This window comes from Mytilus edulis, chromosome 2, assembly GCF_963676685.1.
Source record: "Mytilus edulis chromosome 2, xbMytEdul2.2, whole genome shotgun sequence".
Taxonomy (NCBI): domain Eukaryota; kingdom Metazoa; phylum Mollusca; class Bivalvia; order Mytilida; family Mytilidae; genus Mytilus; species Mytilus edulis.
In genome coordinates this window covers 87,680,645-87,795,659 of record NC_092345.1, presented here as the reverse complement: position 1 = coordinate 87,795,659, position 115,015 = coordinate 87,680,645, and the positions used below count along the sequence as shown (strand labels likewise).

The 115,015-nt window shown below is 33.7% G+C and overlaps 4 protein-coding genes and 2 long non-coding RNA genes across 6 annotated transcripts; 4 read left to right on the top strand and 2 right to left on the bottom strand.

Moving 5' to 3' along the window:
• Positions 1-13,723: 13,723 nt before the first annotated feature.
• Positions 13,724-28,059, bottom strand: LOC139513290 (uncharacterized). Its single transcript, XR_011662420.1, has 4 exons — positions 27,956-28,059; positions 24,143-24,235; positions 18,799-18,951; positions 13,724-15,860 (listed from the first exon to the last, which is right to left on the bottom strand). It is a non-coding gene; the product is annotated as an uncharacterized lncRNA (long non-coding RNA).
• Positions 28,060-30,229: 2,170 nt separating this feature from the next.
• LOC139511066 (craniofacial development protein 2-like) lies at positions 30,230-30,904 on the top strand. The gene has a single exon (XM_071297636.1). It carries the CDS (start codon positions 30,230-30,232, stop codon positions 30,902-30,904), a length of 675 nt encoding a protein of 224 aa, XP_071153737.1.
• Positions 30,901-31,404, top strand: LOC139511065 (uncharacterized). The gene has a single exon (XM_071297635.1). The coding sequence runs from the start codon at positions 30,901-30,903 to the stop codon at positions 31,402-31,404; it is 504 nt and encodes a 167-aa protein (XP_071153736.1).
• Positions 31,405-46,789: 15,385 nt separating this feature from the next.
• LOC139511064 (uncharacterized) lies at positions 46,790-48,583 on the top strand. The gene has a single exon (XM_071297634.1). It carries the CDS (start codon positions 46,790-46,792, stop codon positions 48,581-48,583), a length of 1,794 nt encoding a protein of 597 aa, XP_071153735.1.
• Positions 48,584-48,626: 43 nt separating this feature from the next.
• LOC139511063 (uncharacterized) lies at positions 48,627-50,209 on the top strand. The gene is made up of 2 exons (XM_071297632.1): positions 48,627-48,999; positions 49,089-50,209. The coding sequence occupies exons 1-2, from the start codon at positions 48,627-48,629 to the stop codon at positions 50,207-50,209; spliced, it is 1,494 nt and encodes a 497-aa protein (XP_071153733.1).
• An 18,220-nt stretch (positions 50,210-68,429) lies between these two features.
• LOC139513289 (uncharacterized) lies at positions 68,430-105,562 on the bottom strand. The gene is made up of 3 exons (XR_011662419.1): positions 105,425-105,562; positions 77,787-77,883; positions 68,430-68,480 (listed from the first exon to the last, which is right to left on the bottom strand). It is a non-coding gene; the product is annotated as an uncharacterized lncRNA (long non-coding RNA).
• Positions 105,563-115,015: the final 9,453 nt, after the last annotated feature.

Here is a 115,015-nt window from a genome sequence, read left to right as displayed (position 1 = left end):
AATCCGACTTTTATGTAAAGATATTCTGGATATTAGTAGTTGGAACAGTTTACAGGCATGATTATGATAGGAGTAAATACGGTAAAATCGTTTATTTGTGTGCTAACGTGTGCTCACGTAGAACCAAATTGTTATTTGACAAATAGAGTGATACTCGATCAGTACTGTTTTATTAGATGTACATGTATTTATATGACATCCGAAGACAACTCTTGTTTCTATTTAATTTACCTCTTATGATAACATCGCAAATGAACAATATTCAAAGTTCCTTACATGTATATAAGTAGTACATTTGATATTTTGTGTTTGTTTATTCATGTAAGATCTTGAAATATTGTTTAACTTGATTATTAAAGGATTGTGTACGATATTCGTGTACCTGCCCTACATTGACTCCTTTTTAAGGGCATGTAAAAGTAGTTGATAGACCCCCTTATTATTATAATTTCAAAACACTACTATTGCAAATTTTGAAAATGAATGTTTTATTGTTTCGAACGTAAGGTGTTCTTAAGTTCGGGATCACATCTATATATAATTTTGATAGATCTGAAGATGCGGATACGTCAACGTATACGATACGGTTGATACGGACCTCTAATAGAAACAATTAACCTAGCATTATTAACTACCACCTTATCAAATCACTATTGCCAATTAAAATCTGATAATCGATAAGATAACTAACAAATTTCGAAAAACTTGAGGGTCCCCTAATTGACCTATGATGACAGTTTTTTCACCTTCGTTTATCTATGATCCAGACAAAAGTGTCCATTCACTGCTTATTTTTTTTTAGATAAATTGAGAATGGAAATGGGGAATTTGTCAAAGAGACAACAACCCGACCTAAGTCCAGATAACAGCTGAAGGCAACCAATGTATTTACAATAAAGTTCCACCGATTTGATTTTGAATTCATATTGATTCAATGGGTTTGAACCTTCCCCCAAACGATCCGTGAATCTTTAATGAAGAGTATCCTAATTGCATCCATGCTTAACTTGATTCACATCTATGAAACTCGAATAACTGATATTTTGTTATATTTATTCACACATTGAGAACAATCTTACAATAGTCCATGCTGCTATCCATTTTTTAAGAAATTAATAGATATAGGAAGATGTGGTATGAGTGCCAATTAAACAACTCTCCATCCAAGTCACAATTTATAAAAGTTAGCCAGTCTAGATCAAGGTACGGTCTTCAACTCGGAGCCTTTGCTCGCACCGAACAGCAATCTATAAAGGACCACAAAAATTACTAGTGTTAAACTATTCAAAGCGGAAAACCAACGGTCTAATCTATATTAAAAAAAATTTAAAATGCTGCATAACAATACATGTATTTTAGTTGCTCAATTTTAAAAGTTTTTTTTAGTGGACGTCGCTTAGCGACCTTTCCGTAGATTTAACTTTTATTTATGGAATGAATACTTAATCTGTTTATACACACAAGTATATATTTGCATATATTAAACTATGATGAAAGACGTGCATAATGTAAAATCATAAAAATACAAATTATTTGCTATATTTGCTAAAAACGTGCAACAGTCATTGCGACGTCTTACATGATTGTACAGATAGACAAACGCAAAATAAGGTGAAATGTGTAAACTGATAAACTATGATATATAATAAATAATATTTGATAAATAAATTTAAAAAAACGTTTGGTAGGGACTAAAATTAAGTTTAAACGTTGCCAAAAAAACAAATTTTAAATGAATATGGTACTTCACAAAATGCAGGACATAATTATGTATATAAAATTTTTTTAAAATCTCCAAAGGTGGAAGTTGATTTTTGAATCAGAAAATATCTATTCTCCACAGTATATACATGATTATTGTATTCTTTGGTGTATCAAAATGCTGGCTATCAATTGTAGAAAATGTGATAGAATAAAAAAAAAAAGTATTTACAGAGACGATGCTATGTCATTTTACTTTGGTTTAATCCTAAAATGAATATCATAAATATACTTCAAAACTTTGCAAACTGCGTAACGTTTTAACTATATTATTTTTGAACAAGCGAAATGAGGAGAAAAACATACACATCACATATGGCACTCTAGCTAATTAATGCAGTACGTCATTATCAGTTTCAGACTTATCAGACATTTGATCAATTACATTGCAGCAGTGTTAATCTACATTAAACATACGGTATGTGTTTGTCTTGCTAAATAACTATAAAAAGTGTGAAGATATGATAAAAAGTTGAGTATTATTTTTTCAAGAATAGAAAGTAATTATGGATCTTGGATTTGTCACAGTTAAAAGAAGAACTGAGGAAAAGAAAAGCAAAATTATCAGAGAGGAAGAGAGAACTTCATTGAAAGGTTATACATACAGTCCGCCAAAAGTTAAGCGCCACCTATTTTTATTACAACGATTTAAAAAAAAACACAGTTATTCATCGAAAAAGAGAAAACACTCATGAAGCAATTCAGAAACGGAATTAAAGTTTCACTGTTTATTTTTTTACAACAATAAATCACCCATTATCATTAAAATTCTCTACAAATAATCTTTGGTATGTTCGGCAAATTTCATGTCAATATTTGAGTCAATAGGATGTGTAACCACTTCTCTTCCGGCACAGTTTCATAACACGGTGTCTCATACTCTGTGCAAGCCTTCTGAACTAAAGATGAGGAAATCTGTTCCATTCTTCAACAATTGCCACTCTTAAATCGCCAAGATTTTGCAAAGGATGATCACTGCGATTGAGATTTCTGACAATGGCATCCCAGACATGTTCGAAAGGGTTCATGTCTGGTGACATAGAAAACCAAAAGATAGTATCAATGTCTTCTTGATCTTTGTACTCGATTACAATCCTTGCCCTGTGTGGTCTAGCATTTTCGTCGATGCACAAGGGTCTTAGGACGCAAGTGGGTGATTACCAAAATGAGGGAATACAATGTTTCTAAGAACCAAATCCCTGTATGTCTGTCCGTTCAAGTTACCCTAGAGAATATGCATATCCAGCTTACAACGGTATGAGAAGCAACCGCATACTGTATGACCACCAGCACCAAATGTACGCGTTGGGCAAATGTTATTTTGGTCATAGTCAGTTTTATTTTCCCGCCAACCTCATATTCTGTCGTCAACTGGTCGTAACAGATCCGACTATCATCTGACCAGTTTCTCATGTTCTAGCGTCGATGGTCATTAGCCCATTGAAACCTGATTATACGGTGCCTGGCTGTTAGGGCACGTCTCTTGACAACACGACGTGCTCATAGGTTGCCTCTATGAAGTCGACGGACCAATGTTCGAACATTAACACGACCACCTAGTGGCCAGGGGTGTCTAAGCTGCTGGGAAGGAGTAACTTATTACAGTTGCGGATCCAGAACTTTTTGTATAAGGAGGGGACACTAACTGACCTAAGGGGCCCCTAGATCCGCCTATGGTAAATTGGTCTGCTTTAGCACGACGAATAATCAGTATGTCATCACGATGGGTAGTTAAACGGTGTTTAAATATGTTGTTATTCCAGAATGAATAACAATTTACTGTTTTTTGGTATTTTTTTACTGAAATTGTCCCGTTTCTTGATAATGTTTTGAATTTTCGGTACGCAGCAAGGGGTTAATAATATCAAAACAGAAAAGATAAGATAACGAATAAAAGAGTTCAGTCATTTCGTACATATTCCAAAAGGAAAGTATTATTATCTATGTTTTATTACATTTTATAGAAAATATGGATTTTGTGGCAAATAAAGCAAACTTTTTTTGCAGAAAATCTACACCTTTCAACACAAGAGATTTTCTTTATAAGATTATAAACATAGAATAATCCACAGGCACTTGTTTCTACCCATAGCTATAGGAAGCTCGACTATCCATATAAATAGATGGATAGTCGACCTTCCTATGGATAGAAACAAGTGCATGTGGATTACTCACTTCTTTGTCTGTGATGTGATAGCATTTACTTTGAAAAAAAGTCATCAACAACCTTTACATTCCAAAAAACATCGTGCTGGGTCACTAAAGGCGAGCATATACTTAGTTATAAAAGGCCCCGAAATGACAATGTAAATCAATTCAAACGAGAAAACCAACGGTCTAATTTGTGTATAAAAAATGAACGAACAACAAATATTTAATACATAAACAAACGACAACCACTGAATTACAGGCTCCCGACTTGGGACAGGCACTAATATAGAGAATGTTGAGGGGTTAAACATGTAAGCGGGTTTCAACCCTCCCCCTAACCTGGGACAGTGGTATAATAGTACAACATAGTCATTGCGATGTCTTACATGATTGTACAGATAGACAAACGCAAAATAAGATGAAATGTGTAAACTGAGCTATGATATATAATAAATAATAAATGACAAATAAATTTTAAAAACGTTTGGTAGGGACTAAAATTAAATTAAAACGTTGCCAAAAAATAAATTTTAAATGAATATGGTACTTCACAAAATGCAGGATATATTAATATATATAAAATTTTTAAAAAATCTCCAAAGGTGGAAGTTGATTTTTGAATCACAGTATATTATACATGATTATTGTATTCTTTGGTGTATCAAAATGCTGGCTATCAATTGTAGAAAATGTGATAGAACCAAAAAAAAGTACTTACAGAGACGATGCTATGTCATTTTTTTACTTTGGTTTAATCCTAAAATGAATATCATAAATATACTTCAAAACTTCACAAACTGTGTAACGTTTTAACTACAAGCGAAATGAGGAGAAAAACAAACACATCACATATGGCGCTCAAGCTAATGCCGTCATTTTCATTTCAGACTTATCAGACATTAGATGTTTATCTACATTAAACATACGGTATGTGTTTGTCTTGCTAAATAAATATAAAAAGTGTGAAGATAATAAAAAGTTGAGTATTATTTTTCAAGAATGGATCTTGGATTTGTCACAGCTAAAAGAAGAACTGAGGAAAAGAAAAGCAAAATAATCAGAGAGGAAGAGAGAAATTCATTGAAAGGTTATACATACAGTCCACCAAAAGTTAGGTACCACCTATTTTTATTACAAAGATTTTTTTTTTCATTTAAAAAAATCAGTTATTCCTCGAAAAAGAGAAAACACCCATGTAGCAATTCAGAAACGGAATTAAAATTTCACTGTTTATTTTTTTACAACAAAAAAATCACCCATTATCATTAAAATTCTCTACAAAAAATCTTTGGTATGTTCGGCAAATTTCATGTCAATATTTGAGTCAATAGGATGTGTAACCACTTCTCTTCCGGTACAGTTTCATAACACGGCGTCTCATACTCTGTGCAAGCCTTCTGAACTTAAGTTGAGGAAATCTATTCCATTCTTCAACAATTGCCACTCTTCAATCGCCAAGATTTTGCAAAGGTTGATCACTGCGATTGAGATTTCTGCCAATGGCATCCCAGACATGTTCGAAAGGGTTCATGTCTGGTTACATAGAAAACCAAAAGATAGTGTCAATCGCTTCTTGATCTTTGTACTCGATTACAATCATTGCCCTGTGTGGTCTAGCATTTTCGTCGATGTACAAGGGTCTTTGAACGCAATTGGGTGATTACTAAAATGAGGGACTACAATGTTTCTAAAAACCAAATTCCTGTATATCCGTCCGTTCATGTTACCCTAGAGAATATGCATATCCAGCTTACAACGGTATGAGAAGCAACCGCATACTGTATGACCACCAGCACCAAATGCATGCGTTGGGCAAATGTTATTTTGGTCATAGTCAGTTTTGTTTTCCTGCCAACTTCATATTCCGTCGTCTACTGGTCGTAACAGATTCCGACTGTCATCTGATCAGCTTCTCATGTTCCAGCGTCGATGGTCATTAGCCCATTGAAACCTGATTATACGGTGCTGGCTGTTAGGGCAGGTCTCTTGACAACACGACGTGCTCATAGGTTGCCTCTATGAAGTTGATGGACCAATGTTCGAACATTAACACAACCACCTGGAGGCCAGGGGTGTCTAAGCTGCTGGGAAGGAGTAATTTATTACAGTGGCGGATCCAGAACTTTTTGTATAAAGAGGGGGCACTTACTGACCTAAGAGGGACCCTAGATCCGCCTATGGTAAATTGGTTGGCTTTAGCACGACGAATAATCAGTCTGTCATCACGATGGGTAGTTAAACGGTGTTTAAACATGTTGTTATTCCAGAATGAATAACAATTTACTGTTTTTTGGTATTTTTTTTACTGAAATTGTCCCGTTTCTTGACAATGTTTTGAATTTTCGCTACGCAGCAAGGGGTTAATAATATCAAAACAGAAAAGATAAGATAACGAATAAAAGAGTTCAGTCATTTCGTACATATTCCAAAAGGAAAGTATTATTATCTATGTTTTATTACATTTTATAGAAAATATGGATTTTGTGGCAAATAAAGCAAACCTATTTTGCAGAAAATCTACACCTTTCAACACAAGAGATTTTCTTTATAAGATTATAAACATAGAATAATCCACAGGCACTTCTTTCTACCCATAGCTATAGGAAGCTCGACTATCCATATAAATAGATGGATAGTCGACCTTCCTATGGATAGAAACAAGTGCATGTGGATTACTCACTTCTTTGTCTGTGATGTGATAGCATTTACTTTGAAAAAAAGTCATCAACAACCTTTACATTCCAAAAAACATCGTGTTGGGTCACTAAAGGCGAGCATATACTTAGTTATAAAAGGCCCCGAAATGACAATGTAAATCAATTCAAACGAGAAAACCAACGGTCTAATTTGTGTATAAAAAATGAACGAACAACAAATATTTAATACATAAACAAACGACAACCACTGAATTACAGGCTCCTGACTTGGGACAGGCACTTACATAGAGAATGTAGAGGGGTTAAACATGTAAGCGGGGTTTCAACCCTCCCCCTAACCTGGGACAGTGGTATAATAGTACAACATAAGAACGATCTATAAAAATCAGTTGAAAATGGCTTAACTCATCAGATAGATAAAAATACAAGTAGACGTGAACGGGTACTTGTACATCCCAACAACAAAAAGAGACTAGATACAGATCTGAGAGTACTCGCAGTATATTCGGTACCTTTCGCACATTTACTTATCATTTATACAATTAATTATATATCTCTTTGATACGGTTCATCTATGGATACTAGGCTAGAACGTGACATTGTATATTTCAACAAGTATTCAATGTAATACTTCCATGATTTCAACAATCAAAGTTCATTTGTAGATCGGAATGTAAAATAAGTAACTTTAAGACTAGACTGTAGTAAAAAATAAGTCACGTATACTATATTCCAAATTTATGTATTTGTTGGCAACTCACTCGAATTAGTTAATTATTGCGAATCGAATTCGGATTACATATGAACGCAGAACGCAGCATGGTTTTAATGAGTATATGCTGTATATGATAGATGTACAAAAATGTTTCATAAAAAATCCGTATTAAATAGCAATGAATCCGGAGTCCGACAGTTTGAGATGTAAAAAGTGAATGCCGTACCCAGACGAAAAGTCAGTAACATATAATGAAGACGCATCAATTGATTGCGATGATACTATTTGTAAAACCAATTTGATTGATTTTGCTGTAGGAATGGATCCAAATGCTCATTGCAAGCGTGTTTGTTGTGTATTTATAGCTTCTTTAGTAATGGAGGAATTGTAACAGAAGAAAATTGCACTCAGAGATTACAAACTTTTCATAAAAGTAAGCAATTTAACTAAGGAATCCCCTATAAAGATATGTGAATTATCAGTTAGTGCATTTAGGCCTATCAATGTTAATTTAAACCCATTGACAAGACCAAGCTCTTCAATTTACTATTTTTCAAAATATCTGCTTAAATCATAAATATGGTTCAACCTTACCCATTGTTCAACTTTATCCACCAGCAAATATTCATTGAGTTGTTACAGAACATGATGGCTTACTTTTAATTTCACCCGGAGGACAAGTGGTTGTCATCAAATTTTATAAGTTCAATAACTGATGAAGAAATTTCAAAAATTGGATCTTTAACATCGAGCTCAGGCAAGCAAGCCTAGGTAGAAGGAAGAGGGATGCAAACGGCTGAAATCCTCATCTTTTGGAACAATATGTTAAACCACGGCGAAAAAGATTAGGAGAAATTGGCTCAATCGATGACAGAAATTGTTTATTTACAAACAGCACCCATTTTACATTGGAAAACGTATGAAAAGTCAGCTTTATCAAAGTATCATGAACAGCAATATGTCGACAACGAATGTAGGTTATGAGTGTAAAAAGGTGTAAATTTTTAAAATATTTAGTATGATTATCGATAATTAATAGTCACTTCAGATTATTTGTTGATCATCTGTGTTTAACAGACTAAACTTTGAACATGAAATTATAAATATTAATGTTATAAAGATGAATGAAATACCAGATGCATTAGCAGCCCCACTAACATATGTTTGTTCTTTTAAGAACATTGACAATTTACTAATAAACTGTCTCAGGATAGTCTTAAGACCATTTCCACGTTAAGAATAACTTTATGATGTCCTAGCATATAAATATTATAGATTTTTTTTTGTATATTCTTGTTAAAATAAAATAAAAGTAAAAATAAAATAAAATAAAAAAATCATAAGTTTGAATTTGCACTTCTGTGTCTGTAAGATTCGGACGTCTCTCAATCTTCTTACTCATTGTGTAGGGTTACGGTAGAGCCTTAATCTTCTTACTCATTGTGTAGGGTTACGGTAGAGCCTTAATCTTCTTACTCATTATGTATGGTTACGGTCTCTTAATCTTCTTACTCATTGTGTAGCGTTACGGTAGAGCCTTAATATTCTTACTCATTGTGTAGGGTTACGGTAGAGCCTTAATCTTCTTACTCATTGTGTAGGGTTACGGTAGAGCCTTAATCTTCTTACTCATTGTGTAGGGTTACGGTAGAGCCTTAATCTTCTTACTCATTGTGTAGGGTTACGGTAGAGCCTTAATCTTCTTACTCATTGTGTAGGGTTACGGTAGAGCCTTAATCTTCTTACTCATTGTGTAGGGTTACGGTAGAGCCTTAATCTTCTTACTCATTGTGTAGGGTTACGGTAGAGCATTAATCTTCTTACTCATTGTGTAGGGTTACGGTAGAGCAATACACAAAAAATAATTTACATGGATGTCCTGAGTTTTTATACCAAAATAACACGAGATTGCCCTATAATCTTTAACATCTAAACAGTTTGGCACTTTGAGTTCGTCTCATCTAATTATTTACAACTAAACATGCATACATAAATCTTTCTTTTTTGTATCTTCTTGTTAAAATAATTACATTATTATACGGCGAGAAATCTTAGGATTACGATAGGACATCTTTGTTAAGATTATCTTAGGACACCTTCGATGTACAGTCTGAGACACTTTCGATGACACGGTCCCTGGAGTTTGTGCAAGAGGTCTTTATCTTAAAAGAAATCGACTAGTAAGGAACTGTAAATATTGAATATAAATTGAATAACGATAACTTCAAGTTTTGCTTTTTAAATGTTTGTGGGCTAAAGAATAATGGCTGTCACCGACTTACATTGACAGTTTGCTTGGACATGATACAGATCTGTATTTTGTGTTGAAGCGATGTTAAGGTTCATCATAACAAACGGACAAATATGGCTGTATTTACATGCCAAAAATTACTCTGAGTACAGACTTACCTGTGAACTTGGAAAAGTTTTAATGCCTGGCATCCACTAGATATAATAAAGTTAAATGCATTTTGTGTTTCAGAAAGATAAAATCTCTTTTGGATTTTGATGGGCATTTTTTTTTTCCTTCATGCAAAAGGTGTGAAAATTAACTAAGTTGTGGTACAACTATGAGATGCACCCTCAGGTAAAAACCCGGTTTGTATTGTTTTGATTGTCCTTAATTGACATGGACAAGAGGTATCTTCACAACTATAGGTGAGTTAAAGAGTTTATCTGAGTCAGCTGTGAGTGGACAGTATCAAAGTAATTCAGGTGTTTGTTTATTTTTGCACCTTCTGCAGAAAGGAAAAAAAATGCCCATCAAAAACCAAGAAAGATTTTATCATTCTTAAACACAAAATGCATTTAACTTTTATATATCTAGTGGATGCTAGGCATTAAAACTTTCCGAACAGCACAGGTAAGTCTGTACACAGAGTGGTCTTGAGGTGATAATACGGCCATATTTGTCCATTTGTTATGATGAACCTTAACTGACTTTGTCTGTCGTCAAACCTACCACACGATTATATCTCTATGTATTTGGACTATTTTAAATTCCTGTACTGCCTTTATCGTTTCAAAAAGATTCGAAATGCCTTTATATACAAACTAGCTTTCATATCTTCTTAAACACAAACAAACAAACAAACAAATATTTTATTTGCCAATCACGGCGCCCAAAATGAGCAGAATAATTACAATATAATTTTCAAACATAATGTAAAATTATGCATGTTCAACTTCAAAGTCAGAAAAAAGAAGCTCCATAGAATATGGGAGAAGGAAAGTCATATTGATTTTGCGTTAAACATATGTTCAAGAAGATTTTTCTGGTTAGAATATATATGAAAGCCTTTTTAAAACGTTTTAAGTGATAACGCCAGCACTGAAATTAAAAATTGTCAAAACGTTTTTACAATATACAATTATTTAGATACTACAGTAACGGCCGGCTTGGCTTTCCAAAGTTTGTAAGTAAAACTTATCGGACATTGGTGCAGCATTAATTCCGCAATCTGTACTTTCATAAATTTTAACCCCTTTCTATTTGTGTAGGTCCGATTCTATTTACCACCAATCAGGCCGATCCAGACATTTTTGAAAGGGGACCAACACATTCAAGTCCAACCATATGCCCCCTCCTGCAAAAGCATTAGTTGTTAAAAAAAATGTCGGGGTTAAAGATGTTTGTGATCATTCGACCCTCCCTTTAACTGGTCAGTTATATTACAACACAGCATAAGAATAGCCTGCAAAAAAACCCAGTAATAATTGGCTTATCTTCTCAACTTTTCATGAAGCTCAAAAATAACTTGCATGACTACAACAACAAAAAAGTACCGATAAAGTAGTACTCGCCGTTAGGATACAATTTTATATTCGGGGAAAAAGGAGGTGCTGGCGGAAGGAGTTTTTTTCCGGATTGATCATTTTGTTTTTATCTCTGCCTACGCTTGTTTGTATTTTTTCTTTCAAAACTTTATTCGACTTTTATAAAATTGAGAATAAAAATCGGGAATGTGTCAAAGAGATAACAACCCGACCAAAGTGCAACTAAAAGCCTTTGCATCCTCAACAATCCTGCATTTCTTATGCACATTATTCTTAATCCCTTTCCTGTGCAGTCATTTACTTTGTTGATACCAGGCAAAAAAAATCATTTTAAAAATCCTCCTCTCCCTACTCCCCCTTTCAAAATCAAATGGTCATCCGTTCCTTACTGAAAGCCAATGAAAGGACGTCATCAATAATAGTCTGAGAAAAGTATGATAATAGAAATCATTACCGTAAAATATTCGCGTACTACTTGTACAACATGTTTTACTAACTGACTGAATTTTGCAGAAAGTGTTAGAGAAAAGAATTATACAATCTTTATATACGATCCATCCAGTATTCGAGTGGTTATCGTTTGTTCATGTCTGTCATAATTTGTTGGTAAATTGTTTTGTAATGCATTTTAAAGCCGTCAGTTTTCTCAAATGAATTGTTCAAATGTTTCACATCGAGGCCTTCTATAACCGACCATGCCGTATGAGGTTTTTAGACACGGAGTTGACCACTTAAATTTAACATTGTTCACTGGTCAAATAAATGAGGTCTGAACGACATGTAGACCTTGCATGGATATCATATATATAAGAAACCAAATATATAGTCATCATAGAACTCATGATAAGTGAGACATTCACATTTGACCATGAAAATGAGGTCATAGACAATGATTAAATGACAGACAGATATTTCGTTACACAGAGGATCTATATACAAAGTATGAATCATCCAATTCCTCTACCCTTAGAAATATAAAGACGAATTACAAAGTTTACGGTGTTGCTGCCGTCATGCACCATTAGATTACATTGTGTATTCTTCACATTCCGCGACTTACGTCAAATGTAATTCAAAGAAGAACAACTGGCCCGAGAACAGTTATTTCGTAGTGCATTTCTTTTAGACAATAAATTCAAATTAAAAAAGCGCACCTGCTCTTTCTCAAAAAGATTTTTACAGTGTAGTGTACTACCAGTGAGACAAATAATATCAAAATTATAGAAACTTCTACCAGCTCTAACTCAAAATATTGACAATTCTGTGTTAAGGGGGTGTAAAATTCAGTTTGAAAGCTTCAGACGTGATAAATTTGACCTTTTTCAACTGGACCAAATCACTACTTAACATAAAGATTCAGCACCCTTATTTTTTCAACATGTAAATACATCCCCCTTCTTAATATTCCATGTATTTAATATCAGGAAATTAGGAAAGTGTATCAAATAAAACATGCAAGTTATACAATGTTTACACTAGGGATTAATGACGATAACTACATGTCTTTGGTCCAACTGAAATTAGTTCTCTAATCTAAACCTGGTCAGTAGACTTTCAACATTAACCTAAACCTGGTCCGTAGCCTTTCAACATAACAGTAGGCAATGAAACGCAATAGCTACTTTTAGCTTCAGGAAGTTTTCTATGTTGTTTCGATCCGATAAAAACTCTTATCTATATATATTAACTTGCCTCCTGTACATAACCAATTTTCCATAGATAATGTTTTTCTTCATGTCAATTGTAGGTCAATATAAATATAGGATCAATAAATCATATACATTACACTTGATATAAGTGCAAACGATGTAGTGAATAACTGTTTTTGATTGTCATTTTCATACCATTATCAGAAACCCTCCATCTTTTTCAACGTCTGTAGTTTTTGTCTTATTTTCACAAAGCAAATAAATACTCAGACTTGATGAATCAATCAAGTTGTTGGAACTAAGTATTATTTTCTGCCCAATCATGAAAACAAAATTTTATAATTTACCAAGAAAATCATAACGAACACCTTTTATCAAAAGACGTTAAAATAGTATTTGGGAGAGTAACTTATAAATGTTTATATCTAAAATAAACTAATCTAGAGATTACTTGTATCGAATTTTATGTAAAAGTCCGAATTTATTCTAGGTCAATGTTATTTAACAGCTGATTGAAATATACAGCATTATTCGAACCATGAAATATACAGCATTAGTACATCTCGAACCATGAAATATACAGCATTAGTACATCTCGAACCATGAAATATACAGCATTAGTACATCTCGAACCATATTAGACAACAAATAAATCAAATTAGTCCTAAATAAAGACTATAGTTTTAATCCTTTGAATTATTCGAATTTATTTTTGCTATAACGCATAAATGTAAGTGTGGCCAGCTGCCTATATGTTACGCTGCGTTTTCCTTGATTGTATTACATAACTTGTCAATTTTTGTCAATGTATTAACGAATCTAAAAGGGATTATTCTCATTCACGCATTCCCTATTTCCATTCTCAATTTTATTTTATATTTGTCAGAGGAGTGGCTGATACTTTGATCACCTGAGATATCTTACATATTTTACAATGCAAGTTATACTAATAGTCATAATAAAATGGAGAATGGAAATGGGGAATGTGCCAAAGAGACAACAACTCAATTCAATACAATTCAAAGTTTTATTTAGAGTCGATGTTCAATAAACTACATAAACACAAGCTCTAGTGAGCTTTTCAAATCGACTTAATAACAAAATACAATACACACACAATACAATACATACATACAAAAGTCATGAAAACAACACAATTTTAAACATATAGTGCATAGTAATATATCATAAATGACATACATGTATATAAGTTAAAAGCATAGTACACTTAAAACATAGCACTAGTTAATAATAAGATTGCACAAATCAAATAATGACACAAAAAATAAAGAGAAAATTTAACACAGACATGAACCTTATATGCATGCACTGCACTTGCATGAGCTGTTACTTCGATCCCATGTTTTTACCAATGTTTTGAACATGTCAAAAGATATTTCCATTCGACAATGGTTCTGTAGTTCATTCCAGATTTGTGCAGCATTATAGCGAAACGATCTTAAGCCATACTTAGTAGTTCGGACTCTTGGTAGTACTGCTGTTTCCTGTGATCTTAAATCATGATACTTGTTAATTTGTATATCAATCAAATCATAAAGGTAGCTCGGACTTTTTTTGTGAATTATTTTAAATGTTTCTATTGAAATTGTTTTTATTCTTCTTATTTTTAAAGATGGTAATTTAGATTTTTCTAGCAGTTTTTCGCATGGACTATCATAATCTTCAGAAATGAATCTTAGAGCTCTTTCTTGATTTTTTTCCATTTTAAAAGAATTTTTGTTTCTGTACAGTAGTGCCAAATTACTGGACAATAGTTAAAATTCGGAAGAATAAATGAGAGGTGTCATGGCTGTTAACATACCTAGCCTGTTTAAATATTTACCCATACGTTTCAGAATATTTAATTGTCTTGATGTCTATTTAAGATATATGCATGATTGTTAAAGTTTAAGGCCGAATCTATAGTAATTCCAAAAAGAAAATAACTCGACCAAAAAAAGCAGAAAACAGCGAGAATATCCCACACCCAGAGGCGTGCTTCAGCTGGCCCCATAATTAAAAATGTGTACTTGTTCAGTGATAGGACATCATACCAAACTCCGAAATATATAGATGAACTAAATTTATAAATCATACAAGACTAAAAAAGTCCAGAGGCTCCTGACTTGGGACAGTCGCAAAAATGCAGCGTGGATAAAAAAAAAATATATCTCAACCCTTCCCTATATATACCTCTAGCCAATGCAGAAAAAAACACACAGCTATACGTATAATAAAACTCAGATAAAAGAAGTTCGTGTCCGATATCAGAACAGGTGAGAAAAGAAACTAAACAAAATGAAAATGATGCATAAATTAACAAAGGACTACTAGCAGTTATTAAATAAACAGAGAAATAGTTTTATTGGGTCAAATATTAACATTAACAACTCATATACAACAATATAAAGCAATACCAGAGATGTTTAAAACATAATGTAATTATAAAATCTAAAACAAATGTTGAATTAATCTGGATTGCCCATACAAGGGGTCCATTTATGTTACTTTCTTTAATGAGTTTGGCAGATTTTAAACTACTAGTTCTGTTTTTTGATTATTAAGAGCTTCTAGTCATTTTAAAATTGATTGATAATGACATAGTGTAGACATTCTCCGTTTCCATTCTTAATTTGTATTCAAGTATTCAATAAAAAAATATGAAATTCGTTGCTTCCCCTTTCTTACGGGCAATCTTTGCCGATTATACATTTTCACTACAAGTTCATGACAGCATGTATGAATCTAGTGTATAAAAATCCTAGTGAGTGGTATTTAGATATAAAAGAACTTTCTATACAGAGTATCGTCCTGAACATGCATGAAATATTTGCTACTGAACGTTAAGCAACTAACTATCAATCAATCTATGCAGACTTGGTTTATAGTTGACTTCAAAAATGATCTGAAGACAAAAGGTAAAAATAACTACAGTAAAGAAATATAAGCATGTTACGGCTCACATCAACTAAATAATACATTCATTGGAATATAGTTTTGAAAACCCAATCACCAAAACTAGAATGGTCAATTCATAACATACTAGAAAACAACTTCCGCCACTAGTGTTTGGCGATTCCTTATGATCCATTGTTGATATCGGTATTGTAGTAACGTTAGAGCTGCAGTTTGGAATTGATTTGTCTTCCTCTGAAATGCATATTTGTTTTTCAAATCATATAATTTAAAAACAAATATAAAGATCTCACAAAGTTATATTTGCCGAGATAGTAGTCACATTCATGAAAGGGAAGGGGATTGTAGTTACGACGTAAGGAACATATCCGATATCATTTGTGAAACGGTTATTCCGTAACGGTCAACCAACTCGTGAAAACTTGGAAACTGCTTTATTGCAATTATTTAAGAAATAATAAACCAAAAAATTATTTCAAGGTTTAACTTTAAATTTGTTCTTATCCCAGGCATAACTTTTTTGAAATTTTGGGTCCTCAATGCTCCTCAACTTTTTACTGTTTGGGCTCTATAACTTTTTTGATCTGAGCGTCACTGATGAGCATTATGTAGACTAAAAGCGAGTCTGGCGTATTAAATTATAAGCCCGATACATTTGTTAAAGTAAAATGAAACCTCAAATTAAAAATAATAATGCTTATGTTTTTTTATAACAAAATAGATAATTGTCATTATTTAACTCATGTACATATACTTTTTCTCTGAAGAAAATTTTTCAATTTGTCCACATTTAGAAGAAGTTTCCTTTTTTTAAATTGCTTGCTTCCAGAAACATATTTTCCGTATTCAAAGTGACCCTCCTCGTAAAAATCCGGTGATCGCAATACGCATGGATCTGTCAATGAAATAAACTAATATCTGATTGTACATGTTAAACGCGTGCTCAATATCCATGCTTCTTTGTTGATTATTTACTATAAGGTGACAATCGGTAAACTACGGCTTTAAAACACGACAATTAATGAGCTGCCATATTTTTACTTCATAATTAACAGAGAGAAAAAAATGACGATTATACGATATTTTTGCGAAAAAAAGATAAATCATGCACAGAAGACTAAGTTTGTGATATATACATGCATTGGTTGAAGAATTGGATAACCATTATTTTTGACCAGTCACTCGTTTCATATAATTTTAACTATATTTAATAGAATAATATTCATTGTTAAATCAGGTAATTATATTGTGATATTGTGATATTGTGATGGACTAAAACTCTGCATATCTATTGTTCGTTATATATTGTAGACAGACTGAAACTATACATATCTATTGTGTTGAGATATCAATCTTAATAACAATTCTTGTGCAAACGTTCTTTCAAAGTTTGTACGCTGGTCAATTAAACATGTCGTCAACATGAATTTCTATATCAGATCAAAAGCAAAAATCAGCACGGATTCAGGCGAGGGCGTGCAACCAAATATACCCTATTGATTTGAAAAACTTAAAAATATGATTTCATAAAACAACTCAAATGACCATGACAGAAGGATGCAAACAATTGCATATCTATTGTCAATAAATTTAATAATAAAATTAATAGCAATACTTTATCGCGACGTTTGCAATCAGAAAAATCACAGTTTAGTCAGCGTTAATCTTAATATCAGCTCTACGGGAAAAATTAGGATGCAGGCGAGGGTGTGAAATCATCCACCACCTCTGCAAAAGTCTTGAAAATATGACACACCTTTATTGATCGTGACTTAATAAAGAAGGTTGCAAAGTTGTCATTTTAGCTGTGCTATAATTAAAGCGCGAATTTTTGGCTATCCATTAAACCAGGTTTAATTCACCAGTTTTCCTTAAAGTCCCGTACCAAGTCAGGAGTATGGCAGTTGTTATTTAATATATAGATATAGGAAGATGTGGTGTGAGTGCCAATGAGACAACTCTCCATCCAAATAACAATTTAAAAAAAAGTAAACCATTATAGGTCAATGTACGGCCTTCAACACGGAGCCTTGGCTCACACCGAACAACAAGCTATAAAAACTACTAGTGAAAGAGTTCGTTTCTGTGCATGTTGCATTGTCGTTGTTTTTTTTTTTTTTTGGTCTTTTCTTCTTTTTTGTTACACTTCAGTGTTCAGTTGTTTCGTTGTTTTTCTCATATAGTTGATGTGGTCCCCTCGGTTTTAGTTTGTAATCTGGGTTTGTTTTTACTCAATCGGTTTATGACTTTTGAACAGTGGTATACTACTGTTTCCTTTATTTGAATACATATTGAAAGGTCTAATTATAGCATTTCATTTTAGAGCTAACTTTTGTCAATAAATCGAAACGTCTTGACATTATCATATTTCTAACTGTTTGTACAACTTTGAATTTCCTTAACTGATAAAGTACTTTCGTTAATTAAAGTATTTTCACTTATGTATCGCTTTTCTTATGGTTTGAGCGGTTTAATTTGGCTCAATGATAGGTTAGTGTTAATTTTAAACATTCAACATCGACCATAGTATTACACCTCAAGCATATAGATTTTAAATAAAAAAATATATTTATTACAAATAGTTCTATCAGATGCGTAAATACACGGTGATCATTTGGAAAAACATGTATTAAAGGGGCACAATTAAAAATGGAAAATCAGCAGGACCCACATCTCCGTTTTTGTAGTAACATGTCAGATGAGAAAATCAACAAGCCATGATTGCAAACAGCAAAGACAATTGCAAACAGCAAAATACATTTGCGGTACGAACTCACACCACAGTACGTTCTTAAGAAATAATTGTTTATTCGATAGTAAGTACTTTCGTAAGACTTCATTGTCAAGTTTACCTGATTAAAGCTTTTCATGAAACGTTTATTCTTGTAATAGGTATTTATTATATATGTTCTGTAATAATTTAATAAATGGACATTCCAGTAACCTTTATTAAAAGACAGCGTACTGACGTATAATTGTTAGTGTTCCTAAAACAGGCATACTATATCATTAACTCCTTTTTAAATATAACGTGAGGTATAAGGAATATGTCACCAAGATAACAACATAACATCGTAACATCATAACGCACCAAGCACCAAAATCATCTCTAGGTTAACATGCACCAAAATTATATCTATTTTCGTATACAGAATAAACCTGTTTTACTTACTTTTTGATATTGTACACTTTAGTTTTGATCCATCCTGGGAGTAAATAAAACATGTTTCGTTTCTGCTTATTTCACAGTGCTCTGATTCTGTTGTTACAATATCTAATTTGCATGTACGATAAGGTATATTTTCACAATATAAGCCATCATACCCTGAAGTGAAATTATTTATTTTTTTAAACTATTTGCGTTTCTTATATTTAATACAAGTGCCTGTTTTACTCACCTAGCAAAAAATGCCAGTGACATACATAAGTAACTGTTACTGTATGTTGATGATAATTTTGCAATTTACATAATGATATGAACTAGTTTTAATTAACAGTCAATCCTGCAAAAACAACAAAAAGCGAAAGCTCATTGGAAATGACTCTTAAACGCTTCGTCACATTTTCGGAGTAGATAGTTCTTCTAATGCTGGCCATTATTGTCTGTTCACACTATCAACTGATCTGCTATTACATGTACATTTAATACAAAACAGGTTGATAATATGGAACGCCACAGCTGTCTTATGTGCAACTCTGATATTACTTTATGTTGTTTTGTCTTTACTTAAGGTTTTGACATTACGTAATGATGTTTTAATAAAACTCAATGTGGAATAGTCATTACTTAATGATATTACACGATATGGTTTCGTTTTGACTTGATAAAGTCTTGTCATTACTCAATATGGATTTGTCATTACTCGATGTGGTTTCAACATTATTTAATATGGTTGTGTCATTATTCAATGTGGTTTTAACATTACTTGATGTGTATGTGACTTAACGTAATGTAGTTGTTTCATTATATGATGTGGTTTTGTTGTTTCGTAATGATGATTTGTCTATTCTTTATATGGTTTTAACATTACGTAATGATGTTTCAAAATTTGACGATTTTACACTACTTGATGTGTTTGTTTCATTATTTGATGTGGTCTTATCATTCTTTGATGTGGTCCTGTCATTCTTGGAAGTGGTTATCCCATTACTTGATGAGGTAAAACCACGTGACCAATTCGGAAAAACCTGTTCTATTTTTAGATCGATTTCCATGTTAAATGTGCCTTGGAATGCACGTGGCCATCCATCTAATTAGTGTTCAAATTAAAGATCGGGTTACTGTTTGAGTTAAACTTTGAGTTAGTTTTCGAATTCAAGTCATGCTTAGAATTAAAGTTCTAATTAACATTGTGTTTCGAGATGGACTTCGAGTTTGAGTCACATTAAAGGCAGAGTTCTAGTTACAACTTTGAATTTGAGTCACTTCTTGAGGTAGAGTTTGAGTAAGATTCGAATTTGAGTCTCATTTAGATTAATTAAGATTTCGAGATGAAATTCGAGCTATTTTATATGTTTTTTTCAGTTCGTAATTAAATTTTCAATCGCGGAACAAGGGCTTTTGCTCGGGCTTCCGAAAAAAAGGCTCCGGGATATGCGTACTAAATAAACAATGTAGCAGTACACAAAACGCAACATAGGAGTTGAAATAAAGTTAGATGTGTTAGATGTGGTGTGATTGCCAATGAGACAATTATCCACCAGAGTTTAAATGCAGTGGGTGTAAGAAATAGGCAACCGTACAGCCTTCAACACTCCGTATAGTCAGTTACAAAAGGCCACCATGCATTATGTTAAAAAAAAAACTCTATTTTTTTAACAGATTTTAATATGGCGTATGTTTAATGTGCTTTGGATGGTAATAACCAAAGTTAAAGTACTAATTAAAGTTCGAATGGTTGTCAGAGTTATTTGGTATGAAAAAGAGGAACGGCAGACAATAACAAAAAAAAAAAAAATTCTTAACATTTTACAGTAACACAATTGGGAATTTGGGATGTCTGCAAACCACTTGGTCCTGTTATTTGATCTGAAGTTCTCAAATGGAAGCAGTATTATAATTAATTTGTAAAAGATCCATGGAATGCTGTGTCTCGCCTGATATTGCTGCTTTCTGTGTAAAAGCGTAATGTTAATCGGCTGTACATTTATAGGTAAAAAAAAAATCAAAAAAATGTTTTTCTGTAGATGCTTTTTTTTTATATTGATGAAAAACTCCTATGCAAAGTTTATAACATGGATTTGATTGACTGATTGTTGGTTGCTTAACGTCCAGTGGCAAATATTTCATGCATATTCAGGACGAGAACAAGTTAACAATAAACACAATAGATAGTTATAATGGAGGATGATGGTCGGGGAAATTTGGACTGCCAATGGAAAATGAGGGTATATTGGATAGAGGCAGAAATTTTGCCTTGCAACAGGCCACCTACGGACCCCTCACAAAGTTATTGCAAGGGTTCTTAACGTGCAAAGAGCGTGGCACTCTTTTTACACGAGGCATCGGATTTAACGTCCCCCTTCTGGCCGGACGTGATTGCGAACTTGATACATCCCGCACAGCCAAACGGACGCCCCACTTCGGCAAGCGTTTTACTGCCGGTCGGGAGAAGACAAGTGACCATATTTCTATACCCCAGTCAACCCTTGTTAAAACATGGAGGTAATATCATGTCAAAACAGTTTAATTCGGTTTTATTTAACTAAAACAAAACTGTAGGGTTTTCAACAATTAATGAACAAAACCTATACCTCATAGTAGCTTTAAAATGTCCCGAAATAGCATGTGGTTAGGATTTAATTTTTATTAATCTGTGATCTTTTCTGAGAAAGTTAAACTTTGTCATTTTACTTGCATAAGTAGGGCGTTTCCAGATAACTCCTCCTACAGTTTAAATGCTACGAATTTATCACTGCTAGCTGTAGGGTTTTCAACAATTAATGAACAAAACCTATACCTCATAGTAGCTTTAAAATGTCCCGAAATAGCATGTGGTTAGGATTTAATTTTTATTAATCTGTGATCTTTTCTGAGAAAGTTAAACTTTGTCATTTTACTTGCATAAGTAGGGCGTTTCCAGATAACTCCTCCTACAGTTTAAATGCTACGAATTTATCACTGCTAGCTGTTTGTACATGTATTGAAGGTGTCCATGTGGTCAGGGATTTTTCTTTTTATTATTTTTCCTCTTTTGGGAGAAAAAATGAACTTTGTCCTTTTTGGGTATAAGCGGTTTAATGAGTTGAGTGCGGGGGCATCACTTTGTCCAGTTTACATTTTTTTCTCGTGTTGTGCTGTTACACTACTGTTACAGTCCGATGTTCGCTCACATACATGTTAAACTCCGCCACATGCACTTTCTTTAGGTACCTGACCCAAGTCAGGAGCATGAAGTTCAATTGTTGTCGTTGTATACATATGTGTCATATTGGTTTTTTTTGTACAATAGACCGTTGGTTTTTTCGTTTGATTTTTTTTTCACATAGCGCATGGTGACCTTTTGTAACTGACTTTACGGAGTGTTGAAGGCTGTACGGTTGCATATATGATTTCTTACACCCACTGCATTTAAACTCTGGTGGATAGTTGTCTCATTGGCAATCACACCACATCTAACACATCTAACTTTATTTCAACTCCTATGTTGCGTTTTGTATACTGCAACATTGTTTATTTAGTACGGAAATCCCGGAGCCGTCTTTTCGGAAGCCCGAGCAAAAACCCTTGTTCCGATATAGAAAATTTAATTATGAACTCAAAAAGACAGATAAAATAGCTCGAATTTCATCTCGAAATCTTAATTAATCTAAATGAGACTTAAATTCGAATATTACTCAAACTCTACCTCAAGAAGTGATTCAAATTCAAAGTTGTAACTAGAACTCTGCCTTTAAATGTGACTCAAACTCGAAGTCCAACTCGAACGTCAATGTTAACTAGAACTTTAATTCTAAGCATGACTTGAATTCGAAAACTAACTCAGTATAACTCAAACAGTAACCCGATCTTTAATTTGAACACTAATTAGATGGATGGCCACACGCATTCAAGGGCTCGCATTCAAGGCACATTTAACATGGAAATCTATCTAAAAATAGAACAGGTTTTTCCGAATTGGTCACGTGGTTTTACCTCATCAAGTAATGGGATAACCACATCCAAGAATGACAAGACCACATCAAATAATGAAACAAACACATCAAGTAGTTTAAAATCGTCAAATTTTGAAACATCATTACGTAATGTTAAAACCATATAAAGAATAGACAAATCTTCATTACGAAATAACAAAACCACATCATGTAATGAAACAACTACATTACGTTAGGTCACATACACATCAATTAATGTTAAAACCACATTGACAAATGACACAACCATATTAAATAATGTTGAAACCACATCGAGTAATGACAAAACCATATTGAGTAATGACAAACCTATATCAAGTCAATACGAAACCATATCGTGTAATATTGAAATATCATTAAGTAATGACTATTCCATATTGAGTTATATAAAAACATCATTACGTAATGTCATAACCATATTAAGTAAAACAAAACAACATAAAGTAATATCAGAGTTACACATAAGACATCTGTGGCGTTCCATATGATAAGGTTTTTGATATTTTCAGGGTTCATAGATCTTGTCTTGGCAAGATGAACAATGAAAGTATATTTCAAAAAAGAAATAGAATTTATAATCAAATGTTGTTATTCTTCACGTCAGCCTTCAAATTGTAACGTAATTATCATAAATGCATTTCGTTCGGTAGATATCTCCAAATTGAAAGACATTTCACAACATTAAAATTGCCCATTGAGGGGACAGTGCATGGACTGATACTTGCTCGTTGCAAATACATGAGTTTGGAAGTCTTTTCTTTATAAGATTAAGGAGATGTGTTATAATTTGCAATTGGTAATTTGTAAACATCTTAAACAAACAAATATATCATTTCATCGAAAATGAAATTTTGTTTCTCATATATTTCACATTTGAATGCATGAGGCAAACTATTTCTATTGTGCACCCTTTTGAAACAAAATTACAAAATGTAAACACCACATCTTAAAGTTCATGCGTTCGAATCACTTTTCTGGATTAAACTTAATCGGGAACGACCAAAGCCTAATAATTAAAAGCCAAGGATGAACCACCGAAACATTTGAAGAGCTATATGACCATAAACAGAACCTAAAAAATATATCTAAGGTCAATTTTGTGAGTTGATACCTTAGTCTCTTTATGATATCAAAATTTATAAACGGATTGTTATCACTAACGCCGTAAATTGTTTTACTTTATGTAACAATAAGACGTCTACGAAATCATTTATATATAAATTAAATAAGTCGCCTGACTTAAGATATAGTAACGAAAGAACATATTAAAGAAGTGTAATAAACTGTCCTACACTTACAAAGAAGGAGAACAGACATTGGTTCATATAGGCTATATGTATATTTTGCCGTGCTGGTTGCTATAATAATTTTTATTATAATACCTTCTGGACATTTGCATCGAAGGTCTGCAGCTGTTTTGTCACATATACACTTTCCATTATGCAAACATGGACAATGCTGTTTGCACCATGAACCTGGAAAATATGAAAGACTTCTTATATACTGGTGTCAAATGTCAGATAATTTCCCTTTGTTCATAGACCTTTTGACCGGAGAATTTACTATATGCATTAAATAAACTCATCAGAGATACCAGGATTGAATTTTGTATTTATGCCTGACGCGCGTGTCGTCTACAAAAGTCCCATCAGTGACGCTCGAATCCAAAAAAGTTAAAAAGGCCAAATAAAGTACGAAGTTGAAGAGCATTGAGGACTAAAATTCCCAAAAGTTTTGCCAAATACAGCTGAGGTACAGTCATCTATTCCTAAGGTAGAGAAGCATTAGTATTTCAAAAATTCAAAAGTTTTGTAAACAGTTGATTTATAAATATGACCATATCAATGATAAATCATGTCAGCACAAAAGTGCTGACTACTGGGCTGGTGATACCCTCGGGGAATCAAAACTCTACCAGTAGTGGCATCGACCCAGTGGTTGCAAATAAACTCATCATAGATACCAGAATTGAATTTTGTATTTATGCCAGACGTGCGTTTCGTCTACAAAAGACACATCAGTTACGCTCCAGTCCAAAACATTTAAAAAGGAAAAAAAAAGTACAATGTTGAAGAGCATTGTTGACCAAAATTCCCAAAGGTTTTGCCAAATACAGCTGAAGTAATCTATTCCTGAGGTAAAAAAAAAAGCCTTAGTATTTCGAAAGTTCAAAAGTTGAATTTATTTCACCTGCAGTCTTTAAAATCTGAAAGTTGTCAAAACATAAATATATAACAACTTTATAGGGATAAGGAGATGTGGTTTGATTAAAAATAAAGCACCTATACATCAATAAAGTTAAAAGAATCAGATGTAACCATTTCTGGCAAAAGGCCTTCAACAATTAGAAAAATACTCATACAAATGAAATTAACGTTGTTTAGTGCCAAACATCGCTAACAAAAATATCAAATTTCAAAATTGAATATTTTTTACACAAATTAAAAAAAAATATACATATAGGGATATCCTTTTCCAAAGGCAAGAGTAGTGTACCGCTGTTTAAAAGTCATAAATCGATTGAGAGAAAACAAATCCATGCTACAAACTAAAATCGACGGACACATCATATAAAAGAGGAAAACAACGAAACAACAGAACACTGATGTGCAACAACAAACAATAAAAAATGCAGCAGGACAGAAACAAACTATTAGATAACAACTGCCATATTCCTGAATTGGTACATGATATTTTTAAGAAAAAATGGTGGGTTCAAAATGGTATTTTGGTGGGCCAAACCTCTGCGCTTTATGGCAATGTTCAATATACCGCTAAAATAACAACATTATATGACGGGAATACAGTACAAAATAAATACAAGAACACCAGAGACAGAAAAATACATAAATAAATAATATAATAGTACATTTCGACATGTCAACAACAGAATTACAACGAATAACTAAAATTAAGGTACATTGAAGATTGGGGGAAAGGGGGGGGGGGGGGGTCTGAGTGTCTTAATTAAAATCCATAGAATTTCTTAATTATTTATCAGGATGTAGTTTATATTATGCTGTTTTCACAAATATAAGGAAAAGTATGGTTCACCGAGCTTATATTCATGCTGCAGATTGTGCAAAATTGTCAGATTTTGTATTAATTATGCATAGTAAACCCAAACTTGTGACATAAAACGAAAACTACACCACAGAAATTTGAGATAGAATATGAAAAGTTAGTTCTAATAATATGCTCTCAGACAAGAAAAAGAAAAATGGGGTCACGGGACTCGTTTCTTACTTCATGTTAAAATAGGTACACATTCTTTTGTAAAAGTAACTTTATATGAATTATCTCCCCTTGCATTCGAGTTCTCTCCTCTTATGTGGTAAAGTTGTAAAAACATCGAACAAAAGTATTTCTGGTTTTTTTTTTTTTTTTTTGGAAAATACAGCAATAAATTATGATAAAACATATCATATTCTACATTGTTATGAAAATCCTTACACATGAACTACCTACTACTCTCGAAATTTGCACATTTCATTATAGATCTAGTCTAATTGTTTTCTGGTACTAGTATTTTCTAATTCCAAGATGGTCGAAGAAATCCTGTCTACCTTAGTTTTAGGACAGTACGTAAACAAATCCAGCTTAATAGAATTACGAGCTGTGTGTCTGTAACACGAAGAATCAAAAAGATAATTTCTAAAATTTGGACATAAATCAAGATAAAGTTTCTAATTATGTTATTTGATTATTTTTATAACAATGACAAGTATGTTAATATATAATTGTGTTAGTTATAGTGCAACTAAATATATTTTTCCAAATCAAACTTGTGTAAAACAAATAAATCCTATGCACATAGTTGCTTTAAACCAATATCATTAAAATGCACTAGGTGATCAATAATCTTTACTTTTACAAACGAATAGAAAATAATTGATTTGCATTATTACTAAATTTCAAGTTGTATGTTTGGTTATGGTTATAATCTCCTTCTTATACATTTTTACGATTACTCTAAAGACAATAGCATTCAAAACCAAGGAGTAAACAAAGACTCATAAAACCATAAGACATTTACATCAACAGTTATAAATAATAAATAAAAAACAACACGAACTCCACTAAAAACCGGGAGTGAAATCAGGTGCTCCGGAAGGGTAAGCATTTCCTGCACCATATACGGCACCCTTCGTGTTATTTCTTTGTTCAGTTCGGTAATGATGGAAGGTTATTATGACTGAGGAAGAATATCAGATATGATTTCTTACATACTTTTGTCATAATGGCCAATCAGCTCATGATGGCGACCGTAAAATTTCTTGAGTGATGACCTTAATTTCTTTGATTCATAGCCCTGTCTTAGCAACTTTTGAGAAAGCAGTATTCCTCGTTCAATAAAATCAACGTTCTTTGAGCTAGCTCTAGAGTAACGTATAAATTGAGACACATATACTCCATATGCTGGTGCCTCTGGGATATTGCTACACAGAAATGGAAAGTTGAATATAGGACAATTAAAATCATCGCGTTTGTCATAAATTTTGGTATTAAACCTACAATCAGTAGTCATTTCGAGAAAAAAGGTCTAAATATGAAGCAGATCTATCTGTGTCGGTAGTATCTTTAATTTCAAGTTCACTTGGATATATTAAATGAAAGGGATCACAGAATCTATCATTATTAAAATGAACAAAATCAAAAAAATATTCATTACTGTTTTAAATCAAGATTTGTTTGGTTCAATTAAACCGATAGTTCCAAAAGCTTTACTGACATGCTCTTCGTAACATTTCAAAGTCTAATTTGGGTTCCCTCTTTACCAACAAAAAAATTAATTTGTCTTTTTTACATATATCTACATCTGTTTTTACGTACAGAAAGTAAACATTTGTAGTTTTAAAGTTTGTATATCAAGAATTGTTTAGTACAGTGATTTTGTACTTATTTGGTCAGTTTGTCTTCATCAAGTTAGGTCGTTTGCCTCAATGATTGCACAGTTCTTATAGAATAAGCAAATAAAAAGTTAAATACGATGTTTATAACAATACCCACGTCTAAAGGTTTTACAATGCAAGTTTCATTGCTAACGGATTTGTAGGATGATACTAAACATGGACATCCTTTCCGGACGGACGAAGGATAACAGACGACGGACGCCAATTGATCGAAAAAGCTCACATGTTGTCTATAAGCTAAAAGTAAAACAAAAACTTGTATAATTATTTCTGATATCTCACATTTCTCTTTCCTTGGTGCATCGTTGTTGCACTGTTGGCCAATGTCACAAAAACAAATATTTGGCAAAATCTGTCCATTGCACTTACGACAGTCATGGTGTGCTAAAATATGAATATGTACAATGTAGTTTAATAAAAAAAAAAAAAAGATATTTATTTCAATAACATATATCTGTATTTTCATATGATACCTATCGTTTATCATAAAATGTGTTTATATTAACTATTTCAACAAGTAGGAATATTCGCATTTTTTTGTAACTTCAATGAATACCGGTTTTTCGTTTAAAAAAAAGTGTCTGAATATGGTTGTGTATTTAAACAGAATATTAAGTTTCAACAAATTTGATGTTACAGTTATTTTTATTGTTTTTATATGCTATAATCATTAATACTTAAATTTACTCTTTTTTTCTTTGAGTATGTAAATGCATGAAGTAAAAGTGCATAAAGTAAAAGTGGTGAATATCCAGAATTGTTAATCGTAAAAGATTTTTCTCTGTTGACGCAATCCGTATTGAGAGACATTTGTAGTGTAGGTTATCTTGGATATGCAACATTTCAAATTTGGTAACATTTTTGCAGCTATAACCAAGGATTATTCAAACCATTGAACGCAGATATCACAAAGGTTATTACTTTAAAGTCTTACTGAATTAAAATAAAAAAGTCAAAACAGTTACGTCAGAAATTATTTTTGTGACTTAAAATGCCTCATATTACAACTAATCCAGACTCTTTCTAAATATTGGTGACCTTGAAATGTCTTGTTCGTGAAAACAACCCTTGGTACAAGATGGATAACAAATACTGTGTCACTGATGAGTCTTTTGTAGACGAAACGCGCGTCTGGCGTATATACAAAATTTAGTCCTGTTATCTATGATGAGTTTATTTGTACCTTCGAGACTCTATGGCCAGTCTAAATACTTCTAACCTTATTTTGACAATTTTACCCATTATGTCTGGGGTTTTTTTCACGCATCATTGTAAGAGAGGCTCAAACAATTATTTATTGGTGAATAAATCAGTATGAGTCTTCCTACAGTCAGATTGGGGCTATTTTAAGCCATTGCTATATAAAGGTGTCATAAAATCGGTGTTTTCATATCAATCCTGTAGGCTGTTCTCGATCAGTCGTATTGCCCACAGCTACATCAAAAAAGCTAACCTCAACCAAGTAATACTATATTATTATTAATTTCAGTTTAAGCAAAAGTCATTGATAAAGTCATACTTGCATTCAAACTAGCTGTTACTCGTAGTGTAGGGGGGTAGCCAACACTATACCCCAAAAGAAAAGCCTGTCGTTTAATTGTTCTTGTTTTTCTCTCATTGATAAACTAGGCCAGGCTAAACATTTTATAAAATTTTATTAAATTTAAATTTTAAAAGATTTGAACTCAAATATGGCATCTTTTACATGCTTGTATTGACCAAATTTGGAAGTTTTATAACCATGCGTATAGGCGTATATATGTTGATAATTTAAAAAAAAATAATCCTTAATTGACAATTTCATAGTTAATAATGATAACTGATGTGTGCTGGTGGTTGTTCCACAGGGCAGTAGTATGCGTCTAGTGTGTTTTTTATTTTATGAAAAGCAGCTGCCGCTGGCTAGCTTACATATGTGAGCGAAGAGAGAGCCGAGTGAGTAAGCCTCTCCTGCCAGTACATAGCATCTACACTGTCAAGACTACTACAGTGCCTCCCCGCGACAGCACATGGTAGCTGGGATCTCGTATCTCAGGCTTTACTGTAGAGGATCTTGGAGCAGCAAGGGCCCTAAAGATGCAGAGTGTAGGCCCACCGGCGTGTGGACACGCCCTTACTCTCATTAACCTTGCCCCAACTATGGGTAAATAGCCGGTTAGATGAAGATCGTTAACCCAGGAAGGTAATTTATCTAGGAGAAAGAAAACTCTGATATAAAAACAAGCAGATAATGGTTCGTCAGCCTTGGTCGACAACTTATCTAAAGGAAGGAAACCTCGACAAAAAATCCCTGGCCCTCCAAGTAGGGGGTTCGGCATAGGGCCAACAACTCTATCCTGTAAAAAGAATTAAGTTACGGAAACAGCAACAAAGGAATCAAACACAACCGCTGTGAGATTAGGCCTTCAAGAAAATAGTATGATTGCCAGTGGTGAAAGCCGCAAGGAAGCTGCTGGCAGGAATGAAGTGCTGAGCGCTAAAGCAAAAACCAGAATAGGATTCTGGAACGTACGTACTATGTATGAAACTGGGAAACTTTCACAGGTCACATCATAAATGAGGCGATATAATTTGCACATTTTGGGAGTTAGCGAGAGTAGATGGACAGGTTCTGGTAAGATAAAGACAGATTCAGGAGAAACAGTTCTGTACTCAGGGAGAGATGACAACTATCATTTTGAAGGAGTAGCCATCATCCTCAAGAAAGGCACTGAGAAGAGACTTATGGAATGGAAACCTGTCAATAGTAGATTGATAACAGCAAAATTTAAAGGAGTGCACACCAACATGACCCTTATACAATGCTATGCACCAACAAATGACAGTGATGAAGCTATGAAAGACACCTTTTACGAACAACTACAAGCTGAAGTGAGATTGGTACCACGTCATGATCTATTGGTGGTGATGGGTGATTTGAATGCCAAAGTGGGAAACAACAACACTGATATGGACAGAATAATAGGTAAACATGGATGTGGTACTATAAATGATAATGGAGAAAGACTAGTAGAATTATGTGCAGCTTACAACTTGGTAGTAGGAGGAACACTATTTTCACATCAAGATATACATAAATTAACATGGTGTTCTCCAAATGGAAGGGATAAGAACCAGATAGACCACCTTATGATAAATGGTACTTGGAGGCGTTCATTACTCGATGTTAAAGTCAAGAGGGGAGCAGATGTTGGTATGATCATCACCTTGTTACTGCAAATATTAATATGAAATTGAGAAGTACAGGACGTAAAACACTTGTCCCCACAAGATATGATATTAAAAAATTACAAGATCACAAAGTAAAAACTGCTTCCATCCTCCGATTGAAAAATAAGTTTCTAGCTCTTACAGATAATCCTGACATGATCCCGACAGAAACAACAGAAGTCAACTCAAAATGGGATCAAATAAGAAAAATTTACGAAAAAACTAGCAAAGAATGTTCGGGTTTTAAACAGGGTAAAAAGATGAAGAAATGGATAACACCAGGTACATGGAAGGTTATAGAAGAAAGACGTCACATGAATAAGAAGATTCTAGACACAAAATCTGAACGGTTACAAGAAAGACACAAAGCAAGCTACAGAGTACTAGACAAAAATGTTAAGCGAATGGCTAGATCAGACAAAAGAGCTTACATGGAAGACCTTGCTAAACAAGCAGAAGAAGCAGCAGAAAAGGGCGAACAAGGAAAAATCTACAAGATCACAAGAGAAATCTGTGGTTAATTTCGTAACACTAATGATGTCCATATAAAAGACAAAAATGGAAGGCTATTGACAACAAAAGACGAGCAAAAAGCCAGATGGGCAGAACACTTTAAGGAAGGACTTAACAGGCCACCGCCAGATGACGAAGCGATAGTAATTGAGGCAGTTCAAGACGTGGAAATTAATATCAACCTTCCAGACAAACAAGAAATAATAAAAGTAATAAAATCTTTAAAAAATGGAAAATCACCAGGTCATGACAACCTGAATGCAGAACAGAAAGTCGACCCAGAACTCGCAGTTGAAATTCTTCAAGCATTATTTACATCAATATGGGAAGGAAAAATAATACCAGACGATTGGACCAAAGGCATAATAATAAAGCTAGCCAAGAAAGGAGCTCTAAGCGATTGCAACAATTGGCGAGGTATTACCCTCCTGTCAATTCCAAGTAAAATCATGGCCAAAATTATTATCCAAAAAATAATAGATGCAATTGATAAACAACTAAGAGAATAGCAAGCAGGATTCCGTAAAGGTAGAGGGTGCATCGATCAAATTTTTGCTTTACGCAACATCATCGAACACTGTAAAGAATGGCAAAGGCAGCTTTACATCAACTTTGTGGATTTCCAGAAGGCCTTTGACAGTATCAACAGAAAGACCTTGTGGCGAATACTAAGAGCATATGGAATTCCAAAAGATATAATTGAACTTATCAAAAGTTTTTACAACAATTTCACTTGCAGTGTAGGGCATAGCAACATCTGGTTTGAGGTAAAAACAGGAGTTAGGCAAGGATGTGTGATGTCTTCTCTTTTTTTCAATGTTGTCATTGACTGGGTAATGAGAAAAACAACAGAAGATGCTTCAAGAGGAATAAGATGGAACCTTTCAGCAACACTAGAAGATCTTGATTTTGCTGATGATCTTGCTCTTTTATCTCATACCCACCACCATTTACAAGAGAAGACAAACCGCCTTAATACATTTGCCAGTCAAGTTGGACTTAAAATCAGCCAAACCGAAAAAGTCATGACCCTAAACATCAATAACCCAGCTCCTATCCTAGTAGATGGAAAAGATCTTCCCATCCCAGAAACATTTACATACCTAGGAAGTACAATAAGAAACGATGGAGGTGCAGGAAATGACATTATGAACAGATTAAACAAAGCCAGAAATATTTTCAGATCATTAAACAATGTATGGAAATCAGCACAGTACAGTAAGAAGACCAAACTTAAACTGTACAGGAGTTGTGTTTTATCTACTCTGCTATACGGATCTGAATGCTGGAGGATGACAGAATTAGATCTAAACAAACTGTCAATTTTCCATACCAAAAGCTTAAGAAGAATCCTACGTATTTTCTGGCCAAATAAAATATCTAATGAAGACCTTTTAAGACAGTGTCATCAAGATAGCATGGGTACAATATTAATGAGAAGGCGTTGGTAATGGATTGGGCATGTCATCAGAAGAGATAGAAATTCCATCACTAGAACAGCTCTACATTGGACTCCAGACAGTCAGGATTCTACTTCGTCAAAATTATCTCCCCATTACACCAGTTCATTTTCACAATCGTAAAAATGGAAGCCATTGTAGCGATGACGCGCTACCAATTTTGCTCTTGGAAACCGATAAATTTATCCACATTGCACCAATACGATCCTTATATGTCAGTTATATTTTAAAAGACAAATGTATCAACTAGCTAATGAGCATCAGTTAATGATATTGTCTGCATTGATTCAACTTAAAACTATTGTCTGATCGGTTGTTAGGTGGAATTTTCGAAAAATCATAAACATTTAAAAAAAATCTAATTAAATATTTCGTGGAAGGGCAGACTAGATTTTTTTAGTGGTTGAAGACTATAAACCCTAGTTATCACACACAAAAAATTCGAATTTTTCGAAGATATGCATTTTCATCATCCAACTTGTAAGACTGCCGTCAAGTACTTTCAGTTAAAAAATAGCTATTCGAACACACCTTCCCTGTTTTTGTGACTCATTAGATAGGTATTTCACTTGACCCATATATTTCATCTTTTAGTACTGTTATTTTTTTGTGTTATAAAGTCAACCTGTAGCTTTAATATAAAAAATGATAGAATCTGAAGCGAGACGATGTATGACAAAATACTCAACTCAAACACGCCCTAACATAAAAAGGTGCACTCGATTTTCTCTTTTCGATACAATTGTTACCTATTTTTTGGAATTTTTTCTTCAGTCACATAATGGAAGGGCAGACACGAAAATTACTGAACTAATAGATTGATATCTTTTCCGTCCCTGGTAATTTTTTCAAAAAAATCGGAGGTTATGCATTTTTGTCATCCAACTTGAAAGATACCCATGTCGTCGACTTGATATCTAATTGTTCTGCTTAACTATGTACTAGATAAATTGAAAACTTATGCAAATGGTGTTTTTAAAAAAAAACACCTCGTAATTGAGAAGAAAATTGCAGTTTTGTTTGTTTCTATTAACTTTTTAAAAATTTGTCACTATAGTAAACAATACAGTAAACAATACAGTAAACAATACAGTAAACATTTATCGCCTTCTCTAATAGAGAGCTTCGATTCTTTTGTTCTATTTCAACCTGGTTTCCGACTGCAGAAGGAAGGCGTAAGCGAGGAAGACCAAAGAACGCATGGAGACGTACTGTAGAAGGAGAACTGAAGACCATGAATAATACATGGGGAACAGTAGAAAAGATGGCCAAAGACAGACAGAAATGGAGAACCTTTGTTGCTGCCCTACATGCCGATGGCATACCGGGCAGTAAGTAAGTAAGTAATGATAACTGATAAAAAACATTGTCCGAACTAAACAAGGGGTATCAGAGTCAGCCTAAAATGCGATGGTTCTATTATTTGAAGAAGATTTTTTTTTTTTAAACGTGTCTTTTAATTTTGTTTTAAAACTAACCATTTGGAGTGCTATACCAGTCGCTTGTTCTTGCAAACATTTATAAAAATTTAACAGCTAGCTTTTTTCGTATTACAATTTAAAATACGCCCCAACCCTAAAATTGGCTTAATAAATGAGAGCAAAATTCATTCTGATAGTACATAATGGCCATAACTTTTTTGTCAATGGTCTAGACATTAGGTATTTGGCATGTGGATGTATCATCATGGTATTAAGGGTCTTGCATCATGATGACCTTCAAATCACCTTCAAATTTGACCTCAAGTTCAACTAAATGTCGGATTTTCTCCCGTAAGAAACACAACCAAGCCATAACTTCAAAAGTTTGACCTTCATGTGACCTTATACTTTGATCTCGATGACGATAAACGTATTTTAGTGAGAAACACTTTTGCAGGCCATGTAGTTATGAATTAATATTTCGTTAACAATGCATACTACTCACGCTTTAATCGACCATACAACAGTATAGACACACATCATGACATATCAACACATGCCTCTCACATGCCTTGCACACGGAATACATAATGAACATGTAGTTACATAAAATTGTTTTTAAAAGGTATAGTTTCTATTGAAGCGCAGTGTACGTAAATAACTACTCAACACAATGTTGTTGTTTTTTTTAATTGCATACATGGATTCTGCTTGTAAAAGTACACGAGGTGTTAAGATAAAACAAGAGGCTGTCACAACGACAGCAAACCGGATTTATTAACATTAATTTGTGTCCCGGCAATATCACAATAACCATAAGTGATGAACAGTGAAAGTGAAACACATCAATATCAAATTTGACCTCCATTTTGTCATAAATATCAACATATTAAAATTTGAAAAGCTTAGGTTAAATAGTTCATGAGTAAATGCAACAGCATGAATGGAAACGCCATTTTTCGATCTTTCAAGGACCATAACTCCTGAACGGTAAAAGTCATAATCGACATTATTGAACTTGACCTCCATTTTGTCATCAGTAACAACATATTAAAATTTGAAAAGCTTTGGGTGAACAGTTCATGAGTAAATGCATGGACACGACTGGAAACGCCATTTTTCAATCTCTCAAGAACCATAACTCCTGAACGGTAAAAGTGAAAATCGTCATTATTGAACTTGACCTCCATTTTGTCATCAGTATCAACATATTAAAATTTGAAAAGCTTTGCTTGAACAGTTCATGAGTAAATGCATGGACACGACTGGAAACGCCATTTTTCAATCTCTCAAGAACCATAACTCCTGAACGGTAAAAGTGAAAATCGTCATTATTGAACTTGACCTCCATTTTGTCATCAGTAACAACATATTTAAATTTGGGAAGCTTTGGTTTAACAGTTCATGTGTAAATGCACGGACATCACTGGAAACACCATTTTTCAATCTCTCAAGAACCATAACTCCTGAACGGTATAAGTTAAAATCGTCATTATTGAACTTGACCTTCATTTTGTTGTCAGTAACAACATCTTAAAATTTTGAAAGCTTTGGTTGAACGGTTCATGAGTAAATGCACGGACAACATTTGATTGCCGCCCGCCCGACCGACCGACCGCCGTACATCCCCAAATCAATAACCGACATTTTTGTCACAAAAATTCGGTCAAAAAGGGTGTAACCGACTTTTGTGTTTTAGATACCAGCTGAAACCTCACTTTAAGCATTAGACGTCAAAAATATCTAGGATACATAGGGAAAAGCTTAAAAATCGGCAGATATTTTATGTGTTTATTGGTTAACATATTCAAAAATATACAATTCAGAACTGAGCGACTAAACCATTAGTGCAAAGAACCACGACTCCAGCGTGATGAAATAAAGCTGAATGTGCAAGATCTTTATGTATAATCAAGTTCGTTAAACGTAGAATTTGTTAGTATTTCTGCAGAGGTTATAAAAATTAGATACAACACTTTAGTGTTAATCGTGCTACAGTATCAAAATAGAGTCCTTAGTCTTTGATGAATGATTTTTTTATTAGTTGTAAGTGGCTTTGAACTAGCTGTCATTAATTGCTAGTACTCTCAGATCAATACTTAGTGTCTTTTTGTTGTTTGGATAAACAAGTACTCGGCCTCGTTCACTCTGTAATTTTGTTAGATGTATTTCTATTTGTATTCATCTGATAAGTTAAACCTTTCTCAACTCATTTTTATAGTTCACTTTTATGTTGTATTGTTACACAACTGTCCCAGGTTAGGGGAGAGTTGCGACACCGCTTACATGTTTAACTCCACCACATTCTGTATGTATGTGTCTGTCCCAAGTCTGGAGCCTGTAATTTAGTGATTGTCGTTTGTTGATGTGTTAAATTTTTTTTTCGTTCATATTTTGTACATAAATAAGGCAGTTAATAGTTTTCTAGTGTGTTGCATTTGTTATTTTGGGGTCTTTTATAGCTGACTATGCGGTATGGGCTTTGTTAATTGTTGAAGGCCATACGGTGACCTATAGTTGTTAATTTTTGTGTCATTTTGGTCTCTTGTTGAGACTTGTCTCATAGGCAATCACACAACATTGTTTTGTTTCTACCCCTACTCATTTCACCTCCCATTCCACCAAACATTAAGCTGCAGTAGCAAGTGTCACATTTTTTTTATTATTATTATACGTTAACTCTATTCAGTCATAATCTTAAATTGAGACTTGCGAAGAAATATTTTCACTTGGTTTATCGGCAATCACACCAGATTTTATTTTAAATATTTACCTCAAAATTGCATTCACAATTTCGGAAAGATACACAAACATGACAACAGCACAACAAAAGAAAAAAACAAATTTCGCTATCCCTTCGCAACAAATAACATGTTCTATTAATATCATTCATGTTTCAACCCTGATTCTAAATTTAGGCTTTACTTTCCCCAAAAATTTGCGGACGGAATAGAAGACACCCGTTTATTGTCTACACCTGTCAGGATAACGGTTTAAACGGGGACTAGAAAGATATTTTTTTTTCTTATTCAGATAAGAGTGCTAAATAATGTGTAGTGTTTTCTGGACTGAATCTGATATATATTTTTTCTTCTTCTTGTGGTCTTTGTTCCTCGACATGTAAATGATGCACTTCCACTTGTGGTCGATTATTCCCTCGGTATCGTCTAAAGTTTTACATAAATATAAATCATATAATAAATTTTTTAATGCAATTAAAAATACTATATGCCAGCGTTTTTCATCACACAAATACACATGTCATTTATAAATAATTCGTAACTTACAATTTTACATTAGTATTGCTAAGCCCACGGTGTATTTCATTCAAAACTACGTTTTTTTTAAATTTATCATGGAGCAAATTCAGTTCTGATTTAATCGATTTGGTATGAAGATCTACCAACAGAAGCATTTTATAATTGTCCATGGTTTATTTATTTATTTGGTTAAAATTTTATTGTAAAGAAGAAATCATTTGAGGATGGGGGATGGGGATGGGATGAAATTTGAAAAAAGGCAGGACAGGAGTTTTGTTTAAAAAAAAGAAAGGCAGGATGAACAACTTAGCAAAATAAAAGCAGAATGACAATTCATATAAAAAATGTCAGGATAAACTAATAAAAATGGCAGGTCCGAAAAGAGTGTAGAATAAAAATGCAGGAAAATGATTACACCTAAAAAAAAATCAGGACAAAATTAGTAATCCCCCTTTCTTAAAATTAAATAGTAGCTCCCTTAGACCTTTGCTTTTATATACTTTGATTTATTATATGTATAGCCTTGGTAAAAAAAAAACGAAAATAGTTTGGTCCTTTCTGTTTCGTTTCTTTTCTAACCTCCTGATTTTCTTTTGTAAATCTATTTCACTTTGAAATTTTCCTACTATGCCTCTTCGAGGATTAATTTATGGAAAATGTTATATTACAAATGGATAAGAACAATCGGTGGTACAGCTGTTCTAAGCAACAATGTGAACATTGGGATCATAATCATTTAAAAGCTTGCATATTGACTTTAAAACGCAGCAATGAATCATACTATGAGGAGGAGTTATCTTTTCTTAGGTGTTATATTACTCCCTTAATATCAATTTTTCAAAAAAAAACATGATATTGTTGGGCGTCACTATGACGTCAAATAGTTGAAAAAAATATCGAAACGCAGATAAAATATATTATCTATTTTTATCTTAATGATATAAATAGATTTAAGTGATATACACATTGGGATCATGATCTTTTAAAAGCTTGCATATTTGCTTTAAAACGCAGCAATGAATCAGACTGAGGAGGAGTTATCTTTTCTTGGGTGTTATGTTACTCCCTTAATATCAATTTTACACAAAAAAACATGATATTGTTGGGCGTCACTATGACGTCAAACAGTTGAAATAAATATCGAAACGCAGAGAAGTACCGATTATCAGGTTATCTGCATGTTGATATCGTAAAATATCAGCTGCGAGACGTAATATGAAGCTTTTTGTCGAGTGAGCGTAGCCTTCATATAATGTCAAGCAGCTGATATTTTACAATATCAATATGCAGATAATCTGATAATCGATTTATCGGGCTATATTTGCGTGTTTAAGAAGTGTTTTCTTTGTTTCACCAGCACACAAAAGATGACTTGATAAGTTCGGGTCAAAGTTATTAACGTCGGTTCAAACATTATGACGTCGCTGATATGTCCGGGTCAAAGTTATTAAGGCCGGGTCAACGTATTTGACGTCACAAAGACATGATACGGAATAATATTAAGAGCTGAACAGAGTGATATAGACAGTGGGACGACCGATAAAAATATATTGTCTATTTTTTTCTTAATGATATCAATAGATTTAAGTGATATACACATGATATTGTTGGGCGTCACTATGACGTCAAATAGTTGAAAAAAATATCGAAACGCAGATAGAATATATTATCTATTTTTTTCTTAATGATATCAATATATTTAAGTGATATTACTGATTTTGTTAACAAAAACAATTTAATCCTGCTACTCTTGTTTACTGGTTTTCATTACTATTTCCACGCGTCAGCTATTAAAATATGAATGCAGGTGAATACGCAAACCAAATATTTTTTTGTTTCTTGTTTCGGTTAAATTTTAAACGTTAAAATTCAACCAACAGCAATGGTTTCCTTAGCTGCGTAGTATACTATAAAATTTTGTTGTTTAATTGATATTAAAGATGATAACACAATGTTGTCTGCTGTACCCCTATTTTTGACATTTTTACCTATTATGCCTGGTTTTTTTTGTTCACGCATCGTTGTCATTATAATGGAATTTGGTGCGACTGTCATACAAGTGAGGGTTTAGTTAGATATAACACCAGGTTCAATCCACCATTTTCTACATAAGAAAATGCCTGTACAAAGCCAGTAAAATTGCAGTTGTTATCCAATCATTTGATGTGTTTGAGCTTTGATTAGGAAGTTTAGTATGTTTATGATTTTCCTTTTTGTTACCCTCTTTTCAAAATTATATGCCACCTTTAAATTCTTTTTTGGTTAGTATTTATTCTGTGGGTGTATAGTTTTCCGTTGTGTGTATACTTCTGACGACAGATGGTCTAAACAGGTATTCTTGTAATGGTAAGCAAATAAGTAGAAAACCATCATTACAAACTTCATCCAAATATAATATTCTATTTTAAGAAATGTATCCATGAATTCTCCTTTTCTGGCGTTCATACATTCGTGTAACGCATAGTTCATAATTTACTGTTGGGGTGTACACGTGCACTGTCGTAAATTAAGGGGAAATGTCCGTTGCTATTCTGTTGTGTACATGTTGCAATGCACTAATATATCATATTATACTTATGTATTCTAGGTATCGAGTGTTCTTGCGTTTATGTGTAATATATTCCTGTAAATTAGTGTTGTCATAATAGATGTATTTTTAACATTGTCATTAAAGCGGGATGGTTGGCTAACAATAGACCAGGTTCAACCCTCCATCAGTTGGAAACCCGGTTGAAATAGAACAAAAGAATCGAAGCTCTTTGTTAGAGAAGGCGATAAATGCTTACTGTAATGTTTACTATAGTAACAAAAAAAATAAAAGTTAATAGAAACAAATAAAATGACAATTTTCGTCTCAATTACGAAGTGTTCTATTTTAAAAACGTCATTTGCATAAGGTTTCAATTTATCTATTACATAGTTAAGCAGGACAATTTCATATCAAGTCGACGACATGGGTATTTATCAAGTTGGATGTTGAAAATGCATAACCTCCGATTTTTTTTAAAAAGATACCACGGACGAAGAACATATTAATCAATCTATGTGTTTGCCCTTCCATTATGTGACTCAAGAAAAAATTCTTAAAAATGAGTAACAATTGTATCGAAAAGAGAAAATCGAGTACACCTTTTTATGTTAGGGCGTGTTTGAGTTGAATATTTTGTCTTGAAAACGTACAAAGCAAGAATATTTGATACATCATCTCGCTTCAGATTCTATCATTTTTATATATCAAAGCTACAGGTTGCCTTTATAACCTAAAAAAATCACGGTACTATAAGATGAAATATATGGGTCAAGTGGAATATCTATCTAATGAATCATAAAAACAGAGTTCGAATAGCTATTTTTGTTTACTAAAAGTACTTGACCGCAGTCTTTCAAGTTGAATGATGAAAATGCATATCTTCGAAAATTAATAATTTTTTGTGTGTAATAACTAAGGTTTATAGTCTTCAACCACTAAAAAAATCTAGTCTGCCCTTCCATAAAATATTTAATTAGATTTTTTTTTAAATATTTATGAATTTTCAAAAATTCCACCTGACAACCGATTAGACAATAATTTTAAGTTGAATCAATGCAGATAAGATCATTAACTGATGCTCATTAGCTAGTAGATACAGTTGTTTTTTAAAATACAACTGACATATAAGGATCGTAATGGTGCTATTTAAATTTATCGGTTTTCAAGAGAAAAATTTGCAGCGCGTCATCCCTACAAATTAACTGGCGTAATGGGGAGATAATTTTGACGAAGTAGAATCCTGACTGCCATGTTTTCTTAAAATATCCCGAACCTAGTCAAAAATATGGCAGTTCTTATTAAATAGGATGTATGTATGTTTGCGTTTATTTTTGTATCAGTTGTCTTGTTCCGCTGTTTTCCACTAATAGTTTATGCATTTCCCTTAGTACTGGTTTGTGACCCGGACTTGTTTCAGTTAAATCGATTTACGACCCTTCAAGAGTAGTAAACTACTGTTGCCTTTATATATACTAGTACATTAGAGATAAACGTATGGTGTTAAAATCAAAGCATGATAATGAAAAAGGACAAGAAAAAGAGAGGTGTACATCGAGTCTAATAAACTAGGCTTTATATCTCATTCCTAATTCAATATTTATTCACATTTCTAAAGAGAGAAAGAGATAGAACAACATATTGTAAACGAACATACATACACAAAAATGAATTTTCTTACACCTTTTTGGAATGTTGGGTACTCAATGCTTTTCAACTTTATATTTATTTGGTTTTCTAGCTTTTTTTTATCTGATCGTCGCTGTGAGTCTTATACCGGGTCACACATCAGCGTAGCCTACCGGACGTGGTCAAATACCATGTTCGATGCCAATACGCTAGTAATGTTTGATGCATTAAAACTTGTCAATCGTATCTGTATCGTGTGCACAACGATATTTAAGCGTGTTATTATGTAGACCAAGCGCACGTCTAGCGTATCAACGCGTAAGCCTGGTACCTTTGATAACTATGTTTACACTGTTTATTTACTTACATTCATCGGCTCGACAATGTTCAATCACAAATGGTGAACCTGAAAAGAGAGAATAAGATATTATAGATTATAGAAATTTAATTAATATGATCTTCGATAAAGTTTTTATTCAACGGGTTTTTTTAACGAAAATAAAGGTGTTTTTTTTTCACTTTGTTATTTCAAATATTAATCATGTGTTAAATTGAGAGAGACATAGCGTAGAAAAATTAACCGTTTACTTAAAGTTTAGATTTCTATCCCTGCTTTGCAGATATATACCTTTTTTTTAAACTTAATACACATTTTACTTTAGCAACGTCATAATTACCTCCCCTGTAACTGTATCGTATGCCCTTATCTTCTTGTAATATTTTGATACATTTGATTATTAGGTAAACTAACATCATAACTTTACAGTTTTCTTTATCATATCTGACTCACGTTTAATTTTGATGAGACGCAGTCTTTTTATAATTCAAAGATTTGAGTAATGATAATTTAATAGTTTGATAACCACGTGGTGATTTAAATTATGTCTTGTGATTTTTAGCAGAAATTAAAGGTTTCAATACACATTATAAGTATGAGTCTGTTAGATATATTATTTTAAATAGACGTAGAAATGTTTTATACTGTAAATAATGTAAATATGTTTGATAATAGTCCTCAATGCTCTTCAACTTTGTACTTGTTTGGACTTACAACTATTTTGATCTGAGCGTCACTGATGAGTCTTATGTCGACGAAACGCGCGTCTGGCGTATTAAATAATCCTGGTACCTTTGATAACTATAACTTTGTACATAATATGCTTCTTAATCTTTCTAATTTAGATCTATATTGTAACCTTTAATGTAATGTTGTATTATATAATATTTAGAGATGGAGACGTCGATAAAATAATGAATTCAATTCAATTGTTTTGTTTTTGTTTTTCTTTGTTGACATATTCCTTTTTTTTATATAGTGATTAAGATTATGAAACAAATGAATAATGACTGATATGATGTTCCCCTATATTTTACATTGTTACCTATTATATCTGTTTGTTATGTTCACACATCGTTGTCAATGTAATGATATTTTATGCGACTGCCATTTAAGGGACTGGTTAAGCTAGCTTTAAAAATAGGTTTTATCCAAAATTTTCTGCGCAAGAAAATACATGTTTAAAGTTATTCTGGATCACATTCGCAATTATATTAACTGTATAGTCTCTTGGATTGAATATTTAGACATCCGTATTATCCGGAAATAATCTAGACTTGTCCGTATTTTCACTACTGCTTACTATCTCTTCCTCGCCTGTCTATTACAAATGGATGCTACGACAAAACTGCACCTGTGGATATTGTGACAAATCACCGTCAAGTACGTTTCAAATCAATTATAAACTGTTAAATATATACTAGTATACCGTTAATTCCGTTAACTTGAATTCCACGTTTATTCAACAAATACGAACTGTAATTGTTATTTCTATGAATTGAACTGCAATTTCTACTTTCGTTTTTGACTTGATATTAACGTTGCTTTGAACATTCATATATTTCTTTCGTGCATACTGTAAAATATTGTATTTTTATTTCTTTCAGTTTACCAAACAATACACACTCTGTAAAACTCCTGTATCATTTCTGGTGGAATTGTAATCTACAATCTTCACACACAAGTTGTTATTCTTTATAATTTGCCGAGATTGCGATACAGTCCCATGGTTATACTAGCTGAGTCAGGCTCAGCATAGTAAATTGACGACAACCTGTCTTTACATATCCAGACAAGGAACGACAACGTAGCAACGTACATACGTACATACCTTTACATTGACAGTGGACTACATATCTTGTGTGAACTCGACAGCAACCCAACAACGTTGAGTCAACATGGATCCCAGTCATGTGGAACAACAAGAAGAGATTCGGCCCCAAGAAGGAGATGTCCCTGAACTATTAGAAAATCCGTCTAATACATCACAGTCAGATGAAATTCCCGAGGCTAGGCGAGTACGTGACCTCACGGAAAAAGGACAAGGAGCTTTCACTGAAAAACGTGACAAGTTCTGTCAGGAACTAGAGGCTCTCTGGGCAGACATTGAATCCCAGTCATTGGAAGTAACAACGCCTCCTAACAATCTCCAGCAACTCCTAACAGTCCAGGACAAACTTGTTAAAGCCTGTAATAAGTATCGAAGGCTCACAGATGAATACCTAGACTTTCTGAAAAGGACCCGAACATTGGAGAGTCAAAAAGAAATTGATGCATGTAAACTCTCTTTGGATTTACGTCTGTCCAAAGTGGAGCTGGTTATGGAAAAACTACACGAGCATCAAAGGCCAAATCCACTAAAACAAAGACCTCAAGGGGTAAGAAAACCTCGCACAGCGGTAGCTCTAACGTGTCAGACATGTCAAGCCTGGCACGGAGAAAGCGAGCCAAGGCAGAGGCTGCAAAGTCTAAGATAGCATTTGTCGAAAAACATGCCCTTATCCTACAACAGGAAGCAATGTTAGAAAAACAAGCCCTGTTCAGACAAAATGAAATGGAACAGGAAGCAGCACACAAAAAGGCTGAAATGGAACAGGAAGCAGCACACAAAAAGGCTGAAATGGAACAGGAAGCAGCACACAAAAAGGCTGAAATGGAACAGGAAGCCAGTCGTAAACAGGCAGAAATGGAACAAGAAGTCGCTCAACGTAAACATGAGGCCGCACAGAGAACAGTTCAGCTTGAACAGGAGGCTGCTCACAGAAAAGTGCAATTAGAACAAGAGGCCGCTCACAGAAAAGTGCAGTTAGAACAAGAGGCCGCTCACAGAAAAAAACGCAATTAGAACAAGAGGCTATGCGCAGGAAGGCTCAAATGCTTCAAGAAGCTGCACGAGTAAGCCGGGGAAAGGCCGAGCTTAAAGCCAAATTTAACCTTCTTGAAGCACAGAGAGAAGCTGCAGCCGCAGAAGCCGAGGCTCGTATCCTGGAATACGATGATAGCCAAGCGTATAGCGATCTCCCTGACGAAAAGGAAGACCCGCTCCAGCGTGTGCAAGATTTCGTCAATAAACTTCCTGTATCAACTGTTGTTTAGGAAGTAACAGGACCTCAAAAGAAAAAAACAAATTTCTGTTAAGATCGAGCTGAGTCACGAAGCACCAGCGTTCGTGCCATCCGTGGCATCGAACTTGCTGTCACAGACATCTGCCGTCTTGCCTTCCGAAAATAAGTCACCGGAAGTTACCTTTATCCCAGATCTGGGATTAGTAACCGGCATACAAAAACTAGGTCTTTCAGATGAGAGCCCTACTGAACACCAAAAACAGGGTGTTAAAGAAGCGATCCCTGTCTTACGCACAAAACAAGACGTTATAGAAGAGATCCCTGTTTCACACAAAAAACAAGACGTAATAGAAGAGATCCCTGTTGCACACCAGCAACAAATCAACCTTACATCAGAGATAACTAGATTCCTCTTACGCAAGGACCTGCTTTTCTCCCGATTAACAAGCTTTAACGATCGGGCAGAATCCTTTCATACTTGGAAAGCAAGCTTCAAGATTGTGACTGATGAGTTACAAGTCTCTGACTCAGAACAGATCGATTTACTGATCAAATGGCTCGGTCCAGAGTCTGCTAAACACGCCATTAGCATAAGAGCGCCGAACGCCAATAATCCTTCCATAGGTATACAGAGATTATGGAAGAGGCTTGACGAGCGGTATGGTGCTCCAGAAATGTTGGAAGCCTCTCTCATGAGTAAACTTGCCAAATTCCCTACATTGACGAATAAGGACAACGCACGTCTCTACGAACTGTCTGACATTCTATCAGAAATAGAATATCACAAGGAAAATCCCAAGCTGGGATGTTTGCTAGCATACTTTGACTCTTCGTCCGGGATAAATCCAATTGTTGAAAAATTACCGTACGGACTCCGAGAAAAGTGGACAACGAGGGCTACAAGATACAAGTCTAAATATGAAGTTGCCTTTCCACCTTTCACAGAATTCTCTGCCTTCATCAGGGAAATAAGCAAAAAAAAAAACGATCCTGGGTTCATCTTTGGGTCAAAAGTCACACCAAATACAAAAGGTGCTGGGCCAAGGTCTACGTCTTTCCCTAAGACTAAAGTTGGTGCTCATAAAACAGCAGTTGAGCAGCAATCTAGAGAAGCCAGCAAACAAGGTCTTTGTATTCTGCACAATACAAAGCAATCCTTAAATGAATGTCGAGCGTTCCGAGCCAAGTCAATAGAGGAGCGCAAAGGTCTTTTAAAAGAAAACAATGTATGTTACAAGTGTTGTGATTCTACCACACACAGGAGCCGGGAATGCAATGCACGCATTAGTTGTAAAAGATGTGGAAGTAAACAACACACTACCGCACTTCACATCACTAGACCACAGCAACATGCAAGTTCTCAGTCTAGCTCGCCTAAGCAAGCCTACGGCGGGGAGCCTATAGAATCGGCTGAAACTAAAGCAACCTCAGTTAACTCTACCTGTACTGAGATCTGCAAAGATACATATAGTTGGAAATCTTGTGCTAAAATACTGCCTGTGAATGTTTATCACAAAGATAACCAGGACAAAGTTATTCGCATGTACGCCATCATTGATGACTAAAGCAACCGGTCATTAGCATCGCCCGAATTCTTTAATTTTTTCAACGTCAAAGATAAACCGGAGACCTATACTTTATCAACAAGCTCCGGCAAAGTAGTCACCTCCGGGAAAAGAGGAAGAGGTTTCATCATGGAATCAATCAACTGTAATGACAAGTTTGACCTTCCGGTACTGATTGAATGTGATCATATTCCAAATAATAGGGACGAAATACCTACTCCTGAAGTAACAATGCATCACCCTCATTTAAAAGAACTTAGGGGTAGCATTCCACCAATAGAGGAAATTTGGCAAATTCTTCTCTTAATTGGCAGAGACCAGCGCATAGGACCACCCAGAACTCCATATACACAACAATTGAAACTTGGTTGGGTAGTGATAGGAGAAACCTGCATTAACAAGCAGCATGTTCCTCTTGAGTTAAATGTTAAAATAACCAACATTTTTCCTACAGGACAACCTTCAACCTTTCAACCATGCACAAGCAAGTTTGACATCCGAGAAAACTACACAGACCCTGTAACGAAAGATTTACAATCGCCACTCTTTGAAAAAACAAGGGACGATGATAAGCCTGGACAGTCATATGAGGACAAAATGTTCATGAAACAGATGGACAACGAATTTGTCAGAGACTCGGAAGGAAGTTGGGTAGCACCGTTACCGTTCCGAGTGCCAAGACAGCCATTGCTAAGCAACAGACCACAGGCTCTTCACCGTGCTAACATATTAGACGCCAGTCGGAATAGAAACCCAGTAAAGCGGGAACATTTTCTTACATTTATGAGTAAAATCTTAGATAATAATCATGCAGAGCTCGCTCCACCATTGCACGAACATGAGGAGTGCTGGTATTTGCCATTGTTTGGTGTTTATCTTCCGAAGAAACCCGATCAGATAAGAGGTGTGTTTGATTCTTCCGCCAAATGTAACGGAGTTTCACTTAACAGCGTCCTGCTTACAGGTCCAGACTTGACCAATGATTTCTTGGGAGTATTGCTGCGTTTCAGGAAAGAAATGGTCGCAGTTACTGCAGACGTTCAACATATGTTTCACTGCTTTGTTGTCAGAAAAGACCACCGAAATTATCTGAGATTTTTATGGCATAAAGACAATGACCTACAGAAGAACCTTGTCGAATATCGCATGAGAGTTCATGTTTTCGGAAATAGTCCGTCACCTGCCGTTGCTACGCTTGGACTCAGAAAAGCAGCTCAAGCATCAGAACAAGAGTTTGGCAGTCACATGACTAGCTTTGTTACAAGAGACTTCTATGTCGACGACGGTCTAACGTCATGTCCTACTAAAGAGGAAGCTGTTAAGCTCATGAAGGACACACAGCAAGCATTAGCAAAATATGGAAACTTACGCCTTCACAAGTTTGCCTCTAATTTTGCGGAAGTTATGTCTGCATTTCATGTCAGTGATTTGGCTTCAAATCTTAAAGATCTAGACTTAGAATGCGACAGAAAACCCCTACAACGTAGTCTTGGTCTCAGCTGGGACGTAAACACTGATAACTTCATATTTCAATTATCATCAGAAAACAAACCGATCACTCGGAGAGGAATTTTATCAACGATAAACAGTCTCTACGATCCTCTGGGATTTTTGGCTCCGGTGATTATACAAGGGAAACTCCTATTACGGAAAATAGTATCAGAAACCGTCGATTGGGACCAACCTCTCTCTGATGAGACAGCAGATGAGTGGAAATCTTTGAGAGACACTCTAATTGCTATCGAAACATTGCGCTTTCCGCGTACCTACGTGCCGTATCTCAGCAAAACCGCCACAAAGGAGTTACATGTATTCTCTGATGCATCAGAAAAAGCCATAGCAGCTGTTGCATATCTACGCACCACCGACAGTAGTGGTGAACCAAGTTGCACCAACAAGTGGTCATACTATTCCACGCCTTGAACTATCTGCTGCAGTATTAGCAGTCGAGATAACACAGACCATCATGGATAATTTAGATTTACATATAGACACCGTACAATTCTACACAGACAGTAAAGTAGTCCTAGGCTACATCAGTAACGAGACAAGAAGGTTCTTTATCTATGTCGCCAATCGAGTAGAGAAAATAAGGAAATTTAGCTCTCCAAGTCAATGGAATTATGTACAAACTAACTGTAATCCCGCAGACTCGGGAACAAGGTCCGTACCAGCCCATGAAATTCACAACAGTGAATGGTTATTGGGACCAAAACAACTTCTTTCCTCAGAACAGAAGAATTCTGAGGACATATACCAACTTATAGATCCAGAAGAAGTTGGAGAAATCCGTGCTACTGTTAACGTTGCAAAAACATTTTCCATACCTGAGCATAAAGGTATCGGACTGATAGATTTAATCGATTCTCCAACTGGACAGCACTTGTGCGAGCGATAGCCTTCTTGGAACGTTTTTCTCGTTTACTAGGGTCAAAACAGGCATCATCAGTAACTATTCTGGATAGTTTTTCGAACGCCGAAAATTTCATCTTAATATCTGCACAACATGAAGTTTATGGAGATGAAATAGATTGTATAAAACGTCAGACACAAATTAATAAGCGGAGCCCGATAGCTAACCTCAATCCGTTTTTGGACGAACAAGGACTATTACGAGTAGGAGTCCGTATTGCCAAATCTGACTTAGACCTCCGTGAAAAGAAACCATTGATCGTCCCTGGACGCCATCATATAGCGACATTATTAGTTCGACACTACCACAACAAGATAAAACATCAAGGTCGCCATTTCACAGATGGAGCGATTCGATCAGCAGGATTTTGGATCGTAGGAGCAAAACGCTTGATCTCATCTATTATTCACAAATGTGTGACATGCCGCAAACTCAGAGGAAAAACCGAGTATCAAATCATGTCAGATTTGCCAGAGGACCGTCTTGAACCTTCACCTCCGTTTACTAACGTTGGAATAGACACCTTTGGACCCTGGACAATTGTTTCACGTAAAACACGTGGTGGATACGCCAACTCAAAACGTTGGGCAATTTTATTCACATGCTTAGTGACAAGAGCTATTCACATCGAATTAATCGAGGAAATGAGTTCTTCAGCCTTCATAAAAACTGTCAGGAGATTCGCCGCTATACGAGGCCAAGTTAAGATTTTCCGATCTGACCGTGGAACGAACTTTATCGGCGCAATCGACAATTTAAAGATTGACTCAATCAACGTTGAAGATGGATCCTTCAAGAACTTTCTGTACAATTCTGGTACAACTTGGATCTTCAATCCGACGCATTCGTCCCACATGGGTGGAGCCTGGGAAAGAATGATTGGTATCACCAGGAGAATTCTTGATTCTATGCTTCTTAACGCAGTCGGAAGAAGCCTTACACATGACGTGCTCAACACACTAATGGCAGAAGTTTCAGCAATAGTGAACTCTAGACCTCTGGTACCGGTATCAACAGATCCAGAGAATCCATTGATATTAACTCCGGCTATGTTATTGACACAGAAAACCGACTACATATTCACCTCAGATCATCTTGGAGAATTCGATAAACGAGATCTATGTCTTGCCGAATGAAGACGAGTACAGGCTCTTGCCAGTGTTTTCTGGTCCCGTTGGAGGAAGGAATACCTGCCTTTACTACAACAACGACGAAAATGGACCGAAGATCGCCGTGATCTCATCGAAGGAGACGTCATTCTTCTAATGGACAAGAACATTTGCCGTACCCAATGGCCCGTTGGAATTATAGTGAACTCATTTAAAAGTTCAGACGAACCTGTCCGAAAAGCAGAAGTGCGAGTAATCGTTAATGGAAAATCCGCAATCTACACACGCCCTATCGTGGACATGATTCTTCTCATAGAGAACAACCCTGTGTAATTATATGTATATTATAATATTTTGGATTTATATAGTGACATTCATATGTGTTATATCTTATGGAATAGTGATATCAGGTAGATTTCAGATGGGGAGTATTCTGGATCACATTCGCAATTATATTAACTGTATAGTCTCTTGGATTGAATTTTTAGACATCCGTATTTCCGGAAATAATCTAGACTTGTCCGTATTTTCACTACTGCTTACTATCTCTTCCTCGCCTGTCTATTACAAATGGATGCCACGACAAAACTGCACCTGTGGATATTGTGACAAATCACCATCAAGTACGTTTCAAATCAATTATAAACTGTTAAATATATATACCGTTAATTCCGTTAACTTGAATTCCACGTTTATTCAACAAATACGAACTGTAATTGTTATTTCTATGAATTGAACTGCAAATTCTACTTTCGTTTTTGACTTGATATTAACGTTGCTTTGAACATTCATATATTTCTTTCGTGCATACTGTAAAATATTGTATTTTTATTTCTTTCAGTTTACCAAACAATACACACTCTGTAAAACTCCTGTATCATTTCTGGTGGAATTATAATCTACAATCTTCACACACAAGTTGTTATTCTTTATAATTTGCCGAGATTGCGATACAGTCCCATGGTTATACTAGCTGAGTCAGGCTCAGCATAATAGTCATGAATGTGATGGTTGTTATCTTTCGTTTGATGTGTTTGATGTTTCGATTTTTCCATTTGATTAGGGACTTCTCCGTTTTTAATTTTTCTCAGAGTTCGGTATTTTTGTTTTTTACTTTTTACCATTTAATATTACTGATATCGTTTTCCGCAGAATCTACAATGATCGTCCTGGACAGAGTATGTCCTTGCCAAATTATCAAAGTAAAATGAGACGCATAAGAGAACAATTATCAAACTATTTACAAAGGTAACAATATGATAATCTTTTACAAAGACATCAATTACAAAAATGCATAAGAAGGCTCAAAAAGATAGGAAGGTAAATCTCAAAGATCCATGATTTGTTTTGTGTACAACATTTAAGTCCCATTAAATAGTTATGCGAGATTTCTGTTTCAGACGATCATTCATATTGTTATTTCGGCAAAAATCAATTTGCGCCAATTACAGTTTTCAAATTGTATCAATTGCGCCCTCTTTTGTTTCTGATGCTATTAATTGGGCCAATAAGATGAAACAGATTGCGCAACTTTTACCCAAATACTTTTTTAACCTATATTATACATGTAACATGTACTTTAATTAAACTATTGACTTATAATTTAACAGAACACTTATTAGAATTAACAAAACTCATCAATAAATATCTTTTTCAGTACTTTTGGACATGTAAATATATCTGATATATTGTTCATTTAGATAGTTTGATAGAAGGAAAATATCACATTATATTGTAAAAGATCACAAATTCCGTCAGAAATTTGGAAGGAAACATTGGGAAATTAGATAGTGATGCTTAGTGAAGTCGTGTTGTACTAAGCTATATGCAGATGAATCATTTACATTTATTCTGAGTAGGGAATTATACCCTGTTCATGACAATAATACTAGAAAGAGAGATTTGAGAACAGCATGCAAATGAATTGCGATTGCTATAGCTAACGGGGCGACGTTCTCCAATAATTGGTAGACATGTATAAGTATGAATGAATAAGTTGATAAAAATTGGCGCAATTCTATAATTGTTCTATTGTCGCAAATGAAACCTTTAGTTTCAAAATGAAGTGGCGCAAAAGAAGCATTGGTGCAAATAGATATGGACCCATATTTTATTATAAGCACTACCAGAAATAGCTGCACTTACCTAGTTTACATTTTTCTTTCAGTGGATTTGATTTGATAGTAAAGTTTTCTGTTAAGATATAAATTTACATATATGTATATTCATACAAACAAAAATTGTTTAGTAAATAATTAGACCGTTAGTTGTTTCTCATTTTTCATGTCGGTGTCTTTTATAGCCCACTATACAATATTGGTTTATCATTGTTGAAGGCCGTACGTTTGTCTATAATTGCTTACATATACCTTGTTTGAACTTTGGTGGATAGTTGTGTAATTGGCAAGCATACCACATTACTTTATTTTTTATAATGAAATTGAATATAATAGTTATCCAAGGTACCAGGCTAATTTGTACATAAATTAGGCAGTTAGTTTTCTCGTTTGCATTGTGATACATTGTCATTTCGGGGCCTTTTATATCTGACTATGCGGTACGGGCTTAGTTCATTGTTGAAGGCCGTATGGTGACCTATCGTTGTTAATTTCTGTGTCATTTGATCTCTTGTGGAGAGTTGTCTCATTGGCAATCATACCACATCTTCTTTTTTATAATTATAAAACTATTTATTAAATGGTAAAACCTCGGTCACATCTTAACGGATAGCTCAAACGGATGCCTAACGGATAACTTTTTTTTAATCTGTTCATGTCCGTTAGACGTCCGTTCTTATCCGTTAGACGTCCGTCCATATCCGTTAAAGCCCAAGTCTCACTAGACCACGATCGCTCCACGCTCAACACGATCTAAAATAAATTTAGATCGTGGTGAATTCGAGGTATGAGCGGCATAAAAATGTGAATGTTCGTTGATTTCACGATGCTACGACGTCCTCATTACGTTTCCACAACGATCCCGTTACGATTATACCACGTTCTGACCTCGTTTATTCTGCGACCTTACTACGCTTATCAAGATCGTTCTACGCTCCTCACGTTCTTACTACGACCATACCACGAGTTATACGATTGCAGCACGATCTTACCACGCTTCTACTGCGATTATAGCACGTTCTTATCACGATTATACTTCGTTCATACCGCAATCTTACTACGTTCCCAGCAATAACGTCAATATCATGTTCCATATCAATGCAGTTCAATTCCTTCATTTCTGAATAATACGTAGATTTCTAGGAAACAATACAGTCATGCCACAAAAATCTACTAGAACACGTGAGCGTGGTGCTAGAGGTTGGTGTAGAGGCAGAGGTGGCAAAGTAACGAATCCTCATCAATTTAACCTAAATGACAACCTATTGCTTGTCCATAAAGCTCAAATGAAGATATTTTAGTGAACGATAGCAGAGCTGACACAGATGTGTCAATAGATATAGGAAGATGTGGTATGATTGCCAATGAGACAACTCTCCATCCAAGTAACAATTTATAAAAGTATAACCATTATAGGCCAGTTACGGCCTTCAACACGGAGCCTTGGCTCACATCGAACAGCAAGCTATAAAGGGCCCAAAAAATTACTAGTTTAAAACCATCTAAACGGGAAAACCAACGGTTTAATCTATGTAAAAACGAGAAGCATGGTTGAGCCGTTAGAGCAAATGGATAATTATATACAGAATAATAAAATCTAGGGAACTTTTTTATATATTTTTTGTGAAAAAGACAATGAGAATGATGGTCGTAGTATGAACTTTGTCAGGTCGTAAGAAGAGCTTGATGAGGACGGCAAGGGCGTGCTAGAATCGTACTATGGTCGTAAACAGCGTGATATAGTCGTAGTGGAAGCGTAGTTGGGTCGTGGTGAGAACGTGATGGTCGTAGTGAGGTCGTAATAACGTCGATGGGAGATCGTAGCGTAGTCTCTTTGAATAGAATCACGCTTTCGATACGCTCTCGCTACGATGGTACAGCGACCTTTGCAATCTTACTACGATCTTAGTACGCTCTCACTACGCTTCTACTACGACCTGATTTCGCCACGACCGCACGATTGTTTTGAACATGTTCATCACGATCTTGAAGTCCTCACAACGACCGTGATACGACCTTACTGCGATCTACACGATCGTACTACGATCATCAAAATTTGCATTTTTTTTCACAGATCGTAGTGCGATCGTGGCCTAGTGGGACTGCGGTAATAGCGTACGTTTTATCCGTCGACGTCCGTTCTGTCCAGTGGAAAATTTTGAGCATGTTTAAAACTTTGAACGGACGTCCAACGGATGAAATGTCCGTTGAACGTCCGGTAGACGTCCGTTTTGTACGGTACTCGTCCGTTTCGTCTCCATTTTGTTTCCGTTACGTGTCCGTTATACATCCGTTGGAGGTCTGGCAGATAAACTCACCAACGGACTTCTAATGGACGTCTAACGGATAAAACGGATGTTGAATGAATCAGTGTGAAACGGACTTCTACCGGACGTATAGCGTATAAAACGGATGATGAACGGATCTGAAACGGATAAATGCCAATTGAAAATTTCGCGTCAGAAATGCCAATTAGATTTCATAAGGTTTATGAATTCTTATTATTCATAATCGATCTTAGAGTAAGGGCGCATCTTCACAATCAAGCAGCTGTTATTCAGGCCAGACACTGCCCTTTGGCGGCATTTTGAAGAACAAACCAAAACCAGTTACACGGAACATTTTGTATATTAATGCGATTTACATGTATTATTATTGTCGCCTTTAATTTTTTCGTATATCTTGTTTATACGTTTTATCCGGTACGCTTCCGTTATGTGTCCGTTTTATGTGGTACTCGTCCGTTGGATGTACGTTCGACATCCATTCTGTCTGGTACGTTTCCGTTTCTCGTACGTTGCATATCCATTGCATGTCCGTTTTATTCGGTCAGTACATCAACGGACTCCCAACGGATAACAATTTTTCAACGGACAACTTTTATTTTCATCCGTTAGGCGTCCGTTCATCTTATCCGGTAAGGTGTGACCGAGGCTTAAGATTTCCCTTTTTATAGAGAACATTTTTTCAATATAAAAATGCAAAATGTTTAATCTCCCAGTCTTTCTCACATGATATAAAGTCACGGTGTTTGAAAAGCATGGTATCAAATCCCTTATACAAATTAGCTACCGCAAAGGAATAGCTTCACAAAGGATTAAAATACACTTCAAATTTGACTTGATAAAAAAATCAACTTTTCACAAATCTTCATAAACTATAAAATATATTCACTTACTTATGAACTTTTTTTGTTATACATTAAAATGTTCGTTTTCGTGCGTCCTCAACACAGTCTGTAACGTAAGTTTGGTCTGAGCTTTCATAATCTATGACAGGTTTTTTGAACTTTGACTGAAACCCCTGAATCTTTGAAAAAAAACTATTTTGTTCAATCCACCATTTTCTACATTTGAAAATGCCTGTACCAAGTCAGGAATATGACAGTTCTTGTCCATTCGTTTTTGATGCGTTTTGTTATTTGATTTTGCCATGTGATTATGGACTTTCTGAATTGATTTTCCTCTGAGTTCAGTATTTTTGTGATTTTACTTTTTGATACAATTCTTCACCAGAGAGCAAAAGTTAAGTAATGGAGTCTATTATTATGTCCTTTTAAAACTAAAGTTGCTTTTTGTCTATATGCCTTTTTGTGTTCTTTGATGTTGACCGTTGTACCCTAATTTTGAATATTATTACCTATTAGATATATAAAAAAAAGAAGACATTGTCAATATGATGGGATTGCCAATGAGACTAAATTACACAGAAATTAACAGCTATAGGTCAGTATACGGCCTTCGGCAATAAGCATAGCCCATACCTCATAATCAGCTACAAAAGGCACTTAAATATGTTAGCGGGATCCCAACCCTCCCCCTAAACTTGGATAATGGTGTAACAGTACAACAGAAAACGAACAAATATCTGTTGAAAAAGGCCTAACTCATCAGATGGATGCAAATCGAAATACATAATTTATAACAAAAACATGTGAACGTGACAGGGTACTTGTACATCCCAACAACAACAACAAAAGAGATCTATGAGTACTCGCAGTTAATGACAGTAGTTCAATAACAACTTATATAAAAAATTATGCATCTCAGACTAAATAATAGAGAATTACCAATCCAACATCCAATGGATTTAGTGTAAAGACGTCATAAATAGTCATAGAAAAAAATCATGACCTTGTGCAATGTAAAAATACAGGTGTAGACAGATTGTAGATCCATAAAGCTGAACATATATATGTAACCCTCAAATCTATGTCCAGCCTCAAATCCATGTCCTTTCCGCAAATCTATGTCCTTTTTTAATATTGCGTCATTGATCCCTTCATTGTATCAAATCTATGTCCTGCATTGTCTCACATCTATGTCCTTTATTTACTTAAATTATTTAAGAAATAATTGATGCCAGCTATACTTTATTGCAGTTTTAACATGGGTAGGCATTATATTCGTGATTATTTTTGCCAGAGCGATAGCGAGGGCTAAAATAACACGAATATAATGCCTACCCATGTTAAAACTAAAATAAAGTATAGCTGGCATCAATTATTTCGATTCTGATTAGGACAATTACGGTAATTTCTATGTTCGCTGTGTATAAGTGTACGATCTTCGTGTAGGCTCTTCCATCAACCTCGCTGTCGATTTTTATCCAACTAGTTCAAACCAGTTTAATTTCGCAAAGTTGTAGGTTTCTAAAATTCAAAATTGAAACAGAAATTAACAAATTAATTTATCAGCCTAAATAAAACAATATTTGAGTCACAATATAACAGAAAATTTATATTACAACAGTCTTTTCCTTTGAGGTCAATTTCTGACACGCACATTTTCAAGTCAGTTGTCAATGGCGGTGGACGCACAAGGAGAATCGGGTAGGTCTTTATTTTACTAAATTAATCGTAAATATTTCGCCGGTTAATAGTGTAGCATTGGTAAATATGTTTATATTTGATAGAGGATTCCTTGATAAAGTTGTGCTGACATTTGAGACTTGGAAGGAGGGGCCCTTTGACAGAGATCCATTTATACTTGCGGTGGCTACACCTTGTAAAGTTGATCAAAGGGCACGCCTTTGTGCATCTGACGATTTCAAATGCTGTATTACATGATGATTAAAATTAATACTGGGTGACAATCTTGTTGCATTTGTAAAATGGATTGGAAACCTTGGTGGTATATTGGTAATTACGCCTATTTTTTTTTTATAGGAGAATGGGGTTCGATTCCCTGCTAGGGTCAATCCATTTTATCAGAAATATATGAAACAATTTTGTCATTTCAGTACAACAGTAATAATAACCTATACTTGATTTTATATTTTATCATCGGAACATATGTTTCAATGAAATTATTCTATACAATGACATGCCTTTTTAAAAGGAGAAAACGTGTTTTTCAGAGGGAGGGGTTTTGAAGTTAGAACAGCCAACATGAACGATGAGGTATCTAGGTCAAATATGTCAATTACGAATTGTAACACATTGTTGTCATTGTAAAAGTATAAGTAACAAAATGTGTATCATTTTAGTGTTTGAAAGTGGTTTAATTTAAGGAAATACATTAAATGCATATCAATTTGACGAAATTCATTTTTCTGCCGTAGTCAATATACGCATGTGCAAACTAATTTTATTGGATAATAAAGTATGGTTTCTTTACAAAGCTTAGAAGCACGTCATATTAGAATATTAGTTATTGGCTCAAATCTACAGTTTATGTCCTTTCATCGACGTAAAACATAACAAAACGTCATCAAGTATATGCCGTCATTGCATAAAAGGAATGATGGCGGAGCAGGACATTATTCCAAATGAGGGATACACTTTATTTAATAAGCACAAAAAGGGTATTTCAAAGGATCCAAATACAGAAGCGTTTTGGGCGGATATGCCTCACATAGTCAGATTGCGAAGGCCAAAGAAGAACATCAAAATTAGGGAGCAAAAAAAAAAAAATTGTTGACGAACTGAAAGTGCCGTTTTCGGACGGAAGAGTAGAAAGGTTTTTATCGCTTTACTTTTATGATCAAGAATCTAAATTTATATACAAGAAATCTCAAGACTTAAATAGCAATCATAGGAAATGTTTAGACAAACAGCAACTAATTTACATGATAAGCAAAAACCACATTAAGGACCATAGAAAATATGAAGCAATTTATGACTGTTTAAGAAGTACAGTATTTCCTGTTGTAAGAGCCAATATCAAGGTACTATTTAAATTAAACGTGAACTGTCAGTGCTGTAACAATGCCGTAGAAATTCCTAAAACAACAGTTTTAAGGCGCCAAATCCTTGCAACTACGCTAACAGTCGTTGGCAAATCCAGCAATGAACAAAGTGACCGCAGTGTTTCATCTGGTTTCTGGAGAGAACGAATACGCCAAAACATAGAGAATGATTCTTCTCGAGGAAAGATTTTCGTCATTAAAGATATAATTACATGTTTTACATTTAAGGTAGATAGGGTATCTTCCTCCATTTTTGATTTGGACATACCAGAAAACAAGGTCTAGATCTTTAATAGAATGTGCAAATTTTTAGAGTAGTAGGTAATTCATGTGTAAGAACTTCCGCTTCGATATAGAAAATGACATGGTTTATCATATTTATGGTTGTATTTTACAAAAAAAACGGAAACCTTTTGTTTGAGTAATTTTTTTTCCAACTTTGCCACATAAGGGGAGGCAACTCAAATGCAAGGGCAGATAATTCAAATTAAGGTACTTTTACAATAGAATGTGTTAGGAATTTACCTATTTTATAATGTAGCAAGAAAACGGGTTCGGTGACCCAATTGTTTCATTTTCTTAACTGAAAGCATACAATTAAAGCATCTTCTCATATGGTATCTTAAAATTCTGTCGTGTAGATTACGCTTTATTGCAGAAAATTGGGTTTTCCATGCATAATCTATACAAACTTTGTCATTTTTGAACACCGTGTAGCGTGAAAATAAGCCCGGTGACCCATTCTTTTTATTATTTTTTTTTAAAAAGCATGACAAAACTTCATTTTGGCAAGTTATAAAAAATTCTACGGATTATAATTTAGACCCCCCATCTACCTTAAACTAAATAGATATCAGCTGAGACCAAACAACTGATATGTGTTCTATTGCGATTCACTAATATTTCAATTAAAAATATAAAACACGTTTTATTTTTAGCAATTTAGAATGATTTTTTGTTACTAGTATTCAAGGTAAAACATATTATATATAAATATACTAAATAAATAAATGATTTGGAAAATACGTTGAAGGTATAAAAAGTCATGAGAATTCCGAATGTAATAAGGTTCTATCCGGGCACTCTGGTTCTAAACCTTGGTTCCATCTGGGTTGTTTGGTTCTGAACCTTGGTTCTATCCGGGTTCTTTGGTTCGAAACAATGGTAACTGGTTCAACATCCGGGTTGTTTGGTTATAGCAACCCGACTTCTTGGTTCCATCTGGGTTCTATTCTAAATTATTCTTAAATGTTCCCGTTGAACTTTAAGAAGATAACCACAAGTATCCGAATAAAAAGATAAAGTAGGTCAAAGACGCTAAAATTGTTTTATAACATTAAACATTTCAGGATCGACGGTTAAAGAAGCTGTAAGGTATTTATTTTCTCATTCTAATAATTTTGATTAGGAAACTAGATAAAAATAAAGCATCTTTTTGATTTTAGAAATAAAACGAAATATACATTATATCGAACAACCTTTTATTTAAGTCAGACGTTCTGTTTTTATTTATTTCCCTTTACTCATTCCTTATTCCCGTTAATATTTCTAGAAGTTTGAAAATAAAAAAATAGGACCTGCCGTTCAATTGGCCAACGATATATGCATCTAACCACTTGACCAGTTGACGACTTGCATATATATTTGATTGCACATTTAAAGTTCGAATGAATTTTTTTTTATAGCTGCTTTGTACAATGTTGTAATAATGTCAGATTTGATAGAAATACGTGTGAGGTATATGTAACAAATCGTTGTGTTCAAAACGGAATGTTAAAAGACATATTAAGAGAAAGTGATGATCAATTTAAGTTTGTTAGCTTTATTTAATTGAAAAATAAGTTATAAAATATAACAAAAACGTATATGTACAATAAACTTGTCAAATTTGATACTACTTGTGAAATTAAGGCATGCATATAATCATTATATGCCAAAACTAATCAAATCAAATTAAGATTGAATATTTTTATAATAAAATTGTATGTGTGTTAATGACAGTGCTAGTGGGATGAGTAGCACAAGCACATTAGTCAGAACTTCTGTGTTGGTGAAGGTTCATAAACGGCGGAGTTACTCTAGTCCGTTCCTCCCGAACGTAAAAAAAAAAAAAAGGGTTCCGTTCTCTTAACTTTAGTTGCCTCAACCAAATACTACAAAACTTATACACAAACTAAAAAGAAAGATGTGGCATGAGTGTCAATAAGAACTCTCCACAAAAGACAGATGACACAGAAATTAACAGCAATATGTCACCCTAGGGCCTTCAACAATGAGCAATGACAATGTAAAACAATTCAAACGAGAAAAAAAAACGGACAAATTTATGTACAAAAAATGAACAAAAACAAATATGTAACACATAAACAAACGACAATTCATGAATTACAGTCTCCTGACTTGGATCAGGCACATACAAACAGAATGAGGCGGATTAAAAATGCTAGCGGGATCCCCACCCTCCGCATAATGTGGCATGAGTGCCAAAGAAGACCTCCCAACATGAAACCAGATGACACAGAAATTAACAACTATATGTCACCATACGGCCTTCAACAATGAGCAAATATATAATGGAAGATGTGGTATGAGTGCCAATGAGACAACTCTCCATCCAAATAACAATTTATAAAAGTAAACCAGTATAGGTCAATGTACTGCCTTCAACACGGAAGCACAAGCTATAAAGGGCCCCAAAATTACTAGTGTAAAACCATTCAAACGGGAAAAACAACGGTCTAATTTATATAAAAAACGAGAAACGAGAAACACGTATAAATTACATAAACAAACGACAACTAATGTACATCAGATTCCTGACTTAGGACATGTGCAAATGTTTGCAGAGGGATGAAACAATATTATAACATCACAACATAGAAAAACACACGATGAAACGAAATTCAAACGGGAAAAGAAACGGACAAATTTATAGGCTCTTGACTTGCGACAGGCACATGCATACTGAATAAGGCGGGTTGAACATGTTAGCGGGGTCTCCATCATCTCCCTAACCTGGGACAATGCTTATTTCCACATAAAAAAATTAATTTGAAATTTGGTAGCGTCACTTTTACCGTTCATGTGTTATCATGTTCCTATAAAAACATAGTAAATGCTAAATTTTCCGTTTTCGTTCTTTTTAATAAGTTTGACTCAATCAAATGTTATAAACCTTATACGTAATTCTTATTACCCCAGACCACAGATCTATCAAGTTCGATATTGGGTGGTGTTACTGTTCATGAGTTATTAGATATAAGAAGTTGGTACGAGTACTAATGATACAAATATCAACACGTAGCCTTAAGACAGGAAAAATGCTAAATCTGTTGTTTCTGTTCTTTAGCAGGGGGACTTGTGGCCCATAGACAAATTGTACATTTATTTCAGTAAACAGTTTATTAACTTCCTTTGGATTCTACTTCTATTAGAATTAACTTGCATATTTTTTTTCAGGATTGCGGTGCAGTTTGATCATAGACAGTGACCAGTATAAAAAAGTGTTTCACTAGATTGAGCTCTATGTCTAAGTGTACTTTAAAGGTTCCTCGCACTGAGTTCAGTTTATTGATATACGTATACCTTCTGTGTGATTTTTCAAGATGCTTTAACAGACTATCCATATCTACATGTCCATGAAATGAAATCCAAGGTAAAATGATTGAAACATTTTGAATTATCTATCACAACTGGCAGCACATAGTGCTACTGAATCAGTAAATGTTCTCTCTAATTTTTCAAGGCAATTCATTTGATCAAAATATTCTTCAATTAAAAAAATTGAGAATGGAAATGTGAAATGTGTTAAAGAGACAGTAACATGACAAACGAGCAAAAAGCAGTAGAAGGTCACCAATGTTTTTTTTAACAAAGTGAGAAAATTCCTCGCCCGGCGGCGAGATGACCCCTTAACAAAATGTGTACTAGTTCAAACTCCAATACATAAAACCGAACTTACAATTAAAAACATACAAGACTAACAAAAACCAGTGACTCCTGACTTTGTCAAGGTAATCATACCAAGAGGCACACCCAATATGCATAGGTCAAGAGTCAAAAATTCATAGACTGGTCAGGAGTTCCATGACAAAAAAACACACAGCAGATTTTGAGGAAAGGGTCATCGTGGTACACAAAACTAACAAATATATCTATATATCTTATATAGATATAAGAAGATATGGTATGAGTGCAATCAGACAATTATCCATATAATTCTAACAAATTATGATTTCGCGTTAAACAATGGAAATTAACACTGTATATTTATATAAACGACCAAACTTGTATAAAAGTGTATAAATGTCAATAAAACAGCGATATGAACACATTTAAAGACAAAACGAAGTACGTTGAAGTTTCAAACAAATATCCTTCTTTACTGTCTTTTTAGTAAAATAAATATGTGTAGTTTCATTCTTGATGACGGCATACAATAATAACACACGCATGAAAAAAAGACTAAATAAAACAAAAATCATATAAGACCGTACTTTAAAGAATATTATAAATACCAGCGAAATAATTTACTTACACGTATACTATATTTGAGCTCTTGCACACACATGGAGAACACATACCAACTTAATATTGAATTATGAGAAATGACTTAATAAAACAAAAAACCTATATAACCCAACTTACTAGACGGGCATAAATTTTCGCATGACGAAACAAATTGGAAAAAGATTTAAAAACATTACATAGATTTAAGGCCTCATCTTTTTTAACGGACACAGATTTGTGAATGACGTCAGGATTCAAATCGGACACAGATTTGAGGCCGAATCATTTTTTACGGACATAGATTAGGGAGCTACCATTTGATTTTTATGGGGGGGGGGGGGGGGGGGCTAGGATGAAAAATTGTGTCCTGCTTTTTTTTTTAGTTGTAATCTCTGTCCTGCCTTTTTATTTTTTACTCTATTCGGTCCTGCCTTTTTTTTTACTAGTTTATCCTGACTTTTTTTACACAAATTGTCATCCTGCCTTTTTTTTTTAACAAGTTTCTCATCCTGCCTTTTTTTTTTACTCAAAACTCCTGTCCTGCCTATTTTTTTCAAATTTCATCCTAGCCCCCCCCCCCCCATAAAAATCAAATGGTAGCTCCCTTAGCGATGATATCACGATGGGGGATAGATTTGAGAAACGGACACAGATTTGGGGTCGTACACAGATCTGAGGGGTACATATATAACAATGATATTTAGTTTGATTTTAATTGAAGTATAACAAAATCAATATTGATACCAATTTAAATAATATGCAAAGATCTTATGACAGTGTTGAATTGATAACCTTTAAGAAGAAGTTTATACAAAGGATCGATAAGCTTACAAGATCGTTTCTAAATTTCTGGGCACTGTTTACAACATCTCCGTGAAAGTGAGGATGTGTTATCGCGCTGGAAATAAGTTTTCTGTAGGTATAATCGAACTTAAAAACCAAATCCTCATATCTATGACAGAATTTAGTAACTTGTAGTATCGAAATGATATGTTTTTGAGTGACTTGGTCCAGTTTATATACCAATGAATTACTTTGAAAAGGCGTTTAATCCTTATAATGCTTTAAAAGTGGAGATAAGGAATATATTTTTCCACACCCGTAACCTCTATCACACGTTAATTGTATATTTGTGTCATTGAATAGGCATGGAGCATGAATATATGTGTTGGTTAACGGACAAATATGTTCTCAATGAAATTTGCTATCTGATAAAAAATAAACTACAAAAACTCTTACTATCATTCAAACGAATTTGTTTGTTTACTATTTATTTAACGATTAACGTGCAGTGAAAATAAATTTTGTTAACGTCGGTGTTATTATCGACGCTATCTTGTTTTCATTGGTTACGAACAGAAGTTCGGTCAACGTCGTCTATTGAAAAATAACCAACGTCAAGATCAACTACCGGAAGTCATCTCGACCAATTATATCAACGTATTCCCTTATATGCAAATCAAATAAGAATTATTAGCATTTACATTTGGTTTATTTAAAGCAAGTTCGTTTTGGTAAATTTCGGCAGTATATTTAGAAACTCTGAATTATTTAACGAGAAAGTATCAGTAAGTTGTGTTGAGTTTATCAATTAAATGCAATTTAGACGAGTCTTTACTGAGATTGGTCATAAACTACGATTCATAACAAAAACAAGTCTGCTAGTTAAGGGGTGCAATTAGGGCCCATATGAATACCTACAATCTGTCGATGAACTTATTTGTCGAAACGTACATAAATATTATCAAGGAGAAAATTGACAGCTTCAATCATCTCATCACACCTTCAGTAAGTGAATCTAGCATAGTTGCCTTTATCATTAAAGAAGAAGGTTTACAATGAGTTGCAGCAAATATATTTGCATTAAGATTTACCAAACAACCATTTAATTAAATATGAAAACTTTTGTTTTATAAAATTGTGTGAATATATATTTTGAAGAGTTGAAAGTCAAAACTATCAGAATCAAAAGGATAACCAAAAGCACGTAATTTATCTAAAACATCTAAAGATTTTTTCCACTCCAAAAAGTTAATTTCACTATTTTCATATATTTTATGTCTTTGTTCACACATCTTTGTTAGTATAATGAAATTTAATGCGACTGGCATACAAGTGAGCGGTTTAGCTAGCTATGAAACCAAGTTTTATCGACCATTTTCTACGTAAGAAAATGCCTGTTCCAAGTCAGGAATATGACAGTTGTTATTCATTCTTGTGGTGTCTTTGAACTTTTGATTTTGCCATTTGATTACGGAATTTCCGTTGTGAATTTTCCTCGCAGTTCGGTATTTTTGTTGTTTTACTTTTTACTAGGCATAACATTTGATGTGTGCATAGCCTGTAATAAAGTGTTTTTTGTTGGTTGCTGTATTTCATTTTTTTCCCTTTGTTTGTGTATATGAAATAAGCTGTTAGTTTTCTCGTTTAAATTGTTAAACGTTTGTTGTTTTGGGGCATTTGATACCTTGCTTTAAGTATAACTTTTGTTCTTTGTTAAAGGCCGCAAGACGTATAGTTTTCAATAGATGTTTTCGTCATCTAAACCCTGATTGAGAGTTGATTCATCATACCGTATCTTCTTATTTGTATGTCAAATCTTTATAAATATATGCATTGAATTACCAAAGCGTGACACTTATCATATTTAGTAATAAAGTTGAAGTCATGGCCATAATTTGCAAAAAGTTGCCCAAACATTTTTGCACGTACACAATACGTCATATATAAGAAAATAAATACTATGTCATGTAGTCTCTTGTGGAAAGTTGTCTCATTGACAATCAAATAACATCATCTTAATTTTAAAACACATGTCTATCAATGTAGTTAAGATACATAATCTGGGTATCTCATGTGGATGAATCAAACTCAATTTTAAAGTTTATCTATTCCTGCTGTCAATTTATCTAGCTTTCACACTATTTATTAAAACATTATTTTGTTTAGACCCTCAGTTGAGTGACTTAGTTATCAAAACCGTTAAAAATATCGAATAATAGTAATTCAGGAATTAAGAAAAATCTGCCAGATTATTTATTTACTTTCTCCAGAAACATCTTAGCTTAATAAGCCATCTACTTTTAAACAAGGACGTTCTATCAGTTGTCATAGAGTTACAGGTTTTGTCAATTAACCACAACTTCACGGCCGACACTCGGCTAACCGAGAGATTGGTCGGTTAATCTATATTGAGTATGCGGCTATATCGGCGGTTGGTCTGTTAATCGGGTAGGCTAAAGTCTGTTAATCAGGTGTTATCGAGAAAATCATTGAAACAGCATGTTTCATTGTATAACTTTCTAAATATATTTTCATCATAAAAAGTATTCATGTCTAACAAAACAATTCAATGTACTGAATTCAGTGGTGTAATTATTATTTTTCTAGCTTCGATGTACGATCTATAAAATGAAAAGGCGGGTTACTCATCAATAAATTTATACACATTTTACACACATAAAATGTACACAAAATGACACATTGGTTAAATTTACTTGCATTCAATATTTTGAACATCGAAAAAAGAAAGACATTATGTTTGCTTACAATATTGATATCATTGTGTGAAAAATCTACACGAAAATCTGTATTTTGGTGACATAAATCAATCTTTATTTAAAACCTGGTCTGTTAATGGGTCGGATTTATAAAACCCGGTCTGTTAATTGGTCTGTTAAGAGTTATGAATGGCAATAAAAGTATAATTTTATTGCTATATTGGGTGTTATCGGATCAAATGAGTAGGCTCAAGACGAGCGGCTAAAATATACGAAAACAACACATGAGCAATGAAACATAACATATACGGAAACAACACATGAAATAGAAAATTGATAAAAATGGTTTCAAAAAGTGTAATATTAAAGTAATATTAATTTCATCCAAGAATGATCGCATATATCATGTTGATTCTGTTTAATTGTCATGAATGACACAAATTTGTCATCTACATTGGTAACCAGTATATAATACAGAGATAAACGTCGTAATGTAACTAAACATCAGTAAGAAAAATATATTGGGATGACAAAATATGAAAAATAAAGAAAGAATAATGAGTAAGATAAATAAAATGTAGAAAAAAATGACATAACAATTTAAGGAATACAGAAATAAACAATATCTCCCAATCCGGACCCTCATGGTATACACGAGAATCTGGATGGAAACACAGAATATAGAAGGACAGTAGAGAGTGATACATTGCTAAAAACGAATACACACATGAATTCAAACACCGATGGCTGTTGAAACAGTAACGGATTGCGATGTACTTATATTGGTGACAAATTCTAGAAGTTTACCTGCGGACAACTATGTTGGCAGGTTAATGCCATTTTGCGTTTTAGCGCTTTAGCGTTTTCGCCTTACATATTCTATATGGCGAAAACGCGAAATTGCGAAGTCGAAAACGCGAAACCGATTTCTCGTTTTCGACTTCGCGTTTTCGACTTCGCGATTTCGCCTTTTCGCGATTTCGCGTTTTCGCCCTATAGAATATGTAAGGCGAAAACGCTAAAGCGCTAAAACGCAAAATGGCATTAACCTGCCAACATAGTTGTCCGCAGGTAAACTTTTATTATCCAAAGTTTTATTTTGGACCCTTTGGATCTCATGTGGACCAATTTAAAAACGGGGACCAATTTCCAAAAAAATAATACACGGTTAGATTCAGCATATTTAAAAACCCCAAGAATTCAAGAATAAAACCCCATTGAAATTGGTCAAAACTAAGCAATTTATACAAAGTATAAGAAAAGTATTGTTTTGGCCACTTATTGGCCCCTACTTCCTAAACAGTTTTGGCCATAACCCCAAAAATCAATCCCAACCTTCCTTTTATGAAATGGAACCTTGTGGTACAATTTCAGAAAGATCCATCCAACTTATTGTCTGGAAACTAGAAAATACTTATTTTGACCCCTTTTGGGACCCTTGTTCCCAATCTGTTGGAACCATAACCCCTAAAAGTCATAACCTTTCTTTTGTGGTTTCAAACCTTGTGTTAAAATTTCATAGAGATCCATTCACTTACACTAAAGTTATTGTCCGGAAACTAAGTGTCTTCGGACGACGCTGACGACGACGACGACGACGACGTCTACCAATATCCGAACGCAAAATTTGTTTGCGGTCGTATAAATAAAGCCAACAACAGTATACCGCTGTTCAAAATTGTTATGTCTTGTGTACTTAAATATTATTTGTCTGTTTGTCATTTTTTTAGCTAGGGCGTTGTCAGTTTATTTTCCATCTATGAGTTTGAATGTCCCTCTGGTATCTTCCCTCTTCTGTATCTAAGATTTCAGTTCACATCTGTAGTGCATAGAAGTCATGCATTTGTATATCTAATTGGGGGTGTAAGCATTAATCCATGGTTTACAGAAGAATTAAATAAATAAATGATTGAGATTGTTTATACAACATACCTGGCTCTTCTATGCGAAGACAGTTTACTGACGGTTTAGACACGTAATGCACTGAAAAGTTATATAACTCACATGACATTAATGAATATTTATGATGCGATGGTAACTAGTTCAGGATAATAATTAAGTACGCCAGACGCGCGTTTCGTCTACATAAGACTCATCAGTGACGCTCATATCAAAATAGTTATAAAGCCACACACGTAAAAAGTTAAAGAGCATTGAGGATTCAAAATTCCCAAAAAGTTGTGCCAAATACGGCTAAGGTAATCTATGCCTGGGATAAGAACATCCTTAGTTTTTCAAAGTTTTGTAAACAGGAAATTTATAAAAATGACCACATTATTGATATAAATGTCAACACCGAAATGTTGACTACTGGGCTGGTGATACCCTCGGGGACGAAACGCCCACCAGCAGTGGCATCGACCCAGTGGTGTAAATAGTTATCAAAGGTACCAGGATTATAATTTAGTACGCCAGACGCGCGTTTCGTCGACATAAGACTCATCAGTGACGCTCATATCAAAATATTTATAAAGCCAAACACGTAAAAAGTTGAAGAGCATTGAGGATTCAAAATTCCAAAAGGCTAATGTAATCTATCCCTGGGATAAGAAAATCTTTAGTAAACAATATGTTATCTGTATTATTGTTGTTATGGACCGGCACTAAACCGGTCTGTGGCACCGTTAAAGTCCACAATTCCTCTAAGGTCCACAACACCGCTAAAGTCCACAACAAATTTCCGCTAAAGTCCACAACGCCGCTAAAGTCCACAAACTTTCCGCTAAAGTCCACAAAATTACCTCCGCTAAAGTCCGTTAAAGTCCACAATAACAAGTTCCGCTAAAGTCCACAAAAAAGCACCGTTAAAGTCCACACCAATTTTTTTATTGTAAAAACATATTATTCGTTATTTTTATCCCGTTAGTACAATACAATGCATTGGCCTTTCTTCTCGGTAGTATTTTTTTTTATCAGTTTGATACATGAAAAAAGTACAGTATCGGTATATGATTTTGTTCTATCAATTTTGATCTTGATGGCCAATTTGGACATCATTTCTAAAAAGTTGGTAAATTCGTTATTTATTATTACTGCATTCAACGAGTAATTTTTTTCTCTTATTCTTTGCATATACTCACTTTTTGACATAATTAATGTACAAAGCAAATGTGCCTCCTAATCTATAACATTTGAACGGCATGCAACAATCTTGATTATATCATTAAACAAAAAAATACTAAGTTTATGAATTCCCAAAGGTCTCCTGTCGCAAAACTTTTAACCAACGTTTAACGTTATTAATTTCTGTTATGATTTTCAGAACGGAAAAATGAAGCCAGTATGATAAATTCCAAATAAAAAAGAAAATATTCTATGCTTTAAGTTATATTTTTATCGATTAGTATCAGATATCGATGCGTTGAATGGGTTTCTACCAAAATGTTACAACAAAACCTGATTTGATCGATATAGGAAGATGTGGTATGAGTCACAGTGCCAATAAGAAAACTCTCTATCCAAGTTAAAATTTATAAAAGACCATTATAGGTCAAGGTACGGCCTTCAACACGGAACCTTGGCTCACACGTAACAGCCAGCTATAAAAGTCCCCAACAATTACAAGTGTAAAACCATTCAAAAGGAAAAACCAATCCCCATAAATGGGGCTTAAGAAAATATACATACACTAGTTGTTTATCTTGGTAAAGTGTTTTAATCACATGTAAAATTACTCACAAGATTAATTTCTATAAACTCACAAAACGCTAAATCTGTTCTACAGTATTAAACCAATAAAATTGTATTGAAAAGAACAGAAACATTCTTTGATATTATATAATTCGTAAAAGTTTCAGCTTAAAACTTCATACTAGTCTTCCATTTAGCCTTTTCAAAATACTAAAAAAAGTATCTTTAAAAGAGAATAAAGAAACGAAATTAACTCTGAAAGCGATACCGTGAACTTTGATGTGACGTACATTTTATCAATCAATATGACTATAGGATAGTTCAACAATTGTTGGTGTTCGGGCTCAATGCAAGATGAACGTTCCTATCGCCTTTATTCTATATCCACATCCTGTCTTTATCCTATATCCACACCCTCCAATGCTCATAGACACTTATTTTTATTAGTTCTGGATTTCTCAACACACAAATACGTCGGCAAGTTTTTTTTTATTTGGTCATACTTTTCTTCGGTTAGTTTTGTTTTTTCATTTTTGGTGTAAATCAAATTTTTGGATAAGATATAAACTTTGTGTTATATCATCAGAAATTGAGAATTAACGCTTCAAAATAGATAAATTACCAAATAAACAAATAAACCTATGAGAGGTCTGCTTCTATTGGTATTAATTTTGATTAAAATCTTACATGAAATAGTTCCTAAATATTTGTTATGAAAAATACCCGTAGATTTCATGATATATATATATAACAACTAATTATAGGTGACAAATACTTCTGACCATTTTACTTTACTGGCTTATCGGTTTTTTAAGTACAACGTTCCTAAATGTTCTAAAAACTTATCTTCCAAAATATACATGTATGTACTCCCATAACTTCAATTGCAATTTGAGCATTTGAACTTAATTTCATACTAAAAAATGTAGCGTCACTTTTTAGCTCGCCTGGCCCGAAGGGCCAAGTGAGCTTTTCTCATCACTTTGCGTTCGGCGTCGTCCGGCGTCGTCGTCGTCATCTGGTGCAAGAAAATTGGTACCGTTAATTTTATTACTACCACTGGGTCGATGCCTCTGCTGGTGGACTATTAGTCCCCGAGGGTATCACCAGCCCAGTAGCCAGTACTTCGGTACTGGCATGAAAATACGGATTTTTTTGTGTTATTAAAATTTACTGTTACAAAATATTAGAAATTATTTTAAATTAAGGAATGTATCTCCCTCATGCAAAGCTCTGATTCCTTTCACGGATTTGGCTATACTTTTTGGACCTTTTGGATTATAGCTCTTCATCTTTTATATACGCTTTGGATTTCAAATATTTTGGCCACGAGCATCACTGAAGAGACATGTATTGTCGAAATGCGCATCTGGTGCAAGAAAATTGGTACCGTTAATTTTATTACTACCACTGGGTCGATGCCTCTGCTGGTGGACTATTAGTCCCCGAGGGTATCACCAGCCCAGTAGCCAGTACTTCGGTACTGGCATGAAAATACGGATTTTTTTGTGTTATTAAAATTTACTGTTACAAAATATTAGAAATTATTTTAAATTAAGGAATGTATCTCCCTCATGCAAAGCTCTGATTCCTTTCACGGATTTGGCTATACTTTTTGGACCTTTTGGATTATAGCTCTTCATCTTTTATATACGCTTTGGATTTCAAATATTTTGGCCACGAGCATCACTGAAGAGACATGTATTGTCGAAATGCGCATCTGGTGCAAGAAAATTGGTACCGTTAATTTTATTACTACCACTGGGTCGATGCCTCTGCTGGTGGACTATTAGTCCCCGAGGGTATCACCAGCCCAGTAGCCAGTACTTCGGTACTGGCATGAAAATACGGATTTTTTTGTGTTATTAAAATTTACTGTTACAAAATATTAGAAATTATTTTAAATTAAGGAATGTATCTCCCTCATGCAAAGCTCTGATTCCTTTCACGGATTTGGCTATACTTTTTGGACCTTTTGGATTATAGCTCTTCATCTTTTATATACGCTTTGGATTTCAAATATTTTGGCCACGAGCATCACTGAAGAGACATGTATTGTCGAAATGCGCATCTGGTGCAAGAAAATTGGTACCGTTAATTTTATTACTACCACTGGGTCGATGCCTCTGCTGGTGGACTATTAGTCCCCGAGGGTATCACCAGCCCAGTAGCCAGTACTTCGGTACTGGCATGAAAATACGGATTTTTTTGTGTTATTAAAATTTACTGTTACAAAATATTAGAAATTATTTTAAATTAAGGAATGTATCTCCCTCATGCAAAGCTCTGATTCCTTTCACGGATTTGGCTATACTTTTTGGACCTTTTGGATTATAGCTCTTCATCTTTTATATACGCTTTGGATTTCAAATATTTTGGCCACGAGCATCACTGAAGAGACATGTATTGTCGAAATGCGCATCTGGTGCAAGAAAATTGGTACCGTTAATTTTATTACTACCACTGGGTCGATGCCTCTGCTGGTGGACTATTAGTCCCCGAGGGTATCACCAGCCCAGTAGCCAGTACTTCGGTACTGGCATGAAAATACGGATTTTTTTGTGTTATTAAAATTTACTGTTACAAAATATTAGAAATTATTTTAAATTAAGGAATGTATCTCCCTCATGCAAAGCTCTGATTCCTTTCACGGATTTGGCTATACTTTTTGGACCTTTTGGATTATAGCTCTTCATCTTTTATATACGCTTTGGATTTCAAATATTTTGGCCACGAGCATCACTGAAGAGACATGTATTGTCGAAATGCGCATCTGGTGCAAGAAAATTGGTACCGTTAATTTTATTACTACCACTGGGTCGATGCCTCTGCTGGTGGACTATTAGTCCCCGAGGGTATCACCAGCCCAGTAGCCAGTACTTCGGTACTGGCATGAAAATACGGATTTTTTTGTGTTATTAAAATTTACTGTTACAAAATATTAGAAATTATTTTAAATTAAGGAATGTATCTCCCTCATGCAAAGCTCTGATTCCTTTCACGGATTTGGCTATACTTTTTGGACCTTTTGGATTATAGCTCTTCATCTTTTATATACGCTTTGGATTTCAAATATTTTGGCCACGAGCATCACTGAAGAGACATGTATTGTCGAAATGCGCATCTGGTGCAAGAAAATTGGTACCGTTAATTTTATTACTACCACTGGGTCGATGCCTCTGCTGGTGGACTATTAGTCCCCGAGGGTATCACCAGCCCAGTAGCCAGTACTTCGGTACTGGCATGAAAATACGGATTTTTTTGTGTTATTAAAATTTACTGTTACAAAATATTAGAAATTATTTTAAATTAAGGAATGTATCTCCCTCATGCAAAGCTCTGATTCCTTTCACGGATTTGGCTATACTTTTTGGACCTTTTGGATTATAGCTCTTCATCTTTTATATACGCTTTGGATTTCAAATATTTTGGCCACGAGCATCACTGAAGAGACATGTATTGTCGAAATGCGCATCTGGTGCAAGAAAATTGGTACCGTTAATTTTATTACTACCACTGGGTCGATGCCTCTGCTGGTGGACTATTAGTCCCCGAGGGTATCACCAGCCCAGTAGCCAGTACTTCGGTACTGGCATGAAAATACGGATTTTTTTGTGTTATTAAAATTTACTGTTACAAAATATTAGAAATTATTTTAAATTAAGGAATGTATCTCCCTCATGCAAAGCTCTGATTCCTTTCACGGATTTGGCTATACTTTTTGGACCTTTTGGATTATAGCTCTTCATCTTTTATATACGCTTTGGATTTCAAATATTTTGGCCACGAGCATCACTGAAGAGACATGTATTGTCGAAATGCGCATCTGGTGCAAGAAAATTGGTACCGTTAATTTTATTACTACCACTGGGTCGATGCCTCTGCTGGTGGACTATTAGTCCCCGAGGGTATCACCAGCCCAGTAGCCAGTACTTCGGTACTGGCATGAAAATACGGATTTTTTTGTGTTATTAAAATTTACTGTTACAAAATATTAGAAATTATTTTAAATTAAGGAATGTATCTCCCTCATGCAAAGCTCTGATTCCTTTCACGGATTTGGCTATACTTTTTGGACCTTTTGGATTATAGCTCTTCATCTTTTATATACGCTTTGGATTTCAAATATTTTGGCCACGAGCATCACTGAAGAGACATGTATTGTCGAAATGCGCATCTGGTGCAAGAAAATTGGTACCGTTAATTTTATTACTACCACTGGGTCGATGCCTCTGCTGGTGGACTATTAGTCCCCGAGGGTATCACCAGCCCAGTAGCCAGTACTTCGGTACTGGCATGAAAATACGGATTTTTTTGTGTTATTAAAATTTACTGTTACAAAATATTAGAAATTATTTTAAATTAAGGAATGTATCTCCCTCATGCAAAGCTCTGATTCCTTTCACGGATTTGGCTATACTTTTTGGACCTTTTGGATTATAGCTCTTCATCTTTTATATACGCTTTGGATTTCAAATATTTTGGCCACGAGCATCACTGAAGAGACATGTATTGTCGAAATGCGCATCTGGTGCAAGAAAATTGGTACCGTTAATTTTATTACTACCACTGGGTCGATGCCTCTGCTGGTGGACTATTAGTCCCCGAGGGTATCACCAGCCCAGTAGCCAGTACTTCGGTACTGGCATGAAAATACGGATTTTTTTGTGTTATTAAAATTTACTGTTACAAAATATTAGAAATTATTTTAAATTAAGGAATGTATCTCCCTCATGCAAAGCTCTGATTCCTTTCACGGATTTGGCTATACTTTTTGGACCTTTTGGATTATAGCTCTTCATCTTTTATATACGCTTTGGATTTCAAATATTTTGGCCACGAGCATCACTGAAGAGACATGTATTGTCGAAATGCGCATCTGGTGCAAGAAAATTGGTACCGTTAATTTTATTACTACCACTGGGTCGATGCCTCTGCTGGTGGACTATTAGTCCCCGAGGGTATCACCAGCCCAGTAGCCAGTACTTCGGTACTGGCATGAAAATACGGATTTTTTTGTGTTATTAAAATTTACTGTTACAAAATATTAGAAATTATTTTAAATTAAGGAATGTATCTCCCTCATGCAAAGCTCTGATTCCTTTCACGGATTTGGCTATACTTTTTGGACCTTTTGGATTATAGCTCTTCATCTTTTATATACGCTTTGGATTTCAAATATTTTGGCCACGAGCATCACTGAAGAGACATGTATTGTCGAAATGCGCATCTGGTGCAAGAAAATTGGTACCGTTAATTTTATTAACTTTTACACAAATCTTCTCCTCTGAAATTACTTAAACAAAGTGTAACTAAACTTATCCACAATCATTATAAGAGTATATAGTTTAAAAAATGTGTCCGATGACCCTGCCCGCGAACGAAGATGGCAGACATGGCTAAAAATAGTACATAGGGTAAAATCAGTTTTTGGTTTATATCTCTGAAACTGGAGCATTTAGAGCAAATCTGACGGTGGCAAAAATGTTCATCAGATTTAGATATATCTGCCCTGAAATTTTCAGACAACCAGTTGTTGGGTTGCTGCCCCTGAGTTCTTTGCTATTATCTTAGATATTATTATAGTATCTAATGATATCTTATACTATAAATTATGATTTTTACCTTATTTTACATGATTTCCAAAGGATCAGTAAATACAGGTGAGCGACACAGGCTCTTTAGAGACTCTAGTTTATTTGGTTAAAGTTTTTATTTCATTTTCTGACTCTTGATAAATTTGACAAATGCACATGTATGGTCGACCTCATACTAAACCATACGAGTATACTCATACGGTACGAGTATACGTTCAGGTATACTTATATGGTCCACATTGTACGCGTAAGGGTTCAATTAAATCAGATATACTCATATTGTCTGGAACATATATATACATGTAGCATTGTTGAAAAAAAACTTATACTTGTACTCATCATGGATAATACACAATACAGAACCACATCCGCTTATAATTTATTCAATTCATCTTTCATTCTGTAACAAATTTATTTTCCTTTTTGAAAACAAAACAAACAGTTGTTTATAATGTCTGTGTCATTTTGGTCTCTTGTGGACAGTTGTCTCATTGGCAATCATACCATATCTTCTTTTGTATATGCAAACCAAAGAGTGATGGAAATCTGCTGAGCACCACAAAATGCATGAATGTGTGGTATTCTTTATCATTATTTTGATTTCAAAAAAGAACATGATGGATCCAAGTCTATTTTTGAGATTTACGGACCGTTTTGGCTGCTGTGGAACCTAACAGACACTGAATGGAAATCTTACCTATGTTTCATAGATATTGCAAAGGAAATTTAAATATCAAATATAGGCTCCAAATTATGTCTCCAGCATATACATAAAGAGAAAGCTATGTTGGAGTTTCTTGTGGATGAACAAATATTTACTAAAGAATAAAAAGAGTATAATAGTTAGATAACTTTTCAGAAATGTTGTCTGTTTGATTGATAGAAAATCGCATAAAAATCAGTAAAGCAAATACTATAATTTTTTCATTCATCAAAAATATAATTTATGCTAACAAGAAATACTTTCTAAGAACAAATTTAAAGTCCGTGCTTTTAATTGGATCTATAATATCGGGTGTAAAAAACAGAAAATTGACTTTTGATAATGAAAAAAAAATGTTTGGACTTTAACGGTGCTTTTTTGTGGACTTTAGCGGAACTTGTTGTTGTGGACTTTAACGGTGTTTTCTTCTGGACTTTAGCGGAGGTCATTTTGTGGACTTCAGCGGAAATTTTGTGGACTTTAGCGGCGTTGTGGACTTTAGCGGCGTTGTGGACTTTAGCGGTGTTGTGGACTTTAGAGGAATTGTGGACTTCAACGGTGCCACACCGGTCCTTTATATGATATGGGATTGAGATTGTTACATGAGTTTCTGTGGATCTACATTTCATTATTTTCTGCGGTATATGAAAATAAAAGATTTTAGGAAATTGAAATAAATACATTTTTATATTTTTATTTTTTTTGTAAAAGTATTTATAATTGGCCATAAATGATGTCTTTTAAAACAAACCACGCACACAAAATGCATTTGGAAAACATATCAGTAGTCGATATACATGGGAATGTCTCACAAATAAACCAGACATCTGATATCTCTTAGACGATGAAAAACGGCAAGTTGACATAGTAACACACAATATTGAAAAAAAAACGACTGACATTAAAACATTTTAGAGATTGTTGGTTAAATATACATTAAAGATATTTCTAATCAAATAGTAACTATTTCCATATATCATTATTCTGGAGTATTAATCCATTGTATACAGGGGAAAGAAAGACATATTAAAAGTAAAAACTAAACATTTTTTATTGTGTTTGTATGTATTTAAAAGACTTTCCCCAACAATTGCAAAGGATTATATCAAATACAAATATTTGTTTATCTGTATAAATTGAAATCTTAAAAAAATTAATTTCGTCTGAAGTCATGGTTATATAAAACATTAAAGTCTTTTGAACATTGAACCTTTTTAGTCAGTATGACAACGACTGGACCGGTTTATACATCTATAGATTCAGAAAAAAAATATACTATTCTCTAAGGTATCCGAGGTTTTCATGGCTATAAAGGAAAAGAGAATTATTATTTTTTAATATAAATATTGGTCTTCATACCTGTAGATAACGATGGTCTAATGTCATTTTCTGTTGACTTCGAGATGTGCATATATATCAATACTAGAAGTAAATAATCAACCGCCATGATAGCAACCTGTGTGTAAACAAATTGTTTAATACAAAAATTACATACAAAAAAAATATTTGAACTTAAAGTATTTGTTTTTTATGATTACAGTTAATTAAATAATATTTGAATAAAATTAAAGCTTTTCATGACACTTTATATGACATATGAGATAAAATGTGTTATTCGAACACACCTACTACTTGTTATGAATCATGAGAACGATATTTCACTTGACCCACATATTTCATCTTTTGACTGATGAATCTGTGGTCTCCATACTTAAATGTCAATATTGAAACATTCAAAAATATCCTGTACCAAGTTAGAATATTGCAGTTGATATGAATAGTTCATTTCTGTGTATGCTGGCGTTTGTTAAGAGCTTCTGTTGTTCCATTGTTTTTGTATTATAATTGATGTTTCCCTCGGTTTTGGTTTGTAACCAGAATTTGTTTCCGCTTAATTGATGTATGACTATTGAACAGTGGTATGCTACTGATATTATATGTGTGATAATGGTAAGTGGTTTCGATATTCAAGAATCCTATGCAAATTTACAAAGTTAAAATAAAAAGACGCAAAAAGTAGATATTTTTATCAATAATATTTCAACGAGTTAAGAGTCCGCCATCTTGGACTGTGAGTAAAATTAACCAAAGCCGTTTAAGCACAGTGATAGTTAATAATAATAAAATTAAAAAAACAGATGCTCCGCAGGGCGCAGCTTTATACGACCGCGGAGGTTGAACCCTGAACGGTTGGGGCAAGTATGGACAGAACGTTCAAGCAGCTGGATTCAACTCTAAATTTAGATTGTGATTACATGTAAATAGTCGACACAGCATAGGTTTCTGACACAGAATAAATGTGTTCTAATGAACTTTATTTTTTTTATTTTTTTTGCCTTTGAGGTATTCACTATGCTGTTGAATATTAATCCTCTCAAAAAAATTTTGAAGAAATTATCTTTTTATTTATGAAATCTGAAATAAGAAAAATTGAACCCCCCCCCCCCCCAATTTTAATTTCACACCCCCCTTTCCCTTATTCCAAAACTGATATCAATTCAAATTTCTAATGGAGTGTGCAACAATAACTACTCATTTAAATACATCATAAAATATTAAAATGTAAAAAAAGTGCTTGTTATCACTGAATGGTAAAGATTAAATAATTTATCAATTGGTAGTAAAAGTGAATATACATTGTATATTGTGTAAAACAATGATTTAAGTTGATTCTACTACTGTTCTAGACAAAGAAAGATAACTTCAATTGAAAATTTCTTGCTATTGTGCAATATTGTGCAATTAGATATTTCTTGGTATTGTGCAATACTGTGCAATTGAAAATACTTTCTATTGCACAATACTGTGCAATTGAAGATTTCTTGCTATTGCGCAATACTGTGCAATTGAAAATTTCTTGCTATTGCACAATACTGTGCAATTGAAGATTTCTTGCCATTGCTGAATACTGTGCAATTGAAAATTTCTTGTTATTGCACAATACTTAATATAATAATTTTGGATCCTGATTTGGACCAACTTGAAAACTGGGCCCATTATCAAAACTCTAAGTACATGTTTAGATTCAGCATATCAAAGAAGCCCAAGAATTCATTTTTTTGTTAAAATCAAACTTAGTTTAATTTTGGGCCCTTTGGAATTTAATGTAGACCAATTTGAAAACCGGACCAAAAATTAAGAATCTACATACACAGTTAGATTTGGCATATCAAAGAACCCCAATTATTCATCTTTTTATGAAATCAAACAAAGTTTAATTTTGGACCCCGATTTGGACCAACTTGAAAACTGGGCCCATAATCAAAAATCTAAGTATATTTCTAGATTCAGCATATCAAAGAACCCCAAGGATTCAATTTTTGTTAAAATCAAACTAAGTTTAATTTTGGACCCTTTAGACCTTAATGTAGACCAATTTGAAAACCGGACCAAAAATTAAGAATCTACATACATAACACAAAAGTGCTCATTTTCAGAAAATCTAGAACTGGAAAATTAAACAAAAATGCTCATGAAGTCTGTTTTCATACTCAAATCCAAAAGACAAAATTATTTTGTGCAAAACCCGTGCAATTGAAGAAAATTTTGCATTTTCTCAGTTTATTTATGTCCTGATACTGTGCTGGTGGGTCCTGTCATTGTGCTGATGGGTCCTGATGATCACGGTGCTGGTGATTTTGGGTAAAAAGTTTGTCATATTTGAAACAAATGTTACAAAATCAATAAAATTTGGCTGATAATTGTATTCAATCGGATCTGTGACTTCTATTTTTACTTTAGTGCATCCATTTCGCTGTTCTATAAGCGTTTTCAAATAATAGTAACTTATATTACACAAATGAACAACATCTTCCGTCCAATAGCAGATGAAAACGTATCTAATTAGAATAGTTTTATTCAAGATAATAAACATCTTTGAATTGATAATTCTTTACATAATATGTTAACTTAAACAGTTTTAAAAGGTGCTTAAAGTAAAGCGACATTTATAAGAGGGGGTCTTTTATAGACATTAAGGGTTGACTGGTTTATTCAGTTAAATATGCGTTCCACACACCGCTCGCAACTCTATCAAACCAACCCTTCCTCCTTTCCTCATTCATTGGTACAGTGGTGTAACAACACAACAATTTATCACATAAAACAATAACATTAAGACACAAATTATTGAACAACACATACTCGCAGCTACTGTGAAAGCTAGTTCAAAGCCGCATTTTCAACTAATACCGGTAGATAAACCAAGTTGTCTTAGATAAAAATCTCAATCGTACCGATCATAAAGTTCATGTTTTAATGTTTGATAAAGCAGAACTTTGAAAGTGTGCAGTGAATCTTGTGCTCACAACAGTTATTTCATAACTATGTATAAACAAGCATTAGCCTTTCAAAAAGGGCTACACGACTCTTAGCTGATGAAAATGCCGGAAAGTGCTCTCGCTTTGTAGATTAATTTATTTACTAGAATAGCCACGAAGTAGTATATATCGTTTAACGTTGTTGTTTATGAAACTCCAGAAGATTCGACTATTTATAGATAAAAGTTACCTGTGTACCAATATCATGAATATGCATGATTAATGACCAGGCAAAATCTAATTGCTAAAATAGAGAGGACAAATCCGATACTCTACGGGATTGAAGGACATTTACTAGGTTTGGATTGTCCTAACCAATCAATAAACTTTGATTATTCACGTCTCGTAATATCTTCCAATCAGGTAGCAAGAAAAATTCACGCACTGACTGTTCATCGTTCAATTCTTATTATTCCACTGCATGTTGATTTTGACAGCGAAATCAAAATTTGATTGGAAACTTTCACACGTGACGACGAACAAAACTTCATATTCACTTCTGAGTATCATATTCCCCTCTGAAATGTCGGGACTAAATCGTGCGACGTTAAGCGCGGTTTATGTACATAACGTCTTGAACTTCTTATTTTCTAAATACTTTTACAAATATCATTATCGTATTTCAGACATTAAAACAAAAAGACTAATTAAACAATTAATGTTTATCCGTACTGTTTATCAATATGTATGTTGTGTTTAGTAATAATTCCGGTATGTAAACTAATATTTGAAGTTCAGATAGTATACAAAGCTTAGGCAGTGGAATAAAACATTCATTTCCCTTGGCCTCTGGAGATATGAAGATTTGTTCACCCTCGAAAAATCATATTTCCCTCGGGCAGAGCCCTCGTGAAATATGATTATTCTTGGGTGAACAAATCTTCATATCTCCCTCAGGCACGGGAAATAAATGTATAATATCGACTCCTAGGAGTCGATAATCAGACATCTTAATAGAGAAGATACCGAGAAGTATTTTACAGTTAATGATCATGAAGGGGTAGAGATTGAGTTGAACTAAAATAAAAAAAAATATAGTATGTTCTTGCAAAAGACTTTAAAAAGTCTTTGCATTAAACTCTAAACAGCTTCTTATTGTCGTGAATTGTCAAATTATTATCAACAAAATCTCAATAACTTTGTTGAAACAAACAGAACAAAGGTGACCTATACATGTAGTTGTTAATTTCTGTGTCATTTTGGTCTCTTGTGGAGAGTTATCTCATTGGCAATCATAAGCACATCTTCTTTTTTTATATTTAAATAAAAATTTTATGGAGTTTGATTTACTTTTAAGCTTCAACCCTGGTGAGCCATGTTAGTTGTCGGTATGATATTGCACCCATCGCACGTAAATTTTCATATTTCCATCTTTTTTTCTGATTATTTTACCAAATTCATACGTGACAAATTGACAGGATTATTATCCTAGTAACCGGTGTTTCCCACGTATATATTGAATACAAGTTAAAAAAAAATAAACAATACTATACTTATGTGTGTGTCAATTTGTTTAGGTAAAAACAAAACTACAAAAACTTCGAAAACAAGAGAGAATTTTTTTTTAAATATCATGATTATCTGTCGATTTCTAGAACTATACTTAGTATTAAGATGACAGCTAGGGACTTCACATACTGGTGACCATGCTGTCTTTAATAATTATATTCATATACATATATAAACTGAGACTACTATAACACAGAGATTGATCACCATCAATTTATCGGATAATGTGAGTCTCCTTATAGTTAGATACGTTATTTTAACCTAGTTTCGTATTTAACCATGAGCGTAGCTACGTTTACGTCAAAACGCCCGGGCGTACACTTAAATTTTGAAAATAAAACAAATATTCGACATAGAATAAGAAAAACTGGTCAAAAGCACATCAGACTTGTGCTTCTTTTTTCAATGGATTGTAATTTTGAATAAAAAGGGACTAAATTTTCTAAAATAGAACATTTAATATATTTGTTCGAATCTTTTGTAAAAGTTTGAATCTACTATGAATTCTACGTACTTTTCTTATAGTTAAAGCAATTCACTACCTGCTCAGATTCGATATGCTGTTTGTATTTTTGTCGAGCCTGTGATTTATGTCCCAAAAGCGAGACAAAGCGGCGTCAATATTTTGGTTCCGAATGTGCATAAAGTCTTTTGAATGACTCTCCGTGAAATTTTACGAGAGTTGGACAGAAACTTTTTATGATAAAAGAGTATTCAGAGCAATAATAATAATGCAAGTATACCTTTAATTTTCCCGTATCTTAAGGACAAAATGTATTTCTTTCTGTAATTAATAAGTGGTCGCAGTTTGGGCTTACATTTTGTTATTTCTCAATTACATTAACTACTTGTCGAACCTTCATCGAATATTATAAAAATGCATGCCGAAGAAGCTTATTCGATGACTAATGTCTAAAGCTAAAATTTTGAAATCATTTGTTTTCGTTCATTTTTCTGTTCTTTTCTGATAGAAAGATAGCCGGACTCTTCTTTACGCAATTAATTGTTTTACATGCTCAATTTATAAACCTTCATATATTGTCGTGAAATATCCCAGATCAAGAAGAAAGTATAAAAAGAAAATTTTGGATTTTTTTTAAATCCCTTTAAAGGAATGATAAATTGATTCACTTTTTGTGGGAAAAAAATCCTGGGTGTTCCAGAACATTTTTTATATTGCACCTCTTAGAATTATTTTTTTAGTGTTTATTAAAAGGTTCTTTTTTTCGATTGTATGCTCACTCACGTCACCCTTTAAACTTATTTAGAAGTAATATTGGTTTGGACGTTTTCTCTAAAACCAATCACCATTAGGCTAGCTTCCAGTTTAATACGATGAATACGTTAACATATTACAAAATTTAACCAAAACAAATTAACCATTTAGATTCAAAAGTATGTTGCTATCAATGGTTTTTACTGACAAGAATCATTATGGTATCTCATTCTCGATAGTTTTCGGGGGCTTAGTCCCTTTCGAACCAACTACCAGCAGGTGCTTGAACATTGAGCGGGTGGCATCTGTCATATCCCTCGCCAAGGTTCGGGCGTACACGTAAAAATGACCCAGCTACGCCACTGTTAACCGTAGCATACGACATATATCACTACCTTATCACTCAGACAACTATAACACTGAGACTACTATAACACACTTTGTTATAGTAGTCTCATATATGATTAAACAAACTAAAGAGGTTGAAACTGGTACTTTGGCATTTTTAATTATTTGTTGTAACAAGAATATTTGTGCTGAATGGAAACTGTGTTGGTCAAAATCTCATATTGGTTATAAATGTTGTCCTACCAAGTTTCGTTATCTGATCTGAATTTTCTGAAAAGTGCAAGGTAGATAGGCATTTTTTTTTTTTTTTGTTATTACGGACGCCAAGTCAATACATGTACAAATGTAGCTCACACCGCCCCTTGCCACAGGTGAGCTTATAGCGAAACGGGTTGATAACCAGTTATTTCAAATCAGTTTTGTAAAATGTGTAGATTTGTATTGTTACAGCAGATGACAGTGAGGGCATTCCGGTGTATTGATATCGCGTAGATTTCCATTAGGTAACTTTCGTTTTGGGTTTTTAACCGATCTATGAACATGATGAATACAGAGATATCATCAACATTCCTTATCGCTTGTTATAAATCCATTTCTTTATTGAATACTCATCGAATACTTTTTAAATAAGATAAATATTAATAACATTAAACTGTTTTGTTATATGTATATACATATAAAAAAAAAACAATGATATCTATGCACACGCATGGGAAAGAATATCTCAAAAATGTTTGCAATCTCAAGGAACGATAACGCTGCATGGATGATTAAACATATTTTGCGGGAAAATACGAATGCCTACTCAAATCCATTCTATTAGAAAAATCGAATTATTTCAGTAGAGTGTCCTATATGCACTTGTACTGCACTATTATTTATATAGTAGAAGAGAATGATATACAAATACATGAACATTATATATACATGTAGCTGTAATAAACAAGTATGAATATGTTAAATAACAATAAACCAGAGTATACTGAGTTGTATCACTACAATATAATAGTCATTACGTTGAGGTGGAATTCCCTGTCAGTAATTTATCATCGACGCACGAATTTGTCCCAGAAAAAGAAATTAGATATCTGTAAACAAACTTTACTTTCAGATATAGAGATGTGATTTTTTTTTCTGAGACAAGTCTTTATCATTATATCCATCGGACAGCTGTCATCCGATGTTCAGTACATCAGTACTTTGATTTTCAACTGTTATGGCTTTTAAAAGTTAAATGTAGGTGTATAATTTAGGTTTTTTTTTCCATCTTATTATAATCATCACTCAATTGGTAGTATGAAGCTACGAGATATTTTAGTTTTTGAAATTAAAACCACATTTAACAAAACCGATTTCTGTATGTGCAATCAAGTATAAATTCAACTGAAAAAAAGTACACGAAAAGATAAAATATTGATTTTAATTTGCATATCTGACCCTCCTTTCCCATCCAGCAACAGCTCTTTTTTGGGGGGAGGGGGAGAAAAAATGGGCAATCATTTTATCGCATTTTACTTCCAAGGCGTGTTTGAGTTGATTGTTTTGTCCTGAAAACACATAAATAAAAATCAAATGTTTGATATATCTGGCTTTACTTTCGATTAAAAAAAATATATACAAAGGTAACATGTTTTAATGTTATAGTACTAAGAATTCACTGTATCAAAAAATGAAATAAATGCGTGAAGTGAAATACCTCAGTAACGAGTCATTACTACAGAGAAGGTGTGTTTGGAACACAAAACTTAAAAGCCTCGTGATATTACCAATATTTAAATAAGTATTTCTAGGCAGGCATTTTTTTCCGGTCTCTCGTTTTTCACTCAATTTCAATTAAAATTAAGGCATATTTTTATTTTCATTCATGCAATATATTTAAATATAGAAAAGTAGGACAAATCATTCAACCCCCCCCCCCCCCCCCTTAATTCTGTATCAAAAATCTTTGAGAACAGTCATATATTTTGTATAAACTAGACTTTCTTTTGGAATTATAAAATGCAAAACTTAAAAAATCTTATTTCTGTTGATGTTATCTAGGTTATATCGTCTTTATTCTCTGACAAATTCAGACCTCCCTCTTACTACCCCCCCGCCCCCCAAAAAAACTCTTAAAAAACGTAAAAAACGCAATACTATAATAGACTAGTCATCCTTTTAGTCAGCACCAACTTGTTTACAAAGAAATCTGATTGTCACTGGGGTAAAGCTGATGACCGTAACTGCATTCACGGTCATCCCAAGATGTCGGATGAAAAATTAGGTCAGTTTCTGTATTGTCTGTTAAAGTGTTTCTATATCATTTTCTTTACAAATCATACATTGAAACGATGTAAATTTATAAAAGAATCACTCGAAAATCACTAATTACTTCCGAGAAATGTGCATGGAACGGGAAATTCGATTTGAAAAAATCGTTAAGATGACCGTAAATCATAATCAAAATATTTTCAAGATGACCGTAACATAAAACAAGGATGACCGTGATTGGTAAAAAGATGGCCATAACTTGTAAAGGATGACCGTAATTTGTAAAGACTGACTGTAATTTATATAGGACGACCGTAACTTTTATAGGATGACCATCAATTCTAAGAAATATCCGTATTGTATTCAAAGCTTTTTTGTTGGGTTTGTCGATCTCAATAGGGGCTCGGTTAGCGGATATAAATATGTTTCATAAATTTCTTTTTTTAAAGTATAATATATTTGGCCATATTTAGGATTTATAACAATGATAGTAAATTGCATATTTCTCGTAAACAATGAAATATTTATTGATATCGACGTTAAAATTTTAACACAAATTGACAGCGATACGACGAAAATTTGAAGAAACATGAATGTGTCCCTAGTACACGGATGCCTCATCTACACTATCATTTTCTATGTTTAGTGGACTATGAAAATGGGATAAAACTGTTAATTTGGCATTAGAATTAAAAAGATCATACCATAGGGAAAATGTGTACTAAGTTTCAATTTTGTTTAACTTGAAGCTGGACAAACGGACAAACAAACAGACGAACGGACGAACGTACGCACAGACCAGAAAAACATAATGCCAATAAATGGAGCATTAAAAACATTAATAATACATACGAATATTTGGTAATCGAGCCCATGTGTATGTTTCCAGAGAAAGCAGATTAAAATCTTAATTTGTCTTGATATATGCAGGCGGAAACACTTTTGAAATAGAACAAAAGAATCGAAGCTCTGTGTTTATCAAGAAAGCGATAAAAGTTAACTGTAATGTTTGATATAGTAAAAAAATTTTAAAAAGTTAATAGAAACAAATAAAACGACAATTTTCTTATTTTAAAAACACCATTTGCATAAGTTTTCAATGTATCTATTACATAGTAATGCAAAACAATAAGATATCAAGTCGACGACATGGTTCTTATCGGGGCCTTTTATAGCTGACTATGCGGTATGGGCTTTGCTCATTGTTGAAGGCCTTACGGTTACCTATAGTTGTTAATGTTTGTGTCATTTTGGTCTTTTCTGGATAGCTGTCTCATTGACAATAATACCACATCTTCTTTTTTATATATAGTATCTATAAGTTGGATGTAGAAAATGCATAACCTCCGAATTTTTTTTTATCACGGACGGAGAACATATCAATCTTTTAGTTCAGAAATTTTCGTGTCTGCCCTTCCATTATGTGAATCAAGAAAAAATTCCCCAAAACAGGTAACGATTGTATCGAAAAGAGAAAAATCGAGTGCACCTTTTTATACTGCAATCAGCTATTTTACTATACAGATAAAGCTATACGTATAAACGTTAGCTTTATACGTCAATGACCTCAACTCACCTATAAGCCCCGCCTACTTACAACGTCACGTCACAACCATGACAACGTGTAGTAACAATGGTCAAACTTTTATGAATTTAAACCTGTTATGTCTTCAAATTGGTAATTTATATACCATGTTTATCAAATGTTATTAATTAAATTCATTTTCCCTTTCTAATTCCTTAAATTGCCAATGCTTACCGCCTAGACTACGCTCATAGGGAAATACCCTAAAATGGTACCCCAAGGGGGAAATTCCAAACACTTTTTTTTAATAATATTTGTTTCATATTTTTATTATTTTTTTATTTTTTTTATCGATTTCAGTATAAAAACAATATACGTATAGTGTCTTGAAATATGAAATTTATTTGTATTCGGCACGAAACGGGAAAATGCTCGGTAGAACCTCGCATTTTCCCGTTTCTAAGCCTCATACAAATAAATTTCATATTTCAAGACACTATACGTATATTGTCTAATTATGTTAGGGCATGTTTGGGTGTATATTTTGTCTTTAAAACGTACAAAGCAAGAGTATTTTATATAGCATCTCGCTTCAGATTCTATCATTATTATATATCAAAGCTACAGGTTGACTTTATAACGTAAAAAAATGACAGTACAAAAAGATGAAATAAATGGGTCAATTGAGATACCTATCTAATGAATCACAAAAACAGAGTAGGTGTGTTCGAATCGCTATTTTTTTTCTAAAAGTACTTGACGACAGTCTTTTAATTTGGATGATGAAAATGGATATCTTCGAAAAAATATGATTTTCTTGTGTGTGATAACTAGGGTTTATAATCTTCAACCACTGAAAATGTTTAGTCTGCCCTTCCACGAAATATTTAATTAGAATTTTTTTAAATGCTTAAGAATTTTCAAAAATTCCATCTGGCATCCAAACAGACAATATTTTTAAGTTGAATCAATGCAGACAAGATCATTAGCTAATGCTCATTAGCTAGTAGATGCATTTGTCTTTTAAAATATAACTGACATATAACGATCGATCGTAATGGTGCTATGTGGATAAATTTATCAGTTTTCAAGATCAAAATTGGCAGAGCGTCATCCCTACAATGGCTTCCATTTCTACGATTGTGAGCATGAACTGGCGTAATGGGGAGATAATTTTGAAGAAGTAGAATCCTGACTGTATGAATAACATTTCTGTATATATATACAAATTGACAACGTTCCGCCTTGTGATACGCTTTTCGTACAATACTATTTTAAGGATCTACTTTGCTGGAGCTCACCTTCACTAGTTTATTCGAATGATATTTTCAAAATATTTCTGTTATTTTATTTGCACGACAAAATGAAAGACGATATAATATCAATGGGTGCGTACATGCAGTTTTTTGGCATTTTTAAAAATGTGTATTTATTATATGTCATTAAAAGGAATCCCAGAAACAAAAAAAAAATCTTCTGTCGAGCAGTTGAAGGCTGTGCACCGCATTTTTTTCATTATGCTTGTAAGGTGTCATTTTATCGCGCTTTTGTAGCATGTTTTCCCTTCCTGTTCATTTGCATGTCTTTTGGCATATTCATTTTAAAAATTGAACCCTCTACTGTAAAAAAGATACATATGGTAATCTTTGCATTTGAAGCACGTCTTATTTTCTTCTACCTATAGGATAAAACTCTCATATTAATATGTGTATACCAACACGATTAATCATTTGATACAAAAAGATAGTTATATAAATACGGATATTTCTTAGAATTGAGGGTCATCCTTTAAAAGTTACGGTCATCATTTACAAATTACGGCCATCTTAAAAGCAGTTACGGTCAGCCTTGTTATGAATCGCTGATTCTGTTACGGTCATCTCGATTGTGATTTACGGTCATCTTGGCGATTTTTTCAAATCGAATTTCCCGTTTCATGCACATTTCTCAGAAGTAATTAGTGATTTCCGAGTGATTCTTTTATAAATTTACATCGTTTCAATGTATGATTTGTAAAGAAAATGATATAGAAACACTTTAACAGACAATACAGAAACTGACCTAATTTTTCATCCGACATCTTGGGATGACCGTGAATGCAGTTACGGTCATCAGCTTTACCCCAGTGATTGTAGCTGCTGAAGACACATGATTCTAACGCACAGAAACAAGGCTGAGTTTCATTTGGTTGTATAAAAAGAAAAGTATCTATGTACAGTATCATACAAATTTGTCAGAGAATCAATATTCAGAATGTTTAGATTACACTGAATTCATTATCTAAACTCATCTACGAAGTTTTCTTATAAAGTATATGAGATATCTTATAAAATTAGACAATATACGTATAGTGTCTTGAAATATGAAATTTATTTGTATGAGGCTTAGAAACGGGAAAATGCGAGGTTCTACCGAGCATTTTCCCGTTTCGTGCCGAATACAAATAAATTTCATATTTCAAGACACTATACGTATATTGTTTTTATACTGAAATCGATAAAAAAAATAAAAAAATAATAAAAATATGAAACAAATATTATTAAAAAAAAGTGTTTGGAATTTCCCCCTTGGGGTACCATTTTAGGGTATTTCCCTATGAGCGTAGTCTAGGCGGTAAGCATTGGCAATTTAAGGAATTAGAAAGGGAAAATGAATTTAATTAATAACATTTGATAAACATGGTATATAAATTACCAATTTGAAGACATAACAGGTTTAAATTCATAAAAGTTTGACCATTGTTACTACACGTTGTCATGGTTGTGACGTGACGTTGTAAGTAGGCGGGGCTTATAGGTGAGTTGAGGTCATTGACGTATAAAGCTAACGTTTATACGTATAGCTTTATCTGTATAGTAAAATAGCTGATTGCAGTATAAACAATTTTTATATAAGATATCTTATATAGTTTATAAGATATCTTGTATAGTTAATGAGATATCTTATAAAGACAATTATATAAGATATCTGATAAACTATATAACATATCTTATAAACTATATAAGATATCTTATAAACTATATAAGATATCTTATAACTTATAACCTTTAGGCGATATCTTATAAACTTTAGGAGATATCTTATAAACTAAATAAGATTTCTCCTATTAAATATCTTATAAACTAAATAAGATTTCTCCTATAAAATATCTTATATAATTTCATTTTTATGAGATATTTTATATATTATATGAGATATCTTATATATTATATATTATATTATATTATATAAGATATATTTAATGTTATATATAAGATATCTCCTAAAATTTATAAGATATCTTCTAAAATTTATAAGATATCTTATAAAGTATATGAGATATCTTATAAACAATTTTTATATAAGATATCTTATATAATTTATAAGATATCTTATACAATTTATAAGATATCTTATATAGTTTATAAGTAATCTCATATAGTTTATAAAATATCTTATATTGTTTATGAGATATGAGAAAAACAGAAAACAGTCCATTCAAAAATTATGGGTTCATTTTTTCATAATTGCAGTAAACAGATTCACATGAATGTCAATTTTAAGAAAACAGATAACAGCTAATTAGTCAATTACAGTTAAACATCAATGATCTTAAATATTTGCCACTTTTTACTAAAATATAAAGGCACAGAACCAGGGCATAGAAGCACAGAACCTGGACCGTTTTTCTTACCGTCAGCACAGCGTCAGGACAATTTCGTTTAACTAACTTGCACGACTTTTGCAATAAAATATTGTTGTAATATACTTGTACTTATGACGTATCAGAGAAAAATAAGCAACAAAACAGTCGTTTTATTGTCGTTCTGATACAATGTAAACAAACCCACCAGCACAGAATCAGGACCCACCAGCACCCGTCAGGACCAAATCACCAGCACAGAACGTTCTTTCGCAGGACAAGCTTACCCACCGTGTAGTAGTAAATGTTAAACTTTATAAATATAGCCCTACAGATCTTATCAGGAAACAGAAAATTTTCAAATAAATCTGTCACTCCGATTATAATTGTGAGATAAGACTTTAGCCATATGCTTTACCTTAGTCATAATATGATAACAAGAGAGAAAAATATTTAAAAATACCAATTTTGGATATTAAAATGAAGATATCTTTTTTGCCATTTTTATTTGCTTTCATTGCAAGTTAACACTTATAATGAAAGAATGCAGTCAGTAATACTTCAAAAATAAAAAGAGATAAATGCATTATATTATTGTTCATTTAAAGGTCAACGAGCCAAAAATTAATGCAAATATTAAGCCTCGGTCACACCTTACCGGATAGCACGAATGGACGCCTAACGGGTGGAAAAAAAGTTGTCCGTTGACAAAATGGTTATCCGTTGGGAGTCCGTTGAAGTACTGACCGAATAAAACGGACGTGTAACGGATGCATAACGGACACACACCGGATATGCAACGTACGAGAAACGGACACGTACCGGACAGAACGGATGTCGAACGTACATCTAACGGACGAGTACCGCATAAAACGGACACCTAACGGAAGCGTACCGGATAAAACGGATGAACAAGATATACGGAAAAATCAAAGGCGACAATAATAATACATGTAAATCGCATAAATATTCAAAATGTTTCAGTGTAACTGGTTTTGGTTTGTTCTTCAAAATTCCGCCAAAGGGCAGTGTCTGGCCTGAATAAGAACTGCTTGATTGTGAAGACGTGCCTATACTCTAAGATCGATTATGAATAATAAGAACTCATGAACCTTAAGAAATCTGACATACCAATAATTGGCATTTCTGACGCGAAATTTTCAATTGGCTTTTATCCGTTTCAGATTCGTTCATCATCCGTTTTATCCGTTATACGTCCGGTAGAAGTCCGTTTCTCATCCGTTCAACATCCGTTTTATCCTTTAAACGTCCGGTAGAAGTCCGTTGGTGAATTTATCTTCCAGACCTCCAACGGATGTATAACGGACACGTAACGGATACAAAACGGAAACGAAACGGACGAGTACCGTACAAAACGGACGCCTAACGGACGTTCAACGGACATTTAATCCGTTGGACGTCCGTTCAAAGTTTTCATACCTGCCAACTGTCACTATTTGCGGGGGATTCCCCCATGGAGGCTCCCAAATTGAAATTTTGAAACAGCAATTTTGTCCACAATTTTATACAAAACAATTAATTTTACAATGGCAAAAGGCTTGTAAAAGTATGAAGAAGCCAAAAAACAACATTAAAATATATTTGAAGGCCCCCTTGAAGGTTTTCTGGGACTGTGGCAGCCATTTTGCACGTAAAATCCCCATGGGCATTTTGAAAAGTTGGCAGGTATGAGTTTTGAACATGCTCAAAATTTTCCACCGGACAGAACGGACTTCGACGGATAAAACGTACGCTTAATATCCGTTAGGCGTCCGTTCGAGCTATCCGGTAAGGTGTGACCGAGGCTTTAACAAAAACTGTAGCACTTACTGTAAATTGACCAAAACTGTTTTGTTTTAATACTGATTTTAACATTTCAAATTTACAACAGTTGTTTGCTTAAAATAGTTTTACCAATTTAAAAAAAAAAACTTGGCATGATTTAAGCTATGTGTTTTATAAGACAGTTTATACAGGTCCACAACTATATGCTATCAATTAATTTATATCTGAACTTTGGCTGCTGAATTGTTACGTTAAAATAGAACAATTGCAACTATCGAACTTGGGCTTCCAAAAGCTAAATATTTAAGTCTCTATGTATACTATATCGTCTATCTAAAGTAAAAGTTATATTATTAAACGTGTTATTTTCAATTTGTTTCATACTGCATGTATCAAACTTACCCACAATTGGCCAAAAGATAATTTTATATGAACTTGTGCAAAAAAGGGTTTTAAACGAAGCGAGGCCTTATGAGAAATGTAATATTTTCCCCTTACAACAATTTTCAGAATGTTAAGTTATACAAAACACTTCTTCAAATTATAAATGTACTTTACATGGAAAAAAAGTTTTCGATACCATAACACATAATGATGAAATGGTCTCAAGCAATGTCTAGATTTGATAAGCTATTTGTTAATTTAGGCCGTATCCCCACAACTTTTTGTAAAATAAAAAGTATATCAATGATATGGGAGATGGAAATATGCTTGTTTTTGCTCAAGTCTTTGCTTATATATGACGAATAAAGGCAAAAGTAAATACCGCTGCAGAAGAAACATGAAGCTTGGTTGTCACTAGCCCGTTGATTCATCCTAAAAGTCAACAGTATGGTCCGATGCAATGTTTATTCACTTTACTGTTTAAAACCTACATGAAGTTTCAGACTCAAAAGGCCAACATTTTAACCACTAGCTAGAAGAAAGTCTTTGAAGTAGACGAGGTAAAACAACACTGAAGATGGGAGACAACTCTAGGGATACATTTTTCTTTTCCGATTTTCGTGCAGTAAAAAAATGTTTCAGTAAAACCGCTTGTCTCATACATACTAATCGTCAGTGCGTTGATATTGAAACAAAATTTGATACATAAAAACATTCCAATTTTCGTAAAATGATCATTCAATAATTCGAGCATGATAGTCGTAACTAAAAAAACAAAAATGTCGTAACTAAAAAAACAAAAATGTTCAGGATGGTCGTAACTTAAAGTTGTGATGGTCGTAACTCTTTATTAAATAGGACCTAATAAGACAAGTCAATAGTTTTAAACGTGTCTTTTGTTATATGAATATATTATATGATATGTTTGTGAAGTTGATTTCACTAAATGATAAAAACTAAAAGAGGTGAAGAGAGGGATACCTGTAAAGTGCGAAAGGAAAGAAAATTGGAACGAATCGAAAAAAAAAAACCCAATACAAAATGAAATGATCAGTCACTGTTACTTAAAATATAATGTATAAAATCAACCAAGAGGCAACTAAATATAAGCTGTTAAGTTTAATAACAATATAAATTCTCAAAAGTGGAGAATTCATTTTAACACACAGCTCTGGTTAGTATCATTCTTAGTTACGAATTAAGAAAAGGCGATGTTAACAAATTTGACATCACATGAAATAACAGTATCCTGATTTATATTCTTTATATTTTGCATGTATTGAAAAGATAAACTTTTTAAAAACAAGTATGTACCTACTAGTTGGAATTTAAAAGAAAAATCTACAATTTAAAATTGATACTTTAAGTCGAAAGAGCATAAGTAAGGAGTCAAAATAATGTTATGAGGATCGTTATCGAGACAAGACCATATCCGCGAATTCGCAGGTCCGTAATCGAATTAAACAACATACATCTTATTCTTAGCCTGGATTTTGAGAAGTCGTATTGTCATTTGGTATATAGTCAAGCTGATTATAAGGTGCAAATTCGAAGTTCAGGTATAATTATTACCCGTGGTTTTAGAAAATTCTGAATACGCCTATTGGTACCATGCTATCCGTTATACATCTTTGTCTTTCTTATGGAAAATACCATGAACCCTGGACCACACATTTTCATTCCCAATTCATAAAGGGAATGATGCATCCGATCTTAATAACTATCGAGGAATTACAATTACTGATTCATTGGGGAAGCCTTTTTAATAAGATACTTAATACACGTCTTTGTAAATCCTTAGATAAATATCATATCATTGATGAGAGCTAAATTTGAAAAAAAAAAAAAAAACACGACCATCTGACCATATGTTCATTCTAAAAACTATTATAAATAATAAATAAGTATTGTAATACAAGAGAAGGTAGAATGTTTGCCTGCTTTGTTGATTTCCAGAAGGCTTTTGATACTGTCATTCACCCAGGGATAAAACTTAAAACTTAAGCTATTGAATATAGTTAGAGAGTATGGTAAGAGATCTCTTTAGAACTAAAGTTGGAGTAAAACAGGGAGACAATTTGAGTCCAAATTTGTTTAATTTTTTTATAAATGAACTTCCTGATTGTGTTAAAAGTTCACCTGATCCAGCTGTTGTTTATTCACGACCAGCCTATTCTTTACTATACATATGCTGATGATCTTGCCATTTTTTCAATTATAGCAAAAAAATGTAGATCAGGCTTATTTATCCTAAGATTCTTTCAGAAAGACTACGCATTAAATTTTGTCAATCTTTCTTAACTCGGTAGATTCACTCTGTATTTTGTCATTGCAAAGTCTATGATCAGATACTGGCACAGGCTTGACAATTTGGGATCATCTTTCCACTACTAGAGGAGGCATATTTAGAGTCAAAATTACTACACGAGTTAAAAAAAATCCTTCACAGTATGGATCCTTAAACTTCTTTCTAAAGAATATGGGGGTCAGCAATTCACATTGTTTACTATATGCTGATGATAATGTATTTTTTTTGAATTTCAGCAAAAGGACTTCAGCAAACAGTATTCACACATAGCTTGTAGCCAGGATAATATTCAAAAGATAGATCTTTATGCTTCAACTCAGGTCTTTTAAATCTGAGTACATTCATACAATATAAACATATAACATAAATATTATTTTCAACCTGCATATGTATGTGATAGTTGCCGCAGTACATTTAGTTCTACCTTGTTATATTATCTTAGCTACAAGGCTGGCTATAGACTACTAATATTTGATCTTACTCTTAAATTCAAAGCGTGTATCATTGTAAAATATATACCTGCATATATGTATGCAATATTTGCCACAGTACATTTAGTTCTACCTTATAATATTATCCTGGCTACAAGCCTGTCTACAAACTACTGATATTTGATCTTACTCTTAAATTCAACGCGTGTAGCATTGTAAAATATCTCAACCTTATTCATACTTTCTAGGTTAACACAATGTTCATTGCGACACCATGGATTAAGTTTTTATTCTGAACCGATACTCAGAACAATTATCAATGATATACCGCAAGATCGTCATGTAATCAATAAAAAATAAAGACAACACGATAAAAACACCAGGCATTTGTGGATTTTCATTAATCGTGATTCACCAAAAGCCGAATATTTGAAAGCCAATGGTTTATAAAAACTGCAATAGCTGATTAAAAATTAAAGAAGATTGTTCAAAATTGTACGTTCAATAAGGGGACGACCATTTGATATTCTGGGGGGGGGGGGGGGGGGGGGGCAGGAGGATTTTGAAAATAGATAACTCAGCCTTGATAATCAAAAAAATAAATGGTTTGTTCTGTGGTAGTTTGAAAATAAATTACCTGACTTGCAATGTATAGAAAATAAATAACTCAGCAGGTCTAATCGAAAGTATGAGATAACACCAGATTCTTCATAAATTCATCTTTTTTCCCCAAAAAATCGGGAAACACTTCCCAATTTTTTTAATTACAAAAGTATAAATATTATTTAAATATACTTGAAATGTCTGAGAATTGGTTTCATTTAACTTGAAGTATATTGTCTCAGGAAACCTTACCTCACCTTTATTTTAACAGGGCCGTAACTCCATGTAGGAAATTTCAAAACCAAATGCTTGTCTCCATATCAAATTGTGTTCACGGCCTTGCAAGAAGAAAGTTCTGTTTTCCCTCAGACTTATAGCCCTGATTTTTCGGGATCAATGTTTCTTATTTTATTTGTCTTTTGTTCATTGATTGTCCTTCTGTATTCTGTTAGTGTTGCATTCCTTTTGTAATCTAGTAATTTCGTTATGAACTTGATCATGAGTTTAAAAAAAAAACAGCAGCCACAGGCTTAACTATTTGAATTCCATTTTTGCTTTATCATGCACATTGGTCTTTTGATGTTTTCCCTAGAAACTTCAGTCTTACACTGAATTTATACATTTTGCTTTGAGACCAAAATATTGTTAAAAAATTATTAAAACAAAACTTCATTTTCAGATTATGAAAGGGTCTTCCGAACACCCAGAAAGCATGATTTTGCATCATTTGTTCTATAGCTTCTTGGGCCTTCAGTGGCTCCAAAACCCTTCAAAAAATTTTTTGCCTCACTCCGCTCGGCGTAGTAGCTTTGTCAATACATTTAAAAGTGCCTAGTTATAACTAAACTTAACACTATGTGTATATGCAATTGGGAATTTAAAAGATTCATTTCTGCAGAGGGGGATGATTAATCTAATTAAATGGTACATAATGACTTGACTATACTATATGTATTATTTATAAACAAAACATTTAAAAAATTGTATGTTTTCGAATATCAAAAATATAGTTGTGAAAATGAATAATCAGTCCCTTTCTTTAATGAAAATGAAAAATCTTGCTTCAATAGTGCAGAAAATGAATAATCTGTTCTCTTAGTTTGCAAAAATAAATAACCGATCAAAAACAAATCCTCCTGTTTATTAACATGGTTATGCATGTGCACAGTACTTTTAAAATAGCTTGATAAAAGTTCGTCTAAATACTTGAGTTACAGTCATCTTTCAAAGTTACGACCATCTTGTGTCGGTTACGACCATCATCCAAAATACTATAGTTGACATTACGACCATCACAAGTTAAAGTTACGACCATCATGCTCGAATTTTTGAATGACTATTTTAAGAAAATTGGAATGATTTTATGTGTCAAATTTGGTTTCAATGAGAATGCACTCACGATATGTGTATATGAGACAAGCGGTTTGACGCAAATGAACCTTTTACTGCACGAAAATCGGAAAAGAAAAACTTATCCCTAGAGTTGTCTCCCATATTCAGATGGTCGTAACTATTTTAACTAAATAGTTACGACCATCCGCTTACCACCAGTGAAACAACAAGTAATAAGTGCTTTTGGTACAGATTCAGTGAAATCTCTTAAAAGCAATTTAACGTAGGTGCATAGAACCTCACATTTCACTTGCTTCATACTGACTATTAGATTTAGTCCATTAAAACTGCACGTTTTAAACTCTTTATACTGTTTTTGTATTCTTTTCTGTTCAGTGTTCACAAATGAGTAAGACGTCTAATTAAATACCACAAACACAAATAGAAAACTAGAAAAAAAAACGTCAGTGAAAAGGCAAGCATGCTACTTTTTGAGAGAAAAAAAATGTAAGCTGAAATGTTACTTTTTTACAACAATTCTATGAAATTAAAGTTGAAATAATTTATTCTCATATAGTTTGACAAATTAATACCATAAGATCATTCAGGGAAGTTGTCAAAGTGCAAATTCAATATTTGCTGAAATGTTCCTGTAAGACCACAATTAATTTCGCTATCATTTTTTATAACGTTTTTTTACATTGAAAAATAACCTACCATTTGTAATGAACATTAGAGTTTCACATTATATACCTCTACTAAGTCAGATTTAAAGATACCAGAAAGTACTTAAACAATATCAGAAAATGTCTAAAATTAAGTGATATTGAAAATGATTTATGTGAAGGAAAAATCACAATGCAGGATTGTACAGATGCAATATTCAAAATGAAAGTAAATAAAGCTCCAGTTTTAGATGGACTTAATATTGAATTTTACAGAAAATTATAGGAAAAAATAAAATGTTTAAATGTATCTGTATTCAATTTTTGCCATAAAAAAGGAGAATTGTCAACTTAACAAAAAGTCAGAGCAATATCATTAATATATAAAAAAGAAGATTCACTTTCTTTAAATAATTATCGTTCGATATTAAACTCTGTTAAATTAGCAGGGTGCCCCATGTGTATCAGGATCTGCTTACCCTTCCGGAGCACCTGAGATCACCCCTAGTTTTTGGTGGGGTTTGTGTTGCTTATTCTTTAGTTTTCTATGTTGTGTCCTGTGTACTATTGTTTGTCTGTTTGTCTTTTTCATTTTTAGCCATGGCGTTGTCAGGTTTTTTTTTGTTTGTTTTTTTTTTTTTGTTTCATGAGTTTGACTGTCCCTCTGGTATCGTTCTTCCCTCTTTTAAGATGTAAAATTCAATTGTTAGACTTTGCACTTGCTCAAAGATTAAAACAATATTACTAAAAATAATTCATACTGATGGTTATATAAAAAATAGAAACAGCCGCAAACACATGATATCATTGATTACTCAAAGAACTTTCAAGTAGATGGTATGTACTAAAAGGTGGAGTGGAGTGGTGGAGTGCTTGAGTGTTGGGAGTGGGGTCATGGAGTGAAATACTTAACATATCCTAGTAATTTATAATTTTAACTTTGCTTTGCATGTACAATTATTTACAAGATTTGTAATAACTACGGTAAAATTGCTGAAAGACCCCTTCCTAAATTATAGAAATCTATCATTTTAATTATTCATATTTTTTTTAAAATATTGTTTGGAGATATAACCTTGAAAAATGTTTAAAAATGCCCATGACACATCCAATGTTAATTATACTGATATAATTTACTTGAATGCAGTTGGACGCTACAATGACAGATGATATGCACCATGAAAGTTAAATTTTACATCCTATGATAAAAGTTTTGCACATCGAAAAAAAAAATCTATGGAAAACCGTATAAATGTACTTCCTTCCCATTTGTCCTTTCTACATTACTTGCGACAGTATTGCATTTTTATGTGAAATAACTTAAAGGGTAAACATTATTTAATAGATTTCCACAACTTGAGGTAATTTACGATAAAATGATATCACAAAAAGAACAGAACCAGAATCAAACAACAACTTATAAAAAACTAATAAAACTTGCAAAAATTAATCGAAGTCAAAAACTCTCTTTGACGCGGCATTATTGGTGTAACGTCGTGTTGTAGGAACATCGTGCACAACGTTTGTTGAAACATTTATTATATGATTTTATAGCTACATATACAAAAATATCCTATAAATTGGTGTAATTTCAAAACTATTGAACCCACAACTCCACTACACTTTGTTTACTAACTCCATGTTTTCACTCCATGACTCCACTCAAAAACGCAAGCACTCCAACACTCCACCACTCCACCACTCCACTCCATCACTCCACCTTTTAGTACATGCCAAAGTAGATGGAGCTATACATTTTGTTGATTTTTCTCCGGCATTTTCATTTTACTCCCTTGAATGGAACTTTATGTCAAAAAACTTAGAAAAATTTGACTTTAAAAGTCGTTTTTGTAAGATGTTTTAAAACTATGTACACAGACATTAGAGTTTGTATATTCAACTATGATTGGGTGTCCAGCAGATTTAACATTTTTCGCGCAATTCGACAAGGATATCAAATTTCTTCGATATAACTTCGTATTGGTAGTTGAAATTATGGCAATTAAACTAAAACAAAATAATTACCTCAAAGGTTTAGAGGTAAAATTAGATGGAAGCAACTGCCGACTGAAAATATGTCCACTTGCAGATGATACAACTCTATTAAATCTTAAATCACCAAAATATGTTAGTTAAGACATTAATATAATTGAAACATTTGGAAGCTTTTCAGGATTACATTTTTAAACAGAAATAAAACAGAGGGATTTTGGTTGGGAAAAATTAGAAGTGACAAGTTTGAAAACATAAATTGGAAACAGATAACATTAAAAGTCTTGGCTTTTACTTTGGTTATTACAATAAAGACTGTCAAAAACTAAACATGAATTAACAGCTAAAAAAATGTGAAAAATAATTTCAGACTGGATGAAAAGAAATTCAACATGAATAGGTAAAATAATACTAGTAAAATCATTAATTCTTCCAAATTTAACTTATTTGGCATAAAACATGTACATACAAAATGAAATAATACACAATTTTAAAACTCTAGTATATAATTTCATATGAAACGGAAAAAAAGATAAAGTTAAACGTGCAACTCTTTGAAAAAACTATTTAGAAGGTGGGTTAAAAATGATCGACATAGACTTAAATCTCAAAGCAATTCAATTACGTTGGATTTTAAAACTTAAACACAGCTCTGTTGATAATTGTTCAATCATATCCCAAGTTTACCTAAACAAATTTGGTAAAATCCTTATATTTGAAATGAACATTAAAAATGTAAATATGTTAGACAAAAATTATTTAAATCCTTTCCTGGGTTCTATCAGCAATTGATTAAGACTTGGATTAATGTTAAGGGTGGGCAGACAAAAGTCCCACAAAAGTTTCTAGATTTAAGAAAGCAGATTTTATGGGGCAATCATAACTGACGTATCTATCATCATGTCTTTAAACAGTATAAGCAGTGACATGCCGTCGCCATCTCAACTATCGATTGGTCGTCGATGTAAAACAAAACTACCTACAACGGAGTTACTGAGAACCGACGTTCCGGAAAAATCAAAGAACACTTTTTTTAAAAACAAGAGAAACAGAAGCTGTATGTATGGTAAGAATACACAAGAACTATCAAAATTGAATGTAGCGACAATGTATATATTCAAAGCGGAAAGCGTTGGGAACCAGCAGTCGTTGTTAAAAAAAAATTCGCGTTCGTATATTGTAAAAACAGAAAATGACAAACTGTACAGAAGAAAAAGAAAACATTAGATGGATAACAAAAACAATGTCTTAATTGAAAATAACGATTTAGACACTGAGACAATAGCGTATGGAAAGCCAACGGGGTCAAAATTCTTCATTCGTAACTTGTCACTTCGTAACTTGTAACTGTGTAGTTTCAAAAACTCTTAATGCGTAAATTGTCAGTTTGTAACTTGTAACTGTGATTTCAAAATTCTTTATCGGTAAATTGTCAATTTTTATATTGATGTTTTATAACTTGTAACTTGTCGATTCGTGAAATGTCAAAGTGTTGACTGTTGTCGTTGTATTATGCTAACGATCATTAACCTATAGCTGTACAATGTAACCTATGGGAGTGCAACCCGAGTATAAATCTCAATAACCGAAAATTATACCATAGCTATCCATGGTATAATTTTCACAATTATACCATGGTTTTGTTGTATATTTTTAAACTTTATTTGTTTGGTCTGGGAGCGAATTTAAAAAGTGTTCAAAAGAAAAAAAATTGTCGAGACCTGGCCGCGGCCGCCTGAATTTTTTGATAGAAACAACAAAGTCAGTGTGGGGCCACTAAGCTAAACTGCCCGCATTGCACCAGCTGAAATAAATGATTGCTTTAATAGGGTGGGAATCGAACCCACATACACCAACTCTGTTGTCCTTTATTTTAAATGGACCACGATTCGCTCCCAGACCAAACAAATAAAGTTTAAAAATATGTTGATTTTCGGTTATTTTAAAAATGGTAAACTTTCTATAGGCTCCACTGTACAGCTACATTTACATGAATCACATCTAACCGTTTGTTTGGCAAGGCGGATTAGTTTTTAGGGGATGGAGGGGACAAGAAGCACGTCCCTTTTAAAGAACTTTAAATATGGTAAACAAATAACCTATTTAATAATATTTTCAAATGTTGGCTTGCTTTACCCCCACCCCCACTTTAAAAGTGTTTGTGGCTTTATAAATATTTTGATATGAGCGTCACTGATGAGTCTAATGCAGACGAAACGCGCGTCTGGCGTACTAAATTATAATCCTGGTACCTTTGATAACTTTTTGATCCACACCCGGTTTATTAAACACTGCTGACATCTAGACTTTTAATGAGGCTACTCTATGTTTGACCGTTAAAATTAGATAACGTTTGTTTACTCTAAAAAGGAATATATACACATGGAAAAAAGTATTGCAACACCTTGAATTTTTAAAACTTGAAAAATCAGTCTCTTATTTTGGATGGAATATGATAAAATATTTGTAAAATAATATTGAAACGTAGTTAATGATAACATTGGCTTTAAAACGAACCGAAAAAATATATGAAAAAAAAAGTTTTATCTAACCAAAATTTTTATAACACAATGAAGTGTTTTTTGTACAAAAAATGCATTTTACAACTTTTACTGTAGTCGAACTTTACAATGTCAGACATTTCAAAATTAATCTTTCGATGATTGTTCACATCATGGTTGATTGTTATACGCCAAAGAATTAGTACTTTGTGCGCAGCCTCCATTCAAACGGATAACCGCATCTTAACGTCTTCTGATTCCTGCCACAAGTCGACTAATTTGTTGCTAATCTAGCAGCAACCATTCTTGACGAATGGTATTGTTTATTTCATGACTTGTTTGAACTGGGGTGTCCTTTCATGCACTTTACGCCCAAAAGTGTCCCATATATGCTCGATATGGTTCAAATTCGGGCTACGATTGGGCCAAGGAAGATAAACCGAATTCCATTGGAACAATGGATCTTCCTCCACGACGCTAATTTCCAACTTTGGCGATCTCTGCACTATTTTGGATACGGGAATCTGTATGTCTGTTCGTAGGCAAAGGTCCCCGAAATGGTATTATCGCACGATAACCAGTAGCGATGAGCCGATCTCGAACAGTTCTTGTTTAAAGGCTCCTGTATAGTCATCATTCTCTTTTTAGGATTGTATTGTTTGCAATGGGTTTCCTTCTGATCAACCTTCATTATGCTTTATTTTCCCTAGCAGATGTTATAGGGGTTTTTCTTGACCTCGGAAGGTCTTTAACATCGTTTCTTGCCTGATTTTTATTCTCAAAACGACTTATAGTGGAATGGTGATGACCAATAATACGTGCAATTATCACAGCGACATACCTGCTTCCCTTATGCTTGATATCTGCTATCTTGCTCCAGTTATGAGTTGTGGATGACCAATTTCAAGGTGTCAATAACATAAATTTATAAACTTGGTTATTTTAAGTATTGAAAACAATGAGGATAAAAACATCGGTTTTAGTGTTTACGAGTACAGTAGCTGCATGTGCGGATAAGAACTGATAGAGTCGATATTTATTGATTAAACTCAGGTGATATTTAAATAATGTTTAATTAGTTCTATTTCAACAAATTATTTAACAAAAAAAATAAAAAGTGTTTTTTTAATTTGAATTTCAATTTGGTGTTGCAATACTTTTTTCCATGTGTATATATATATATATGTTAGATATACTGTTCCCAGCTCTAAATGAGCTATTTTTTTTTTTAAATTATATCGTCGCATGTCAATGAATTTAATCGTGAACATTGTGAAATCCCGTTTAATTAATGTACGCCATGGGCGAGGGGGGATAGGACCTTTATCGAAACTCCGGGATCGAGTGTTTTTAAGGTTCATCATAACAAACGGACAAATATGGCTGTATTTACATGCCAAAAATTACTCTGAGTACAGACTTACCTGTGAAGTTGGAAAACTTTTAATGCCTGGCATCCACTAGATATAATAAAGTTAAATGCATTTTGTGTTTTAGAAAGATAAAATCTCTTTTGGATTTTGCTGGGCATTTTTTTCCTTCATGCAAAAGGTCTGAAAATTAACTAAGTTGTGGAACAACTATGAGATGCTCCCTCAGGTAAAAAAACCGGTTTGTATTGTTTTGTTTGTCCTTAATTGACATGGACAAGAGGTATCTTCACAACTACAGGTGAGTTAAAGAGTTCATCTGAGTCAGTGAGTGGACAGTATCAAAGTAATTCAGGTGTTTGTTTATTTTTACACCTTCTGCAGAAAGGAAAAAAAATGCCCAGCAAAAACCAAAAAAGAGTTTATCTTTTTTTTAACACAAAATGAATTTAACTTTTATATATCTAGTGGATGCTAGGCATTAAAACTTTCCAAACAGCACAGGTAAGTCTGTACACAGAGTAGTTTTTAAGGTGAAAATACGGCCATATTTGTCCATTTGTTATGATGAACCTTAAGCTCGGGATTTCGGGATCCGGGAATTCTTTTTTTCGAATTTCGGGACCTCGGGATTTCGTGTTTTTAAGCCCGGAATTGCGGGATCAGGACCCCTCCTACCCTCCCTCATGGGCTTCTGGTTTCAAGTTAAACGTGGAATAATTCATACAAACTCTCAGATTCTTGTGAAATTAATTTCCTCAAAATCATTAATTAATATAAAAAAATTAAAATATTTCGAACATTTTGAAAACAAATAATAAAATTAAAAAAACCTACCCTTTGCAATTCAATTGTACGTAAGTTTGGGATTGCAGCAACCTTCCAAAATATCAGAAATCTGTACTAGAAGTTTCTTGTGTCCTTATTCAGAACATCTTAAATAGTTTTTTCGTCACCAATGTAAAGATGCATCCATCGCTGTCGAAAAATCTTTTCAAACTGATTACACGCTGTTTCTAAAGCCCGTGCTAGTTTTAAAAAGTAGGCGGAGCCTTGAGTGTAAGGTCGGAAAAGGGTTATTTTACAGATTCCTATTAACCGAAATTTAAAAAAATAATATATAGTTTTATATTGAATAATAAATCAGAAAAAGTTAAAAGGGAAACAATAAGTATAAATTACCATACTGGCGGGCTTAAAATGATCAACATGAATAAGTATCTGGAAGGATAAATATTAGTTGGGTAAAAAAACTCATCGATAACATAGATCTATCACCCAATTGGAAAGTTTTACCAAAATTTTATTTTGATAGATTTGGACAAGAATTCCTTATATTTAAAATGAATTTCAATAATATTAATTTGGTCTATAAACTGAAAGAACTAATTCCACAATTTTACTTAAGAATAATCATACCATGGATAAATTCAAAATCTGAAAAAGAATCGGATCATCTATCATATAAACAAATTAGACAGCAGCTTATATGGGGCAATAAAAATATCAAATTAAATGGTAAATGTCTCATTTTCAAAAACTGGATATACAGTAAAATTCTATTTGTAAATGACATTATTAATAATAAAGGAAAATTTAATCAAAACATGATCTTAGATAAACTATCCTGCCATGCTAACTGGTTTTCGAAATATTCTAAATTAACGATAACTCGAATAATTCAAGCCCTTTCCGTGTCCGATTTTCTCCCACACGAGGAGCCTTCGTAGATCAGCGGATTATAACAACTGAATTATTCGAGTTAAATTAATGAAAGCAATACCAAAACAGTGGTTACAAGAGCTAACTAAAGAAGAATCAATTAAAACAAAAGTTGCTATTGACTCCGAATACAAAAAAGATAAAAAAAAAAAAAAAAAAAAGGAAAAATGGTATCACTTAAAAACATTTCTTCCAAACACATTTACATCTCCCTCTTAAATAGATATTATGGAAAACCAATCGGATTTCAAAAATCGGACAACATATGTATCTTAGAAAACAACACAAGCAAGAGACAACAAATGCTAAATTATATCTTTTATTATATACAAGATAATAAATTCAAAATGTTAAGATGGAAATTTCTGCACTACATTTTACCAACCAAACAATTACTTTTCTCTTGGAAAATAACTAAAACTCCGCTATGTAATATTTGTGATGTCATCGAAGATTATAAGCACTATTTTTTGACATGCAAATTTCTGAAATTATTTTGGGATCAAATAAAACTATTACTTGATAAACTTAAAATAGGACATCATATAATATCAATTAGATCACTTTTTTACTGTGTGAGTGATACAAAATAAACGATACAAGTTATTACAGTATTAATGATTTCATAACAATTATTCTTTTTACTGTATACAAAGGATACTATATATCCGAACAAAAAACAAAACAAATTAATGTGTTTGAAATTTTTTTAAAAGAATTTCTTCAATATCATGAACTATTGATAAATAAAGAAGGCAAATATGAAAAATTCCATAATCTGGTTGCAGCAAAAATTAAATTAATTTCATGAATTAGAATTTATAATATATCATGTTATCTTATTTCTATTCAGTTACATACATGTCATTATAACTATATAAAGAGAGACTTCGTCTCGTGAGGTTATTGCCGGGGGTTTCAACAAAAGCTATGGTATAATTTACGAAACACCACACAACTGTCCAAAAGATAACTTATGACGACAGATGGAGCTCGGTTTCTTCTTCGCGTATCAGCCATCTATAAGTAGGAGCACCTTCATATGGAGTATATACTTATTAATTTAAATCAGTTATGTGCAGCAAATGCCGCTAAAAGAAATAAAAACAAAAAAAATGTACAATTAAAAACCAACTGTTCAGAGAACAATTGAAGGTCTTTCCACTAGTAAGATCTATTTTGATATTAAAATATGAAATGCTAGTTCCTATGGCTTTATGATGTATTAATATGAATTTGAAGCAAAGGTCAAAATTTAGAACGTCCAATTTGCGTATGACCTTGACCTCAATTTCAAGGTCACAAACCAATGACCTTAAATCAAAAGACCCTAGGTCTTTAATATGTTTGGTTAATGAGTAATATCATTTTACGCGTAATTCTAAATAAAGGATGGGTGAAAATTCCCATTATTTGTCTACGTACCCGTTCAACCAAAATATATAAGTAACGACATGTCGCAACTAACAATTATGTAAAAATAATTTGTCGATATGCTATACAGTGTTTGAAAATAAGCCAAAATAAGCCAAAATAAAAAAAAATAGAATATGACCTTGACCTTTGACCTTGACCTCATTTTCATTTTTTTATACCAAGGATGTCAAATCAAAAGACCCTAGGTCTTTATCACGTATGGTTTACCAGTAAGAAATGCAAATCAATTATATCAAATACATAAGGGGAAATAACTCTCATATGGAGTCTCCGGATAGCTTCGGTTAAAATTAAAATCCTAATCCTGAAGATGTAACGAGCAATTTGGTAAAATAAATTTGTCGTTGCGAAGGAGTAGTGGCCACAAGAAAAACAGTGTGTGGGGAGATATTTTGTATGCGGTTGTCAATATTTAAAGCGTATAAGCTATACGATAGCATATTCCAAATATCTAATCGACATCTTTTGAAACAACAAAACGACAAAAGAAAAAAATGTAGGCGGAAGAAAAATAATAATCAGAACAAAATCAATAGGTCTTTCCACGGAAAGGTGGAAAGACCTAATTACAGGATCACAGTTTTATATCGTTACTGAAGACGACAGGTTGCGTTTCGTTCAAGCGGAAACTATATAAAAATACATCCTGAATAGTTCAGTCCCTCCACGTAGTCGATCTCTTTTAAATGCGAGGTTAATGAAGTTGTCGTTTGTCAGCGGAATAAAACGACTGAATTATTCAGGTAAACATGTAAATACAATAAGGATATGTGTTAATAAACCGTATGATTACCAATGAGACAACTATCCACCAAAGTTCAAATAAAGTCGATGTAATCAAGTGTAGGCAACTTATATAGTTGTCTATAAAAGGCTAACTCATAACTTGAAAACCCAGGTACTAGTAATAAACGATTTCTAATAATCCTTAAATGCTACTATCGAACCATTTGATTCTTGACAGGAGGGGATAGGGCTAACAGATATAAATATATATTAATATACATGCCAACTAAACTGCAATTCTTGTCACGAAGCTTAAGAATTAACGCTACTATGTTTTTTCGTTCTATAAAAATTTACGACCAAAAAAGACCAAACTGCTCCCCTATCCCTCTAAACTGCTGCTTAACGCCCAGTACTCTCGGTAAAAACCCCTACCGCGGTACGTGTCACCCCTTCTTACAGCCCGGCAACCTGATCAAATCTAATTATTCGTCGATTGGATCGTTAATTAACAGTTGATTCACGATGTTAATTAATAAATAAAGCTTTTTTTTTTTTTTTTAATGAGCATTTTATATGAAATTAAAATTAATTTTCAAGGTGGTTCCACTTGATTACTAGTACTGTTTTTGTGAAAAATGAAGTAGAATATTCTGGAATTTTGCTTGTTGAGATCTCAAAACACTTTGTGTAGTTCTTGACCTGTTTTTTCACAACATTTCTTAGCTCATAATTGTTAACTCACTTGACAGCAACTGTTCTTTTTGGACGAACTTTTTTTATAAATTGTCAGCCCCTCCCCCCCCCCTTTTCCTTCAACTACATTGTACAGAATATTAGCTTCTGGATTAAGTGTCTTGTCTGTATGTCGTGTAGTTTCAGTTTGGTGAGCGTGCTTGAGCTGTTATAAGTTTTGCAGGTTGTCGCTGTTTTCTTTCAAGCTTGTTGATGCATGTTCGTAGACGTATAGGGGTCCCATACTATTGACCATAACCCTTTATTGACCTGACCAGTGAAATATATGCGGTTTATTGCATTCTGATAGGCAATATCTCAAATTTTTTATCAGGAATTCTAGTGTTGAGTTGGCCTTCTTGGCTACGTTGGTTATATGAAAGGCCATTTTAGGTCCTCGTTTAGTTTTCTAGTTCTCCCTTTTTTATTCCAAAATATTGCATATTCAATACAGTTTTGATATATAGTATACATTAACTAAGTGGCTCATTTAAAATAATACTTCATTCAATTTGTTATGCAAAGTACAAATATGAAATAAAACATTTGTTATCTTCATTACCCAAGAGCCAAATAAATGAAGATTGTTCGTCTATTTGATTCTTGTATTAATAAATCATTAGATAATTTCATTCTTTTCTGAAATTTTAATATTGAGATTATAATATTAAGGAAAAATGGGTGTCCAACTATTTCTCCCATCATTCTTTTAGTCAAAAATTTGCGACTCAGAACATTGATATTAGTATGAATTTTCCAGCTCCGTCTTATATTTCATGTATTTAGTCTAATTTGGACCCGGTCAAATATTAAGAAGAAATATCCTGCTAAGTGACAGTAATATTTTTGCAAAGTTGATAAGGAAGCCCATTCATTTCTAAGTAAAGAAGGGAGATGTCATATCTATCATCATGTCTATAAACATGGTCAATATAAGCATTCAGTTCTCACGGTACGGTATTCTTAACTGCTTTACACGTGCTATATGTATTAGTAATGTTTACTGATGTAATATAATATATTCATCTGTATGAGGAACGTTTAATTATTTATTACCTATTTTCTGATATCAAAAATTCTATTTTTTGATATCAGAAATTCGAATTTTTGATACCAGAAAATATCAACTATTTTTGTATATCATGAAATAAATTTCCTGATATCAAAAAATGATTTGGTGATTTCAAAAATTCGAATTCCTTATAACATAAAATCATTTTTTGATATCAGAAAATAAAAAATAAATGAATGAAGGCTCCTGTGTATCAAAAGCATCTAAGCTCACCCATGAGCACCAACAAAAATATCAATTTTTGATATAAGGAATTCATTTTTTCAATCTCAAGATTTATTTTTTTTGATGTTAGAAATTGAGGAATAAATATTTAAACGGCGCCTCATACATGCGTAGCTGGTTTGAAATAAGTCTTGAATGAATACAGACCTATATATATATATATATATATATATATAAGTACGTCTGAGTCAGTGACAACTCTACAACAGATGTATCCATCGGATCGCCATCAATGATGGTGATACATGGCTAAGTACATAATGTATATACAACTCGTCTAAACATCAACCCAACAATGTTAGATCTGTAAATTTGCTTTCGCAAATTTTTGGTTCTTCCCTCGCCGGGATTCGAACCCATGCTACTGTGATATCGTGACACCAAATCGCCTGCACTGCAGCCGTCCCGGTAATTTTCATTTAAATCCTTTTTGAATTTGTTATCAGTTAGGTATTTAAATATAAACTTAATAGTGCTTTTAAAATTTTTATTAAAATTTTCTTTAAAAGTTCTTTCCCACTTAAGGGGGTACAACAACACCTAAGATAGATTACTCTTATTCTTGGTCTGTCTGTTTCATTGCATGCAATATGCAAGACTTTGAAAGATCCAGGGTTTTCTTGTTTATGAGGGGCAAATAATATTGAATATATTTCTTCATTACTCATTTCTGGATGGATATTATGATTGAGTAGTTTTTGCAGATTTATATATATATATATATAAATTTACAGATCTAACATTGTCGTCTAAACATCAACCCAACAGGTTTGATGTTTAGACGAGTTATATATAGATATATATATACAACTCGTCTAAACATCAACCCAACAATGTTAGATCTGTAAATTTGCTTTCGCAAATTTTTGGTTCTTCCCTCGCCGGGATTCGAACCCATGCTACTGTGATATCGTGACACCAAATCGCCTGCACTGCAGCCGTCCCGCTAGACCACACGACCACCTGGGCTCTCACTAAAAGAGCTTTCGGTGGGCATGTGTTACCTTTCCACGTCAGTTTTAATCTAGCGGCGTACTACAGTACATGATATATAAGGCATGGAGATGTTATTGTTACAGATCAGCTAAATTATCTATAGTAAAGGATCCTACAAATTAATGTAATATACAGTCACAGAAAATAATTATATTCATAAGTACGTCTGAGTCAGTGACAACTCTACAACAGATGTATCCATCGGATCGCCATCAATGATGGTGATACATGGCTGTGTACATAATGTATATACAACTCGTCTAAACATCAACCCAACAATGTTAGATCTGTAAATTTGCTTTCGCAAATTTTTGGTTCTTCCCTCGCCGGGATTCGAACCCATGCTACTGTGATATCGTGACACCAAATCGCCTGCACTGCAGCCGTCCCGCTAGACCACACGACCACCTGGGCTCTCACTAAAAGAGCTTTCGGTGGGCATGTGTTACCTTTCCACGTCAGTTTTAATCTAGCGGCGTACTACAGTACATGATATATAAGGCATGGAGATGTTATTGTTACAGATCAGCTAAATTATCTATAGTAAAGGATCCTACAAATTAATGTAATATACAGTCACAGAAAATAATTATATTCATAAGTACGTCTGAGTCAGTGACAACTCTACAACAGATGTATCCATCAGATCGCCATCAATGATGGTGATACATGGCTGTGTACATAATGTATATACAACTCGTCTAAACATCAACCCAACAATGTTAGATCTGTAAATTTGCTTTCGCAAATTTTTGGTTCTTCCCTCGCCGGGATTCGAACCCATGCTACTGTGATATCGTGACACCAAATCGCCTGCACTGCAGCCGTCCCGCTAGACCATACGACCACCTGGGCTCTCACTAAAAGAGCTTTCGGTGGGCATGTGTTACCTTTCCACGTCAGTTTTAATCTAGCGGCGTACTACAGTACATGATATATAAGGCATGGAGATGTTATTGTTACAGATCAGCTAAATTATTTATAGTAAAGGATCCTACAAATTAATGTAATATACAGTCACAGAAAATAATGTAATATACAGTCACAGAAAATATATATATAAGTGTCTAAGAATGTAACTTTAACACACTAATGAGTGTTATAAAATTAGTTGTTATATTTTATATATTATTCACGCAATATTTCGCTAAACAAATTAGCTTCATCGGGCGTGTGCATCTATCTAGGTGAAATCGGATGCATGACAAAAAAATATCTTTGTAGCTTGAGCTACACAAAATTCGTGTAAAAGTTTAACATATTGATTGATTGTGTATATATAAACATATTTTTGTCGTTTATTGTACATAACAATTTTTAAATCTTAACAAATAGTTGTTTTAGTTAAATAGAATGAAATTCATGATTTATTCCCTTGGTTTTGGGTAGAACTGTTTTTCATCCCTCTCAGTAAGTCCATCAGGTTCAAGAGTACGTAGCTGATGCATCCAGAACCTTTCTCTCTGTTTTCTTTTTTCGGTGTCCCAATTTTGGTTTACCTCAATTATTTGAAAGGTGATATTATCAAAAGTATGTCCTGTTCTTAAGAGGTGTCTCGTAATTGGACAGTTTCTTCCTTTAGTATAGAACGACCGGTGATTGTTAAGTCTGATGTTGAATTTGTTTCTGTTTCACCAACATACTGCAGCTTGCAAGTTCCGCAAGTAAGAATATAAATACTATTTTCCGTTTTGCAATTAGATGTAACATAGATGTTGTATCGCTGCTTTGTTGCTGTGCTGCTGAAAGAGTGGCCAGTGTTAGCGGCTTTACAGCACTTACAATTGCTTCTACCGCATTGTTTGTAACACCCAAATTTAGAAGTTTCTTGTTTCTTTACTTTTGATGTCACAAGTATGTCTTTGTGATTTTTGGGTCTGCGATAGGCAATAATAGGAGGTGATGGAAAAATTTCTTTTAAGGAAGAGTCATTTTCGATAAGACGCCAGTGCTTTCGGGTAGTAGATGAAACATTTGTCAAATCGGGATGGAAGGTTACAACAAACGGAATTCTATCTTCACAGGTCGTCTTATCTTTGTATTCCATGAGGCTAGCTCAATCACCTTCTTTTGCCAACATTTTTATGGGGGGATCTCGAAGAACGCATCCTTTTGAGTGTGCCATACAAACCCTTGTCATGGCTCCGTTTTATTGATGACATTGACATGAAATGGAACGATACTGCAGAACATTTGCAAGATTTCTTACATCATTGTAATCAGTTCCATCACTCAATTAAATTTACATCTGAATTTTCAAGCGAGAAAATTGCTTTTCTGGACACCACCACATTTGTAAAAAACGGGGTCATGACAACTGATCTTCACACAAAGAAAACTGATAAACACCAGTTCCTTTCTCCAAAAAATTGTCACCCGAAACACTGCTCCAGGAGTATACCTTACAGTCAAGCAATCAGACTAAAGCGAATTTGCTCCTCGGAATCCAAACTTAACTATCGTTTGGGACAACTAAAAACACAGCTGAAATCAAGAGGATACAAAACCAAAAACATCACAGACGCTTTTGATAAAGCCCAAGAAAAAGATCGAGCTAGCCTCATGGAATACAAAGATAAGACGACCCGTGAAGATAGAATTCCGTTTGTTGTAACCTTCCATCCCGATTTGACAAATGTTTCATCTACTATCCGAAAGCACTGGCGTCTTATCGAAAATGACTCTTCCTTAAAAGAAATTTTTCCATCACCTCCTATTATTGCCTATCGCAGACCCAAAAATCTCAAAGACATACTTGTGACATCAAAAGTAAAGAAACAAGAAACTTCTAAATTTGGGTGTTACAAACAATGCGGTAGAAGCAATTGTAAGTGCTGTAAAGCCGCTAACACTGGCCACTCTTTCAGCAGCACAGCAACAAAGCAGCGATACAACATCTATGTTACATCTAATTGCAAAACGGAAAATAGTATTTATATTCTTACTTGCGGAACTTGCAAGCTGCAGTATGTTGGTGAAACAGAAACAAAATTCAACATCAGACTTAACAATCACCGGTCGTTCTATACTAAAGGAAGAAACTGTCCAATTACGAGACACCTCTTAAGAACAGGACATACTTTTGATAATATCACCTTTCAAATAATTGAGGTTAATCAAAATTGGGACACCGAAAAAAGAAAACAGAGAGAAAGGTTCTGGATGCATCAGCTACGTGTACTCTTGAACCTGATGGACTTAATGAGAGGGATGAAAAACAGTTCTACCCAAAACCAAGGGAATAAATCATGAATTTCATTCTATTTAACTAAAACAACTATTTGTTAAGATTTAAAAATTGTTATGTACAATAAACGACAAAAATATGTTTATATATACACAATCAATCAATATGTTAAACTTTTACACGAATTTTGTGTAGCTTAAGCTACAAAGATATTTTTTTTGACATGCATCCGATTTCACCTAGATAGATGCACACGCCCGATGAAGCTAATTTGTTTAGCGAAATATTGCGTGAATAATATATAAAATATAACAACTAATTTTATAAC

What these genes read in the sequence shown, in the direction of transcription:
- LOC139511066 (XM_071297636.1), top strand. Translation starts at nt 30,230, where the DNA reads ATGAGGCGATATAATTTGCACATTTTGGGAGTTAGCGAGAGTAGATGG.
- LOC139511065 (XM_071297635.1), top strand. Translation starts at nt 30,901, where the DNA reads ATGAAATTGAGAAGTACAGGACGTAAAACACTTGTCCCCACAAGATAT.
- LOC139511064 (XM_071297634.1), top strand. Translation starts at nt 46,790, where the DNA reads ATGGAATCAATCAACTGTAATGACAAGTTTGACCTTCCGGTACTGATT.
- LOC139511063 (XM_071297632.1), top strand. Translation starts at nt 48,627, where the DNA reads ATGGATAATTTAGATTTACATATAGACACCGTACAATTCTACACAGAC. An exon ending in TTCCATACCTGAGCATAAAG is followed by an intron (nt 49,000 to 49,088) that starts GTATCGGACTGA and finishes CTCGTTTACTAG; the next exon opens with GGTCAAAACAGGCATCATCA.